Source organism: Semicossyphus pulcher, unplaced genomic scaffold (genome assembly GCF_022749685.1).
Source record: "Semicossyphus pulcher isolate SPU_LCO1_2020_fin unplaced genomic scaffold, fSemPul1.0.p SCAF_14, whole genome shotgun sequence".
NCBI lineage: Eukaryota > Metazoa > Chordata > Actinopteri > Labriformes > Labridae > Semicossyphus > Semicossyphus pulcher.
Window position 1 is genome coordinate 11791905 of NW_027211648.1, and position 144179 is coordinate 11936083.

Here is a 144179-nt window from a genome sequence, read left to right on the forward strand (position 1 = left end):
CCTCTCCTGTTATTTACAGTTCTTGTGAAATGTCTCACTTTGCTGCCCTCGGCTACCTGCAAGATATTTCTAACCTTCTTCTTCTTTTTTTTTTTAAAGCTCTTGAAATAACCGAAAGAAATTAGGAATAAAAAAAACAAGAGAAGAAAATCAAGTTAGGGACACAAACCCATAAATTAAGGCAATCGATGTTTTCGCCGCTCACTGTTCGGACTTCCGCCTCATAATGGAATAATGCCAGATTTATTTGCGAGTCTTATAGCTTCTCCAGCCATAAACCGCGATTATTTCAGCGGAAAAACCGGTCAAATGTTGACAACCTTGGGGCCATTGTAACACAGCGCTGGAGAAGCAACATAATGAGGGGAGAAAAGGAGACTTTCGGGCCTGAGGCTTTCCTAATTAAATCTTAACTGATTGAAATAAAGGTTTGAGTACCTCAAGGCTTGACTAAACTCCGGCTATTTCCCTTTTTATTGCGCTTTATTTATTCTGCACTCACATGCCCTCTTCTTCTTCACAACTGCCCACTGCACTTTCCACTTTCTGCTCATTCAAAGCCCCTATAGCGATATTATTTGGCTAATTATAATTCTCACATCATTAAGATTTATTTTTGCGGGCTGAGTGTGTGTTGGTGAAGGAGGAGGAGGAGGAGGAGGAGGAGGAGGAGGGTGTAAGGGTGACTGTCACTCATTTTTAAGAAGACAAGCACTGCTGAAGTGTGAAAAAAATCGCCTTTAATTCAAGTGATACGCAAATAAAGTCCTGAATATCACCCATCTAGTAATCTCTTCAATATTTTCTCCAAAAAACACACTTTATTCTCTTAAATCTGTCTAAAATTTAAGCTAATAATGCACGTTTTCTTATTTTTTATTTTAAATAAAGCTTTTATTTTTTAAAGCAAAAAATGTAAAACTAAAATATAAGCCTGATTATGCACATTTACATTATATTCCAATATATAGTTTTTAGATAAAATCCTAATTTCCCACTTTATCAAAATGCCATCGAATAAATGTGGAAGTGCGCGCGCGCGTGTGAAAGGGCAGCGAAGAGGCATGAGTGGGACCCTCCGTGGGCGCGTTTTCTTCCGCCATTGTCTGAGGAAAATACTATCAGAAATGATAAATAGATAATGGAGCTGTCTCCTGCAGACACGTTCATCAGCGCTAAATGGGAGCTGGCGCGGAGCACCACGGAGAATTAAGGCGAAAGAGTTTGCAACATTCCTGCAGGGGAGAAGTTGTTGACAATTAAAGAACACACACTCACACACGCGCGCGAGGAAGGAGAGAGAGAGAGAGAGAGAGAGAAAGAGAGAGGTCAGTGCTCTCTCTCTCTCTTTATATTTTTTCTTGCTTGACCAACAAGATAGTTTTTTGTAAGCTCTTATTTTGAAGGCTTGCCCACGCCAGTGTATTTATTTTTTTAACTGCGTTACATGTTGCTCAAATAAACGTCGTTTTAACATCAGGATGGAGCTCAAATAAATGAAATATAATTATAAGATGTAGCTCTTGTGTGACTTCCGGTTTGATTTAAAAATAAACAAAGACTTGATGTGGCTTCCTGCGTCTTATTTTGGTATAAAGCTCAACTTTCTTTCCCGAGAAGGCTGATCCATTTCCTCATGTGATGAGGTTTGTTTGGATTCTATCCCATGAAGAATAAATAAACTGTAATTCATTTGAAGCAATAAACAAAACAACAACATTCAGGTTAAAAAATGACATCATGAAACCTGCATCCGGTTGCAGTTTTGCCCTTATTCGACTATCTCTCCTGAGTTTGAATTGCGCAGATCCCCCCCTGCCTTTAATTTGAAAAAAAAAGAAAGAAAGAAAGAAAAAAGCAGCAGCCAGTCCTCTGTTAAAGAAAGGCTTTTCGGTGGTGCTATAATAAACCATTTTCCCTGGGCTTTATTGATCAGTCACTCTGAGCTAATGTAATTATCCTCATCAATAGGGGGACTGCAGGGAGAATCATTATGCGGTTGACATTGATAAATGATCAGCCAAATGCGGCCCTTTTCTCCCAGGGACCCCCGCCTCTGACCCGCGCGCACAGGCCTCCGTAACGTCGTCATAGAAACACCTTATGGCAAGAGGGGAGAAAACTGCTGAAATGTTTTTTTAAAAAAGGAGGGCAACACACACACACACAGAGAGAGAGAGAGAGAGAGAGAGAGAGAGAGAGAGACACACACAAAAACTAGAAACTGTCCCCCAGAGCGAACGAGCCATTTTTGGGGGAGAAACAGCTGCAAAGCGAAGGACACTCAGCTCCTGCGTGCACGTGCATTTTTATGACCACTATCCAAATCAGCAATTTGGAAGAAAAACAAAGCAGAAAGTAACTTTTTTTTCTTCTTCGCTGCCAGAAAACTCACTTGTGCATCTAAAAATACACGTTTAAGAGATGCTCTGCAGAGAAAACAGCCAATAACATGAGCATTATTAACATGTTGCCTCTTTCACGCACACGCGCATATAGTGTTTCTGGCTCGGGGAAAGCTGTGTGTGGACTTTTAATATTGTTGCACGCGCAGAGTGTCTTCCAGGGAAGCAGCCTGCATTGTGCAGCAGTGCAGAGGGAATATATTCCTTATTTTATTCGTGCAGCAGCAGCCCGGACTGGCTTTGACAGGGAGGAGATGAAGGGGAGGAGTTGTTTAGCTCGGCTGGATCATCCATCATCCCTGTCACACCGAATCGGCAAAAGGAAAGCAGCAGAGGCAATCTACCTTCTGTCTCATCGGGGGGAAGAGGGGGGGAGGAGGAGAGAGGGAGGGAGGAGGAGGGGGGGAGAGAAAAGAAAAAAAACTATTAATATTAAAATCCTCTTCATCCACAGTAATCCTCACGTTTTCTCTCTTTTTCATCTGATAATCTCCGCACAAAACGGAGGGCTTCTTCCTTCCGTTTTATCCACAGAATAATAGAGCGCTAGAAAAACAAAAAAAAAGAGGGACTTTTAGGTTTTGAATAGTTGAGAGAAAAGGATGCATCATTAACTAGACTCTGGTGTAAAAACCAATAAATATCTACATGTTTTCCCCCTGCCTGGTTAAGGCCTAACGTGCCTCTGCGTGTGGAGGGAAACTGTTAAACAAAGATCAACTGTGCAGCTATTATGTCCGGAATCTCTATAAAACACGCTGCGCAACGTTCAAACCAAATGTGAAAATAACCCAGAGGGAGACAATGCTGTAGGCTGTTAGATCCGAGCATGAACAGTTAAATAAATACCCATAAAATAAAACGTTTAGTTTTAAGGCTTTAAAAAGGCGATTCCCAGGCGGTTGAGTGTAGCATAAATATTTAGAGTGAAAACGGTTTTTAAATCACAAATACGTTTGATTTTTGTCACTTTTTTTGTTTGTTTGTTTTTGTTTGTTTTTACAGGAATAAGCAAATAAAATAAATAGACAAACAGACAAATAAACCTGCTGCATTAACAAATCTGTGTTTGCAGAAATTTCACGAATTAAGACAAATTTACGGTCGTTTAAATAAATCCAAAATTAATGATTAGAAATAAAGAATCAGATTCTATAAAGGACAAGATGTTTGTATTTTTACAAACTGCTAAAAAATATTAAAAATAAATAAAAACCTTTGAGAAGGCCACGTGAGAATAATAAAATGAAAAATGTAAAACAACAAAATAAAACAAAAACGAAAATGTAAACCAGGCTTTTTGTTTCGGTGTAAAAAATACACATAATTAGTTTTAAATACTGTTATTAATATTAGTATTATTATAGCTTGTGCCATGTTTTATTTTTGTATTTCATACATAAAAACTCTAATCTATCGCATTAAAAAAAAAGAAAAAAAAAAGAGCTAAATAAAAAAAATATCCAAGGCCTTAAATCGAAACTTAAAATGTTTAAACTTCTTCGTGAAGGACAGAAAATATTCCAGCCCCAGTGATGTTGTCGTTTCTGGTTTGAGGCTCTGACTCGGATGGCCGCGGGCGAACACACAGCACAGAGATGGAGCAGCAGAGAGGAGATAGCCCATCAAAGCCCGGCTGTGTGTGTTACTGGGCGGCAGTGCAGCGTTCGGCCGACAGGCGGCGCTGCAAAACGGCAGAAATGAGGAGAGCACGCACGAGACGGGGCCAGCCACGGTTCTCATACAGGAGCAGATACACTGGGGACAGATCCTGCTTCTATTGTCTGAACGTTACAGACAGAGGGAATCCATGTCAACTAAGTGAAGTTTTTCTTCTTCAAATTAAGGTTACATTTGTACAATTTATTGGATCTGCATTTTATTTATTTTTTGGGAAATTGCTAATTGAAAATCAGGTATTTAAAAATGTTCCTGTTTTTTCTACATTATGTTCAAGAACTGGAGGCCACCTTTGACCTTTGTATTTACCACTATTTTCCGCAGACAGTTTATCCATAGGTGTAAATTATAATTAAATAGGTCAGTGTGGAATTTGCTTTGTAATCTGAACCCTTCATTTGCACTATTTGACAGTTATTTATAATTCCCAGGACATATTTGTGTGTGTAAATAAATTGCCATGGCAGGCCATATTGTTGTTTTTAAGGGGACATTCATTAACCTGATGGGCAGCAAATAGAGTCCTGGAAAAGTGGCCACTTAAAATGTTGTATATTTTTGACCAGTCGCAAAATAAAAAAAAAAAATTAAGACCTTGTTGACAGGCAGCAACATACCCAAAACATGTTTTCTGGATAAAACCAGTAATTATAATTAACGGTATAATTATAATAAATTATAGTCCTATTCAACTGGGAACACGTAAGCAGTTTATAACACAGTTAATCACACAAAAATCTAACAAAAATCAAAAATGAAATATTTATTACAGCATTTGTGACTGAACACCTTTTAAACATTACGTCACAGTCCTCATACAAGTATTTAATGTATTTTTGACAAAGCTTAAGGGAGACGGCATCTTATCATCTAGTGAGGAACACGTGCTGAAAAAGGAAGGAATTCATGGACATACAATATCAATGCCACAGCAGATCTGAAACTAGCAAAAACATTCTTTTTCAATTGAGGTAAACACATAGAATATCTAACATGAAACAATTAATAGACTGAACTCTGTACGAAGTTTGTTACAATATTCTCTCAGCTTTTTTTCCCCCCAAAAGCATTGAGTTCATAATTTAAGTTTTTTTTTTTGTTGGTTTTTTTTTTTTTTAAAGTTATAGGTTTTTTGGTGCATCAACCATCAAATGCTTCTCCAGCGCCGCGGCGTCAACGTTTGTGTCAGTATTGTCCGTATGGCAAAGAGCGTTGATCCGCAGGGTGAAGAAGCGCCGTAGGATGTTGCTTTTCCACTTTTAAGCTTCCTTCAATTGGCTCTGAGCGATGAGAGTCCAGGGTACAAAAAAATAAAATAATATTAAAATAAAAATGTATAAAACCAACACAATCCAGTGCTTGGGCAATTCAAACAAAGAACTTTTTTTCCTTTAAAACCTACAGGGCAACATTCATTCATGAACCAAAAAAAGAAGAGGGGCATGACAAATGTTCAAACTGAATCTTCTGGAGAGATCCGGTGTCATTTAGCAGCCTTTTCCCATCATGCCCTGTTCTTATGAGGGACAGGACCCGATCGCCCTCTGTGGTTTGGAGCCTTTTTGAGATGTTCCATCTTCTTCTTGTTTTTTTTTTTTGTTTTTTTTTCTAGTGCTGTGCTGCGAGACAGTTTCTCCTCCAGGAAGGAGCACACACAGTGTGAGAGAGAAAAGGTTAACCTTTAATTCTAAAACTAGCTCAGGAAACATAAACCATGTGATCAACGAAAAATGCACAAGTTTTAACTTATTTATCTATACTTTTTATACTACAGTAGTTATAACTCTTGGAGTCTTTCTGTTGTTTCTTTTTTAAATCTTCCAGAGTGATTTTATTTTCGTTTGACATGAAAGTGTACGGAACATGTTTATGATGGTGTGTGTAAGTGTGCGGGAAAAAAGTGTGTGTGTTTTTCGGAGTGTGTGGGTGTGTGCGTCTGTCCGTTCTCTCCGCACACGTGTACGTCAAAACATCCTCTGTTGATCTTTACCAAAAGCCCAAGACTTTACAAAGTGTTCTTGTCAGCTTGGTCCTCCGTTTGGATGAAAGTAAGAAAATTGACAAGTCTTTAAAAAAAAAAAAAAAGAGTTATCACAGCTCATCTGGAATTCTGTTTCTTTAGTGTCAAATTCTGGTCAAAAGGGTTCGCGTTTTATTCTTAAAAATAGTCTCAAAATAGGATTTATTGTGGGCTGCTGCGTTCTTTTTTTTCTTGTAGTAGCTGCTGTTGTCGTGGTAAGAAAGTTCCCTTATACTATTGGGCATGGATGTCCAGGCCTTGTCCTCCAGTACTGGGGTCAATGGGAGTGAGCAAAGGGGGTCTCTGTGCAGACATGGTCATTCCTGGGTGCGACGAGGGTCCTCCATGCATCAGCATGGCGTGGTGAGGGTGGGGGTGAGGATGGTGGTGGTGAGGGTGATGGGCGTGGGGGTGGTCGGGCAGGTACGCGTGGAGAGGGTGTCCGTGTCGGAGCTGGGAGGGGTGAGAGGTCATCTGATGAGGGTTGGTGTAAGTGGGCGGGGCCATGCTCATGCCCATAGGACCGCTCTGAGGTACGTACTCCCCCGGCATGCCCGGCAGACCTGAGAGGAAGAAAAAAAAAAGGGAGAAATTAATTCACACAGTCGATAAAAGTATTCTGTCTGTCTCCATTAACTGGCCTTAATTCAATTTCAACACAACAAAGGGCTTTGCAGATTTTATGACACTGCTGTTTTAGCTCCGACGGGTAAAGAGAGACATTATTGCGCCGGGGCTATTTTAGGCTCATGGTGAGTGGTTTACAATGCCCAACAGTGTTGTGGTCAGGTCTCAGGTTGGAAAATGATCCTCAGTCATCCACAGACAGACACTGCAGTCCTGGAGGATGGGAGGAAAACCAAGCAGCCGTATTGATGTGAAGAAGTGCTAATACTTTTACAAGCGGAGCAGTCAATTCCCCCGGCCGACTCTAGTGGCACTCCCTCGCGGGCGACGCAGCTTTTTGTGAACATATTTGATTTAGAATCCCTTAAAGAAGTTATTAAATAATGTAGGACTAAGCTCGCTGTATCACCGAGAGCATTAAAGGTTTGGTTCCACCCCTGCATGAGAGTATTTACGCAAAACAAAGCTGCTGCTCTCAGATGCGTGGCGTGTGGGTTTTGAAGGCAGGGAAAAAAGGGGCAGGAAACAGCAGCAAGACACAGCAGCAAAGATAAAAGGAAGTGGGAAGGAGAAGAAAAAAGAAAGGAAGAGCAGGTGGGGTACTTTGATGTCCCTTAAGATGGACTCTACTTCATATGTGTAGAGACCCCAGCATGCTGGCATCTCCCATACTGTGACAGGACCCGGGTCGCACAGCCGGCTCAGCAGTGCCACTGTTTGCTGTTTGTTGTAATCAGAAAGAGAGAGAGAAGGAGGAAGTGGGGGGGTTTGTTCCTGGAGCCAGGGGCTGGAGTATGGGAACATGGCTGCTTTGGAGGCCTGGACCTTGGGGAGAAACAAGTGAGAGCAGGGGGTCCCCCGCTGGAGCCAAGGGGGGCCTGGGGTCTGGGATTGGGTCTGGGCCGGCCCTGCTTTGTAATGTGAACCCCTGGGGGATTAGAAGCTGTAATAGGAGGGGAGAGGTCGCTGCAAGGTCACTAGGCATGCTCACTCTCTGCATTCCTCCACCTTAGTACACTGCAATTAAGAAATTACACTGGAGGGCCCCGGTGAGGGGAGGAAGAAGAGGAGAGAGAGAGGGAGGGGGGGGTGGGAAGGGACAGCAAAGGCCAAGATTAATGACCGGCCTCATTGGATGAAAGCTGTGCCATTTTCTAATACTCCCCCCCCCCGTCCATGTCAGTTCATTTGAAATGCACATGTTTGTCAGAGCAGGTCTCTTAAAACCTCACTACCGGGGTCATAAAATAAATAAATCACTCAGGGCGCCGGAGTATGATGGGTGCCCTCACCTCCATATAACCTAGAGCAGCTCCTGTTAAAAGGCCCAACAGATGTTTTTGACACTGTAAGCTGGTAATCTCCAGTCTTGTAAGCTGCAGTCATTCCGTTAAGTAGATCTGAGACCCCCTCCTTTATTAACAAGAGTGGTAAAACCATCTGAAGACAATAACCGAGGACACACCGGGCCTCTCTCTCTCCGTCTCTCGCTGCACTTCTGTTATGGCACAGCGGTCCTGCTCAATGGCTGGCCATAATTAAGTACCAAATATACCATATTGTGTGGCTGCGTAATCAAATCAAGAGAGGGTAATATTCCTCTGTATTAAGCTATTAATGTAATTGGTCATGAAGCATAAAGTATGTTGCGTAATTAAATAGTCTCAAAATTATATAGCCCTGTATTAAGAATTAGCCAACCTGAGCAAATGTTGTCTCTGTGTGGCTGTTTTAGGGAACATTGCTCCCTGAGTTTTTTTTTCTCCTGCTGCCATTAGCAAAGACAGGAGGGGATGAGAGAGTGAGAGAGACAGAGAGGGAGAGAGAGAGAGAGAGGAGGTGAAATGATCTCTGTCGGCAGAATTGCCGCTGTGACCCTTCGGAAAATCCAGTCTCCATTTACATATAAAGGGTTCTTTTAATCAAGGTAAGTGTTATTATATTGTGCCTCATTGGGCAAAGGGAGTTTAGGTGTTAAAATAAAATCTCTTCTGCCCTGCCGCCTTCGGGATGTGATACGTCTTGATTTTTCAAATGTCAGCACTGTGGCAGTAGCGGGAGGCGGAATGGCCGGCTTAATCAGACTGCCGCCATTTAGCCGTGCGAGGAGAGAGAGAGAGAGGCTGTATCTGTATGTGAGAAAGAGATCCCCTCCTTTTTAGATGCACTCATGCTTGTGTCTACAACCTTATAAATTTATCTCAATGTCTCCCCGCTCTTGTCTGCGAGTCTCAGGTCAGACTGGCCCCCCGCCCCCCCTTAAATCGTCTCCCTCCAGTAAAAAATAATCAAAACACACAGCCCCCCCTCCCCATGCTCATTCCTCCCTTTACACAGCTCAAACCAAACCCCCAGTGAAGGATCGGCCGTGTCACCCACGGCCCGTATATCTCGCTCAGGGAGCGTAATGTACTGCGCTGTTCCCGTCTTTGCATATAAGATAATTTGGGCATCAATCCTTCCCCGGACAGATTTATGTCACTCGGAGGACAGTTTCACTTCTCCTTCTTTATCGCTTCACTGGAGCCTGCTTAATTTCTCCCCGTCAGCCCCTTCCCCAGGAGATGTTATTTTTTCCCTAAATGTCCAACATTTGCATTGGCTGTCCGGGATGGGGAGAGCGATGGCGCTGTTGTGATAAATAAATTTGTGCGTGCCATGCCAGCTTGTTTTTTCCCCCTCCTTCTTTTTGTTGTCTGGCGCCACAAGTCGGATCCTCTCTGTCCTGGGACGGTTCCCCCCTTCTTTTCCCAAGTCTTTAAATCCTCCCCCTCTCTTCCCATTAAAGCGTCTTTGCGAAAAACACCCACGCATGCTAGCTCGTGGGTGTCGCCGCTCGGTAAGAACACAGAAAGATGGCCCAGGTAAGAAGGGGCAATGCTGATGAAGTGAAACCCCACAGCCCGGAAGTGTGAAACAAAAATAAGGAAAAGAGCCCAGTACTTACTTCCCCCTTTTTCTTTGCGTTTTGCTTTACAAGTTGGAGGTTACATGTAGTGCCATTGCCCATCCATGCCCATATTCATCCCCATTCCACTCATAGGCCCTGGAAGGAAGAAAAGAAACGCCAGAAACAAAGGTCAGCAGGAGTTTGAATCACAGAGAGGTCAGAGGAGAGCCGCTGATCGAGATGGTTAGATGGAAAATGATTAGGGAAGATGTAAAGAAGTGCTGTAAGTGTTTATATGTTGCATTGCATCCCACAAATCCCTTTGTTATGATCATTTGTGAGGGATTAGTTAGAAAAACAAGCAGGACAGGCAGCAGACAGTGTGAGGAAAGGTGAGGGGACGTTTAAAGAGTCTTATTGTGGTTGTGTTGCTTGTTAGTGTTAGGTTAAACTCGGGGACCTGCTTCGTGCTGAGGTCACTTAATCTCATGCTTCAGACAAGAGGATCAGAGCTGATCTGCTCTGCGAGAACTTAGGGTGAAACTGGTGACTTAAAAAAGCAGGCATGACGGAGGGGAAGAGGGCTGGGGTGGACTTACCGGCTGGTCGGATCCCCATGTGCTGCTGGCCGTCCAGCACGAAGCTGCCCATCGGCTGGCCCTCCGGACTGTATGCTGCTCCTTGGCTCACTGAAGGATCAAGAAGAAAACCTGATTGTAGTCAAAACGTGGACATGAACAAGGGGAGGAGGGTGGGGAAGAAGAAGAGAAAACACACCAGACAATCAGCAATTGTCCCAGCTTCAGCCCAAACATACTGTAAGACATTGTGCTCATGTTTGTGGACCGCATCGGCTGACGCGTGGCATGCAAACACGCATACAGTAGGTCCCCGTGCATGCAAGCACACACACACAGTTACGCACACACAGCTTGTGTCATTCAAAACCACACACACAGGAGAAACATTGTTCTCTAGTTGAGAGGAGAAAGCATGCAGTTTGACAGGATGAGAAGAATTTCTGCCGGGGCAGGCGATTCTTTCAGTCAGTCGTCACACACCCAACACTAGTCTACCTGTAACTAGAGGAAACATCCTTTATATGACCTTAAAGGGGCCACATAATTCACTTTTAGCACACATAGTTCTGCTGACTTCTTTGTCTATTATTAGCCCTGATGAACTAATGCTGTTCACAGACTGTAGAACACAGTGTATTCTGGCACTTTAACAGTATTATCTTGGATAATCTGTAATTGGTAAAGATTAGGGAGGGCTCTTAGTCATGCTGCTTTTGCAGAGATTGTTGTTTGGCACAACATTTGTTACATGCTGAGCGCAGCGATTGTAGAAAGAGTCACCCACATACAGTATGTGAGTGCATCTTATTCTATTCATGGCTCCACTCCGATTGGTGGAGTCTGATATTCAACAAAAGCAGCTTCTTTTTTTTTTTTTAACTCGACGAAATACTCATGCAGTGGTCTTAAGACTTAAGGTCAACGGTGATTTCTGATGGAATTAAAAAAAAAAGCAGGAGATGGAGTAACGCTCGGACCCCACAGGATCCGTGTCCGGCGCGATCCGTCTGCTTCTGGTCTGTCAGACGGCACGCGGCCGAGTCCACAGAGTCTGGTCCGCAGCGCAGCAAAGCGCTGGCCCAAGCAGCCGGATTTGTGAGATCACAAGATCGCGGGAGAACTACGTTAGAGTGCGAGATTATCTGCTCATTTGGATATCATTCTGTGATTTTTGTGTTTCTACCATGGCTGAGTACACTACTTAATTGAAAGTGTCCTTTTTCCAAGATTTCTGTGTGTTGATCTTAAAAAAACGGGAGTCTGTACATGATGTTTTATTTTGAAATGACCGGACGCTCTATGCTGTTTTCGTGTCTGACTTCCTGTTTGGAACGATCTGCTCTGTTTCAGCTTGACACGTGCTTGAAGCGGCCTCTGTCAGAAATAGACTCTGCGCGTGTCTTTAGCGGAGCAGAGCGGAGAGACGCTTCTGGGACGCGCCGGAGACGGGCCGCTGTGCGCGTGCTGTGGAATCACGAGGTTTGACTTGAATGGACGCGATGGACTCCGGAGATCGCGGCGCACACGGAACGCACCCGGAGACGGATCCTGTTGAATTTAAACTTAAGGGTAGCCCCCTCTAACCCAGGACTAAAATAAAAATAAAACAAAGCAGCCTAAAAAAAGAGATAATTCATAAATTGCTGCTAGCCTTTCTGGCACTCCTCTTGTGCCCAATTAGTAATTCACAGAGAGAGCGCTAATATTCGTCTCTCTCCACTTAGAATGGGAAATCTCCAATTAGAGTCAATCAGCAAACGGCCTGCACCACTGCTTAACACATCTCACAGAGAAAATCGAAGGAAAGAAAGAGGAGGGATTTTTTTGAGGAGGGGGGGTAGATGTAGGACGCCCCCTTTAAAAAAAAAAAATCTGGGCTCCAGGCATGAAGTGCATGCCAGTGAAGGATCTGGGAAGGGTGTAAGTCCTCGTTTCTTTTTACCTGCTCGATTTGACTGGTCAATCATGGGCTGTACTATTCTTCTCCTGGCGTTAATGAACCTGGCAGAGAGAAAAACAGAGAGGGAGAAAAACAAACGTTAAATCACTCTTCATTCACACGCACGCAGAGATTCATCACACGGCGGCACAAAGACAAAACTGTGTAGCATGACTTAATGGCAACATTAGCCAGCGAGTCCTTGAGAGAGGCGCGCACAACAAAACTGCAACAAACAAAAGGGCAATTGTGTGCCGACTTGGGAACCCAGTGAGGGATACTTTTAATGTTCCTTATGATCTATTCCCCCCGCTTTTAATAAAGCTTTTGATTACGTTTGGTTGCTATAGGCACCGGGGAGACATTCCTCAAGTATTAAGTGCAGCCTGGGCACAGAGGAACCCTCATCGTGGCACATCCCTCTCTTTCTCTTTGGGTTTTCCTGCAGAAAGTTGCACACAATGTAGATCTATAGTTCCTTCTCCAACACAATATTATGTCTGGAGTGTTATCACCCGTTGGAATTTCAAAGTACGCTGTAAGTTAGCAAAGTGCACCATACAAATGGCTCCTTTCATGACTCCCCACCATTCCGCCCGCCACCTCCAACCCCTTCCCCTCTATGGGACCCCCACTCTGGCTGCATTGTAGGGGGTTCTGCTCCCCTTCCAGCTGTCTAGAAATGAGGACCAGGCATGGGCCACTCCGTGCTTTCACAAGGTATTGTTATGTCAGCAAGCCCATCAATTAGGCTGTCTGAAGTTTTATCACCACCACAGCAGCGAATAAGTGCAGCTCCACAAAGCCTCCCCAGCCGGCCTCGCTCCTGTGGCTTTTCCAGTGTAAAGCCGGAGGTCATCTGGAGGTGACTGCCAGCCAGGGGCGACCTTTTTTAACTTGGATTGGGACGCCTTGGGCAGTGTCGGACGCAAGCTGGCCACTCAGGCCGAACAAGCACTCCACCTTTCTCTCTTTTAGCCTCTCCGTGTTCCTCTTTCAGATACTTAAATAAAAGGAGCGTGGACCTCACGCTACAGGTACCGACATGTGGTTGATATTAAAGAGGGGTTTCAAATCACGTCGGAGCTGTCCAGCATGGAGTCCTTTGCTGGTTCCAAAAAAGCAGAGGACCGAGAAGAGAGGCCCCACCGCCCTCCGCTAACGTACGGGCCAGTGCGCCATCAGCGCGGCTAAAGAACTGGTCATTAGAAGGAAGGGAGAGCTGGAACCAATTTGGGCTCCTAATCCCCCATGAAGCCCTGATACCTGCCCTTACCTTCTCCAATGAACTTAAACGCCTGTAATCTGCCCAGCTCAAAGTGACATGGTTAAACGTACAAAATGCACGGTTGGGAAAAGAGAGACGCAGCGCTCATTTGCCAGGGGGCATCCAGAGTGCAGGTACGCAAGGGGTGACGCGGGCCCCCGAGAGAGGAAGATGAAACACGTCCATATGAGAAGGAGCGGGCTGCATTGGAAGTTATAATATTGTAAATCACGATTTAAGGGAGGATTGAGGATTAAGTTTTATTAACTGTGAAAGCACTTTTTTCCGAGAACAAAGCGGACAAAGCGTTTTTAGATAGCTCCGCTGTCAGAAATGCCCGCATTGCTTAAGAGAGAGAGACGTTTGGAGCATCAGAACCAGCTGAGCAAGTAAACAGTGAGACATTCCTGTTATCACACTCCCTCTTTAAGCGCAGAGTGCAAGGCCTTTCAAAATATATGTCCTGCTTTCTGCCTCTGCAGACGCACCGAGGGACTCAAAATCACAACCACATGCGTTCTTACCTATTCTGGGACATAACCATAAACACATAATATTAGGAATGTTCTTCCCAGGTGCTAAACTTGCCCGTACGGTTTCCAGCGACTGCAGAGGAAGTGCTCGACGGACTGGAGAGCATGCTGTACGATCAAAGAGGCGTATTCAGATTCCTTATCGTCTGATTTATCTTGAAATGTCGCTTTAAAAACACTGTTCCTCCTCCTTCTTACAGGAAACATGTGACATTAAGTATACAGGGACGTGTTTAGCTAGCAAGGTGCCTGCTCTCATTGAAATGCTAATGAAAACAGCTTGTTGCGATGTACACAAACATATGGCTATTCAATTTATTTCCTGCTTCTTGTCAACATTCCCCACTGGCCAACCACCACCATATCACACACTCACCCACCCACACACACACACACACACACAAAGGCTCTGTTTTTGTACGCTAAACAAGTTACCACAGTAACCAGGAGGTGATGCGGTGCACTGGAGGGAGCGGGGGCTGACCGAGGGCCCCTCTCGTGGCCTTAGAGCACCTTTTATCAGCCTGAGTAAAGCCAATTGAGATTATCAGAGCCAGGCCTGATAACAGTGTTTTCCCTCGACCCGTGAGCTGCTAATGGTGTGTGCTTAGAACAACACCACCAGGAATCCTCCAGAGATGAAGGCCGGCCGACTGGGATGGACGGATGGATCTCAGGACCCACGGCCCCCCCTGAGAGAGACACAGAGGTTCACCACAGGGATTCAGAATTCCCAACCGCTCGCTAAAACATACGTGCACGCCGTAAATCCACACATCCACACGTTGGACATGACCACAAGCACCGCCAGCGTGTCTGTAGGCTAACCAGAACACAGGAGGCTCACAGGGGACACTAGCTAAAAAACCTCCAACCCAAAAAAAGCCCATGTTTTATTATCTACATCTGGTGGTCGAGCTTATTACGGCCTGCCTCTGCTCAGTGTTAAGAGCGCAGAAACGCCAACGCACACACACATGCACACACAGTACACAGAGTACCTCTCAGCATGGGAACTCCATGCTGTCTTCAAACAAATAATTAAAGGCGAGGTTAGGGGGTCGTGTGGAGGTCATTCCTCAGGATACAGCTCAGAATGTGTACATTACCCAGGAGAAAGCGCACCGGTGGGGGCGGCGGCCCACTGCTGTTTAATGTGGCAGACTGGCTTCTCCTACAGCCTTCAACACATCGCCAAGGTGCGCATCCAAAACTGCTCTTACAGCGCTTTGGAGCGCGCGTGTGAATATGTACGCACATGTCAGTCGGCATGTGTGCGTGCGCATGTCAGCGCATTCTTCACACGCTGCCGCCAATTGGGCTACTGTAGCACTTCCCGCTGACATACCCTAAAAATGGCGTGAGCGGACACGTGCGTACAAACGCATGTAGAGGTACACTGAAACGCCTCTCTCCCTCATGATACAAGTTGACTAGCGTTGCTCTGAGCGTCGCGGGCCGCGCAGGTCGCAGAGGAACATAATAGACAGATATGAATGATGGAGCCAGGGCAGCAGGAGTCCACTTGACACAGGGTCTCCGCTAGGCTGGATCAACACGGCATCCCTGGTTACTAATATCTGCTCACACACGCAGGGGGGGTGAGCTTCAAGAGAGTGCCTGCTTAGGTGTTAAATGCCCTGGCTAGCATACAATGTTATGCTATACCCTGTGAGTGGGGGGGGGTTGAGGGTAAGGAGGGGTCGGAGACAGAAGAAGATGTTAATGTCTGATAGGGAGCTTGCATCATCCGTAAAAAAACAAGTTTAATGAAGAAGAATCCAGGTGTTCCTTAAATGCAACAAATAAAGTGCATTATCAAATACGCAGACACAATAAAAAGTTATTTAAAGTTTGACGATGAAATCACAGCGAACCAGTCTGTCTGACTCACAGTCATTCTGAGTTTTTTTTTCTTGCTTCCTCATCTCAATCTGTCAGAAAGGCCTTGTTTCTGGTTAACTGACTCGCAGCCACACCTGGTAACTCGCTCCTGTTGTCAGCATTCCTTCCCTGAGAAATCGTCATGCCAAACCACCCTACCCTGGAGCACGGCCAACGGAGAGAAAGAGAGAGGGAGGGAGAGAGAGAGAGAGACTCGCTGCATGGCTGGCCAATTGCCGTGGAGATTGGAGGCGAACCCAGCCAATCAGGAGTAGGGTCACTCGTTTGACGAGTTTGTGATGAAAGAAAGAAACCGAGCCAGAGCCAGAGAGAGAGAAACAGAGAAATACTGAACATGTCTTCTGCAGGAAGACTGTTCCAAATGTAGCCCTGCAGAGCGTGCAAAGAGAGGAGGCCGCTTTGAAAATGCGACGCAGAAATCGTTGACAGTTTATTGCCTTCACGGCTGACCTGCACATGCCCATATTGAGGGCTTGCAGGGAGGAGGGGTGTGTTCTGTTTGTCAGTCATATTCCTGGGCCCCTGTCTGTCTTTGCAGGGAGATTAGATGCAACACAATCTGAACAAGAACGTGCTGAACTCAATCCCCGATCACTGCCTGCAAACATGGCTGTCCTCTGGTTCCTATTAAAGATCATTGCTTCCATACTTGCGCTTCAGACCGAAATAAAGATTCCAAACCTCCAGCGATTGAGTCACAACTCACTGGAATCAAAGGAGGAAGGCTTCAGTTTGATCCCCCCTCCGACAGAAAAAGAAAGGAGGAGAGCATTCAGTGTCCTTTGACCAGGAAGTGCATGCAAATTAACCCCATGAGGAGGGTGTGTTTAGTGTAAGCAAACACTAATTATGGTCCGGTCAGATGGTGGGGAAGTCTGGGGCTACTGAACCTCCAACACTGATCTACTGTAGTGTCAACAACACTGATTGAATCAGCTCACATGGTCCTAACAGGCCCCCCTGTAACAGTTTATACATAGCTTGCCACCATACTGAGCCCGACAGTATCTGTGGATTTATCATAAACTATCACAAAGGAGCTTTTCACAGGCTCCACTCCTCGAAGGACGAAAAAAGATACGGTTGGAACGAGGAAGCTTCCTCGAGCTCGCCCTATCAGACACGAGAGCTTCCCCTTTTTCTATCCCTTCTTCCCTTCTTTAAGTTAAAACAGGAGTTAAGAGACATAAGCCGGGCGAACATTACCTCACCCCCCGTGTTTGATTTAGTGCAGATGTGCAGCAGAGCGAGGCGGGATCGTTTTTTAGGAACGTCAGAGAAGGGCCCACGTTTAGGGCAGCCACTGTGTTTACATAGTTTTACCTCTCTCTCTCTCTCATCCACATAACCCCCCCCCCCCCCCACCCTCTTTTGTCTGCCTCTCCAAGGGGCACTGTTTCACCTCTCCTCCATGGACTTTCACTGACCTGTTTTTCTTTCCCTTTTTATTACTCCACTCATTGGCCTTTTGTGGCATCGCCCCCCCTCCCTCCTCCTCCTCAGCCCTATATGAGTAACATTTGCACTGCTCTGTCAGTCTCGCTGCAGAAGTCATTCCTCTCTGAAACCCGGGGAGTACGAGTCATTAAGACTCGAGTGGAAAATCAGACAAAGAATTATATATTTGTGTTGCAAACTGACACGATTTAACGAGCAGCTAATTAAAATAAATCAATAGCACTGCGGCACGCTCGCTCTCTGTGTGTGTCTCTCTTTCCTCGCTCAGATTTTCTGTCAGCACCAAAGAAGAGAACACTGCAGCGTGAAAATGTTATTCTAGTGACGCTTTAACCCTTAAAAAAGCTTCTAATACTGCTTATACATAATGAGGAATATGTTGGAACTTATAAAAGAGTAAATATCATACACTAAAAAAGTGTTGTTTCTGTAAACACACAGTTGGGTTGCTGGCTCTTTCTCTTACATACAGGTTAGCACGACACACGCTAAGCAGCATTTTACGTTACATAAACATTAATTTTTCACTTATATTTTAATAAGTTGTGGTCACAACAAGATCTTAAGCTCATTCAACTGTGAAAATACAAAAGGACATCATTAGGAAGTTAGTTGTTTTGATTCTGGGGTGTTTATTTACTACCTAACTAGCTAGCAAGTCCTTACAAGATGCTAGTTAGCTAACTTTCACAATTGCATTAATTTGAGCTTTTAACCACTCTATATCTTCAGCTAACACATTCAGTTTTTCCAATGTAATGTGTAGCCATCCCCTGGCCTTATTGTCACACTGAATTTCCTGTCTAACGGCATTTTTATATCTCAACATGTTTTGCTAACATTAACTAGCTAGTAAGCTAGATTTAAGCCATTATTCTAAAGGTCTCCTCTGCTCCCTCTGCTTTTCCCTCCTTGCTCTGTCTACCACCTTTGTTGCTTCATTACCGCTTCAGAAATATAATTTGCTGTTTACTGCAAATACATACTAAACGTCGGGTAATCATTTAACCCAGCCGTTTTTTGTGTGTACAGACTGACATAATGTCAGTGATAGAAATATGCAGTCATAATCCCACAAGTAGCTCTCTAACCTACAACAGCAAGACAAACAACAAAGGAAACAAACATAGACATCTCTCTATTTACCCTCCCATCTAACACCTTCTCCCCCCTTTTTCCCCTGTCCAGTGAGGGCATGTCACCCCTGGGCCTTGCAGTCCAGCAGCCTGACCCCTGCATGGCGGGCTGTGCGGCCCCAGCTGCTGACTGTCCGTCAAACACCTCCAGAGCAGCGTTGGGCCAGGAAGACCACGCTTGTTGCCCCTTTGATCCGGCAAGCAGCAGCTGCTGCTCCACACAGCAGCACTTTGTTCCTCTGTCTCCTCACCACACTCTGTCCTACGGCACAAAAACACTGAATCCGGCGCAGAAGTGGAGGGAGAGAAAGCAGAGGAGGAAAAAAAATGTGGGGGTTATGAGTGGAGGTGGGGGGATTTAAAAAAAAAAAAAAAAAAAACTTGGCTGTTTTTTCCTCACTACAACATCAACAAGCTCTGACAACGGCAGCAGGGTTTTTCTTGGCCCCGACACAGCTCTCAGGCATCTCCGTCTTGACGCTTCACCCTCCCTGTTCCTTTAAGAGATATGATAGTTATTGTTCAAATCAGCCAGGGTGAATGGAATGGACCGAGGCCAAGCCTGCCCCAGGCGTCAACACACCTGTATGAAAGAGTCCTTATTGTAGCAACCCAGCGTGGCTAACCTGCCCTAGCTCTACCTGTTTTCTGATGCTAGGAAGGAGGGTGGGATCATCTCATCTTTCTCTTTCTTTCTCGCAGACAGTTCCTTAGTATTTCCCGTCATTAACCTCCCTTTCCTCAGAGGCTGACACCTCTGCCCTGGAATGTTTTGCTAATGCTTTTATTTTGGAATATCACCCTCGGATCGCAGGATTAAGGAAGGAGTTCATCCAAATCTCCCTTGTTAGCGAGGCCCCCCTTCTCTCCCTTAAGACAACACCTTATTAGCGTGCATAGGTGCACGAGAAGTATCGTCTGCCAGCCAAGGAGCTGAGGGACCAGCAGCTGCGTTTTGCGTTGTTTGAAGAGCATCTGAAAACATCTTACATATGTCAATATTCGCCCCTCGTCAAAGGTTCCAGCGCATAGCGCATGACAGAGGCCGTCAGCGCTGGAAGGTAGCGCTCGCTCCTCATAAGAGAGCGCCTCACCTTTTGGGTGGGTGAGGGCTTCCTGCTTTCATGCAGGGCCAGCAAGAAATAGAAAGTAGGCATGCTGGCAGGCTGGCACACACACACACAGAGAAGAGAAAGAAATGCAGCACTATCATTAACCCAGCCTACCCATCAGCCCTCCTGAGATGAGTGGGTGTGCTTACAAGATCGCCCCATTTTCTCAGTTGCGAACAGTGCCACCCCTACTGCCCAGATTTCCCTTCTTTTTCCCACAATGCTCGGCCTGTTGTGCTCCTTTGTAAGCCTCTGCGGGGAGGGCAGGTATAATCTCTGCCTCCATTCACTTCTCATTCCTATCATACAAATGTGTGACTTTTTTTTAGCCCCCTCCTGCACTATCTTTCCGTCTCTATTTCGTTCACCCTCTCTTTGTCTCCCGCTCGTCTGCTCTCCTTTCATTCTCGACCCTTTTTTCCCTCCTCTCCGCCTGGTAATCGAGTGAGAGATTCCGCGACTCTGTGACTCCCCCCTTATTGTCAGATATCAAACAGGGCGGCTTTGTGGATTACCAGGGGAAGCTGATAATGACATGATAGAGGCGTGATATTTCAAACAAAATTGAGTGTCAATTGGCTGCATCGTCTAGGCAACACAAGTGTCTGCGCTGCGGCAGCCAGGAAGGAAATAAGGCCAATCTATTTCCTTTACCTCATATCAAACGTCTCCCCTTCTCCCTCCCTTTATAAGACGTTAATGGGTTCCGCTCAAAGAGGGGAAGAAGAGGAGGCCTGCCAAGAGGGGCTCCAACAGTTATGTCCTTACGCAACACACATGCATGCTTGGGTACACTTCTGAGCATGCAGACGTGAACTTCTGCTTCAGATGCGTTAGAGGAAGTCGGAGCCAACGGGAGGTCGCAGAGGGAAGGTGCCCCCATTAAACCACCCGATCCAACAAAATATATATGCACGTGCACATATTGGAACTTTGCTCTTCTATTAGGCATGAATTCAGTGACACAAGTGACACCTAAACCAAGTGGATAGACTAATGCTCTAACGCCTGGGTTTAGGCGCAGTAGCAAAGAGCTACTGGGTACAGGACTGTGAGTGTGTGTGTGTGTGTGTTTGGAAAGGGGTTTTCCCTCCCACTGGGATGTCATCATCCTCTCATCGCTGTGTCTCTGGGCGTGTGAGTGAGTGTTTCCACCCAGCACATTTCCATGATGTGTCTGAGTCGAGTGTGTTTGCGTCTCGCGCATATTAGCGACCACGAGAGTCATCGCTGGTCGAATGCTGTCAGCCTGCGTCCGACTTCCCTCCTGAATTATTAATCGGAGTTTCAATTGCACATAATCGCTCTGACATACATAAGCGTGAACGCACGGGGCGCTCAGACACACATGTGCAGGCGCGGTCAGAAGCATGGAGCAGAGTTTAGGGCGAAAAAGGGCCCAGCGGCAGGCTGCTGATATAAATAGCTGTTGTTTGTGGAAGGGACTGCTGGCAGGAGCAGCAGTGACACTGTGGAGCGGACCACAGGGACTCTGATGTGCCTGGTGGCCTGAAGCGAGCCCTCTGCCTCTCAGATCAGCTCGAACACTGACTGTGTGCAGCTCTGACTGGCCTCCTTCATGTGTGACAGCCTGAAACAAGTACAACAATCTCTGTGACTCACAGAAGCCACATTCAACTCAAGCTGCAGAATATGGAGCTTGAATTTCAGTCTGGGTACTGTCACGAATCATTCTGTGACGGGTTTAATAATGAACCATAAATACAGATGACCTCATTCTCAGAAAATGTCTTATTTTGTCGGCTCGATAAAGCATCTATTACCAGACTTTTATTTTGAAATATGCTGCTTTTTCAGAGGTGTAACTGTTATCAAACCCTGCTCGAGCACATTTCTGTCTTAACAAGGATATGATAGAGCAGATATGTCTTGGGGGGGGGCTCGAGCCTTACTAGGAATACGACACCGTCTCCTCGCCGCACGTGCTCGCAGGGTCTCCCAATTGAAACATCATCACCGGTAACGGGAGGGATAAATATTCATCAGGCTCGGAAGAGGAAAAACCCCTAGATTAGGGTAATATACTCCTCATTGTTCTCTGCAGCTCTTCCTCGCTATCTCTGCATCTTGTTATGCATGTAATAGTGTCGGCTAATGGCGGCTAATTCCTGCAGCTAGCTCTGATAACTTCATCGAAGAACGTGTGTGTGTGTATAGAAGCTGCACCTCTCCCGATTTTGCATTTTACCGTTGTTTGATATGTGCAAGATTTTGGGCCACGTTCCAATTAAGATTGAGGCTCCCCCCCTCCTTTTTCTGCTTGGCACTGACTCCACTGATATCTCATCCATAACAGGCCTGAACTGGGGCAGAGCATGGCTTAAACAAACAAAGGGCTATATTGATTTATAGTGTCTTCCATGATGGGCTTATTGGCCTGCATCTCAAAGCCGCAGAGGGCACGGGGCCATGAATCAAAACACATACAACAGGTAAGACCAACACATGGGGAGCATTGGAAAGGATGTGATTACAACGTTCTCTCGCTGCTTCATATCCAAAAGCACTTCCATTGTGTCTTAAAGAAGGGAGGTCAACGTGGGCCACTTCGAACACGACACCGCGCAAACAAAGCCGAGGTAGAAGCGCAAGCTTATTTACATGCTGTTACAGTATACCCAAACACAGGGAGAGAGGGAATGTGAAGTGTGAAAGAGAGAGATAAAGACAAACAGAGAGAAGGAGTGAGAGAACGAGCATGCCTGGACAGAGAGAAAAATACCTTGTGGAGGTTCACGGAGTTTAAAGAGCTCAGCCGAAGAAGGAGCTCCTGTCCTCTCTGGCTCCAAAACACACACACACGCGCGCACACACATATACCCTCAAGGCCATTCTGTTACACCTGGTCACCTTTATCCTTATTTTAAGTCCCCACCCCACACACCCACACCCCTCCTTTTCGCAAAACATACACACAACATTCATCCACCCGAAACACTAAGGCGCGCACACGCACAGGCAGCACCCTGTGGCTAACACGCAGCTCCTCCGGCTATCTCCCCAAGCAGATAAAACTAATTATTCCAAATCTACTCTGTCAGGTCGTCTGATCCTCTGGGGTCTCGGTTTAAATCTCCCCCCTCTCTCTCTTCCTCTGTCTCCCTCTCTGTCTCGCCTCTTCTCTCTCAGTCAGACGCCACAAAAAGACTGAGAATCTGCGCCAGCTGACCTCCAGAGTGAAAACATAAACAGACCGGCCATAAAGACGCATATAGCATGATAGCAGCTGATGCACATGTTGCAAACAGGCTGTTTAACAGCAGGCTGAGCTGTTAGATTTGTCTACAACACAAATCTACTAAGAAACGCTCAAAAAAATGTATGACATCACCTAGCACACAGTCCAAAGGACTCATGCACCTATTCAGACGCCTAGTCCCTCTGTTGGCGCTTGCCGTTGGCACCCATGTTCGGCTTTAGAGCGAAATAACAGGCCGGCATCCCGGGCTTTTCCAGCTGCACGCCCTGAAAGCGTCCCCACGTCCCAATGAGCTCTAAAGGCAAATGGAAGCTCATAAACAGAGACTTGACTGTATAGACTTTGCATTTTATCTTTCAGCAGTTTCCCCCTTTTACGAGCCAGGGACCCCTATAACTGGGGGGAGGGAGGGATGAGCGAAGATGGAGGGATGGCAGCGAGAGAGCGGGGTGAGGACGTTAAGGGAGGAAGACGGCGGCAGAAAAGAGCAGAGGAAGAATAAGAATGAGGCACAGGTTGGCGGGATGAGACGGAGGGAGAAGCCGGGTCACAAATCTCGCTGCTATTCTAGTACGTGACATCTTCGCTCGTTTGCGGCTGCTCATTAACAAACAATACTGCTGTGAAATTGGTTTAATGACAAAGTAATAAAATTGCTATTCTGCTCACAGATGGCCTGAGGCACAGGGAGATCCTGGCAGGCTTACCGTGGCTGCCCGTGTGCATTAAGCTGCTTGTTCATGAAAACAGCATCCTACACTTTCCTTCTCACTATCACCTTTTTTTTCTTCCTTCTTCTCCTTTTTAACTTCTTTTTCTTCTAGCAAATGAAATAAATTAACCTACTTTTTCCTCCCTTGAATTCTCCCCATATCCCACACTCTCACCCTCTTGCTCTCTCGCCCTCTCTCCTTTCTCTCTCTTTCCCAGTTCTCACCCCTTGTGCAGAAATTACCATCTTAAAATAAAAATAAAAAAGAAGGGAGTCTCGCCCACGCAAACGCAGCTTGACTTTATTTCAAACGCAGAGCCCTTGTTATTAAACGACCCACCAATAAAACCAAGCCGTTGAGGAATAAAAGAGCCAAAAGGAGCAGAGAAGTACAAAGACCTCCCCTCCTCCCATCTCTCTCTCTCTCTCTCTCATGCTTTCTCTCTAATGCCTCTTTCAGCTCTATCTTGCCTCGTCTGGCTTCGCTCTCCTTGCATGCCGTCTTTGCTGGGAGAATTCCACCGCCGTGTACAGTCTTGAGCTTGTAATGGGAAAACAAGTTAAAAAAAAAAAAGCACTCATTTTAGTGCATGATTGCCAGACAGTGCCAATTTGGCTGAAGCAAGCACCTGTTTTTCATAACTCAAAACTCAGTCTGAGGCGCTGCTGCAAGGCCGAGGTGGGTGTCCGTGCCATGCCGTGACCCTAGGTGCCCCCCGTGCATGATAAAGTGCGAGTGGGACCATTAGCATCAGCTATTTAATACTCCCATGGCTTATCCTGTGAGTACAGCATGTGTCTAGATTGAATTTGGACGTGTAACAACTGCGGAGCAAAATGAAAAACAAAATGAAACCTGCTACAACAGGGAGCCGGCTCTGCTTCGCTCTGCCAGTAATGAAAATATGCTTTTCCAAACGCGCTTCTCCCTCCAAAACAGATAAAATGGGATTATTATTACAGCATCAAGAAAGCAGCCAGATCAAATGAACTTAGCTGGTAGGGGGTGTTGGTAGGGGGGCTGGCACTTGGGATCTGACAACAGAGTCAATTCTGCTAATTAACTGCCAATTAGCGGTCCCTAAATGAGAGGGATCATGATGCCTGTGTTGGCAGCGCCCCGACAGTCTCTCCCTCTCTCACATATACACTCATGACGAACACGCACGCGCGCACACAGCCGCAAACCTCTCCGCACTCCAGCTGTATATTTAGAAAGCCGGGGGGGGGCAGAAGATGGCCACTGCTGGGAGTCCCTGGTTGGAGCCAAAAAAAGCCTGACATTTCCATCTGGGTCAAAGTTAGACAGATAACCAGCAACTTCAGTCAACTAGCCCACCAGTGTGGCAGGAATACGGAGACAGAGGAGTAAGGAACAGGCAGGGGTGTGAAGGAGAGAGGGGGAACGGGACCTCAAGAGTCTGTGAGATTCAGAAGACTTAAATACTTATGAAGAATGTGGAAAAAAAGGCGGCTGGGCCGCTTTCAGAGCTTTGTGTTACATTTGGAAAATATTAGTTATTATTTTGTATTTCATAATGTGCTCGCCCGCCAAACCAGAGGATCATAAAAAAATCATAAAAAATCATAAAAGCCAGTGTTCCTAAGTGTCTCATTGGAGCGAGGAAGAGGGTGGAAAATGCTTCGCTAAGTGGAGGAACAAATTTGGCTTTTTCGCTCTCTTGTTCTCAGATACAAATAAACGCGCCCGACCGTTACTAATATTCTGCATGTGAACCTGCAGCCCCTGTTGGGCGAGTTAGAAGTCGGAGAGGGAGGGGTGGGGGGAACGAGGATCTGAGTGGGAACGGGGAACACGCTGTGAAGGGAGCTACAGAGCAGTCAGTTTAGAGCTAGCTGAACCCGTTTATCAGCATGCTGCGCTGCGGCGGGGCGCTATCTGGGAGGAGGATCTAGATTCTATGTAAATAGGCAAAACTTGAAAAGGCGTAATGTCCTTTTTTTAACTGCAGTATCCTTTTAACCTCTCTTTTTAGCATTCCCTTTATTTAATCCACCTGCGCAATTGTCTTACACGCACATTTACTCAACAGAGCTGTTCCAGTTTTTGGCGTGTACTTGATTTTGCAGCACAGTGAATATATATTGAGTGATATGATGCCTGAGAGTGGAGTTTGCCCCCCAGGTGAGGACAGATTCTCAAAAAACAATCAGTGCACCGTGCCCTGCCCTGAGTGGCCGCAGAGATTGAGCTCATTTCATCTCCTCAGTGGGCACAGGCCGCTTGGCGCCGTCGTCTGGCGGATATCCTTCCCTTATCATGTGACCTGTGCTCCGACTGGGGGCAAAGGTTGGCTGTGATCCGCCCCTGTGTCTTAATAACTCACTCATTGTATTCCTTTCTGCCGCTAATTAGAGCCTCTCCCCTGTGTGTGTGTGTGTGTGTGTGTGTGTGTGTGTGTGTGTGTGTGTGTGTGTGTGTGTGTGTGTGTGTGTGTATGCATGTATTCCCCCCTGGGCTGTAGAGAAGAGGCAGAGAGGTAAAAATAGAGTGTGGCTTATTGCCCTCTTTATTGTTATTAGTGCTCCAGTGGCACAGCAGTCAGTCATCATAGATGCCAAGAACTGACATACTCTCTCGCTCTCTCTCTCTCTCTCTCTCTGCCATGGAAATGACCAGCCGGCTGCCTGTGAGATGAGGGAATAATGAGGGGACGATTTCCTTCCTTTTTTTAGACGCTGTTTCTCTCAGTCATCTGTCATCGGCGTCATCTTGCAAGCCCGTGTAATAATCCCGCGTGTTATGTCCACCGTGCGTGCACGTGCGTGCGCTTCTGCAGTGGTAAATAACGGCAGGATGTAGCTGGTGTGTGCGTTTTATGACAGTGAGTGAGGCCACATCGTGCTGGGTCTGACGCTGAGACATGAAAGGATTCGGTCAGGCCCCATTTAGCCCAGACTGATAGCGGGACAACAGGAGGTGCTGAGGCAGGCACATACACCGCCAGATACTGTAAACTGTATCTTCTCCAGCGGATAGACACCTGCCGTTTCACCTACTTCATTATCCCACAATGCCTTGTGTGTGTGTGCGCGTGTGACACGGCCCTCACCTTTTCCAACACAATCTTAAACAAATGCAATCACATGTCGGACCACTCCCCGACTCTGCTAGCATGACGCCAGTCGTCTCAAATGTAAGCAGAGCAAACACGCTACTTAATGGTCAACTAATGGCGTCCGGACGCACTGTACACACACATTACATCTCACACACACACACTCGCAGAGCGTAGGGTGCCATTAGTAATAATGCACACACACTTATGAACACAGAGGATACTATTAACAGGATAATCAAGTCCTCCTCCTCATCTGCCCAACACAAGAGCGCTGAGATTGTGGACTTTAACCTTTCCCTTTGTTCCTTATTAACATCACACAGCTAATGGGGTGTGGGCTGCAAACAGGTGAAGCTAACAGCTAATGATACAGACATATAGGAGCAGGTGGAGTGTATGTCGTGGTATAGAAACAAATGGCGTGTGTTTGTTTTCTGTGCGCACACAGGTGAGCTGCAGGTACAGGTACAGGTACAGGGAGGTGGGAGTTATAGAGGGGATGGTCCGAGGGAGGTTTGATGGGGTAAGCTGGGAGAGAGAGAGAGAGCATGATGCACTGTCTATTGACTATCACACAGAGCACCCTTGTGCCCTCGCCGGGCTGCGATTGTGCCGGCGGACAAAGCCCTGATTCAGCACATCCTTTCCCCGAGGGAGAGCTCTGGAAACCGAAGACGGCGGCAATCCCCCCCCCCCCCCTTTCCTCCCTCCCTCCCTCCTCACTCATCCTCAGCTTCTGTCTTTTCCCCTACCTCTGTCTCTATCTCCCTCGCTCTCTCTCTCTCTCTCTTTGGCCAGAAACATGGCAGCGGTCATGCATCAAAGGGAGCTACAGAACAATGCAAGAGGCCAGCCAGGAATTTGAAGAGCTTTTTTTTTTTTTTTTTAGGAATTTCATGTGGTGGAGTTCTGTCATATCCTGGGTGGACTGCAGCCACTGGAAGCACAAACTCAAGAGCAAAAGAGAGGGCACACCCCAAACAAAGCATGTTTGTACTGTAACTCACTGTCCCGACTGGTTACGCAAGACAAACAGACGGAAAGCTCCAGCATCCTCGCTTTCCTTCAGTGCAAAATACCCCCAAATGACCCAGAATGCACCAGGGATGCACCAGCCAGCGCCTAAGCCTCTCTAATGACTTTATTTGTGAAAATTGATTCCTGGTGTGTTTTTGTTAACGCGGCTGGTGTAACGTTAATACACAGCTCCATAACCGCCTGTGTGTACGCGCATGCTTCACGAGGATGTTACCCAGGATTCTTTGAGACCTCTTTATAAATGGATCTGAGGCATTTCAGCGCCAGGCTTGGATTTCATGGCCTCTGAGAAGGCAGGGACTCTTCCTATATCTATCTCTGTCTCTGTCTATTTCCTTCTCCCGCTCCCCGCTCTCTCTCTCTCTCTCCTCGCAGGTTCGCAGACTATTTCTGCATTAATCACCATGACACAGGCAAGGCAACTCAATTTTCTGCTCCTGTAGGTAAGGTGCGTGGCGTCCCGAAACGGTGGCACGAGGCATGAAACAGGCAAGCGGGGGCTAATCTTTGGTTACTGGTGTAATTGAAATGCTATCCACACTGTAGGGTGCATTAAAGTCTGATAACAGCGGTTCCTGTGGCCAATTTAAGTAGCTTGACTTCCCTCGGCTAGGAGCGAATAAAGGAAAGGGTGAAAGAGAGGGAGAGATGGAAAGAGAGAGAGAGCGGAGGGGGGGGTGGGGGCTGATAGATAAGGCCGACAAACCAGGCTAATTCTCCAGGCATGTTTCTCATTGTGATCCAGGAAAAATGAGAAAAAATGTATCACAGAAACCAAAAAATCAATTGACCCTCGGGTGGCTTGTCAGGCTGCGAGTGTGATAAACCTAAAAGCTTCGTTAATGTCGGCCCGCCTGTACCCAACAGATAGAGCACTTTGTAAATGAACCGGCTTTGATAAATATATTAAGGAAAGCTGTGAATAAAAGGCACAGACTTGTCATTTGTAAATAGAACCCCCGCTACATGGAATTAGAATGATAAAATGGGGTTCCATATAATTAAGTTTGTGTAAGACCTGAAATCCGTGCAAATACCTTGCCGGAAATTTGAAAGGAAACTGTCAGTTCAATTAATCTGAACATCACCCTGAGAATGTACTGAACAAAATTAAGCTGCAGATAAAACCTGGGCTAGTATTTTGATAAGTAATTCCTGTATCATTTCTTTGCTTCTGTGATCATTTTATTTAATCCACCACCCCCAGTTATGTGCTAAGCCATCTACAAAGGCCCTGCTGGCCAGGCCACCGAAACCTTAATCCACCATATAGCTTCGTGTAAAACTGGGAGGGGGTGGAAGGCAGTGTTTTTTGCCGTGTGTGGGGGCACCAGTGCCGGTGCTAGGTATGGGCTTTTTGGATGAAGGGGTGCGGTGGGATGATCTACGTCTTTCTCCCTTAAATATCATGCGCGTCTCACCACAAAGGCCGCTGACTTAGCCGCAGAACACTGCGCCGATAACGGCGGAACATCCTGCTAGCTTACGTGTCCAACGCCACAAAGGTTGTCAGTGTGTGTGCGTGCGTCTACACGGGCTGCGCATAAACGGTTTTCACACTTGGCGGCAAAACGGGGAGGCGAAGGCTTTTGAAAATGAAAGGCAGAGCGATGCTGGTGGCTGAGATAGGGCGAGCGGAAATCTTGACTCACCAGTTGTTTACTTGTAAGATGGTGAGGCCCGTGTCTTGGGCTAGCTGCTTCTTCTGCTCTTCAGACGGGTATGGGTGCTGCAGAGGGAAAAGGGAGAGAGAAACACACATGAGCGTCTTTGACGTACAGATTAACATAAATATGCACTCATGAAGAGGAGGCCTGCGAGGGAACACATGCTCCGAGTCAGGTTCCTGGCTGTTGCCGGTTACTGTATGCATTCAATATGTTCTTGTGTTTGTTGCATTGTGTAACCCAAGACTGCACCTTCTCCTGACCTCCACCCAACCCTGCCCCTCCCTTGCACAGTATAGACATTCAGCGCATACACGTGTCCACCCACACATAAACACACACACACGCACACACACACACACAGTTCAGCGCTAAACCTGTCAGAGCTGGCCGAACAAGTTTGTCAAAACTGTCAAGCGTGATAACCCCCTTCGCTCACCCCACCCCGCCCACGCACAAACAACATATAACGCGCAAGCCGAACATATGCTCCCAACACGTAAACAAATGTAGATGCGGCGGCGTCTGAGAATCCTTTTATAATACCAGGCAACAGAATGAGTGGGTGCAGATTTGCGGGGAATGCATTTATCTTCCCTTGAATGTCTGACATGTATCCTGGTGGTGGCTCTTTCACAGAGCGCGGCTGAATGCAGGCTAATGCTAAGAGAGCAGAATGCTGTGAAATCTCCTCCGCAGCCTCGCCAGGGTTTTTTACCTGAAAATGTAATTCTGCGACCCGGGCTGCAATGATACTATTCGTGTCAGGTCCAATCTAGAGAACATGGGCTGATATAAATGGCAGACCTTGGGCTGCCTCGCTCCCCCTGGGCCTGCTATGAAGCATGACAAAACAACAGTGATCGCTGGTGACAGATGTCTTTAAGGGCCAGATTAGGAGTCAGGGCGCACGCAAACGAAACAAATGAGACACTATGTGTTCCATTCAGGCAGGGGAGACAGAGAGCATGCGTGCACACAAGCAAACAGAAGTGCACGCAAATATTCAGACTCATGACACCTGCAAATCACAACACACAAAAATGCCTTTTTGAAAGTGACACTTAAATCCTCCTCTGGTTTCAAGCTCCATTAACGCACATTCTTCCCCTGAAGGAAGAGCACCTTTAGCCTCCCGACTTAAACCCCCTTCCAGCTCCTCTCCTCTCCTTCCTCCTCCACACTCACTGAGAAAGCACATTTCATAAAGCCGCTAACGTCCGCCCGGCTTCGCCTTAATTGAATTCAGTTTTAACACGAAATGATAACAGTTGCTCAAGAACTATTTTCTCATTTGCTGCGGAAATAATTGATGTAAGTGAGGTTTCATATCAGCGCGAGGAGCAGGATTTCTCCGCGCAGGTAGCTCTGCCTCCGTCTAAATGTAGTCGGTTTTAATTAAAGGAGAGATGAAAAACTGGTTGGAGGAATGTGCTCAATTAATAACAAACAAGGCTGAGATTGGACAAATAATGAGTCCCGGCTGCGTGGAGGGATTAATCTGATTTGTACTTGTGTACGTAGTTCCTTTTAATATGCTAAAATCATTAACAAAGGAAAGATGATAAAGCTTGCATGGAAATACACTTTTTGATTGCCAGGTGATGACATGTCTTTGGCTCGGGAAGACTGCGTGTGTGTGGGTGTGTTAACATGTCCAAAGAACAAACACACACCTACATCCTAATGCTCGTGTGTTTGTGTGCCGCTCTCCTTCCCTCCCCCTTTACACTTTTCACATTAGCTGTGACCTCGGCCACAGTCGAAACACGCTCGCAAATAAAACACAACACCTCCCACTCGTTTCTGTATACACAAACATACACGAATTGTTGTAGCTACAGATGATGTGGTGCGGAGGTGTGTGTGAGGGGAGAGAAGGGAGCGGCCTAAATTGGAAATGGGAGTGGGTCATCTACATTGTATTAAGGCTTCCTCAGCCTCTCAGGCCCGGACCCGGTCATCAATCGCCCCACTGTCAGCCGGAGCGCGCTTTAGCTCGGTGATAAATACGCCGGCCCAGCGGCGTAGCTCGTCCGGCAGCCACCGCGTAATGAATGGTTTGAACAAACAAGAAAGATGTCTCATCAAGGAGAGTGGGGACGTTAAAGCCCCCCTCGCGCACAAAAGCCCTGAGTAAGGAGATTTACTCCGACCACATAGACACGATGCTAAAAAAAAATCCTATTTCGTTTAGCTCATACCTCTCCCAGCTCGTTCCCAGACTCCTTGCCTCCTTATGTCAGACTAGATCGCTCCCTTGCAACCTCTAAGACTTGCATACGCACTGACAAACACACACAGATTGCCCTCTTCCTCATCCTTCCATTTTTCTTGCTTAACCCCCTCCTCCCTGTCTCTCTCCCTCTCTCTCACACACACACTTTTTATGGCTGTGACTGCAGGCCACCCACACTTTACGCTGTGGCAGCTTTCCTCAAAGCATGGTGAATTCTCAGCTACAGAAAAGGGTGTGTGGTGGCAATGGCAACACACACACACAGAGACATGAGAAGCCAGTCGGCATGGTGGGCCTTGTGGTTACAAGGCTTCAGCAGCCGTGAAATTGGAGAACGGCTATTTAGACCTCTGAGTAACCTCTTGATGTTAATTGCCTCGGTTAAAAAAAAAAAAAATATGTAAGAAAATCTCCCAATGGGCTCAAAACGAACCAGATATGAAAAGCGTGGGATTAATCTGCGACTAAATATCAAACAAAACCCACAAAGTTAGACGCTTAAATCTGCTCTAATGCGTTTCTTCCCGGAGACGTCCTTCTCCACCCTCAGGAGACGGTATGACATGCTTATTTAATGGACGAAACACAAACACGGAGCAAGATCAAAGATGGTATTGATAATCTCCCCCACTAGCTTTGGATCCGCTCAATATGTTCAGTTACAAACACCAAGGCCAATATCCTTAAAAGAGGATTGACCGCAAAACGTAAAACAGCCGGTCTATAAATAATTAGAGGCAGAAATGAGCAGCTTCAATTTGCCGTCTGCGATCGAAACGGCTCTGTTAATTATGCCTGAGCCTGTTAATGGCACGAGTGTGCACTTTCCTGATGCGCGCGTGTCGTCCAATTCCAATCTGACCTGAGCCAAACATCAACACAAACACATAAACACAGGTGGATCACACTCTGCCAGTCATTGAGAATCGAGCCGTGTGTGTGTGTGTGTGTGTGTGTGAGCTACTGCTGGCTAAATTACAGGGTGTGATGCTCTCTGTGCTCTCTGATAGCGCTGGATGTAATGGCCCCTGTGGTTGCAGAACATTACAAGCTAAAGGTAGCTCCATCATCCGCTGTGCACGCTCCTTAAACCCCCCCCTCGAGCCCAGCTTGGCGTTTCACCGTACACAATAACCACATCTACTGCTGGACCCACTCTCGCTGCATGCCGCACCGCTCGCCTGCGCCGACTCCCATCTACTCCCTCAACATCCAGCTCGCCATACATCACATTCATACTCTCCCGACACCTATTTGCTGCCGTCGTCAAATCCCACAGCCCGATCATTATCCCAGCAACTCCGCTCTCAACCCCCACCCACCCGCTTCTTCTTCTTCTCCCCGGCCTGCAGCCCCTCGCCTCAGAGGCTGGTGGACCCCATTGATGGATGACATCATCAGCGTGTGACATGAGTTATAGAGCCAGGTCACGAGGTTGCAGTGGCTTGCAAAACCTATTCCATGCTAATGACTCCCAGGAAATCTCAGGCCATTGGCTGTTTACCCCCGCTGCAATGGCAAGACAACAGACCTGCAGGTCATGAATGGTGTGAATTAGCTACAGCTATTTTGTCATTTAGGTCAGGTTATTAGATACTCTGCAGATATATTTCTTATTCCATTAAAGTGTTTGTATATTGCTTAAATAGGCATAATTATATACAATGCTTTAATATGTTGGGCTCATAGACTGTATAAAAAGATGGAGGACATGACAGCTCCCTAAAAGTGACGCCAAACTCTCTCTATCGCCCCCTGCTGACTGGCTGCAGTATAGCTCATAAAGCCCGCCTCCTCCATGTTAACAGATTGGACATGAGTCAAACTATAACATCAAAATACACGCCAAATACATTTTGGTTTCTGTCATTATAGTTTGTTCTTATCATGCTGATTTACGTCCAAGTGTTTTTCACATTTGTAGTTTTAATTAGATATTTGATGCTGTAAAAAGGATGATTGACAGCTCTGCTGACCAATACGGCTCCTGCAGCCGATCTGTTCCCGGTTTAGCAGAGTGGAGGAGGAACAGCGAGAGGAGGCGTAACTAAAACAATCACGACATTCATTGAAGTTTCTGTGAACGTCTGCTTCAGGCCGACACAAGAAGCTGTTCTGCTGTTAGAACGTCGCTGTGCGGGATCCTTGCGGTTTTTTAAAGTAGGTTAAGTGTGTGTTTTGGTTAGCGGAAGTGGCGACGGCTGCTCCACCCGCCGATCTCTACTACGCAACTCTACTCGCAAGAGCGCCCGTCACAGGGGGTATTATGGCTTCAATTTGGTACAATGAGAGCAGAAGGAGGCACGTCGGCTACATATACGATCATTGGTTGGGCTTGGGTTTGTGCCTACTTTTGCAGCCTTTCATATTCCCCTTCCTCGCATTGATTGGAATCTTATTTGTTTTTAATCAAAGTGACTGCAGGATGATAATAATAATATTCACTGTCAGAAAATAAACGCAATCAAATATCTGGATGACATTTTAATATGGATGGCGCGCTGAGTTGGGGTAAGATTGGCACATTTTAAATATGAAGTTGCCGTTGTTAATAACGTCACAATTGGCTCCTTTGACAAATGACAATGAGATTGAATGCATATCGGCATTACTGGGAGATCAAACAGATATGACAAATAAATCCGCACAGTGTTTACTATGCACAGAGCCGTATGCGGCTCTTTAGCTGCGGCTTTATGACAGATGAATTTGTGGTTTGAATTGAAGGATGGAGTTAATTATTTCTGTCTGTGAACATCAGATGGATTGACAACTGACAATTAAAAAAGGAGTGCCGTTGTTTGTAATGTAACTCAGATTAATTCCATTTATCAAATTATTACAAATTATTAAATGTTTTCGTTCCACATGACATCTTTTTATTACTTTACTCAACTTCTCCACTGCCTTCCTTTTTCTCCATCCCTCTTTTACTCCCTCTCCTCGGCGCTCGGATGTGGTTGGGAGTCGTGTGTTTTTTGGGTGTGTGTTTTATTTTGGTGGGACCCGCACTGCTTCCTGACAACAGCTCCAAAACAGGCAAGAATGTCACATGTCTGAATGACTGAAACCTGCTGATCTACCTTTCTTTTCCTCTGATTTCACACACACACACACACACACACACACGGATACGGCCTACTTATAAACAGAGCTCACATGATGCCAGCCTACGTAGCTCGCGCACTGCATGCCAACCTCTGATAAGAGCAAATGAAAGTACATCCATATCTTCACCTCACACGATCTGCATTCAGAACATACCACTGCACTTCAGCCTCTCTCACTCCAGACACCACAGCTTCCACAATAAGTGTAAGGGCTCTCAGCGGACGGCCCCTCTGACAGTAAAACGGCGATGATTGCAAATACAAGGCGGCCTGGCGAGGCCCGCAGCATCTATTATAAAGCAAAAAAGGGCCCCCAGTCTGTCTGTCTGCCCCTCTGACTGGCTGGCTGGCTGGTTGGTTGGCAGTGCATCAGTACTACTGCTGCTGTTGCTGCCATGGCCCGCCACAACAATTGCTGGCTGAGCTCCTGAAGCCAGCTCCTGGAACTCAGCCAGCAGCCTGTTTGCTCTACACCATTAATTTATGTTCACTGGAGATGGTGCAAGGTTGTAGAGAAGCTCTACGGCATAACTGGCCCCGCTCGCCTGCCAAGCTACTGTAACAGTAAAGCGGGTGAGGGGAGTCGGAAGGAGGGAGAGGGTGAGGAAGGAGCCCTGGAGGATATGTGAGATATAGGCTTCTGATTGTACAAAGCTCCATGAGGCTAAATAGCAATCACTCCCACACAATCCCAATGCACCTCCAGACTTTAGCGATCGACCGACGGAAAACAGAGCGAGGATTTTCCGAATGCTATCATGCAAAATGATGATAAAGTATCACTTTTATCCAATAAAGGAATTCAAACTGTATTTTTTTATCCAGGAAAAAAAAAATCAGCAAAAGACTCCCAAATGAAGAGCAACTAGTTCTGGAGTTTGCCAACAGTTATATACACAAACTGTGTGTGTGCTACGTTGCAAGACCTGGTCTCATTTGTGGCCCGCAGCCATAGAGATGTGCCTATTTAATCGTCAGATCGAGTTCATGGCTTCTTTTTCCACCACACGGCTTTCAAGAGGAGGAATACGATCCCTCCATCCTTACAGAGGGGGCCTGGTCTCCTCCTTTCAGTCTCCCTCTCTCTCTCATTTACGTCGATCTCTCCTTCTCCTGCCGTTCTCCATATAGGCCCCAGCAGCTATCCCTTTCTCTCTCGCTACACGCTAACCCGTCTGGCCTCGTCTCGTACCCTCTCCTCACTCCACCTCTTCTCTTCCTCTCTTCTCCTCTCATCTCTTCTAGTCCCCCCCCACTCCTCCGCCCCCCCCTCGTTCAAAGTTTCCGTTGAAGCTTTAAGCCAGGTCCTAGAGGGCAGGAATTTGGCCTGGTTTTTCAGACCAGTCTGTTGGCTTTGTTGTGGTAACTGCCTGCTCAGGGGCACCCGGCTCTGTTCTGCCGCTCCGCTCTCCAGCTCGCCTGATGTCAACACACAGCCACGCTCACTCCTCGCTCGCAAAGAAATCCGAGAAACATCTTGTTGCAATGACTACGGCTGAGCCAAAGCGTCATCCTCGCACAAAGCGTTTTATTCCTGGTGAATAAAATAAATAAATACCTTTTTTATTAACGTAACTCTGCACAAATAAATCTTTTACACTCTGGAAGTAGTCGGTCATCTTCCTTTGCGAGGGGCCTATAAGCGGATCATTAGAGGCCTGGTGGGGCTGTCAAAAGCAGAAGTCCCGCCCACTTTGCCTGCATTGGACGACCTCGCATCCACACCGCTTGTCACTGCAGCCGGTCATAAAGCCATTGGGCGCACATGCTAAAGCTAAGCCGCTGGATAAACATCAGCGCTGGTTTAATGACGTATGTACACATTGTAAAAAAGCAATGATTTTCTAAGCCGAGCCTTGGCATGAGAAAACCTTTAGCGTGGATTATGAGCGTGCAAATAAAAGTTATTATCAAATGATTTTAAGCCGAAAAAGTTTTATATCATTTTTTCAGCTCCAATTATTTCCACAACTGTTTTTTTCTTTCTCTCTGATTCCAAAATTCATTGGCTGAAAATCAAACTACTTGTACTACCTCAGAGTTCATATACACTTTAATTATTAGATGTTTTCTCTGTTCTGTTTGTCTGCTTTATTTGGTGCTGTAAGGACAGGCTGACGCTTACGCATCATTGTAAAGAAATGCTGGGAAAGCACAGAGGGGACGGAGTGCTTAGAGCATGTTGGGAAAAGGACTTACTATTAACATACAGGGTCTCTGTAAGTTTATCCTCTTACCCCATTGTGTTCTTTAGACTTTGTTTAACTTCCCGAGTCAATGTAAAGTGGGCCTGATCTCCAATTGAAACAGAAACAGATTAATTTGCGCAGAGATGGACGGACGGAGGGAGAGAAAAGCGAGTGTGCTCGCTCTTCAAACAGACGCTTCTGAGAGTTTCCACTTGACGGTTCTCCCTTTCATTGTGCATTAACTTAATGAGCAGAAGTATTCAAATACACAACCTCTCCCTCCTCTCGCTTTCCAGTCCTCTGTCTCTTTAAGGCTGCACAGTCTCCAGAGAAAGGCCAGTACGTTCTAATAGCGAGCCTCGGGACACGACAACAAGAGCACGACCACTTACAGAGGACAAACAAGAAAGCCCCCCGGGGCCGGCTCTGGAATGTCAAGCCAATTTGGAAGATATCATAGGACATTTGTAATGTCAATTTTTGTTTTCCAGGTCAAAAATCAAAGGCAAACATGGTGGGTAACATTTGTCCATTACAGTGCGGGCAGGAACACCCCCTCCCCCTGCTGAAAAACAGCTGCAGGGGACACTTCCTGTTTGCTAATGATGCTAAATGTGTTCAAGTCAACCATGTCAAATTTTCTCTCCCTTTGAATGGACAGCTGGGCTGGACAGATTTTCTCCTCTCTTCTCCACTCTTTCCCTCCGTGTGAGAGACAGACAGACACGCAGGCCTACAGACAGACGCTTGTCAGCGTGTCATGTCAGTGAGACAGCAGAGCATAGCTGAAGGTAACCATAGGTGCATTCATCTGAGATCACACGTACTCTCATGGAACAAAGCCAAGTCGAGCCCTGATCAGTCACCACCCCGTCCCTACCTGTTGTGTCTGTTCTCCTTTACTGAATACTGTTTTTGCCTTTCAGAAACGCACGTCTTCTGAGCGCTCCTTTCATCTCGGGGTGTACGAGTCAAGGAGATATCTCCTGTCATTGCTCAACACCCAGGGGCGGCTGGCTGCACGGGTCTGTGTGGACTGACAAATGCCCTCAGGATCTTTCGCTTTCTTAATGTTCCTCAAAGCGGAGTCGACATGTGACGGGAGTTAAAATGCCTTTGTGAAGCGCCGCCAAAAAAGAAGAGAAGAAAAAAGAAGAGAAGAGAAGGAGTGGCGAGGCAGGGATATAGCTTTTAGGCCTGGTTAAAAGCAGCCAATCTTTAAGTGCATTCTTCCATCCTCTCCCTCTCTCTCTCTCTCTCCTTGTAGTGCTCTTAGGCTCAATCCTGCCCGGGGGTTCGAGGTGACCTTTGACCTGGCTGGCCTGCCTAGCTACAGCCCTCTCGTTTGTTAGGGGCTTTATCCACTGACAAAGCAGGCAGGAAGTTGGCAGCCACCCAGCAGCCCCATGGGAGGATGACCATCAGCTAGCTCAGCTTACCGCTTATTACAGGATGGTGGGGAGCATGTGTGTGTGTGTCTGGGCGTGTGTGCCTGCATGTGCGCTTGGATATACTGTATGGGCGCGTGCGTGCTTGTAGACGTACTTGTGCGCGTGCAACTGCAGGCACGCTGGAGTGTAGCTGCACGCTCGTGTTTTGCATGCACATGTGTAGAAGAGCGACAGAACCAGACATGTGGCTGTTTTTTTTTTCATCGCGCCGGCAAATTTTTTTACTCCGCTACCTAATGACACGCAAAGAATAAGCCTGGAAGCTACGAACGTCCCTGTCTTCAAGCTAACCCGATCAGCTACGCATGTTAGCAACAATCAGGCAACCTTCCAGCCACTGGACTCAGGGGACCCCAGCACACTTCTCTCCCTCTCTCTCTCTCCACTCGTTCTCTCCTCCTCCTCCTCCTCTCTGCAGCTTGCTCATCAGAGCGCTCAGAGCAGCTCACTAAAACATTATATCATAAGACACTCCAGTTTCACTCTCGCCACTCCATAAAAGTCAGGTAATTCATACTTCATTTATATATCTTCCCATTAATAAAGCTGATGAACTTTTACTCCTTAAATCTAATGGGCCATTTTGCCGCGACTGCCAGCAGCTCTCTCTCTGTCTCGCTCTTTCTTCTACTTTCCAGAGAGCTAATCCACGCTCTCCTCTCGTACAGTGTTTATGGGTGACGAGAGAAAGAGAGGGCTTTAAAACTGACCTCCGCCGCAACAAGCAGCGACACGCACCGTGTGCCTTTCTGTTTCCTTCTACCTCTCTCTATCTGGGTGCAACAGAAGGTCATTGACCTCCAGGCCTAAAGCAATGGCGGGATGGCTCCCCAGCTCGGAGGCTGTTGACAAGCGTCTGTGTTCTTTTCAACAACTCGTTGAGCCACCCCCCCCCTCCCGCCCCTTACCCCTTCCCTTCTCAGGAATGTAACACAACCGCTCGCTGAGGTAACCCAAGCCCCTCCCCTCTTCCATCCTTCATTTACAGAAAGAGAAAGAAGAGAGAGAAAGAGAGTGAAAGCAAGACCAACTGTAGGGTGTTGGACAGCTGTCCCCCCGCGTCTCCCCATCTAACTCTTGCTCCCTCTCTATTTTCTCGTCCTCTCTTTTAGATTTGTTCCTAGCTCCGCCGCTGCCTGTGGAATAATTAATGATGCAATTGAGCCGAGGAGGGCGCTCTGACCAGCAGGGGCCGTTCCTGAATGCCTTGCGAGCTGCTTTTATGGAAGGCCGGAAAATAAGAGGAGAGAAAGAAAGACATAAAACAGCCAAGACAGTGAGAAAAAGAGTTTGTTCCCCAACAAGCCTTAACTCAGGCTTCCTCTCTGTTTTCATCCCCTCTAGTCTAATCCTCCTTCCCCATCCCCCCTCTCTCCTCTCCTCTCCTCTCCTCCATCCTGATGGCGGGATCGGGGGGCCTGACCTGTCTGGTGATTGATGGTAATGTCTCAGGAAGTCATTTTCCCCGACAGCACCCCGCCGCCTTTCACCAGGCCTGGTGCAGAGGTGAGCCCATCACATGGACGCTTTTAACTCTTTGCTCACTCGCCGCCAAAAGGTCTCTCTGACACGCCCTCGTCCCAAACATTAAGTTCGAGACAGCGCGGCGGCAGAGAGAGAGAGAGAGAGAGCTGGTGATGCGGCGGAACATCTCAGTCAGAGAAACAGCAAGATTAAGGAAGTTGCCGAGCAGGGAAAACAAAAGCATCTTGGCTTAAAAACACAGGCCATCTTGAAGTGGATCTGCCAAGTGGCCCCTAATTCAGGTTGCCGGGGATGGATCCCCACAACTCCATTACTGTCAGCGCTTACCACCTCCATTATGGCAATTAGGACGTGGTTCCAACACTAGGAATGCTTTGCTATGCTCCGGAATTGCTAACATCTGCCGCGTCTCCGCTCCATGTGTCAGAGTGGAGTTGTCTTTTCTTAAACACACATCTTTTTACAGTCTCTCCTCTTTCTTTGCCTCCTTCTCCGACGCTGCTCTCCACATTTATTTTCTTAATTCGACTCAAACTGTGCCTTAAAGAGATCGCTCTCTGTTTGAGTCCAAATAACCGAAAATGATCCGTGAAGAGCCTCGCGGTTCCCGTTTTCAATAGGCTTCATTAGTTTTTAATATCTAGCCAGTGGAAGGAAGGGAAAATAGCATGGAGATAATCAATGGAAAGGGGCTGCTAGCCTATTAATCTCCCCCAAAGGATTGTGGGTTAATGCACGCTCTTGCATAGGCAAACATGGCTGTGTGGGGGGAACACATCTGTCTGCCTGGATGGGCTACTTAATGAAACAGCCTCGCGTTCGGCTGCGGAGATGGATGTCCCTGCAGTGAAAAATGAGTTCTCCCGCTGCACTGATAGGGCTCCATTCAATCCGCTGGAGACCTGACCGTGTCCCCCGTGTGAGAGCAGCTCGGACAGGCAACGCATGGCCACTGGAGCAAGTCTGCATGAGATCATATCGGGGAATCCTAATGCGAACAAGAGTCTGACTGATCTGGGAATAAGAGAAGACAGCGGGGGGAAAGAGTAGAAGAGGAGTACAGTCGACGCATAAAGAGAGGAAGGCTGAGCCACCTGGGATAGATAAGCAGCCTCAATGTGTCTGTGTGGGAAAACTTTGGCGTCCCTACATATCAGATGCATGTGCAAGCATGTGCGCGTGTTTCTGCGTGCGTGTGCGTGCGCGCGCTCTGACAGTGTCGGAGGTGACCCCCGGTCAGGGAGTCCTGTAACACGAGCTCACCTCCGGTTCTGCGAGCTCTCCTCTCAGTGCGCTAAACAGCCACCTGAAGACAGGATTAGCCATTGTGACCCGGCCCCAGAGGTAACAGAGATACACCTCCGGGGACAGACGTGAAACACACACTGTCACGTGTTGCAGGGACACAGCCAGGTGGGAGGAGACACACACAGAGAGAGGGAGGACAGGATGGGACGGGACAGGTGGTGGCGAGGATTGTAGGAGCAAACAGGACACCTATAAGAGGATGAATGCAAGTAGGGTACAGTATAATGTCGTGCCAGCTAACGGTGAAGGTGTCACGGTGTTTGCTGTTGTCTGGCGACAACAAAGCAGCCGAGCGTAAGAGGATTGGCCGACCTAACCTATCGCCTTGGGGGGGAAGCTGAGATTTGCTCCTGCGCAGAAATTGACGCCTGTCAGCCTGTCTATGACTCAACTCTGACAGCATTCACGCATGTGTGTGCCCGTGCGCACATACGAGCGTGCATGCTGTGCTGTGACAAATGAGCTGTGCTTAATTTGCGACTGATTATGCGGGCTGCTGGTGCCCTAAACCCCTTTGAACTTGTAATTGCCCCTGGTTTCAGTAATGAACATTAAGGAGGATTCAGAAATGTGTGGCTAATTACACATTTGCTCCCCCTCTTTTTAACTTCTTCATCTTTATAGCTGGGTGAGAAAGAGGGGAAAAGGAGGAGCGGGAGTGGTAGTAGTAGGAGGATGAGAGCCAAGGAGGAGGTGCTGGGTTTAGGAGGCATACACTGCTGTTGTCGCCCTCTTTATCTAAATAATTGTACAAGCTGGTTTATGGGCTTTAGAGAGGTGCTTTGTGTGTCAGTCGCTGCAAGCCTGGGGATACGGGGGGAGCGGCTTTCCCCATGATCAATATTCAGAGAGATTCACATCTGGAGCCAAGGCCTGCTCTGCTCAGATTTGGATTTATTATATTTATTTATTTCTATTTGATTTTTCCTTTGCTCCTCCATCCATCTGCTTCTTCTTATCAGCGTGTATGAAACAGCTATTTCTTGATATATAGGTTCCAATCTCCTTTGTGTAGCCTTTCATGATCTAAAGGGACGGGGGGGTGTTTGGCTGCAGAGAAATCCAGGTCTAAAGCGAACCAGGTTTGGTCTATGTAGGGAAAAAGATACTCAATATTTATGCTTGGCAGAGCTGCACGAGCACTGGAGCATTCTGGGTAAATGGCAGCGGTGCAGGGGAGGGTCCACCGAGGCTGGTAGAAGGGGGGAGAAAAGGAGCAACAAATTGACCCGCTCAGCGCCAGGCTTTGATGTGGACTGGGCTCCTCTCTGTAAAAAAGCAGTCCATATGTTCAGAGAGGAAAAGAGATGGTGGAAAAAAATGAGAAGGTGAGGAAGTGAGGGGGGGAGTGAGAACAAGAGACATGGCTCCCAGTTATAAGGACCCCACTGTGCTGGAATCCCACTGCCTGCCCCTGGACCGAGCGCCGGGCAAAACAAAAGCACGCATTTGAGAGGAGCAGGAAGGGAGGGGTGAAAAAAAAAATCACACAAAATGGCAGGAGTGGGATTTGGTGCAGCTAGGGTCCCATGACAAACCAAACAGTGCAACACACAAGGTCTGCTTTTGATTTCTAACTCCTTCTCTCCTCCCTCCTTCTTCTTCTTCTTCTTCAGCCCGGTTTGCCGTTTCCACGCTTGCTTCCTTTTTCCCCTTTTGCATTTTCTTCTCTTGGTGTGAGATGAATATCAAAGCACTGCTGGGGCAGCTTGGAGGCCTGCAGCAGAATCTCATTGGCCTCTGTGGTCCCCCCCAGCATGCAGCGGCCACCGTTTTCTAGCAGCTCTTGCCACAACCCCGCAATCAAGGGAGGGGGGGTGGGATGAGGCTAGCCTGCAGGGCGGTACCCCTGGAAGGGTAAGGGGTAATTTAAGGAAACCGGCTCTAAGATGTGAAACCAAAATCCTCTTATATATTTTGTTATGAGTAAGATAACCCTGAAAGTCTACAGAAGGGAAAGCTACACCGAATCAGCTGCAACCATCTTAATAACCAAGGTTTTCCACCAGGGGCATGTGTGTTTTTTTTCTACCAGGGGCATGTATGCTATCACTGACTACCTTACACATGATGTCATTCAGCCCTGCTAGCTCAGCCAAGCCAACCGGTCGGTGTTGTGACTGCAGCAGCAGCGATATTCCCCGCTGGATGTATGTTTTTGGAGGCGTCTCTTACAGTTGCGGAGCTGTGGCTTTATAAATCTGCACAGGCACGTGCATTCACCTCTGCAAGGGCCCGCTCCGACCCACGCTGCGCTCTGCAGCGAGAACACCCCCCTGTTGTAAAGCAGGGGTCGTTCTTCTTCTACGTCTTCCTGGACATTTTCTTGCAGGGCGCTCTTTCCTTCAGCAAACACTGTGAAGTGTCACGCAGCTTTAATCACCTCCATGCATCGGGAACGTGTCGTAAACAGTCCCTTAGCGAAAGCACTCATTTCTGGTACTTCATTAAACAACCTGCATTAAGATGCAAACAGCAGGAATGAAAATTAACAGGGAGGGAGGGGGGAGGAGAAGTGTTGGGATTATGTGCATTTACACATGCATGATAACAAACATGTCTGCACACAGTGTAAGCAAGGTAAATGTGCCACGCTTTATATGTTTCCACGTGGGTTTGCTTGGCTTTGAAGTGGAACTATGACAGATCTGGATTAGGGGGCAAAGTGTAAAGGTCTGATGTCGGAGCATGAAACGAATTAGGGCTTATTACTTTCTAATGCAGCACTAAACCTCCGGAGCAGACAGCAACTATGTCAGATCGCACTGTAAACAGAGCCGCGACACACCAACGCCGGGACATTACAGCAGAGCCGCTCTGCAACGAGACGGGCAAAGCTGATGCGGCACGTCATATAATTATACAGCCTGTGAAAATGGGAAGTCACTCGATCCCCCGTCTAAACTTTCATTGTGTTTTCTGCTCAATCCTCTGACAAGAAACACCTTGTTGACACGAGGGGACTAAGGATAGAGGGTGTCCCTTACTGAACTGGGTGCAAGGCACCTTAAATTTGGGCCACACAAATGGACTTCCTTGAGGTCTTTCTTTTCTCTCTTGTGTTGGAGTTGTTTTCCACGCTGTGGTCGCCGCTCTGTGGAGGAACAGATGGCAGACTGAGGTGGCTTGTGTCTCTGTTTTCCAGGGTCGCTGAGCAGCCAAAATAAGAACACAGCGACTCAACAATAGCTCGCCACCAACCTCCAACCCCCCTTTAAGATCTTCGCCACAGTCATTATCAGCGACTCTCAATGACTCCCGTGCTAAACACCTCCAAACTATCCTGTCATATTGTCACTTACGTCTGTTGTGTAAACACACAAAGCGGCGGGTATTGTCCCAAACGCACTGTGATGACTCTTTTTTTTCCCTGCACGTCGGAGCGGCGGCGGTGAACCACGCTGTCGCCTGGGTTTCTACGGGTGAGTGGAGAGCTGACTTTTGGGCTCCGAGGCAAACGAGCACATGACAGATTAGTGTGTGGGCCTCCTCCAGGCTTCCACCTCTGTGACCCTTAGGAGCCCCCTCTTTACCCCCTCCTCACCCTTTGCTCTTACTCTTAAAAACCCCCTCCCTCCTACTGCTTTGTCTCCGCCCTCTCTTCATCTAAACTCACACAACAAAACAAGGAGGTAAACGCAAACAGACTAACACCTTATTCATAATATTTCTGGCTTAAAAAGTCAATTTATAAGCGTAAAAGTTCCAATCAAATTAAAATAAGCAGCATTATAACTGCACCGGATGATAAGTAAATAAACTTAGCAGCTAAGCATGCATTTAATAAACTTCTAATGCAATGCAATGTGCAAAAAACAGAGGAAATAAAGTATGTAATAAACAGCTCTCAGCAGTTGAATGTAAAAGGAGAAAAAGGCTCGGGTATCTCAAAGTGTTTGCAGATGTGTGTCTCCACCAGTTAAACGCTGCTTGTACTGCAGCAACACACGCGGATTAGAAGGACTAGAGGAGCTTAAACAAAAACTGGGGACACTACATAGCTGGCTGTTTAGTCTCCTCAAACAACGCGCCCTCTCTTCTCGCAGGGACGGACTTGTACAACTTGTTTATCGGACGGGGACAAACATCCGTTGCCAAGGGTCCGGCCTCGCCTGCGCCCATGTCTCGTGAATGACCCTAGCTGGCTCTTTTATGTGCGTCTATAAAGGGCGGTCGAGAGAGCAGCTAGGAGGGCTCGACCTGACGATGACACCCTGTTGTCATGGAGACTAATGCTATGTTGGGCTTGGATTGGGAGTGGAAGGGGAAGGGGGGGGGGTAGCTACTGTCAGTGGTGTCTAATGATGTTTGCAGCACAAAGCACTCATCTACTGGCAAAGTGTGATGTGTCCTCACGCTGGTTAACGCCTGCATTAACACAGTGCTCTCATATGTGGACAAGAATAATATACAACAGTGAATGCAAACATGCAAAATATCTTCAAATACAGACCTGTTCAACAGGCGGCCCGTGGGCCAAAAGTGGCCCTTTAACGCTCTAAATCTGGCCCTTTGATTACTTAGCACAGAAATACTTTTTGTATTTAAAAGCTTAAGTTTAACAGGCTGTTTAAGCAGATAAAACTTGCGTAAAATGGTCTTTAAAGACTAAAAAGCGGCTTGTTAACACATTAATTTCCGAGCTTTACAGGTCAGACTCTGGGGATGTAAACGCTCGGCCCCTCGGCGCCTCTTTTTCTCCAACTTTGGCCCTTCTTAAAAAATCATTTCATAGTCCAAATCCATTAAATTTGGCTTCTGAACACTTCTCCTGCCCCACAGTCGCAGGATTTTCCAAATGGCCGAGGGATATATCACTTCCCTTTCAAGGAGCCCAGGGGACCAATACACCTGGCTTAGCAGCTTAACAGAATTTCCCCAAACACCCAGGCCAAAGGGTGGCCCCGGCACAAAACCTGAGACGCTTGATGCTTGAGAGGGCTACCTACTCTCCCATCTGACTGACCACTCTCCCCCTCCCACTCTCCTTCTTGCTACCGCATGCCCACGTGCTCAACCTCTCAACTGGTCAGGTTCTGCTCCTGAGGTCCCCTATTTATTTTCATAGGCGTTTGAGGGTTTACGCTAGTCAAAAGACAAGGCCGGAGCCCAGAGTGGTATCTTTGGATTTGAGTGCTTCCTGTTTTCATTGCGAGGCCGACCTCTTGTCTTTACAGGGGTGAGTAAAGGCTAGCGGGGGGCTAGCAGGGGGTGAGAGGGAAGGAAGGCCGAGGGGCGCCGAGGGGCTAATTGTAGATTTTAGAGTTTGCTTTCGCCAAACAAAGGGGCATCACCTCGTGCAACAATGAGAAAAACAACTCTTTCATTTCTAAGTTATCCACCTTTATTTATGCTTCTTCTGCAAATTTGAAGCCCGTGCTTTTAGAACATTTTACCCCTAACAGTGAAGTTTACCTTTCTGATAACATAATCTCCCTGTAGTATTGAAAAGCTTATACCAACAGTCTGGGATTTTCCTTCCCCTAATGTGGCTGGAAGACATCCAGAAACTCATGCAGAGGGAGGGAGGGAGGGAGAGAGAGGAAGGGGAGGAGGGTATTAGAGAGAGAGAGAGAGAAAGAGTGCGAGGAAGGCTAGAAGGAGGGAGGTGAGAGACTGTCTGACCCTCTTCTGCCAGCTTACACCAGCTGATCTGTCCAGCCATTTGCCAATTACATATAGGGCATTTAAGGTTGCCAGCTCACGTGCGCTGCCGCGCTGCATTTGTACATGAGGTGTACATAAACGAGGTCGGTGTTATCACAGCGACTCCGTGCGCTAACAGGGGAATCAGTGCGAGCACTTCCACGTTGGCATGGCTGGATTAAAGGTAAATACAAGTTTGTAAGGAAACTGCTCTCCCGAGAGAGGGTGAGGTCAGACTGCAGCGAGAGGGGGTCGGGGGGAGGTGGGGAGGGAGAGGGCAATTTTGTTATACTGAATCCAAAAGCCAACAGTTGTTACTATTGGCCTGTGTTGTTTTTCTGCGTGTGAAGGGGGGTCCTCTCCTTTTGAGCTTTTCAGAGGACGTGACAATGGCTGGATGTTGAGAACATATGTAGAGAGACCCCCGCGGCTCATGCAAGAGGAGCTCCATGCTGGCCCCACAGTTTGAGGAAAATACAAGGCCGCTCCTTTCACTCCTCACCCCTCAGTTAATGAATGCATGAATGGCAGAATGCCGCTATAGGCCATTCAGGGGCCAAAGTCCCCAAGAATTCACCCCCTTGCACAAACGCATCCCGCAATAGCAAATACATTTGCTTAACAAATTAAAAGAAAAGGAGAACGGCTAATGGGTGCGAGTGTGTGTGTGAGAGAGAGCGAGACAGAGAGGAGAGAGTTTATGGGTGGGAGAATCGGATGGTGAGAAGGGGGATAATTCAATTAGTCCTCTTCCTCAGTAGAGAAATTAAGGCAGGTTAAAAGGGAGGGATTATTATTTGTACAAGACCAGGGCCAGGGCGCCGCACAAAAGAAGCAAATAAAGATCGGAGAGAACATCTACGAGCAGGGGATGTGATAAAGGAGAGAAGGACGCGGGGAAAAAAGAGGGCCCTGAATTAACCAGCTCTCAGCGCCTGTGCCCGACGTCGGCGCTCGTTTACTTTCCACTCTTTTCAGCTCAATTTTAAAACAATTCTAAAGAAAATTGTCGGCGGGTCTTTTCAGAGCTCTGCGAGTGCCGGTCGGCCTTTCTCTTTGCGTGCGCTGCAGAAGTTTTGTGAGGCTTTCAGCGGGAAAGATGGAGGACGTCTAAACTCAGTAAGATGCTCGTGTATTTTTTTAATCCTCCCCTCAAAACAAACGAGGCTCTTTAATGAAAATAATTCCTCTAAAATAATAAGAAAAAGTTTACCCCCCTTCCCCCCCTGCCCGCTCGGCCTCTGAATGCACGCCCCGGTCCGTCCGCGTTGTTGGGAGCTCTGCAGTCAGGGAAACGGTGGAGCTGTGAACAGCTGTGAAGTCATTTTGATAATGATGAGAATAATAAGCATGCAGACTGGCGTGGTGGAGCCGCTAAGGCCTGCGAGGCTCAGGGCTTTGCTGTTGCAGCTTCACTGCTCCTGAATAGATAAAAGTGATTAAAGCACTCCTGATTATCCCTGACCAATATGTAATGGATTTACAGCCCTTTCAATTAGGCCGTATTTGCTGGCCACACAGTACTTGGGGTTTTGGTTAGGTAATCAGGGTGCGGGGCTTTGGGGCGGGCGGAGGGCACGGGGTGGGGGGAGATAAAGAGGGTGCACCTGACCATTTTGTATTTTGAACTACTTTCTCTCTATTCTTTTCCTCTCCCTGTATTGTCTCTGGGACAGGGGAGCCACGTGCTCAGGGAGCAGCTTATGTGTCCGGGGCGAGGCCACCTCCTCCTGAAATCCGACCTAGGTCGCAAAATCAATACGGCCTGATGTTCTGATAATGTCCTGACATCAGTGAGGGTGTGTGGGGGGACATGTGGTCCGCCCCCTCATGGTGACACAAACACGACAGAAACATTTAAGCAAAGCAGGTTTGAATTACAGAAACATTTGAACTTTCAATCCTTGCATGTCGCACCCCTGCTTAGAGAAGAGAACACGTGTCGGACTGAACTGTTTGGCTAATAAGCAACTTCCTCTCTGCTGTGGAGGAGAAATATATAAGCATGTAGCATCTATATACCTGGAATATAAGCTAGGAAGTTCACCAAACATTCACTGACTCTCCTCCTGCAGCGTCCTCTCTGCCCCCACATAAACACTCCTCTCCAGGCCAAACAAACAGCGCATCTCATATTGCAGTAAATGTCACCCTCGTACTCACAATGTGCTGAGCAGAGTAAACAGTCCCAACTGATTAGATTGACCAGGTCACTGTGTCCCTCTGACAGGTGGCTGACAGGTGAGCATCACAGCAGTAACAACTCTGTGACAGGTGTGTGTGTGTGTGTGCATGTTTTGGCAAAAAAGTAAGTGCTTACCGTGAGATGCTGGAACAGCCACGCCCTCATGATGTTAGTGGCCACCTTGGGGAAAATGCCACGCTTTTTCTGCCTCTTCTTATCCTTGTCTGGATCGTCGTCATCCCCTGTGCCAGGCGATGCAACGCTGTTGTCTAAGCCATCTCCTGGACGGAAACCAAACCCGGGGTTAAATAACATCCCAGACTGAAAAAAAAATCCTGATCTAAAAAAAACCTCACAGCTGAAACGGAGGAACAGGCCGACAAAGCTCGAGTTTTAAGGCGTATGAAAGATGGATAAATGGACAAATACCACAGATAAGGAATTCAAAAGCGGCGTACCGAGGCCGAGCAAAGCCAGTGTTGTGTAGTGGAAGATATGAATGTAGGGGGATTTAGACGGCCTTAGACGGAGGCGTGTACAGAGAGAGCTGGGTTTACACAGAGGCCTAGCAGAGTTGTTCTATACCCCAGAGCACGGCAGAGGGGTATAAGGGTTAATGACTCAAATGTTATGCTTGGACGCTGAGAGCTCGCTCTAAAGTAGGAGGAGAAAAATGGAGCAAGATGACCAAAAAAAAGAGAGAAAAGGACAAGGAGCCTTCACGTACACAAGAGGCTCGGACTCATGTCGTTAATTCAATTAAATTTGCATGCTTGACATAATGTAGAGCTTTTTTTTCCCCCTCCATCTTTTGAAGACAGCCAAAGGGGACAGGAAGGAGTTATACAGTAGTACACAGACACTCGTGCATTCATGTTGCGTGCACAGACGCACACTCGCATACAAACAAAACTCAGAGGCGTTGATAATTCACGGCAAAGTAGGGATGTGATCCGGGTTGCTTCATTGTTGCACTTGGATGCACATAATGGACTCGTCTACCCCCCCCCCCAACCCCGAACCCAGACTCTCTCAGTCCTCCTCACCCACTCCCATCCCTTGCAGCAACCCCTCCCCATTCCGCCACATGATTAGCATGACAGGCCAGCGGCGGCTTCGCCTGCATTAATGTCCGTCAGCGTTTGATTTCAAGAGGAAAAACATGCACATACCCCGGCACGATTTCTCCTTTCAAATCGAAGTTTCCATCTTTGTCCCTTGCCTTTTTCTTGTTCCTCTTCCCCCGGCATTAATTGTGCATTAGCAAAAATGATTTACTTTTAAGAGTCATAGTTATTTTTTCTTGCCCCCGGGCACAAATGCCTTGAAAGCCTTCCTTGAGGGCATCTAAATTATGTATCTGAAAAACTCCTCCACTAAGGCAGGGAAGGACCCTGACGTTCTCAAAATTCAGACGCGCATGTCCTCCTGTTTTTGGGGAGGCATCAATCACGAGCACCTATATAAGCCTTAATCTCGCATAAATATTTGAACTAATAACATTAAAAAGGGGGAAAGAAAAAGGATCCGACTGGTGGCGTAATCAAATGCAAAATAAATGAAGAATACAAGGACAGCAGGGGCCCTCTCTTCTGACTACTTTCCCCACTTTCTTTCCTTTTTTCTCCCCCCTCTGTCTTTCTTTCCTTTCTGTGCTCAGTGTTTTCCTTCCACATCATTAGTGCGGAGCCACACGAAAGAGGAAAACAGAGAAGTGCAGACTTTGCGCTCCCTGTGTGAAGTTAAAGAAGCAGCAGCCCTCGCGAAGGACGTATGGGAGCGGGGACACAGGCTGGGGGTGTTGTAATTGTAGAATGGGCTTTCATTAGTGGCAAATGCCGTAAATCCCGAGCTAAGTACGAATCCTTGTTCAGGAAAGCCTAAAACAATAAACTCTGGTCTGGCCGTAGCCCTACCCTGGCTGTGAGGGGTTTCCTGAGAAATGCGACCCAGGCGGAAGTCGAGCCGGACTCCCCCAGTTTGCTTCCAAACTTCAATAACAACACAACTAGTGAGCTGTGAATTTCAACCACCCTCCCCTTGTTTCTCCGCTTTTGAGCTCCACTGAATAACGTTGATACACACTTTGCTTGTTTGTTTGTGTGCCGCTAGGTTTTGTGTTGATTTTCGAGCTGGTCCACAAATCCCTCTCCTGCTGTGAGCAGTCAGGCTCATCCAATGGAACCACACAGTGGCCAAAAGGCTGGCAGATTAATTTTATTGACGTTTCCATTTTCACTGCAATGCGATAGCCGTCCCCCCCGCCCCCCGGCCAGGGCCGGAGCGACCCGTGCGTATTTACAGACTGACCTGTCACTTCATTACCCAGCATGCTCGCTGCCTCCTGCACAAGCCTGCAAGGGTGAAACCAGACTCCACAGCTCCTCTGTCCCTGTGTCTTTCTCTTACATGCACTTGGTCTTGTGTTGTGTGTCATCACACATGTAATAGCATTACTAATTGTTATTGACTTGCCGTGTGCATGCAGAAATGTGTGTATTCTGCAGGAAAATCAAGTGCAGATATAAAACAAAGAATGAAGGATCAAGAAGAAGGCGGAGGAAGAACAGAGGGAGTAAAAAAAGAATCAAGAGGACCCAACTTGCACAACCTCATTACATCTAAAGGAGAGCTGGTGCTTTGCATCCACCCCCACTCCTTTCTTACGAGCGAGAGAAGGAACGCTGCAGGGCAAATTGTCCCAAACGCTAATGGCTTCTGACTGTTCCCTGGCAACTCTGCCATTCTAACCTGTGTGGATGTGCACTCTGAAAAAAAAATGGGGAAAAAAAAAAAGTACAGGGCAGAGCAGGGGGAAGCGTCCCATCATCTGGCCATGTGACACAGATGGGGGTTGGCTATTAGGAGGCAGCCGAAAGGCCTGAGGGAGCCGAGGTGCAGGAGTGTAGCCCCAGGCACTTTTGGAAAAGCAGCGCCCTTGGAGACGGGAAAAAAAAAGACAGCCCCCCTCTCTCTCACTCTCTTTCTGTCTCCCTCCTTCTCCCTCTACTCTTTCAATATCTTGACTTAAAGTGCCTGCAATGAAACTTTGTGCATATTTTCATACGCACGCAGAATGAGACAGTGTAATCAGGCGAGATGGAAGACAATGACCAGATGCAAAAGCGGGGCGAGAGAGCGAGCGAAACGAACGCGGCGGCAAACAAACATCGCGCTCACATGCATCCTCTCTCTCATCACCACTGGGTGGTTATTAAAAATGCATTCAGATATATAGCCCTGTAAGTAAATTGGTCTCAGGGCTGAGCTCATTAACGGGTTGGGAAAGGACTGTAAACACGGCGCAACTCTGCTTATCTGGCGTTGGCACATTCAGGGTCGCTTCAGGATTTCTTGCACAAAGAACTGGTTGAGCACAAAGTGTCCTACAGTCTGAGGAAAAGAGGTGGATACAGGGGAGGCGTAATGACTTTGGAGATCATGCCTCATGTCGACGAGGCACCTCGGGGAGCCACTAAGGTCTGCTCTGCCTGGGAAGCATTATGGATATGACCAGGAGGAACATACATCGCAGCTCTATCATTACACCCGATGCACACTGACTTGTCAATAGTTGGAAAACACTCGCACCCAGTCATGGCTGGTTATAAAATTACACTCCACTCTTATTGGTCCCTATACTATGAAGACGCCTGCAGACAAGCTTCACATGTTGTGTTGTGTGTGTGTTTCATTCTGAAGGCCGTGCAGTGATTTTGCACAGTGAGGCCCCGGCGTTTGTTTCAGGGTAATGAAGCAAGAGTGTAGAGGCAGTGGCTTATGGAAGCTGTGGTTAAAGTGACTAATTACAACAGACCCCCCAAGCCCGCTGTCAGCCCAAACTAGTCAGGCATGTTCACCGAAGCTCACCCAAACGAGGCGAAGGGGAGAAAAAGTTAGACTGGGAAGAGCAGCGGATGGAGAACAGAAGCTAAGAGCTAGCAGCAGCTTCTTTGGCCTTCTCCACCTTAGCACGCTATAGTGACCGGGCCCTCCAACCCCTCCCCTCCTTTTACACCACCTCTAGCCCTGCAGGCTTGGCCGCGGAGAATGAAGAGAAAAGAAGAGGGGGATTTAGAGCCTCCCTTTCCCCTCTTTTTCTCCTCAACTTTTCAGCCAACATAAGCGGCGTTTAGCACATTCAGTCCCCCCCAAATGGCAGCGAATGAGAGAAGCAGTGGGGGCTCCTCTTTTGTCCGTCTGGTTACCCCCTTTTATTTACTCTGGATTTACGAAGGGGTCTTTGCCGGCTCTGGGACCACATGCTCTTGACACACACACACACACACACACACAAACACGTACGGGCTCTATTCACACTAGAGGAATGGCCGGCCCTCTGTTGCTCTGGGGATTACAGCTCCTCTGGCTATAACGGCATGCTAGCAATATGCTTCGCACTCCCGTAACGTACAGCGCAGGCGAGTGCTAACGAGTAGAACATAATCCCTTTAATGATAAAACACACACTTGAGCATCCAATTTCTAACAGCAAGTAACCCATCAGGGTGTTTGTGTGACCGCACCATATGGTTTACTGCTCTCATTCGGATGCATACAGTAGATGAGGGCTCTAAACAGAACTGTTTTAGTAGCAGCCGGTGTTTTACGCTGATTATTTCCTGATCTGTGCTTAAACAAGCAGCAGCCCCTTGCACTGGACCATAAAACAACAGCTTAGTAAACAGCAAGCACGCTGACAAATTGGTAGCGCTCAGGCCGGAGTCATTAACAGCCCTAAAACCTGTCAGAGCAATTACAACAAACTCTCTCCTTCAGCAAGTCTCCCTGCAAAACTCGCATGCCACTGCCCCCCACCTCCACCACCACCACTCTTACAGCCAGGACTCTGAGCAAAGGTGAAGGGAGGGAAAGCTCCCACTCCTGTCCTCGCTCCTCCACCAGCCACGACACCCCCGGAGGAAAACGAGGACGAGCCTCCATCTCGAACACAGCTGTATGTGCATCCTGAGTGCTACGACTGAGCGCTTCCTTTTGCATGAGAAGTAATGTGTAGTTGTCTTCCCCCCAAAAACACATCATTAAGTGTTCCCTTAAATGAAGTGGAATAAGAGCTTCTAATTAGATGGGGGTTTTTTTCTACGTGTGGGGAAGCGAGGCAGTCAGGCAGCAAGAAAGGAAGGAAAGAGGGAGGTGTGTGTGCAAGGGGGGGGTAGTTGCTCAACAACTCCTGTACCTCCTCTCCTCCCTCCCTTCTCCGCCCCTTCTCTAAGCCCCCTAACCCTGCCATCAGGCAGATATCTCTCTGTCATCCCTGGAATGCTGAAGATAACTATCGCCTCTCCACCGATACAAGGCCTCTCTCCTCTCACAGGCGCAGCGCTGACCCCACCGTGCACATCCCTACCAGAGAGGGCGAGGTTGAAGTGGAGGGAGCTGAGAGGGGAAGGGGAGGGGTGAGGGTTGGAGGTAAAACTTGTTTTTTAACAGCCAGTTAGGCTATTTTACCTTTTAACCCAAAATAAGGGCTGGAGCAAAGCCACCCTCCCCTTTCAGCTTCTCCCCTGGAGCCAGAGAGGAGTAGTGCGTCCAGGAGGGAGAGGGGAGGGGAGGAGGGGGCTGCCTGGTTACTGCCTTGTTCTCAAGAGTCACTGCCCAGAACTCTCTTGATCTTTTCATAAGATTATCATCTGCCAAAAAAGCTGAAATTTAGCAGAGGAAGTGTCCAAGTTTTAGACTCAACTAACTATCGGCGCAATTAACCTTTTACCTGCAACAACAATTTTCTTATTAGACCATAAAGTGGGACTTCTTTTCTAATACTTTCCTCCAACTCTAATAAATGAGTGCACAGAAAAGTGCTGCTTTTACAGATGTGTACGCGTACAAGAATATGCGCCTGCGCAGACGAGACTCTGCAGTCCAGAGCGAGAGAGAGAGAGAGGGCTTTTATTTGCAGAGGAAAAAGGGACCCAAAGAAAAGCGATGGAATAAAGATGTATAAAAGAAAGGAGGCAGGCTGTTGCAGATGTCAGGACCCAATTTGCATGAATGGCAAAGGGCTAAATTGCAGGGGATGGGGGAGCTACCCTAACCCTCCACCCTCCCTCCCCTCAACCCCCCACTCTTTTTTTGGAAGGGGAACTAAAAGGGAGCTGTGATGCCCATGACTGCTCCTCACTCAGCAGACAGGGATCAGTGGCTAATGAAGGGCTTTGGGTCTCTACCAGACATTTCACACTCTCTGCCTCCCTGACAACTCCACCCTGCTCCCCCTGCGCTCCGACGCTGCCGCCCGCTCTTCCCTTGGATTCCGATTGGAACGGGGCTAATTGGTCTCGCAGGTAATCTCGGTGCAACGCTTGTTTCTTAATAAACAAATTCACAACCCTGCCGACGCACCTGTCGGAACGTTGTCCATCCTGATTTTGTCCGTCCAGAGCTATTCTTCATATTTACACTACCTCTTCTATAATTTATAGTTGTTTCTATAGAACAACAAAAGCGCACCTAAATCCCAAGGTTTGATGCTGCATTAAATATTAAAGAATAGGTATTTCCCAAAAGCAAGTGGGGCTATGTCGAAGTGGAGCTCGATCATTAGTAAAGCAAGCTGCTTCCACACCTTTTTATCTTCATAAAAACGACTGTGCTGCTCTATTTTGGAACGATAAGGAGCCTAAGCAGGGAATTAAAAGATGAGACGGAGCAAAAGATAACAAAAAAGAATGAATGGATCCGTCTGCTAGTGAAGAAGCAGCTTTAAAAAACCCTGCTAGGAACTATTTTATATCAAAGTCTGCCATCAGAAGGAGCAGCTGTATGCGGGTCACTGTGTGCTTTCGTGATTCAGAACAGCTTTCACCGTTCGAGGCGATGTACGGTTACGGCATCGGCATTGCTTCTCTTACCCTCAATTACAATTTAAATCCAAACAAACAAACACGGCTCGGAGAGGAAGACGTCCTGGACTTAACTCAGACATCTTTGCCACACCTGATGGACAGTGGCATCAAAGTAAAGTTTAACAGAGACGTTGGCTTTCCATGCGGGGCTGGAGGGGCTTTGGTGGAGTAAATGGATTAAAAGGTTTATAAATCAACAAGTCAACCATCAGATTGTAGCCTCTGCTCAGCAGCCCTCTCATCAGCCAAATGCCATGAAGTTTTTTTTTTCTCCTCGCTCTCTTTTTTTTTTTTTTTTTTTTTTCACACAAATGTCCTGGAGGCAGGGAACAAAGCGAGCAGAACTGATTACTGCGCTGCTGCCCCGCTCCGCCAGTCTAAACTCTGTTTGGCTTCCTAATGAGCTCACTAAAAACCCAATTCATCACCCATAACCCCTTCTCAACCTGCCTTGAAATCCCCCATTATGGGGAGTCAAGGACAGTCCGTTTACAGGCTGTGGGCCGGGGTCAAGGGCTGTGGCAGCGTTCGCGGCAGCAGCACGGCCAAGGTTATTTCGACTCAGGGGAAGGGATGCTTTCAATGGCGTTATTCCTTCTTATTTCTTCTTCTTCCTTTGATTTTAAGCGTTGTTTTTCCCCTCCTCCCATCCCTTTTGCCCCCCCTTCTCTTTCGCAACACCAGCGGTGTCCCGGCCTGAGCAGAGGAATGTCCGGCTCGATGGCTGCAGCAGCGGGAATGTCCCGTTCCAGTCGGCGTTCGCACCAGAGATTTCAAGTTTAATACCCCTACGTCCCATCCCCGCAAAGACAGGAATTTGGTGGGAAGGGAATGTAGAGGGATGAGGGGGGAGGGGGGTACAGTAAGTCTATTAAGGATGGGGTGAGGGAAGAGGGACATTTTGGGTGAACGATAAACAGCAAAGAAGGTATGAAGGGGAAAAAAGAGGTATAGGATAGGAGGTTGGTGTTGCTTGGAAAGGGAGGAGGGGGTCAGAAATAGTAAAGAGGAGGAGGCGGAGGATGGCAGAGGGTTGGGGTAAACTCCCACTGTTCCTCATTACATGGAGTTGAAATGATCCTCCTGACACCTGAGCTGTAACCAAGAGATTACAGAATTGATGAATCCTCGGTTTAAAATGCAGCTGTTTTATTCTGCTTTAGTAATTAATTCTTTTTCCGATAGCGTATTGATTAAGCGTAGCCCCTGATAAAGTTCAAACTGAGAGAGATCCCTCCAGGGGCTTTGGCTTGGCCTGCTCGGAGGAGTCAATGAAAACTTCCTCCCTCCACCTGCATCGCTCTCTCTCTCTGTGTCAGCGCAGTTTACCCTCATAAATTAGTCAGATCTGAGAGGAGCGAGCCTCTTGCTCGGTTGATACTCGCTTTGTCTGATACAATTCTCACCTACACAAATGCAGATGCCCTTATTGACAGCTCCAAGGTGCAAAACTCACCTAAACATGAAGGTTCTTTTCAGGCATTCTAAGATACATGTACCTTTGCATACATCTCTAGCAGCTGATTCCTTCACCTCCTCCTCCCTCGCTCTCATTCTCACCCTAACAGGGAGCCGCGGCATACAGAGCGAGAGCGTCTCCTCGCACAAAACTACTCTTTCATTCTTTTTATCGCCGCGTTTTTCCATACCGCTGTGAGTGAGAGTCTGATCAACAGAGGGTAAAGCGGCTCTCTCCAGGGAGCCAACTAGAAGAGAAATCAGATACAGCTTTACAAGAGAGTCAGCCGCTCATGTCTTGTCAAGACCCCTCACCTACCGGCTCCTTTACAAGTCAATAACCAGGGCCCAGTGTCCTCCGCTGGGCCCTGGCACACATTCACCTCTTTCTATAGGAGAGCAGAGGTGGAGGGAGGAGGGGGCACAGATCTGGATTCTATGTTACAACCTTTAATGCAGCTTTATTCTGTATAAAATCATGGAAATATTGTTTTCTGCTACATTCCAGTGATCCCGGCTGGATTGGGAAACTACATTAATCCCTAATACACAACACTGACTCCTCTGACACTTCTGTAATACATCCTGACAAATAATTTCTGACCCCACGAGACCAGACGAGCAAATCAGACGCCTTTTTCAATATTAAGAACTAATGAAAGAGTGAATGAATTATGAAGGGAGAAGAGAAAAGCATCATTAGAAGGTGGAAGTAGTGCTTAATACATTTACTCCAGACTATTTCGTTTCGTTAATGGGACCGCAGCGTGCAGAGAGACGTCTGCTGGTATTGACTGTCCAGCCTGCTCCTTAAGGTAAATCCAGCAGGTCATTTCATTAAGGCCCAATTCCAGGGCGCTAATTTTGATTTTTGGGGGCCTGACAGCTGTTGGCAGTGGAAATTGCTATGGCAGGAACAGTGAGGAGAGGAGACTATTACTGCTGGGGAAAATACAAATTGCAAAAAGCTTTGGTTGGAATTACTGCCACTCGGCCTCGCTGGCGCCCCAAAAGTTGTACTCGGTCGCATTTCTGGAGCTTGCATCATCTATTTTGGAACAAGGGTAAAAGTAGACAAATGTATGTCATGGCAACTGACAATAAAGTGCAGGAATTTTACACTGAGTGACCAAAAAATAGCTAAATTGCAATATAATAAACCTTGGGATAAATAATTCCACCTACATCGATTCGCTGACGACTACCTTACTTATATGTGAGTTAAAGCTCCAATGAGGAGTTTTTCGCTGGTTATAAAACAGACTGAAATGAATTCTGATGCCTCTATATGACCTACAAAAGCAAACCAGACCATCAGCGGCAAGATTGATTATTTCTATATAGTTATTTTTAATGCCTGACAGCTGGCGGAGGTAGGTGTCAGACGAAGCTGCTTTTGTTGACATATTCCAGGACAGAAGTTTAAAGTGAGTGATACATATAACTGTTAAAGAAAGATAAGCTTATTTTGTTGAAAACCACCACTTAAGCATGTACAGGACAAAATCAGCAAAGAAGATAAGAGGTACGGCTTTGTCCACAGGGGGCGCCAAAATCAACACAAACCAAAAGTTCTGCTTTAAGCAGATGTATGGTGCATTCAGGCTCTACTTTGAGGTGTTGATGAATTGGACTGCATTCAGCCCCGGGATGTATTTAATTTTTTATCCACCACTTACAAAGTTCTGGCATTATGGTGAAATATTTTTTGCTTTCATTTTCTAAAAACAGACATTACCCATCCTCCCTTACAAAATCAGTCTTTTTTGTTGGCCTGACAGCGAGATGGACCTGGCTCACAATGTGAACTCTTAATCGCCTCGCCTTGCAAGTTATTATGCAGCATTAAAGTTCCACAAAGAAGAAGCAGAAGAAAAAAGCTCTTCCTCTGATGCTATTAATTAGCAGTGCTCTATAGCTCTCAGCTTTTTGAAGCTCTCCATCTCCTTTTGTTTCACCCTCGCCTTTTCTTTTCTTTTTTTTTTTTTTTTGTGCGGCCTTCGTTATTGACTTTTCAATTTTCCCCTCACATCCACCCCCTGCGCTAGCTGTAGCACCAGCACTTCTGCACCAGTTGCCCAGCCCCGACAATACCCCCAAGCCCCACTCTCCGAGACGCCGGCTGGGGAGCCCTGAGAGCTGGGCCAGCCCTACAGCTCCCACCAGCCCACCACTCGCTCCCCACGAGACCAAAATCAAAGAGAGAGGCCCTTAAAATATAACCATGGGTATAATGAGGGTGCTCCAAAGAACAATAAGCATATACACCAAAGGAGAAAAGGAGTGTAGGAGTACAAAAGACACAGAGAGAAAACTATAGGAATGTTGGCCTGAAAGTGTTCTCGAGGAGTGAACAGAGAGAAAAATGAGAGTGATACTGTGCTTTGGGAGAGAGGGGGCAAAGGGCCACAGCCAGTGGTGATGGTAGCCGGGGCCACGCATCTATCCAACCACGTATCTGAACCCAAAACAACAAGGGGGTCTGCCGCATGCCTCTGGAGCCGAAGGGAGCCAAAGGGAGCACGACTAATTTCTGCACAACAATAGGCCTGGATGGGCGCCCACACAATGGCAGGTGCTTTGAATAGCAGCAGGGCCCTTGCAGCAGGGATCTTCTCCTCTCTCACTCCGAGGGCTCGGGCTCTGGCTTGTGTAACCTTTCATTTTCAACCGGGCTTCCTTTTGACTCATAAAGGATGAAAATGATCTCATGGGGGGGGGCAAAGGAGTAAGAGACAGCCAGGCCTGTGAGGCACAGTCCGTCTGTGTTTTTTCCGTGTGTGTTATCTGCCTTTTTTCTCTCCTTTTTTTCCCCTCCTTTAAATTCTCTCTCTCTCTTTACATTTACAGTATTCTTGTTTTTTCTCTCTTCCCTTTTTTTTTCTCTCCGCCTCATTCTCATTTTTTTCATCGACTGTGGGTCTGTTGTGTTGTTGTTTTCTGTAGTGGTTTGTTGTGCGGCTGCTGGGCTATCCTGTAGGCCATGATGCAGTGGTAAAGGCAGTTTTCCCCCCACCTTAAGAGCATTCTTTCCGGGGTCACAAGGTCAGGCTTCACAGATGTCTCCTGCAGACACTCAGTTGTCTAAGGACTGCATCCCTGGGAGTAAGCATTCGTACTAAACAATGCAGCTTTCCCCCCTCACTTTGGAAAATGTTAAATGTTTTTTCTTTTTTGTGTCTCGCTTTTTTCTCCCTCTCTGTTTTCATTGTTTTATTTTTGAATGAGAGTGAGTGCAATTTTTCCAAGGTGGAGTTTTTTTTCTGTTTAGATAATGAAAGAAAGCACTGGTTATCACAAGATAGTGCTGTTTTCTGGCTGCTTTCATTCTTTCAAACACTCCCGGTCTCCCGAAGTTTCCTCCAATTGTTCTAATGGGGCCTTAGTCATCCTTGCCTGATGGCCGAGGGAAAAGATGCTTTTAAAAGGTTCTTTTTCTTCTCTCAGTGTTGCCAGGAGAGAAAAATGAAAACATGTAGTAACTGTGCTGAACTCCACACTGAGCAAGCAGGGCAGAAGCCAAACAAAGAGCAAATCCTAAATGAACAGAAAGACAATGTTTGAACAGGGAGATCTCTGTGTAGCCTCGATCTCGACAAAAAAAATTGCGTCGAGGAGGATTCCTGCGCCAAATGGCTTTCATTACAAGGAAATCAGCTTCTGCTTCTTTTAGGGGGCGGAGCGTGACACTGGTAAAAGAGACGAGATTGCAGCATTTAACATGCGAGTTCTGCCTGAAAACATGGAAAAGTGTGTAATTGGAACAACATTTTCAAAATCCAGGCACTGAGCTATCCTTGAATATCTTACTCCTTTTCATCTCGCATTCCCTTGTTCCTTTTTCTCTTCCTCCGTTTGATATGGTGCTCTCGCTTCCCCCTCCAAACATCTCCTCTGTATTCTGCAAATTGATAACCCTCTAAATGAATTATGGTAAATGCATAATGAAGGTTTTCTCAGCCTCAGCCCCGCAGCCAGCCAGGATGGAGCATCTCGTTTGGCATGTTTGATTCGTTTTGTTGCGCATTTAGCCCCAGTGTTCCTTCAGAGTGCTCACTGCTTGGGGCATGTAAATAAGAAATTATCCTTGCTGACTAACATGGCTAATACCTCCTCTGGGGTAATCAAAAATTATTAGACGCTCGCTTCCAATAAACATTAGGGCTCATGGCACTCACCACTGTCAAATCGCTCACCTCCGCCTGCTCCCCAATAGCCATAAAATGGGTGAACAAAAGTGATCAGGTGTGGAAAAAGCTACATGGAAACTGAGAGACTGCGGGACTCCTATTATGCCTAAAAAAGCAGCCCTTGGCTTTAAGAGTCATTAAAGCATGTACTAGAGTGGGAATCAGACTAGAAAATGAGCTTATCTTGCATAATGCCCTCAAAAGCTTTGCATAAACGTGAAAGATGTGCGCGTGAAAATCAGCGGCAGGGAGGAAGAACTCGGATTGTAACACACTTCCTTTATCATCCACCCACTCTCTTGGACGGTGGCAGCATGGTTAAAGCACTACCTGTAGGGTATAGCTGCTCCGCTCACATCCAAACAGGCTTCGGTGTGTAAACTCGGGTTTACACAAGAGGAAAAAAACCACACAGCAAGTGAACAAGCTAGAGCTGGCCTTGCTAAGCCACCCGACTCAACCGCTTGCTGTCTTTTGGGAGGGACCTTTTTTCGCTGTGATGTGGGGTTCGGATATTAGGGGGAGGAGAATTGGGAGGGTGGGGGTGGTGGAAGAGATTAAAGAGCCAAGGGAGGCAGAAGAAAGGAAAGAAAGTAAAAGAGCACAAGGCCCATTGGTCAAACACAAAGGGGGAGAGAGGGAAAGGACATTTGAAGTCAGGGTTAAACTCCAAATAAGCACACCTTAAACGTGCTTGTGTAAGCCGGCAGGCAGGGTTTTTTGGAGTTTCCCTGCAGGTGTGCCTTTGACAGGCTTGGCCTCCGTAACCTCTCTCTGATCTCCAATGGGGCCCGGGGTTTGGACACAGAAGAAAACCGGTGGCATCTTGCTGCCTCTGAATCCCATTCTATGTCTATTACATTCACACGCATGCTTACACTCTCTGTAAACACACACACACACAAACACACTGCCATACAAGGGGAAAACAAATCTGGTGAGGACTAGAGCAATTGGATTATCACCTCTAAAGGGTGACTTCTTGGCTGACCCCCTTCAGGCTAGCGTGCTGAAACAAGACGGAAAATTTCCTGGGAAAACACTCTCCCTTTAAAGAAGCGCAGCACTGTCATCATTGTGAAAATACAGCAGCGGCAGCATTAATGGACGGGGAAATGCCCTTTGGGGCACGCGCTCAAATCCCTTTTAGCCATATTACATCAGACCCCTGTGCACTCCTCATCATCACCACATGCTCTGGAGTAATCAGCGATGGAACATGGGTGTGTAAAGCCACTGTATAATGAACTGATACAACAGAGCTGCACTCTCTTTGTTTTTGGCCACAGCCTTTGGGTAAAAGCGAGAAAAAATCACTCCCCTCCTTTTACAATCAAGATGATTTCCCTCCAACACCTTTGACTTTTTCCTTTTAATCATGCTCAACACGCTCCGAGATAACGTGGTCTTCATCTTCTCCTCAGAAAAAGACAGAAAGAGAAGAAAGGAAAGAAATACGTCTCCCCCAAGCTTTCCCTTAATGGCGCAAAACAGACATTCTCCTCAGCTGCTGTCAGAATAATCTGGGTAATTTTTTCCCTATGTTCTCCAAACATTAGTTTGCACATTAGGCTGACCCAGTTAATGTGCCTTTCCTGCTGCGTAGGACCCAGTTCCTGGCCCAAGCTAGGCCAGGCTGGGTTGGGCCGGGTCAGGCCGGGGGCCTGTTCATGATTACGGACCAGAGGGACCAGGCCCCAGCCAGATCTGAGGCAGAGGGGGAAAGTGAGGAGTGGAAAGGAGGAGACGATAAGAGCAAGAGCGGGAAAGAGGAGAGAGGATGGAAGGGCATAGAGTGGTGGTGATATTGTGGGTAGAGGGCCCTGTTACTGGAAGCTGAGCTGATTCTATCCTTTTAAAGTCCCATTGCTTTTGCTGTTTTCATGTTTTTTTTCCCCCCCTTTCTCATGATCTATAGACTCAACAAATGCAACACGGGGTCAGAAGAAAGACAGCGAGACATAAGAAAGGAAGAGAGAGAGAGAGAGAGCGGAAGGGAGGAAGGAAGGAGGGAGCTGAGGGAGCTGATCATTCTCTTTAATCACATTTTGGATGAGGGCCAGGTAGTCTGCGGTACTGAGAGCGAGACACAGGGGTGAGCGAGGAAAGGAGTGTGAGGGAGAGGGAGGGGAGAAGGAGAGGTAGAGATGGATGGAGGAACAAATGGAAAAGAGAGAGAAAGGGACTTATGGATAGAGGGGATGAGCCTGAGAGCAGAGCCCCTTGAAACAGCTTGAAGTGCAGCAGCGCTTAAGCAAAAGTGCTCCTATGCCCACACATACGATGTCTATGTGAGTGTGCGCGAGGGAGAGTGACAGCCGTTCCCGTAAATGCCCGCGAATGCTGAATCCAGCAAGAATCTGGTGTTAGAGCAGGGGCAGGGAGAGATCCATTTTAAAACTATGTGCATTAACTATACTTTTCCCCATAGATTAAGCACTCCACATGAATAATTTAGCCTCTCTTATGCTAATGGGATCATGAAAGTATCCCCTCCGTACCGTGTTTTCTCCCCCTCCACAGCAACTCTTCTCAGCTTTCAACAATGGCCCTGCCCCTTCCCAACAAACCATCCCACTGACACACTGCACTGTTTTCACAACAGACACCTGACTAACAGGGGGCTTACATGTAGAAACAAGGCTGAAACTGCACACGTTAGCTTTTTGAGAAACACTGTAGCATTGTTATCCTCATTTAGCATCTTTGGCTTGAGTTTTGTTTGAGTAGAGTTTACTTCCACTCACACAAGATATTACAGGTTACAGGTTGAATGCAAATCATGGCTGCACTTAGTTTAATGATTATAAAAAGGCATTCACCAGATTCACATGGCGGCTATTTTCCTCTGACATTACACTCAAATGCTGTTAAAATGTATTTAAGCTAGTAAGTCGCATTAATGAAGAGTATATCTGACACCGCCTGTCTATTAATGAGCAACTAAAATGACAACTGATAGTAAAGATACAACGTGTCTGATACTGCTAGACAACAGCTAATGCTAACAGTAAACCACTTCCCTGCTAACATTACGTTAGCTAGAAAGTTTACTCCTAGCTAACATCACATTAGCTTGCCTTTGAAAATTATCTTTCACACACTATCTAAAGGCAATATTATCTAGCAAGTAGCTGAATGCTAACATTAGCTGTTGTCTGACTGTAGCTCATGGCTTATCAAATACTTAAGTTAATGTTCAAGTGGTGAGAAGTGGTGAAATAATAATGATTTGTCAGATACCCTATCAATGAGCAACTGTAATCACAACTGATAGTGAAAATACAACCCATCTGATACAGCTAGACAACAGCTAATGCCAACATTCAACCACTTCCCGGCTAACACTGCGTTATCTAGAAAGATAACTCATAGCTAAGATCACGTTAGCTTGCCTTTCCAATTTTGTAACTACCTAGCTAATGGCAATATTATTTAACAAGTAGCTAAGATGCTAACATTAGCTGTTATCTGACTGTAGTTAACGTCTTCTCAAATATTTTAGTTGCTGATAAACACTGTTACAGCATTTGAGCTTCCCACCCGGAGGATGGCGTAAAAGGAAAATGGCCGCCATGTTTAAATGGACAATGGAGACAGTTTTGTGAGAAGCTACCAAGTAAGGCTACTGTTCTTAAACTTTCTGATTCACAGTGTTTCTCTGTGGGGGAAGGGAAGTGGTCATATCCTGTGTGTTTATTTTTCTTTGCCCTGTTTTGTTCAGCATCTGCCATCACACACTAAAATGTACCCGAGCGCACATTTACAACACGTACACACACACCCTTGTTGCTTCAGCATTGTGTTGTGGTGAGGTGAGGTGGGGGCCACTGTGTAAAAATTATCAGTCCTCCAACAGCTGGGAGTGAGAGCCATGAAACAGCAGGGCTTTGGTCTGCTTTATTGTTTATCTGTTGTTTATGGGCCAGTGTTCAGCTTTAATTACTACACTAAATTAAACTCTAACAGGCACTTAGAGGGAACCGGCTAACACACGCGCGTGCATGCCCTCACACATTGTATATTTTATATACACAGACACACCTCGCTGATCACTCTACAGCTGAGGTATAGGCCACTAAAACGTAACAAGGCTTCCATCTTGCGTTTAATACAGACTTTGCTCTTCTTTCTGTTGTTGTTACACTTTGAGTTCTTCCTCCCCGCTCCCTTTTCGTCTTGTGTGTAGCGTACAAAAAAAAGCAAAGCCCAAAGGTCTGGAAAATGCCAAATTCAACAGGCCTTGCTCATGCTGGGGCTGTCTGGGGCGGACACAGGGAGTCATGTCCCCACCAGGAATGACCCCCCTCTGGTGAGCTCAACCACAAAGACCTTGCTGAGTGGGGCCCCTGGCCAGGGCCAAGGGAGCTCACCACACTCCCCACGCATACACACACATTCACACAAATGTACCACAATACCATCAAGCGCAGCGTGCTCCCTCTGAGCCGAACACTCAAGCTCTCCCTCTCTTCCTCCCTTTCTCTCCATCTCTGCCTCTCTCCGTCTCTCTGGGGAGTCTGTCTATCCGCCGAGCGTGGGGATTGTTCAATTGCTGAGAAAATGTACAAAATGCTTTTCTCCTCTCGTCTGTTGAGCCTTTTCCATCTAGCGTAGAATTGGGGAATTGTACAGAAAGCCCCTTTGCTCACCACTCAAGATGTCAACGTGGATTTGGTCTTCATGCATAGCTAATAATCACAAGTGTGGACTGTGGAGCTGAGGCGCGCACACACAGATTCAGAAAGAGGGTGGTAATATTACCCACCGTGCTGAACCAGTGTGTGTGCATTAGACTATACTGTGTTTGGTGTAGGCGTCACACCTTTTGTGTGTACTATATTATGGACATTGGCTTGGAAACCAGTGCTATCTTAAGACACACACATTCATCAAGTTTAACTCCCTGCAACTGATGTCTGTGATGTTTCTAGATAAGCTTGGAGGAGTTCCAAAGGACTGTTAATCAAAATGATGTGCGAGCGGAGCCAATGAAGTTATTGCGCGTTACCTTTTGAACCGTCTCCCGTTAACTGCTGAAATTTGTTTATCTAGCCAGAACATAGGGAGTCACTCTCCGAGAGGCAGTAAGTGAGAGTGCAGAATTTGCCCCGAGGGCGATACTTCTTATTTTTTTGGAGGGAAACTCTGAGGAAGAGAGAAAAAAATATCTGCTCAGAACATGAGGTGGGGAGAGGTTACTGATCTGAGTGTTTTAGAGAAGCCTTTTTCATATGTGTCAGAACCTTAACTGGCAATCTTTACTGACAGCTATGAGCATGCTTCACCTTGGTTTACTGCTTGACAATAAATTATTCCACAAGAGGGGTGATACATATTTGCGCACTTGTTAAATTGTTTTTTGGCACAGGTTCAGAGGGATGCTCGGTGCTGAGATACAAGGCGGAGATTGAGGAAGTGGATTCGGCACTGTACATACAGTACTGAAAAATAAGGAACTTTATTCTAATGTACGTCCCCGTCTGAGCCAAGGAAAGAGGAAAACTTTTTAGCCCTTTAAAACATTTTGGGGAGATATTTAAAGTCGGGGATGCTTCTGGATTAATTTTTGAGGTTTTCAAAGCACACACGCACGTAAAACGCACCTTTCAAGACGGAAGATGGCGGAAGAAAGTTGATGTTTTTCTTGGCAGCCGAAACCAAAAAGCACTGAGGGCCTTACTCACTCTTCCTCCCTCTCTCCGCCTCGCTCCGATCTATTCTGTCTTCCTCAACTGATCCACATCATCACCCCTTTTAACAGGGGCCAAGCTGTTAAAGACCCCATTACTGAAGTGAAGCACACATTTCACATTTTCTCTGTGGACTCTGAGAGTGTGGACTACAAATTTTATGTGGAAGTGTATTGAGATCGGAGGCGAGTTCATGCGTGGAGTGGAGTGGAGGAGAGGTGGAAAGGTGGAGAGGTTGGGGAGGGGAAGGCTCTGTCAGAATGGAAGGGCCAGAGTCGGGAGTCAGCGAGCGCTTCAAGCGTTAACGTAATTGCAAGAATGTGAAAAATGAGGCGGCGGGGCTCCCGAGCGAAGCGAAAGGTCAGAGCATGCCTCACACAAAACAACTGGCTGGAGGACGGCCTCATTAGACCATTAAATCAGCTGCCCTCCTTCTCTTTTTTTCTCCTTTTTCTCACTCTGCCTACTTTTTCACCTTCTCCACTCTTTCACCTCTCTACTTTAATAGCTCTTCTTTTAAATACCGCCTCCATTCTCTGCTACTTTCTTTGTTTTAACCCTGAAAGCCGGTGGATGTAGCGTTTAGCGCTCTTCGGTGCGGGTCAGACTCTGGGCCTTGATCTAGTCCTGGTCTGTGTTGGCCCAGAGCACGGTGCCGTACCGTAACTGTCTTTGGCCCGTATTGATCGGCTGTTACTGGATACGGTGGGGAGAGGAGTCGATAAGTGCTCTGTGGATTACAGGTCACTTGTACTTATGTGTGTAAGATAATCAATAGGCAGTGCATTTCTTTCTCTCATCCCCCCCCCCTCCTCCCCTCTCTCTGTTGTTCCTGCTGCCTTCATCTCCCATGCTGCTCGCAATTACAGAGATGAGTGCAAAATATCTCCTTGTGTTCTGTCTTCTCACAGTTATCTGACAGTTATCTTAACTCACATTTAAATACAGGGATTATATTTGTACTTAGGGCTGCAACTAACAATCATTTTTAGGGATGCACGATATCGGATTTTTTACCGATATCCGATATGCCGATATTTTCCAACCCTTTATGCAGATTGCCGATATGACATGTTTTTTCCACCTAATTGCAGAGAACATCAAGTCTCCCCTGTAGTGGAATTGATATCATGCCTGCTCTTATAGTGATGGCCCACTGGCAGATGCAGAAATAACATGATACAGTGCTTTTTAAAATGTACACATTCACTGGGCAATATAAGTACTTAAACTTGTGTAAAAAATGTATTTGTTTGTAACATTTTCTTTTCTATTTATAGGGGATCATCGAGCATTTAAGCAAAATTGAAGCGTTGTTTTATTGGAGGGAAAAAAATATCGGCCAATATCTGCAGATACCGATAAAGTGCTGATAACATTGTGCATCCCTAATCATTTTACTATCAATTCATCTGATTTTCACCATTACCACCAACCCTCAAAAATGCTCTTCACAAATTCCCAGAGACTAGAGGGGCGTCTTTAAATTCATAATTTACTGTAATAAATGATGAAGAAAAGCAGCAGATCCTCACATTAAAGCTGCTGAAACCAGCAAATGTTTGCTTGAAAAAGACAAAACAGTTTGTCAGTAATTTTCTTTGCATCGAATAATTCATCAAACACTGATGCTATCCATTTAATTCCGGAAAATCCAACAACTAAATCACTGAAATGTTTCTCTCTCTCTCTCCGTGTTTGTTAAAAAATAGCTTGAGTTATAATGAGAATATCTTGTGTACAGATTATTTAGGATTAATCCATGTGTCATTGAACATCTGCCCTGCGAGGATGTCCTGTTCTTGCTCTATGACTCTTCCTTTCCTTAACCATCATCCTGTTGCTTAGCCAAGGCCGAGCTAACAACAGCTAGCCCGCTCCAGCCTGTGATCCAACTACTCCTGACACAGCTAACCGCAGAGGTCTGCTGCGGCCCCTCGGTCTGTGGTCAGAAACGCTTCAGCGGCTGAAGCTGCTGCTTCTGTCTGAGGGGCAGAAGAAGAGTGAAGCAGCCCCACCACAGACACACACACACATCCCATCGATACGTTTGATCGCTTATCGGGAAAGCGATACAGACCCGACGAGCTGCTTGGCTCGGCGAGCGAGGCTGTTACAGTATGAGTGTGCGTCTGAGCGTTTGAGTGTGTTTGTGGGTGTAGACGGTGTGATGAAATTTCATGCAAAACCATGGACACTGCCCGAGGGCATGCACTGATACAGAAACAGACACACAAAAACACACACACACACACACACACCAATCAGCCGCCAGTGAAAGAGAGATACATTCAAAACAAGAGGAAGACAAGAAAGGAAAGGCCGAGAGCTCATCATCTGTTCTCTTAGATCAGGCAGCAGTGGTGTTTAATAAACAATTTTAACCTCGCGATGTGTTGACGTTTGGCCTCACCTCCAAATCCAGCTAATAGCATCTGCTTTTGATAATTTAAATGTCAAAATTGATGTGGACCGTGACAAAAACACCAGGCAGATAGCTGTGACTTGCACACGCCGCCTGTAATAAATTCAAATGCGTTTGTTTTGAAATGCATTATTACAGTTTGGCAGGTCACGTACCAGATAACACAAGGCTCACTGAGACATAATTAGGGGCTGTTGTGCATGCAAAGTTAATATGGTTTAAATGCAAACAAGAACTGGCAGAAATACACTATTAATCATCAGCTTTTGTTCAGCGCTCTAAATAGTAACATTTTGGAAAGGCTGCTGTGTCTCACAGGCTGTTGCTCGTAGTGGATAAGCGTGTTCATTTTTAGGTGTGACTATGTGTTTACATGGACGCCAGTCAAAAAGCAGGATAATCCAGTGTGCGGAAGGAAGGACTGGGTCGCATGTGTAAAGAGAGATGTGGCATCTATGCACTGTAGATAGCACATTAGACAGGGTTAAAGTGAGGTGTTGGCAACTCTACCCATGCATGATGATTAATACGTCCCGCATGGATCCGTGCCTGCATCTACGCGTGTTTACGTGTTGACGCTTAAGTGCGTTGCCCATTTCGGTGCCGGCTCACCTTGCTCGCTGCTGTTGTCGCCGCTCTGCGAAGCGTGTCCCCCGCTGGAGGGCCCCGGTGTGCCGGCTGAGTGCGTGGAGGTGGCGTCATCATGGTCTCTCCAGGAAGCTGGGTTCTGAGGTTTTTTTTTTTTCAAAAGGAGAGAGAGAGAGAGCGAAAGCGAGCGTGGGATCCATCCATCCATCCGTGCATCCATCCACATTCCCCAGTCCAAACCGCAAACCAGGAGCAGAGAGAGCAGGGAGAAGGGAGGGGAGGGGAGGGACACAGAGAGAGAGAGAGCATATGAGTGTGCAGAAAAAGAGTGACATCTGTAAGAGTCTGCAGGCTCTGTGAGGGTCGTGGCCTGCGTGCATGCTCCTATTTCCCCCGAGCGGACAATCAAGGATGCCACTAAAATCATAGATATGCACTTAAGCATCTGGCAATAAGTCAAAACAGTGTAATCAAAGTGTTTCATTAATGCATGAGAGCAAAACGCAGCGCTGTTAATGTGGCGTTTGATTTGGAACGCTGCGAGTGGAGCACTTGTGAGTAATTGTCTAAACACATATGGCAGCGGCCGGTGGAGTTTACACCGTAACCGATGGAGACTTCCGTGTCAAGTGAGAAATATAGAGGTAAAAAGTCCAAACGCACCACAGCCGCCATTAATCATTACCACTGTCAGAAATGAAAATAAGATATGACAGTGATTCTCCCGCTAATCTGCCAAAAAGTGCACACGCCCACTCTGAAACACACACACGCCCACGGAGCAGAGGCCTGCAGAAACACACTTACACACACATGCTAATGACATAATAGAGCAAGAAGTATAAACACACACGCACACACACTCACTTTTATATATACAAACACATGCTGCAAGAAAGTGTTAAATCTCTGCTGGCTCACTTCAAAGAAATGTCCATAAACAAATTCGTAGCTTTTAAGGCGTCTTTTCTTTCTCCTTCCTCTTCAGCTCATTTTCTCCTCCCTTCTCTCTCTTTCCTGGTCATTCCCGCTACCCTGTCGCTGCACACAGGGAAACAGGATTTTCTACTGTACAGGAAAGGCTTTATCAGTGCCACATGAAGGCAGGCTAGAGGTGGAATTTCCTCCGCCATTCAGGCAAAACGAGGGACAGACTGATCACGTCATTTACTACACTTGCCTCCTCGCACGGAGTCGATACAGCTCACAAAAAACCCCGAGCTAGTCTTTCCCAATTCAACATGTCACCTGAGCACGATGACAAAATGTTGGCCGACGTAAGCCCCGACGTTGTCCTGGGGGGGCCCCCGAGAGAAGCAGCCCCTTGAGCCGAGCCCAAGCCAAACAAACACAGGCCTGAACCAAGGCTTCCCACAAACCTCAACCCACTTCTCAGTTCCCGCTATGGGTTCTTTTTTCCTCCTCAGACACACATAAACACACATACATACATGCAAAAGCAGAGGGAAAATGTACACGCTCTAGAATATTCCAAGAAAGATCCTGTTTTTTTTACCATTTTGTTTAACTTCGGAGCAGTTCCTGTTGGACTTCTTTTCCCTCCGCTCTGCCTGAGAGGAGACTGCCTGCCTGCCTGCCTGCCTGCTTTGGTGCCCCAGTCAGAGTGAGCTGTACTGGTGGACGACAGACAGGATAGAGCCTGGAGACTAGTGGAGGTTTGCAGGGAAACTGAGGCTATAAGACAAGCGGCTGCCGAGCTCCCCTGGGTGCTCAGTCCTGATGTGCTGCTGCTCGTTGGGCTGTGGAGGCGAGGCTGCTGCTCTGCCTGTGAGCGAGGCCCTTTTATCTGCTAAGTTTTTTGGGGAAGGAGGGCTGTTTTCTCAAACAGCTCGGAGCTGAAAACAGCAGACAGAAACACACAAGGCCCTTCAGACCCTCCGCTCCACTCGAGGCCCCTCTCAGCGTCAGCTGTTCACCGGATGGCAATCAGATAAAGAGCTGGGAGAATTACTCAGAAGAGGGGTAAGAAGACAGGGGGAACAATGGGCCGTGCGTGGGTTTGAGCCCTTCAGAGCGAGCGGAGGGGAAAGTGTCCCCGCTCTGAGAGGGAGAGATGATTGTTATGTGTTCATTCTCTGCGCCAACACATGGTACACTTCATGGGAACGAGGTCTGTTGTTATAGTAATTTTCTGTTACTCTCAACACAGCGAAATCAGTAATGTGGGAAAAGCCTGTCGACGCTCTGAAAACAGCCTGATTCGGTCTCATATGGCACGAGGAGGGACGGAAGAAAGAGAGGGGTAACAATCCCAGACTCCCAGGGTGCATAATGTGTCTGAGCAGAGGCGAGCCCGCTGCTGTTGTCGTTCCAAGAGGAGAAAATGACCGGGCTCCACTTCCTCGCTGCAGACTGCCGGCGAGATGCGAGACAGACCTGAAAAACGACGCTGACTGCTCTCACGCGCTCTCGCTCTCGTGTTCCCCCTCTCTCTCTCCCTCTCTCTCTCTCTAACACTTGCCAGCCATGGCCACAGCATGGTTTTAATGCAACAGCTGAATCGATAGGACTTAATTTAGCTATCATTGCAGGGTAATGTGTCATTTTTAATGGCGCTGGCACTAAATTAAATTCAAAGACACCTCAGCTAATGGTGTTAAAGGGAATGATATTTTGCTGTGATTTGCTACCCTGTGGATTTAATGGGCCTGTATGCAGGGATGTAGATAAAGCTCCGCTAGTTTGTTACTTACAGGGCAAAAAGCAGACACAGCACTTTATATGACCTAATAATATTAATACAGAGGCATTTTTTATTAACCACACTCTCCTCTTTTTATACCTAGAAGTCACTTCTCATTCATAACCCCCTCCGTCTGCACAACAAGACAACAAACACCACAACAAAAGCGTTAACTTTCCACGGCGACAAAAGCAACAGCCTTTCCTCCTTATGAATTATTTAGTGCATCTCTCTGAGCATCAACAGACACCGCGCCGCGCAACACAAACACACAACCATTTTGTCACGAGCCTCGTGGGTCTGATAAAGTTCAAACAAGTTGAGAAGAAAAAAATCGTGTCACCCAAACAGCCTTCTTCAACCTACACAGGAGAAAGAGGAAATAATAGACGAAGAAGCTGAAAGAGGAAAAAAAAAAGGCCTCTAGCTTGTGTGGTTATTCCCTAAAGCTGGGCATAATTAGGAGTCAAACATGGTTCACTCCGTGCTCCTCACTAATTGTGTTAAAGAGCAGTGTTACCAGGAGAAAAAAACACACATACATGTGCAGGCGGCGGCACACACAAACACACACACACACACACACAATAGGACGAGATGGAGAAGAAGATACAAAAGAAGCTAGTCTCCAGGGACGGCCTTTTCTATTTGCTGGGGTTAGCAACTGGCAGCTGATAATACAAGTTGTAATTAATATAAAAGCAGGAGACAATATGGGGAGGAAGGCTCGGAGTGGAGCCGGGGCCACGGGAGAGCGGGGGAATGCTGCTCCTGTCCCTCGTTTCTCATTTACAAACACCTGCCTGGCACAATCTCACTCCCTCCGTCCCCACACCCTGCACTCTGCCTACATCCCTTGGAATTTCAAAATAAAATTGATTTAGCGGCTTCATTGAATTTCCCTCGAATTCCCCAGGAACCTGGAGGAGGAAATCTGTTGGTGTGGGCTGGGAACTACTAGCCTTGTGTGTGTGTGTGTGTGTGTGTGTGTCTGTATGTGTATGTACAGAATCGCTGACACACCAGAAACACACAGGGCCGTAAATCATAAAGCTGACATTTCACGACACATCTTGCCACATGGTATAAATAGAAAAAAAAACTCCTAACGCATTTTCTGTTGGCTTGAGCTCGTAATTACACACAGCCACTTTAGAGAGGTGTAGGTGCGCTCCTATTGAACACGAGAGTACTTACAACACCCTCAATTATCCCGAATATAAGGAGTGTTTAATGTAGCCGCCGATAACTCACACGAGCGTGTTTAACACACACGACAGGCTGACTCATTGTTTTTAAAACTTTCTCTGAGGCAGCAACTATCTTTTTTATTTACTGCAGTAAATGTCAGATAACATGTGAATATATGTCTCCAGAAGTTAAAACTAAATATGTCACGTGTTTGAATATTTAACTTCGGTTAGTCCTCGACTGAATCTTTATTTGCACACCTGTAAAGTTTCATGTCAACTAATACTCGCTTTTATGATGCCTGTAATGTTTGTTTTCTGTTAACACTGTCACAGAGGTGTTAATTTAATTATACGTCTTAGCAGTGAGGTCATAGTTAAAGTAGGTGTGACGGCTGCATCATAATGAGAGGAGCTTCTTAAAGAGACAATACATGAAACACCTTTCAGTACAATGTAGTTATGTAACTGCGTGTTTAACTTTGACCTCAGTCGTATAATAAAATGTACTGACACACTTATGCACAAGTTGCAACTGAGCCTACGTCTAATAACCATATAACCATAAGGGTTAACATGCATGCATCTGATGGTGCTACAGCACAGCAACGTGCAGTGAAAGGAAAGGGAGTGTGGGAGATGCAACAAGTGAGCCCAGCTCCTCTGCAGCCACGGCAGCGGTGATTAGATATGCCTGCCAACAGGGCCCTGCCTCTGAACACTAATCAAATAGGAAATGTTAGGCCAGACATCCCACCATCACAAAACAATTGTGTGGAACAGACAGAGTGGTCCAAGCCAGCGATGCACTGTTTTTTTATGAGGAAGGGGGGGAGGGAGAAGAGGAGAGAGATCCAAACGTGGTCGCTCCCCGAGGAGAACAAAGCTAGTTGAATTAGAACACCTCCAAAACGGAGAAATTCCACGCTTCAGCAGGCCGGCTCGGCCCGAGGGCTCGCTGTCCACAGGCGGAGACGGCTCTGTGTGTGTGTGTGTGTGTGTGTGTGTAAGCGCTGCACCATGCAAAGTGACGTGCAGAGACGGGACATTACTGAGCACCCATCTCTACAGTAAATCACAGCGTGGGCGCAATATGAACTATTGCATTACTTGGCTGAACATGTGACATCACCATGTCCGACCAATGGGTCTCCGGCGCTCAGAGGGCCAAATGTAAACAGAGCAAGCTTCTTTCACTTTGCAGCCATGCAGAGTGCAGATAAGCTGCAGCACAGCCTCTGTGGGAATCTGTGCTATCACTCCCCCGAGGAAGCCTCTCCAAAACAAACCCCGCGAATCCCGCACACTTTCTGTTCCACCGACCTGGAGCTGTGCACGAAACGCAAAGACAGTTTTCACAAGCGTATAATGCATATGCATGGAGGAAATGAAAAGCCTCCTGCTAATGTGCAAGCTCGAGCGAAGGAAGCGGCACAATAGCACGAGAAGGCACAAAGGCTAATTCATTAGAACAGATAATATTCAGACACTGTTAATTCTATTTGCCTCCCTAATTGGATGTAGCACAGAAGAGACAGAAATTTTATTCATTAATTAAAAGACAAGAGAGGAGAAGCATTGACAAGCACACACACTGTAGCAACCGCTTACAAATCTACACCGCTCTGTGTTTTTTTATTTTAACCCATCATGTGTAATACAACATCTTTTTTTTCCTGTCTTTTAATTGGGAGGGGGGGGGTTATCTGAGGAGTTAGGAAGCGTTGGGTGGGCTACATGGTTGAGATAGTCACCGCAAGCGAATGAAGGGAAATCAACAGTGTCAGCGAGGACTCATCCCGCTCCCACTGTAACATAATCCAATCATCCTTGAGACAATGCTGCATTCAAGTGTAAATAAAACTGCGCTTATTATGCCGCACTGTCAGGTACGAAGAGGAGGGAAAACAGGAGGTTTCAAAAAGAGGAGGAAACGCACACACACACGCCTCCTCCAGTGAAGAGCCTCATCATCTCCAGAAAAACCAACTTTCGCCAAATGAGATGTAGCCCAGGGCTATATATTAAAAATGCATATCAAAGCAAAGAAAAATGGACGTGAGAGAGTCTAACTAAATAAATTAGCATATCTAACTATCAAACCGCCTTCCTCTCCTCAATGGGAAGCGAGGACAGAGATGAATAATGAAGAGAAGAAGAAAAAAAAAGAGCCAAATACAAATGAATAAATAAAATAAATAAAACAAGACAAGTAGGACAGAAATTTGCTTTCAATCCAGCGGCACAGTTCTGCAGCCAAATGCATTTTTTTTGTGCATTGTTCTCGGTATTCAAAGCATATTCCAGGCATGAAGAGCTGGAGTCCTTTCAATTAGACATGGAAATTACTGCTGAGAAGTTAACTGTTTACTAGCATCACATCAGTGGCTGCATATAGGAAGTGCCAAATCACGACAAAATCTATGTTTTTTTAAATGTAACCATACACTGGAGTGTGTATATTTACATATCATGCAGCCATTATTAAAATCACCTCTCAGCTCGGCTATAAAAGCAAACACGAGAGGGAAAAATCAGAGCAGCAGAGAGCTATAATAAAAAGTTCATTGGTGCCACAAGAGTGAAATAAATCCCTCAAAAGTTAAAAAGCTAATGAGGTGGTCACTCCAAATGACTCCAAGATGAATGGCTTGTCATGCAACCTTCTTTGTTTATTGCTGCTCCTGATTTGCTTTATTGGCATTCCTAATTTACTAATTATCAAAATATTTCTCACGAGCTTGGACCGGTGACAGAGCCGGTGTCTGAGCTCTCTGCAGGCACCGCTGGAAACCGGCCTGAGCATCAACCATCTGCCACGAAACTAAACAGGCTAGTTTATCTAATCTCTGCAATATAAACAACAGCATGCCTCATTTCTACACTTGTGTTGGAGGGCCACAATGTTGCGCCGTTTCCCAAACCAACATCGTCATCTTCGCTGTGATTGTGTTTTAATTCGGGCCGGTGCAAAGCCCCCGCCGAGTCGACCTGTAGACGCGCCGGGCTCTCAGAGAGAGGGGGATCCAGCGCTATTAGGCGGATAGCCAGAGCCAACAGATGCAGCGCGGTGACTTTGCATAACACTTAAATCTGCTTTAATTCCTAATAGGCTTGGCCTTGTGCTGCACTGATATTAACTAGTCACTTTGTTGCAACAGCCCGCTCTTTTCTCCCTCTTTCACTCCACCAAAACATTAGCTTTATCACAGGCGCGTGAGACGCAATAATTCACAGATATCAACTCAATAACACACTGTCAGCGCGATCCATACAGCTAGGCAGAGACTGCGTTTATTACACCGAAAATGCACCGATTTAAAAACCAGGGAATCGATCTTCAAATTTAAAGCTACTGTACTTCAGGTGCATATAATTGAATTCAGCATTATGGAGCCTCCAGCCATAAAATGAGGGAGGGGAGGGAGCAGAGCAGGGGAGAGGAGAGGAGAGAGTCACTGCAGAGCGAGAAAAAAACCACAGGGCAAATCAATACGAAACAATTAAACACATTAACATCAACAGCAATGGAAGGCCCTCCAGACGAACCATCATATGCCTTGTGAACTTGACATTGATGGTAAGCCTTTAGCTCTGAGATCTATTTCAATAGGCTACCACTTTCTCCACCTCTGCAGCAAAAAAAGTCCACAGCTTTACGCGCGGGCCCCATCCAGCTCCCACAGCCCCCAAATATAAAGCCCCTTTCTTTTTAAATATTGGCCTACAGCTACAGCTTAGCGCTGATACCCTGCTTTAACGTTAAACCTGCGTAACAGATAATTGCCTCACGTTTTTTTTTTTTTAACAGCGTGCAACTCTCCATAACGCACGGCAGCGCATTTACGCACGCGCACCCTCCAATACACACACACACACACACACACACACAGAGCTCCGGAGCACGGACGCATTATGCACACATGACTGCCCCTAATCAAAAGACTAAAACAATAACTCAGTCTATTGTATCACATCTAGCTTCTGACCTTAGAACATCGATCGGCACATTTTCCTTGCAGAACAGAGCATGCTCTATTTACTGATGAGGCTCACACACACTGAGCAGCCCCCCCCCTCAAAAAAAGTTGGCATTGTGGGAAATATCACACTAATCTGACTGCTTAAAAACAGCCGATTATTCGTAATTAATGTCTTAAATTTTTTAAGTGCTCCAGCATTGTCTACCACGCAGCAGTGACGCACACACACACACACACACATACACACACACACACACACACACACACACACACACACACTGAATATAATAAAGCTTCTGTTACTTACGTGATCTGCAAGGTTAGTCGACGATCCCGAGAGTTCTTCGTGATCTGATTTTGAGCTGCCATCCCGTTCGTCAATAACTAGATCTATTGGCATTTTTCCTTTCAAACAACTGATGTACCGGTGGCAAAAATTGTCGCAGAGCTCGTGCACCTATAGAGGAGGAAAAAAAGGGGGGGGGAGAAAGCAGGGAAACGCTTCAGCCAAGTCCAAGAATAACTCCAATTAAGGGGGCATTATCGGCGGCGAGGAAACAATAGTGAAATTGTTGCAGTGCTTATTATTCTCCAGAGACTGGAGCAACAAGTTGAAGGACAAAAAAACAAACAGCATGCCGTAAGCTGGGGGGGGAATAATGAGCAGCTGAAACCAAATCTGCGGATCGATAACAATGTGCAGCGCGCGCACAGACGCTCCAACACGTTTTAGCAACAGACACAGAAACAGTTGGCTAAATAAAACAGGCACATTTAGCGGAAATGGAACGCTTCTTCCAAATGCATGCTGGTTTATTTTTCTGCTTAGAACTTTAGAGCACTAAAGTAAATGTTGGAGCGCGTTGAATAATATCACTTTGCGCAGGTGGCGCCTCATAAAAATAAAAGTTTATACTGTTTACCTTTTCTAATTCCAAGAGGTGAAACCGTAATACTTGTATGGCTTGTATCATCTGGAAAAAAAGAGCAAAATAAAAACAGTCAACATCCAAAAATGATTTAAATATTTTGTTTACACTTTTAATGTGGAAATCTGCGCGTCACATCAGTGTCTCGCGCGTAAAACACGCGTGTGTTTAACTCCAAAAGAAAGCTCCAGACACTGGTCAGCTGGGTCAGTGTGATGGGAAGACATGCACAATGACAGCGGCTAATGTGGTCACACACTTCACTTCAGAGCTGATGTGACATCTGCGCGGAAGTTTAAATCATATGTTCGCATATTTTCTGTGTGATGCTGCAGACAGAGGTTCCTCAAAAAGCAGAGTGTGACCGCACAAAGCGGCGGTTATTACTGAGAGGCAGAGAGGTCAGAGTGTGTGTGTGTGTGTGAGCTTACCAAATTGTCCAACTCTGGATTTGATGAAAATAAAGGTTTTTCTGCTCGGACCTAAAACAACAGAGCACATGTCAGAGTTAGTTTGGGGTGAAATGTGCGCAGTGTGTGTCTGCTTCTATCGCGATAATAAAACTCTAAACATGGCACACAAGTTGTGGGAATTCTGCACAGAACACACACTTTTCTTAAATCATGTCAAGACAAAGTTTTATTGCAAAAGAAAAAAAATAAATGCGCCAGAAACAACATCACCAAAATCTGAATTTTTTTTGGATATGTGGAAATTGACCTGTTTGGCAAAGACTGCAATGTCCTCATTGAAGGAGTCTGAGGAGCAGACATCGCCGCCTGCTACGCCGGGCTCCCTCGGAGTACACGTCGCCAACTCGCACTTCTCAAAAACCAGCGCGAGCAGAGGGAATAAAGGGTGACTGCAAGAGGGGAAACACAGCCTGAGTACAAGCAGCACAACCGGCTCCACATGCACACTGCAAAAAGTGTCCGACCAACCTGCATCTCTCCCAGCTCCCTGCTCCTAAAAGCTTCCCTCACAGAAACTGACAAACATAACTGAGAGGATCATTTCCCCTTTTTCCTGCTGCATAGTTTTTACACACTTCTTTTTAAAAACATCACAGCGTCTTAAATTTAAAAGACAGCCACTTCAACTCCCAGACGGGAATGTGAGGCTGATTTGATTTGCAAGCAAGCGTAAATACGCATCCGGAATATCCTTGTTTTTGGGGAAATGTTGGGATATCTTTTAAGGCTAAACGTGAGATTAACCGATCTGGCGAGGCTGACATTTCTTGCAGCGCAAACTCAAAACGGCTAAGAAGTCAACAAAACTCAAGCAAAACAACACTGACACACACTGCAGCTGTGTGTGGGATTTTAGGGGAATTATAGAGTCTGAAAAAAGGTGGAATAATAATTTAGCAGAGCGACGTTGAGGACGTTCTGAGGCGTGAGGAGTTTTATTTCCTCCTGAGGTAAAGCTTTCAAAGTGAATAAAAAGTCCAACTCAATCAGCATCATGAGACGTTTAATTAAATTATTGTTTAATAACTAAATTATATTTTTTCAGGGAAGTGCTATTTCTACATCAAACGTCACTTTCTTTATTTATGTCGGTAAGATTTCTGTGAGCATAAAAATTACACATGAGAGCAACGTGAGCAAAAGAGATGAAGGGGATTTACTCCGCGCTACATCCCAGATTATAATGATACACTGTGGATTATAACACTTTCTGCGAACGTGCGTAACCGAGCGATGCGAGGAAATGTTTTTTAAACTTTTGCAATCTCGAGTAAAAAGCGTTTTTAAAAAACGTTTTCTGTATTTGTTTGAGAATAACCTCACCGTGGTGTAATTACAAAGACTCACGGTGCGTTTAAACGCGCTCTGTTGGTGCACAAACTATATCTGAAAGTGCTTTGAGAAGTTTTTGCAGGCAGGAAGGAGAACGTTTAAAGGAGAGAAGAATGTTTTAAATATGGAAAGGTAATAGTTGGCAGTAATATTAAAGCTAACTTCCTAACATGGAACAATTGTTGTGATGGTGAAAATAGTTTTTATTATATTTCTACGCAGTCTGGGACTTCCGAGCTTCCATATTATTTTATAGCTTGTGTTTCAAGCTCGAGGCTTCCTCTTACTTACTGCAGGCTTCACTATCCCTCCTACAATGCGTCTAAAATTACACATCAACAAAACTCCCCCCTGACCAACAATAGAGCCCCAAAATTGCGGTCAATCCTGCTCAAAACACGGTTTAAATTTAGCAGCGGGAGAGAAAACTCCAAGAACACAAAGTTAGAGAAAAGCTGAAAAGTTAGAAAAAATAAAATAATTGCACGCTGTTTTGTCTCGTGCAAACCTTACCCATAAATTTGATCTTTATCCCTCTTTAAAACGTCGTTGACAGCGGAGCCCATGCTGGTGGGCATAACGTTTGGGTGCGGAGCATGGGCTCCGTAGTGCTGGCTGGCGTGCAGCGGCGGTCCGTGGTTCAGGTGGTGGACCTGGGGAAGCGGCCGGGGAGCGTGCGGGTCCCCGTACATCGACGCCGTGACTCCGTCCATCCCACCGTAATGGGCCAGCTCATCGTACTGGGAATAAAAATGAGAGGAAAAGTCAGCGGACTGTCCGGTTACTGTTTAAACAAATGTGAAAAGCACAAAAAGCATGCCGTCTCTTTTTGAATATACGCAAAGGAGAAACTAATGAGCTGCTGCTGCGAAAACGCGCTGCAGCCCCGGCTGAAAAAAGTGTCTAATGTTTAATCTGAGAAAGTGTTTGCCGTTACCAAAAACATTATAAGTATTGGTGCTCCTCGTTTCAGAGTTTGGTGGGTGAAAAGAGCGAATTAGTTTGGAGTCTCCTGTGAAACTGCTCCACGAGTGTCGTGGAGGCAGTGGGTAAAAAAGCAGAGGCTGTCACTCTGCTTGAGGAGCGAGGCGCTGCAAAAATGTCAAATACAGCCGCTTTGATATGAATACTTTGTAAATTTGCCACCAGCCGACAAGAGGTTATCGATACGAGGGCCTCCCTACTGTGGATTTGAAACAGGTAAAGTGGAGGAGATTTAAAACCTACCCTTTGCGCCATCAGGCTGCGCTCCAATAAACTCCTGAATCTGTCGTATATTTAATATCCCAGTCCCGGTTAGAAAGTGATTTAGGAGCAAGATCCCGTTTTCAACCAACTTTGCGACTTCTCCTATTCGCCAGTGTGGTTCAGTTGAAATCGTAGCATCGGGGAGTTTTGCAATTTTTCTTGTTTTCCCTCTTTTCCTCGGAAAAAAAGAAAAAAATGCGCCAAAGTGAAGGTTACAATCGGCCCATCAACAACCTGCATGTAACTAAACTGTCGTGTCTCATGGCTTTTTGCCACTCCAGCTGTCAATCAAAGCCAGAGGTTGTCAAGGTAATGAATGAATGACGGTTGGTGATGATGTTCAAGAGAAGGACGAATCTTTTTAGTCCGTTTTCATCCCGCAAGTCCGCGTCTCCTTTAATGCCTCCAGATCGCTATCTTGTTTTATTATCACTGTAAAAGAAGGAAAAAAAGCAGAAGAAATTAAGAGATTGCGATTCGGATCTCTCCTTTCTTTTCCCCCGTAGGTATTTCGTCTATCTGGCGAAACTGAGATGAGTGAGTGTCAGCGAGTGTTGGCAGGTTGGCTGCTAGCTTGCTTATAGAAACAGAGTCAGTTCGCAGCGCTGAGCGGTGGGCGAATGAAATGACGGATCCCGGAAGTAGTGGTGGCCATAGCCAGTCCTACAGCAGCTCCAGAAAAGAGAGAGGAGAGACCAAATCTTGTGATATGCAGAGTATATGCGAGGCGCAGGGACGGCTTCAACTCCACACTGGGGGTAAAAAGGCAAAGCAACACAACTCCCACCCAATTCCTTCTTTTTTTTTTTTTTTTTTGTGGTGTGTTGCGCCGAGAAGAATCCTAAAGAAAGAGCTGAATGAGGAAGGTTTAGCAGCGCGGACACTTCGGCTGCAACTCCTCTGAGTTCAATTAAACACAACACTGAATGAATGAAACGACAGAAAACGTGATTTTAAGTGTAAACGCTCGTTTTAACGCAGATTTACGCGCGACGCGTCTGCGTTTTACGCACAAAAATACACCATATTCCACTCATATGATGGATTTATACAAGTTAAAGAAAAGATTATAAAGTGTTTTTTGTTAAAAAATGACCAGAGCGTGTTATGAATGCTGAGTTTAATACATGAGCATGACGCTTACTTGTTATCTGTTTTGTGGTTATAAGCCAGTGTGCAGAATATCGCAGTATTACCTCCTAATCTTACAGCTAATTATCACTTTTTTTTAGCAAATTAAACGACACGCAGCACCCCTCCAAACCCAGAATGAACTTTTCCAAAGAGGGGAGAAAAAAAAAGATTTTTTTGTATGTTTCTTTCGTCCAATCCCCTCTCTTGATAGCAATCCGTGCCTTACCTCAGAGTAGTCAATTATCAAAGCTCCCCGAGATCATCAATCATGTGAGGAGATTGAAGTTTAGAGGAGGAGCAACAACGCTCCGGCCATCGATTGCACTGAAGCCCCCTTCTGCAGCCTGCATGGGCACTTTTACGCACAAAACAGAAGCAGGCCATCTACCCCCTTTAATATTTACCTCCATCAGTGCTAATATGGCATCATGGCTGTATTGATAGGTTCTCACATAAAGGCTCCATTTTTTTTTTTTTTTTTTTGGATGGTGGGAATTAATTATTCACAGGTTAGGATTAAGGTAGACACACGCTCAGGGAGAGAGGGGCTGTGGCTACTGTCGGAGGGTCAATAAACTCTCCCAACAAACAAAACGCCGAGCAGATTAGCTCAGAAATAGGAGTTGGTGTTTTTTTTAAAGGAGAAAGATTTAATAAATGAAACCGTGACAACAGTTATGTTTGTTGGCATAAAGGGGGAGGTGGGAAGTGTGGGACTGCAGGGTTTGACAAACGGCTGTGTGGACATTTCAACGTGCAATACCCCGGGAAGGAGCTGCAGAGCTGTGCGCAGAGAGCCAAGGCATCCACCGCCTCTCCAAGTCTCTCTTACACTCTGTAAACACTGCAGACTCCGCTACTGAAGACTGATATTTCCATAAGCTAAATACTATCGTTCACATTGATTCGTGCACTAACGCTTGACTCTTTTTTTGTTTTTTTTTCTCCCTCCAACCTCCTCCTGTTGGACCAGCACGGTAAGTAAGCTTCTGCTCAATATATCTGTAACGCTGTGTTGAGAACGCGCGTGCTGTCGCGGCGCAGGAAAAGCAAAGTTTTAAGCCGGACTGTAAAACATCAGCAGGATATTTTTCCTTGAACGTGTTTGATCCGCTGCTGAAGCGCGCGCGCGCTGCGTCCAAAAAATAAAATAAAAAACAATCAAAACGCTGGAGCGATTTAAAAAAACAAAACATACTTCTAGTTTTTCTGCACATTTAGTGTGGAAATATGTGATTTGCCCCCGAGGAGAGTGATGTAAACACCCGAAGAGCGTGTGAAAATAGCAGAGGCTAATTACGCGTGTCCAATGCACGGCTCCACAGACACACATCCTTCCCTATAAAACTTCCTCTAACGACGTGGAAATTTAGACTCCTTCTTTTGTGAACTATTTACGCGCGCAGTTAATGAGAGATTTAAACACTAGCTATCATAATTAACAATATTTAGGTTAATTCGGCTTAATAATAGTCGGTGTTTAATTCTACTTTAATCATCATTCACTCAATAGGTAATTAAAATTAATTTTGCTCATAAACAAGACCTGTGCCAAGTGAAACTCCCCTGCGTTTACACGGCGGATCACTCACACCTATCATACACAATTACGCCTTTTTTTTTTTAACTTCTCACAAGTGGCGTTCAAGTTTCGACCCATTTTCAGGTGCACACAACACTCTTATGAAGAAGAAAAAAAATCAGTGGATGGCATTAACAGGCGGTAAAATTTCATCTGGTGGTGTCAGATGGAGGTCAGTGTAGGGTTAAAGCTCTCGGTGTCCGTGTGGGACATGGCCAGCTGCGTTTTGGGTTCATTAGGGGAGGGAGAGGATCCATTTCAAGGAAAACACTACAGGGACAATCAGCAGGCTAAAGATCCGCTGCATGTCACATCCTAAAGGTGCACCAGAACTTCCACTCACTACCTCTGTTTGCTCTTTGCAGGACTCTCTCCCCCTCTCTCTCTCTCTTTACCCTGCAGGGATCTCTTGCACACACACAACACAAGCCTGTTGCTAAATATGGAGGAGGAAAAAAAACCGCATTGTTGGTTTAATTCCCTCAAAAAGATCACTGATATGAAACGAGCTTCAAATCCTCTTAGTGACCTTAAACACTCCTGGAGAAACAATTGGCGCTCAACCGCAGGAACAAATAAAATCGCCCCTAATCTTGTTTGTAACTTTGTTCCTTCTTTTGGCCCTCTTCAGCGGGATTGAGATTATGTAAATGAGCCGGGCTAATGTATAGAGGCTCAGAGATAAGACTGGATCATAGACTGACTGCTGGAGAGAGGCTGGAGAAATTGGGGAACCTCGCAGCGTGTCTTTTATTTTTTATACTTTCAAAATAAAAGTATAGGGCTGCTGCGTGGGCGTCATTTTAAAGAAAAGTTGCGCCAAATAAAAGTGAAGAAGTTCTGCGCTGATTTTAAAATAAAAGATTTAATGTTGTTTTACTCATCTCCTCATTTGTGCACATAGAATCTGTATAATAATTTGGCTCATCAGTGTTTTCCTCGCGCAGGAAGCACCACCTAAGTCATCTCCACGTGAACTCCTTCTGACCTCGGAGTGAAATGTGACTATAGGGTTTCAGAAAGTGGAGCGAGCAACTCAAATACTTGTAAAAGTTTCGCGACTAACTGTAAATTCTTCAGCTCCAAAGCCTCATTTTCCCCTCCACCGATTCTCAGAGTCTGGTGTCAGAGTGGGGGGGGGGGGGGGGAGGGGGAGAGAGAGAGAGAGAGAGAGAGAGGAGGCCAACACCAAATGTAACTGTGGCTTTCCCCCCCCTCTTCGTGGACTCGTTAGAGAATAAGCGGCCGTGTAGCGACACCTGGCGGCCGCAGCGGACGCGGAGCTGTGGAGAGCTTTGGGACACATGAGAGGAGGCCTGCAACATAAAAGTCAAAATATGTTCTCGGTTTACACCAAATATTTTCATTAATATCAATAAAACGCTGCTTTAAAATTAAAACCAAAGCAGGTGCGATCAAATTATTAATTTCTAACGACACAGGGATTTAAATCTAAAACATGAATATTATACATTTTATTTAAGACTGACCAGAATCAAACGTCCCGAGCATTTGCTCCTAATGTTTGTATTTATTTATTTTTGCTGCAGCTTTAACAATAAATTCGGTGTAAGTGTGTTTACAGCTTTTACAGGGTGTGTGTCTTACAGACGAGTAAAGTGTGGCCTTTATTATCTTTAAATACGTCCGCAAAAATACTCTTCACTTTAGTTTTAATGTCATTTATCAGATTATTTTTTATCGGTGTTTATATAAATCTGTTGGATAGAAATGTTAATTACACAGACGTACTGTATGTCTAACCTAAAACACATACTGACATAATTATTAGAGCATTTTATAATAAGTGGACGTCGTTTATTTTCTGCTTTGAGTGCACGTTAAAACAAACAAATAAAAGCCTTAAGAGTTCAACGCAATTCACTCAAGCGAAGATTTCATATTTAAAAGAGACAAATATATATTTATAATATTTTATTATCATATTTTAGTTTGGGAATCAGCGCGTGAGCTTATTAACATCATTTTTTATCAAATCTAAATTTTTAAAAATAACTTCCTATTTTTGTCGATTAACTTTCTTTAAATTTAAAACAACTTCCCCAACGAATTTTAAGTCTAACTGCGCCTTTTATACTGCTAAATAAAAGAAATAGTCCCTCCGCGTGCCCCGTGTCCTCAGCCTGTGTGCAGCCCGCAGCCCCGCTCGGCTGTGACACACTTCGAGCGGGTCACCGCCGAGATTAGAGCCCGTCGTTAACGCCTGTGCGGAAACACCAAATGCTGATTTAATGAGCTTGCTTTGGGTGTTTGTCCCAGAATACCTGGTGTGCATGTGTTAGGAGCGCCACACTCTGTAATCCCCGTGTTTCCCCCCTTTAACACGTGGCTTTAAGGGAGAGCCTATATACCTCTGCGCACAAAGGCTCTTATGGAAGATTTGAGTATGATTCCCTTTTTTATTTCGCTTAGATTGAACGGGTCGAAGCCTATAAGGCCCGTATCCAGCCACATTAGCACGTGTAATTGAGAGAAGTTTAAGTGCAGGCCGGGAAAGCGAGGAGTTAATAGCGGTGACCCTCTTGCTGTGCCTCTGTCGCTCATCATTTATCAGGCTTAAGGGGCTTAAACAGGCAGCGCAGACCCACCTTTTATTACATATCAAACCCTCTCTCCCTTATCTACATTATAGGAAATACATGCATCGTTGCCTGTTATGCGGATTTGGAAATAGAAACATGTCCAATAAAGTCGCCCTCCTCCGCTGATCACAGGAAATATGGCTTTAGGCGCTGCGCAGACAACCCCAGCGATTTAAGCCTTTATTAAATTGTCTTAATTCCCCTGCTCTCCACTTTGAAAGGAATACAAACTCCGCTCTTGTGTTGTTTGTCCGGTGCGGAAGCGCGGGGGAACGTGGAGTGCGGGTGTTTTCACGCTTCCAATATGATTAGAAAGTGAACAAAATTGTAAAAAGAGTTCAAGCATGAAGCCTGCGTGTCCACATCTGAAATAACGCACGCAGCGATGAGTCTTAGGACATATGTTTTAGCCCATCTCACAAAAGGAAGCTGCTTTATTCTTGCAATTAATTAAAGGTGAGAAAAAAGGACCAAACTCCTGTGTGAAAAGTTGGGATATTTTTAGTCTTCCTTGTGTGACTTCCGCCTTTCTCCTTTATTTATAGCCCTTAATGACTTACACGTCCTTCACAGGGAGACCATTAAAACGGCTGAACCTGAAAGTGTGTTTTGTGCTTAAATAGAAGGAGTTTAAAGCTGCTCGAATTCAGTTTTATTTTATATTTAGGTACAAGAAAGATTGTTTTGTGTGTGTGGCGGTGGTGGTGTGTTTGAGTTAAACTTCAGGGCCAAGCCGAAGTTGTCTGCCTCTTCTCTCCAAGGAGAGCTCAGTCAGTCAGCCTGAACTGCAGCTGCATTCACAGGGAGGGGACGGCTTTTGATATTCTGGTCACACAACAGAGTAAACACCGCTCTCCTGTTCAATAAACATCATCGACAAGCTTCCATATCCAGCTATTTTTAAACGCTGACCCTTTTTGAGTGAGTGCATTTATTATATTTGATAATGAAAGTTGAATTTATTGTGTGTTTTTCTTTTGTCGTGCTGGAAATGATATTTCTGAAAGCATTAAAGCAGTTTTAAAACAAGTCTTTCGGTTTGCTCGTCTTTTTTTTATGTTTTATAAAATGTGTGTTTTTGTTTCTCTCTCTCTCACACACACACACACACACACACGCAGCAGGCACTACAAGCTAATCAAATGACTGAACCCCAGAGACAAAAACTATTCATTACACTCGTAATAAAGTTGCACTTAGTTCATCTTCCCTCAGTGTCTGACCTCTCGCTTCCTCCCTTCGCAGCATGGGTCAGTCCCAGCTGACAAAAACAGCTCTTACATGCTTAACACAACACGCTGCGAGTCTTACTCATGCCTCCGCTTGCAGAAAACAAATGTAGATGGTTTGTTTGTCCTTCTCCCTGTTCCATCTCTTCCATCCCTCCTCTCTCTTTTTCTTTCCCCCCCTCTCCCTCCCTCGACTCTGGTTCTGCAGGAGTTCACATGATCAAGCAAGGTACCCAGGTAATTACCCGGCATTGTCAAATAAAGCGACCACTGATTCAAATGAGGAGTGAAATATCAAAGAGCAGCGATGCCTTTGCAGCCACTACTTATCCACACAGGAGACGAGAGAGAGGAGATCTGAGAGCTCGGGGACCTGCAGCGAGGCAACAACAACACTCAGCCTTCCCATTCCCGGATAGATAAATATCACCAATGGAGGCAACAGAGCCAAACATGCCCGGGTTAGCTTGGAACAGCGGATTTATTTGTACAACATCTCCTACTTGGCCATTATTAGCTTGTTTGTCCTTTTAAAGTAGCCGCAGCGCAACTTTAACAAGCTTTTCTTTTCTGTGCTCCCTGATCGTCCTCACGTGCGCCCTGCTGTGTCTCTCTCAAAAGGTCAAAGGTCGGAGATTCATGAAGCCAAAGCTGTCAGAGGCAGAGTGCAATGTTGTGACGTTTATGCTATATTTTTTTTGGATCAGATACAAAGGGAGGAGCGAAGACAAGCTCAGATAAGAAGAAGTGAATAGCGCATTAATGCCTGGCATTGCAAAAGTCCAAAGTCCTCAAGCTAATTAGCTCCGATAAGCGCAGCAATCATTTTAATTTGCAATGTTTTTTCCTCCTGCTGAACTGGCTCAAGTGAAACTTTTTAAATCAGCATGCAACCCTTTCCTTTCTTGTTTCTTTCACAACATAATCTAACAACTGCATTTTATTTCTGCTGCGTAACGAGGCCCAGATTCCGCCGACAGCACCGACCTTTGACACGGTAATCGGAAAGGTGATCTCAAATGAACGATGTCATCGCTCTGGAAAAAAACAACAGCCGAGGAAAAAACCCCGGTTTTCTGCCGCCTTCACGTTCGCAGCAGACAAGCGGCGTCCTGGGATTTCAGCCCGAGCACACAGAGAGTACCTGTAATTTGACTTGCCACGTCTAAATGGAAGTTGAATGGGTTACATTGTGCGACAACAAATAAAATGCTCACAATGCTTTAGTGAGTGTTTCTCGTGGTTGGAGGCGAAATAGGGTCGGCGGCGATGTTTGAGTGTTTAATGCAATAAACACACAGACTTCCCTCCCTCTGGCGTGCTGAAGGCTCCCAGGGACACTTTTGCATGTAAATATTCATAGGGAGATGGGATGGGCTATTAATTATTAAGCACTGTAAAGAAGTGTAATACTTCGGCATTTAATGCGCCGATCTTGTGTTTTATTTGCTGCACCTGAGGAGGAACATTTCCGAGGCGAGAGGAGACATCTCTCACAGAACGGGCCTCGTTCTGAGGCTGAAAATATACGGATGTGCTTAATAATGACGACTTTTAATAAATAAAGTGGAAAAACTCACATGTGTGATATGCATAATTAAGATGTGAGCCAAAAGGCATGTTTAAGATGATTTTTTTTCTGCTAACATTATATCAAAAGTAGCATGCACTGTTTTTTTATGCTAGTGCTTTTTGTGCAGCTCTTTGCTTCTGCACAGCATCCCGCCAGATGAATGTAGTGTGATGAAGCTGGAGCAGGTCCACCAGTGAGGTCCAAACTTTTACACTCCAAAAATCTGACACCTGAGTTATCTTGGAAAGTTAAACAAAGGGTACGAAAGGTGTACACTTGGATACTGAGTGTTTAAAGACCTATTTCCAGTGCATCTCTTCTCCCGAGGCCGCGTCAGTTTCCGATACACGAAACAGAACCGCCTTCTCAACCCCGATCCGCACAAGCAAAGTGACCTAGATACGATCGGGTCTTTGGGAGTTCACTTCCTATTGTGCCCGTGACAGAAGCGGACCAGTGATCCACATCATCCGTGTTGACACGAGTCAAAATCAAAAAGGACACTGCCATTCCGCAAGATCCCCGCAGTTCAATTTCGATTCATTTGTGCCCCGGAAAAAACTCGGTATCATGTGAGTGGAATTGAATTAACAATTTCCCCAGCTGATTCGGTCTTTTAAAGCCCTCATTACACAGAAGCATTGTATATATTATAAAACCCCTTAGAGGAATACGGAGCGAGGAGTCTCTGTTCATCCCATCATCACCAAGTTGTAATATTATAATCAATTAGCACGGATGAGCTAATTGTCCAATCTCTCACTTGCTAATTAACCCAGGAAATATAAATGGGACAAACTAATGCAGCATTTTTTTTTTTTAAAGAGGGGGACGCACAAATTGAGCGCACGCTTTGGTTAACGTGGTCGGTTTCTTCGGCAGGTCGTCAATATGCATGAGAGCCACATCAAAGCCCGGAGACAGAAAATGAGGGCCCGCACAAAAGCAGAACACATTTCAAGATCCTCGATATGCAAATGTGTTGGTTTTTTGTTGAGCTCGGGTGTTTGCATAACTTGGGTTGACACGGTGTACGAGAGCGTTTCTGTGCCACTTGTGCACAGACGACAAAACACGCCGTCCTCTGGGATGCTTCATTCTAAAAAGGCGCACTCAGAGCGCCGCATAAATACGATTTTCAATGCATGTTTCTTATTTCCAAACTGCTGCAGCCTAAATGTGGCAATTACATAATTTTAAGTAGAAGGGTGAGTATAATGCGAGTCACGTGACATGTCATGCTGCTGTGTGATGTGTGTCAGAGCGCAGACAAAAAAGGGGTGTCGACGCTACATGGGTGGCTGTTTTGCTGATGTCTGGAGCAGAGCAAAAAGTTCACAATGACTCCAGACAACAATCTGATTTCGAACGAGACGCTCGAGGAAAATCACAAAGATGTTTGCTTGCGTAACGGCACAGTTTGATCCCGGGAGTCGCCTTCCCTCCCTCGACTGACTCGAGTGTGATTCAGAAAAACAAGAAACAACCGGCCTGCTGTGAAAGAAGGATGTAATGTCTTTTAGTTTGAATCACTACCAGCTTTAAAAATCCAGAGACATTAAGATATCAGTCACGCAAAGACACTAAGATGGATGTAGCAGTAATAAAAATGCCGCTTTGTGCGTATTCTATGAGCCCTAAATAAGAAACGGGCCCAAAATGGCAGCCAACTTTTTGTTTTCCCTCTTCGCTCCTTTGTTCCGTGTTGTTGTCAAATTTGAAATTTAATCCTATTTTTCACCTGACTCCATCTGCAGGAAAGATCTCCTGCATTCTCCTTTAATATTCACTGGTTGTTAATTATTAAAGGTATGTATTTGAATTATAAATATACTAGTTATACAGAAGTAGGCAAAGCAGGCATATAGCCCCAGGCTAAATTCCTCCATTACCCATTATTTTCCAGTCTGCCGTCTCCATATGCCTGCCTCCTATTCCTATGTCATCTCAAAAAACACCAAGGCATTCCTTTGTACTTACCTACCCCCTCCCCACTTTGGCCACCCGAAAAAAAAAAAAAAAAGAAATCTCCCCCTCCGTACATATGTGTGCTGCTTCCTTGAAGTAGGATGTCACACTTGTCTTAAATATAATGAATCACTATCTTCAAGGCATCCCTGGATCCCAAACACTCCCCACAGAAACCTGCCTCGTCCTCCCCCAGTTTCCCAGCCGTCCTACATGTCACAAATCATCCGACGTGGAGGGCTCTCCGCTAAATCATTAACATTGTCAGAAATGACTGGGCCAAGAACGGGATGAGCCCAGAGATGCGGCAGAGGCGTGTGTATGTATGATGGGAATATGGAATGGTAAACAAAGAGACGCAGCCTTTATACGCGGCGTTCCGCTTTTTGTTTTTGTGTTCCTCTCCTCGTGCTCTTTGGGATTTCGGAACAAGAGAGACGTACAGCGCGAGGGAAAGTAAAGAAACTGTCAAAGAAGTTTTAGAACTCTCCAGAAATTTGTCCTAAAAGCTCTTTAAGAAATAGACTGTACAAAGTGTGCGGCGCAGTATAAGAGATTAAGTCTCTGGGCCGTTTTGATAACAGGTAACTCAAATATACGACTTCTCTTCCTCATATCGTCTTAAACTGAAGTGGCTTTGTTGTTCCAGATTATAATTCCCCTGTCATACAGCATTACAGTTTGTTCCATATATGTGGCACGTCTTATAACGCCAGCTCGCCGTGTGATGCTTCTTATCAGGCGATTTCCATTTAATGCTATAGCCCCACTTACGCATACACTCCTACCTATGCTATCATCCATCAAAAGGATTACTAATTTTCCTTCAATTTCCGTTGCTCTCCCAAGAATCTAAAGGATGATTGATAATAGACGGAGGAAAAGCACAGTGGTACTGTTTTTAACCTTGCTAGAGTCATTAATCCGCTTTATATCCATGAAGGTAGTAAAGGAGACAATGAATTAGTCATTAAAGCACAGGTCAGTTTATTAGAATTCCTGATTGAACTGTAAAACGACTTCTCCCGGTGCTGCGCAGGCGGGCGGACGGACGGAAGGAGGAATCTGCAAAAACCAGGGGGAGAAAAAAAAGAAGGAGCTGAGGGAGGCAGACGGAGGGATTCCTGCAGGAGCGCGTTTTCTCTTGAAGAAAATGACAGAGGGGTGTAACGGTAGCCATCGCTCACCTGACAAAATAAGGCCTAATTAGCGCACGCTGTGTTTCTGTAACGTCGCCGGAGAAGAATCACACGCCGAAAGTGATCAAAGTGCGGCAACGATGCCACGAGCACGTACGCATACATGTAAAGACAACAGAAGCGGCAGTGACCACGTGTTTGGTTGAACTTGCTCTAACATGCAACGCTGCTGATGTGAGCGCCGGCTCGTGTTTGTCACCGTTTACTAAGTCACGTGGTTGCTGGCTGCGCTCCACGGGAAAAGTTCAGCATGCCTCGGATGTTTGCTGGAAGGAATGATCTAATGACTGGTGGTGGTGGGGGGGTTGCTGGGTGGGGGAGGGGTGGGGCTGGCAGGGTCACGCAGGGACCCGACTGGGAGGATGTAATGGATAGGATCAAACCAAAACAGGCCGCAGAGTTTGGCACTGCTTAACAATGGGTTCAGTCTGCGGTGGAGTTCACAAAGTCAGAAAGTGTAAAAAATACATTAAATCTAATGCAAACTTATGATCAAAAAACGTGCGCACACTAGTGTTGCATTTAGCTGCAGCAGCTTGTAAACACCATCTCCCAGCAGCCTTTATAAACACATATGAGAGAGCCGAGTCTGACAGCTGAGATACGCCATTATTAGCCAGCATCCTCACTCATGTAAACATCTTACTCCATTAAAGGGTGATTTTGCGGCCTGCGCAAACCCCGTTTCCACGGCAGCAAACAGAATATTGTTTATTTATGTAAACAAGGGTGTTTGTGAATGGGATATGAAGATCAATATAAACAGGCGATTCCAAACGAGGAGGGGGGGTGTTGCATGAGTGGCTTTTAAATTCTGATTTTGATGCGCAGCTCGAATTGCGCTCTGTGAGATTGTTTCGAAAAGCAATCACAGCCTGAGAGCTTTCAAGTGCTGATTGCGAGGTGTCATTCAAACCAGGAAGGCCACTTTATCACAGGGCTGGACTTCAGACGCCTTAATGTTTTGTCTATGCCACAAAGAATTGAAGTGAGTCACTTAAAGGAATGTCTGAAGCGGCCTTAGCGGCGTGCACGTGCGCACGCGGCCTTGACTTACGCTGCGGTGATTTCTTGTTTACAGTCGTGTCTGCAGACTGTCATTCCAGCCCGTCTCACTCCCTAACTAAATGGAACTTTCATTTCCTGGTTTGTAAATGAGCCTCTCCCTCTGCTTTTGTTTGATATTTATTTATTCAGTTTATGTGACAGGAACGATGCACATTAATCAACATCTCAGCTTTCACATCACTGTAAATGTGTCACACCCTCTCTCTCCTCCCTCCCTCCTCCTCCTCTTCCTTCTCTCTCCCTCACGGTGTAGTAGCCTCAGCGTAACTCCAATCAGCAAATCAGCACCGTAACTCTAATGAGCGAAATTGCTTATGAGGGGAATCTGTTTCCGATGGTGGGCCCGATGATTAATGCGCACTGACAACATGTCTTTCCTCGAGGAGCTTTGCAGGGCTATGGCAGCTGTGTGACGCCACCTCCTCAAAGATGCCCCCTCTCCCTCTGAGAGGCTGACATCCCACAGGGAGAGGGAGAAACTGGAGGAAACCGGGGAAGGGCTCACCACAACTCAGCACTTTGAGTATGATGGTAGAAATGTATCCTTACCTTACTTTTCTTAAAGTTGTAGAGAAAAAACTAGTGAACCTGCAGCCTGATGGTGAACTGTTTGTACTGTTTGTGCAAGTTAACTGTTACACGTTTATATTTTAGGATCATTTTACATGCCTAAAGTTTTCTAAACATGATTTTTTTAATATAATTCATTTAAGAATACTTATCTATACACAGGTTACAGTTGGAGTACTTACATAATTAGGATGTCTGAGGACGTCTCTTGGTCGTAACACTGGTACAAAAAGTAACACTGGCAGTTGAAAATATCCGTGTCCTTCAAAAACTGGTCAAAGGGTGAAAACCTGTGTACATAAAAACACAAGGAGAGAACTACAAATCACAAGCTGCACATAGAAAAGAAAACATCCAATCACAGAGGTTAACATTCCAAAGTGCAGTCGCTGAAGGATTACAGTGTAGACTACTTTTAAAATCTTTCACTTGGGAATTCTGGGTAAATTTGAACAAACTCAGAAACTATGGTGCCATGTTTTGTTACCAAAGTTTACAGCAAGACTGTTGAACTTGTTGTCACTCTGATTGTAATCTCTATTTACAGGTTCTACATGAAAGGGGTGTGGATATTTAGTATGTGAAGTGTTCTTGTTTCCATTTGTAGTACGCTTGTAGTCAGAGAAGTGTTGACCAATCACGTATCAGCAGGCTGTGGTGTATGCAGGTCTGTGTGGAGAGCAAAAGCAGCCAGAATGTAATCCCTATAAACAGACATCAGCAGCAAGTTCAGCTAGCAATCCGCTCTAGATCTAAAATTCAACGTGAGATGCATTCCCTTGATGCAGTGTCAGGAAAGCCATTCACCGTTTAGATTTCCCGACTTCCTCGAATGCATCAGAAATGATCGATCCGACCTCCGTTCAACAAACAAGCATTTTAAAAGTAGTTTTTTCACCAGACAAAGCTTGTATTTTAACCTTTTACTAATCTGCATCATGATGAAAAGGCTTAAACTTAAGACCCGTTTATTAAAGTAAATCACAGGAAAATCGGTTTCTTTTTCGGGTTCATACCGCAGCAGTTAGCCAGAGTGCAGCCTCTGTGTAACTTACTATTTAAAGTGAAATTGAGACTCAACAGAAACAGATGCTCCTCCAGGGGATTTAATGAACCAAGTAATGATGCCGATTCTTTTGCTGACACACCTAGAGGGGCGAATTTCACTTTTGATCTGAACACACGGTCGCTTCTCAAGTTGCTAACTGGACGGTAAACAATGCAGCACACGGAAAAGGAAGTTTTGGCTGAAAGTCCTTATCACTAAACTCTGGCTAAACCGGACACATGTTCACCGTCATCCCCAGAGGCTGCATCATCATCAGACTATAGCCGATGGGTTCTCAGATTGCTCTAATTGAAGTCTCTGAGAAAACATGACTTCCAAATTAAAATCATAAAAAAACTGGTGGACCTTAAAGAAACCTATGTGATCATTCCAATACACAGGACAGTCCTGTTTTTATGTTACACTGAGGTAGAAGGGGACACATAACAGGCAGTACGGTCTCTGGAATAAGCGGCTTCTCCCACTCTTTATCAGTACTGGAGGAGATCATGTGATGTAGTGTTTTGAGAGTGTATTGCAAGAATTGGGTTGCAGACCTAATCTTAGAGTTGTCATGGTTACGTCATGAGATTATCAAGGCCAAGTCGGATATATGGTTGAAACAATCACTTAAAAGAATCTGTTCCATTGTTAGAAATGCTGTCAATCAAAGATCAGGCCTGTTTTGGAATAGCAACGTATATTAATGTTTACAGCATCAAAGTGACACTTTGATTTTTAATGTATTTGTTTGGGTTACAAAAACAGATATTCCTCCTTACATTTTGAAACTGAAATAACCTCAACAAAAGCTTTCAAGCTCAACCAACGGACCACAAAATCAGACCCCTCTCCACGACTGCATTACATCACACGCGGCACGTCTTTGGTTGCACCAAGCTGCAAGAAACGGTTTCATGTGCGATGCTGGTCCTAATGGGGACAAATGAGAAACAGTCCCAACACACACAGGAGGGAAGTCTGGTAGCAGTGGGTCACCTCCGGCCTCAGCTGTTACCCTTATTTCATCAGGGGTGTACATTTCATCGGGCTCCTGTTGATGCTGAGAGATTGCTCACAGCTAATGAACGTGTTATTAATGCTATGTGAAATTAGCTGTTGTATGGACAATTGTTTTAAACAAGTAAGATGATAGCGCCCCTCCACTTGAACATTTCGCCATATTTCATGTGCAATAAAAGTGTCTGGGCTATGTATGAATCTATTCACATTGTAACTAGTGTGTCTTGGCCGTATAGCATGTGATGAGTCTGGTTTAATAAGGACCTATTCATCTCCATACTTCACACCCCAAGAGAATTCCTTATCCACCATAACCATTCTGTAAATTACATTACACAGACTCTGAAACACTTCTCCTTGGTTTGTAAGGCTCTAATGTAACATGCACCATTATCAAAGAATTTCTACCTAACGACCCAACTAACCCGAACACTCCTTTCCTCATTCCAGGCAGATGAGATGAGACCCCGCTGAGCCAATGAGCTTCAACAAAACTGACTTGATTGCCAGGGCTTCAGCGTCAATGATCCTAGAATAACAAGGAGCATATTGTACCATCAGCACAAGGCTGCACAGCCAGGCCTGTTTCCAGGTTAACAGGCTCTCAGATGCCCGGGCTCAATGATGGAGGTAATGACATTGTCATCAACCAGCCGTACAGGTGGATAGGTAGGCAGATGGACGAAGGGAGACTGCAGAGAGGCAGGAGAGGAACTGGACATCTTTTACATTTAAATAACATGTAAAATTACTTTGTGATTAGAAATAATGCACATACATTTATTATTTTCTACATGAAATAAAATGAGAAAGTTAAATGACGGCCTTATTTTGAAAGATTAACAACCATAAATAGGCTTTAGTATCTTCTCTATGAGGCATACGTACAGTATGAGCTTGCAAGGGAGCCATTATCACAGTGAGACCACCGACGCCGCAACACATCCCTGTCAATATTGTGAGTGAAGCTGCAGTACTTTGCACAACTCTACATGAAGTGGATTGACACTCCTATCAAGCAAGGAGAAAGCATTTCTTGTAATTTCCGCAGTAAAAACACCTCGTCAGCCCGTCCCTGCCGTCGTTTTTATTATCAAAATTATAAAGATGGACACCAAAACAAAGATAAGTCAGAGTGAACTGTGCATTTCTTTAAATAATTAAAGTTTTTAATGACTGAATGTCACAGGGAGGCCTCTGATGTGAGCAACATGGAAGAAGCACATGTGGATCTATTTTAAGACAAGTCTTTATGTTATGCTTTATGCATGTGTGAATACATGACTGCATGCAGTTGTATATGTGCATTAAAGAGGCCATATCTTTTAAATGGATATTCTCATATTATCATGGGTGTTCACATTTTTGGGTGTTTATTGTTCAAAGTGAAAAAGTGAAAACTGCATAATTTCGTGTTTTTCCAGAATAACATATTTAAAAAGAACAGCTGCAGGTTTCTACGTAGAACCTTGCTTTCGCTGAAATCGACCATTCATCGTCATTCACCTCTTGCACTAACTTGTAGTCAAGTCGTCAAGATTTATTTTGTGCTTCCTAATAAACTGCCGACTAATACCAATTTCCCACCGAAATTAGCGCGTTGACGCAGGTTTTTCGGACCCCGGGAAGACCCGCGTATAGATGCCAATTGTCTCTTTTCCCATTGCCAGTGGAGTATACTCCTGTCGGTCTCTTTTCTGCTGCGTCACCGTCTGACGTCAAAAACGCGCCAGAGACAGGGTTAGTGAACAGTGAAGATGCTACAGGGGTTAGGTCTTTATTGTATCTATTACTCATTCAGTCTGTTTTAGAACAATGTTCGAGCGCTGCTTGGATGGAGATGGCCGAAATTCGTGGCTGAGATGACAAAGAGTCGCAGAAGTTACCGACGGAGTTGCCATCAATGCCGATTGGAGCTGTGGCGGGTCTACTGCAGAGTCATTTGACCCGATTGTAGCCTTTCCCATTCACCAAAAAAGCCGTGTGTAAGCGGGTTTTTTGGACCAGTGGGAAAGCGGCTTAAGTGTCCATGCTCCTTGGCTGACACTGATGGTGAAACTACAAAAGAACGGCAGCATTATTATCGCTTTACATACCTGCCTGTCTGCTACCACCACTCATAAGCCTGGTCCGTGCCGCTGAGCGCCCTGGGAGTTCAGATAATGTTCCTCCGCTGGCAGAAGACAGGTTGATAGCTGTCAGGGACAGAAGCAGAATAAATGACAGGGTTTCATTGGGGCGCCTCTAAGGAGCATTAGGGACCTCAGGATCCCAATCCCCAAACACGGGATGAAGAATCATTTTGTCACAAAGGCGCAGGGTCGCCCATCACTGTCTAATGCATGCCTTGATTAATCGTAGGGATGGATCAACATTATGTCCTATTCAGGGTGATGCTTAATTGCCTCCGCCATCCGACTCATCCATTGCCCTAATGATTGTGCGTCTGCTTCCTTGGACACATGGTTAGTCTGGTGGACTGCAGCTTAGCAGGACAGGACTCCCTGAGACATCATCACCAGCTCCAGACACCTTCAACCCCCCCCCTCCCTCCCTTTACTGGGAATATGTGGATAAATGGAGCTGGCTTCATCGCCCGTAGCCCTGTGTTTATATTCTCAGCAGAATGTCGGCGAGTGTTAATGTATGTAGATTTCATTTCTGATGAGTGATTATTTGACTGCTCATTTTGCCGGAGATTTATGGCACTCTCTCTATCTCCTGACTGCAGTGCCACTCTTATCTTTAATAAAAGAGATGAGGACATTAATCAGGTTTTGTTGGCGGCCCTTACTAAGACATTAAATGTATTGTATGGGGTAAGTAAACACGCTTCACATCCCTCTCTCTCACCGCTGAGAGAGAGAACGAAGGAGGGCGAGGGACGGAGTGAGGAGGAGAAGAAAAAAAAAACCCTCATTATATTTATCATAATTTCACATCTGCTGTTTTTGAAGCAATGTACCATGAGCCCATAAAGTGTATTACAACTGTGCATAAATTCTACTGATTTGTGGCTGGAGTAGCTAATTCCTTGAGTACATTTTAGAAAAACAAGCACTGAGCCCTGAAATTGCAATTCCATAAAGGCTTTAAATTACTGAGTACAGAATCAAGAACTTGCCTGATGTGCCGCGCACGGCCGACGCGTTATGGCGGGACGCGGCGCTCCCCGAGATAGAGACAATAAAACCTGAGAGGAGTGAGCCATATACTCAAACAAAATAAAGCAATAGAAGAAAATGTGAGATGAGGGGGAGTGACTATCGCTCCCTTGCATCTCATTTTACCCTTTTAACCATGAGGATGCATTTGAGAGGACACGTTTTTTTTTTTCCCCGCCCGTAATATCCGCCTCTCTCTCTCTCTCTCTTTCTCTCTCTGCTTCATATCTGTAGAAGAGTTAGTGGATGGATGCCAGCGCTGCATGCAAAGCCTCCTCATTCAGAAGCTGTTAAAAAGAAATGAAGCTCATCATTAGCACAAAGGGGAGGATGTGTACTCCTTGACAATACACACGCACACACTAAAAAAAACAACAACCTACGATATAAGCTCGTGCACACACGCAACCGCTCATGCACAGCCTCCCTTTATTCATTAATTAATCACTTCTGGACAAACATATTCCAACCTATTGGAGATTTATAGTCGTGCAAGTCCTGGAAATGGTTTCTCCAAAAATCAATAAAAAATCCTGGATCCTTATTTTGTTATCATGCAAACTTTTAGCGTCACACCGGCTCAAATCACATCAATATTTCATGTCATTCTCTCCACCTCTTCCGTCCCATCACCTCCTCTGCGCCGTTTCCCACCTCCCCTTGCGTTCTTTCCTCTTCTATCTGGAGTCATTTGGGATCAGCGTGAACAAGATTTTCATATCAGGTAAATGAATATCTTTATCACAGAGGCAGGAGCCGGGATGCTCGGGGAGCTGGAGAGAATAATCACACAGAGCAAACAGTCTCGGGGAAACAGAGAGGCACTCTAGTAATAACAGCCTCTCTCAGTCTCCCACACTGCTCTCTGTGAACATCTAAATAGCCTGCTTACGAGCTTGCGCTTCATGCGGCGGGATCAATGGCCTCGCTGTGGCTTAGCGCTTTGACCTTTGACATTTGGTGAGCCCAGAGGAAAAAAAATGGAAGGAGATGGTTTAGTAACAGCATGAATAGAAAATATGTGTCAATGTTTTTGTTAGAATTGAGACATGTTAGACTTTAAGCATTACTTTTACTAAGTTCTCTACTGGTAAATCTATTGGCTTTCCTTTGGTGCAAATATGAGGTTGAAATGTTGAAATATCTCAACATCTAATGTTTTGCTACATTTTTACAGGCTTTCTTGAGAGGTTGAAGTCGAGTGACTTTGAGGATCATCTGACTGTCTTGTAGCAGCACCATGACTTGGTCATTTTTGGTTCAGAGTGACATTTCTCGGGAAATTTGGCACACACTTTCATGTCCCCTTAAGGTTCTTAGTGCTTCTCTGAATTTAGTGTGAAATCAACATGATGTCAAATTTCTAGCAATGTTAATTTCGTCAACGATAATGATGACGAAAAATGTTCGTCAACAATCTTTTTTCCGCTACGAAGACGAGACTTTGACAAGCTAAAATAGATCTTTGATAGTTAAAAAGTCATTAGCGGGACGAGACGGGACTAAAATGTTTGTTGTGCGCTGTCGGACAAAATCCATGATATTTTACAGCCTCAAGCAACAGTTGGAGATATCAGGTATCACAATGGTGGTTATGAACTTCTCTGTTAGCCCAGGCTTTCTGCTTCAGGCGTCACTTTTTGTTGACTAAAACTAGTTAACTAAAAAAAGTTGTGAGTTGTCGTCTACTAAACTACATAATAACTACAAAGGGTAAAAATGACTAAAGTTGACTTTTGACTAGTTGACTAAAACTAATAAGCGTTTTCTAAGACTAGAACTAAATCTAAAAGCTGCCAAAATGAACACTGATTTCTAGTTTGTCAAACTATGAGCGAAACCAATGACTACCCATCTGTGTATTAAGCCAACTAGCAAATATTAGCATGCTACTAGCTACACTATAATTGTGGACATGGTAACATAAAACTCGCTTCACAGCTGCATATTGTCATTGCATGCTCTTGTTAGCATGCTAATATTAAAGCTTTAGCTGTGCCTAAGTTGAGCCTCACTGAGCCGCTAGCATGGCTGCTGTTTTAGGCCATGTTTCGTGCATTTGTCCTGGCTATGCATCGATCTACACAGAACATTATTTGTTATAATAATGCAAACATTTCAACAACAGAAGTTTTAGGTTGCATAGGTTGTATTTTGCCATTGTGTGTAGGTTAGCAAAATGGAAATTTTAATAAAAATGCAACACGTTTTATGCAAAGTGGTTGCTCCTTTTACTTTTTTGAAAAAATGAGGCACAACTATTTTTTTTCTAACGTGGACAGCAGAAAAAAAGCCACCTCTCTTTATAACAGTGCCCAATACAAGTTGATTTAATGGCTATAAAACGTGTTCATTAGAGGGTTACAGTTAAGAAATATTGAAAGTATACCTAAAAGTGTCACTTTTATAGTGAATGAACTGGATAATATAATCTAAAAAGGGTGTGATTATATTCAAGTCTTGTCCTCCAGCATTATCTCGAAGCTCATAAAGAGATGAAATTTAATATGATGCTTTCAGTCAGTTTAATTGAATTTTAATTGCCACTTTGGACAGAGGGTTAAGATATAATCAATAAAATATTAAACTTTTGGGGCTTTGACGAGGAATGGTCTCCCTGTCGCCCCCCCCCCCCCTCCATGCAATGCATCCTGGGAGCGACATGTATAAAATGCATGTTTATGAGGCAGCAAAGCCAACACCTTGCTGTTTTCCATATAGTGTTCCAGCAGGCTGCAGTGGATAAAAAACACAAGGCGAACAAGCTGAGATTCCATTAATTACACTGGTGTGGAAGAGCGGTCGGTCACCTTCAAAGGAAGGCCTTTAATGTGCCAGAGCTATAAATATTTTGAAATGTCACACCTTGGGAAGACAGCATCAGGCCAGAGCCGGGGCGATAAATCAGAGCCGGAGAAGAAGCAGGAAAGAAAAGATGGCTCTTTGGTATTTTAGAAATAATTACTGATACAAAAGGGGTAATGAATGAAGCTATAAATTACGTTCAAACAGACCATTAGGAGAGGATTAGTTTATAAAACTCGTTGCTGCTCCTTAAAATTACCCTCTCAGAATATCGCCTATTTTACTCCATCCATAACTCACGGAAATAAAAAACATGTATGCATAATATCACACTCTGTTGATTAATGCCGAATTAATTGATTTTATTCTGCTGCTTTTTCTAAAGATGGCAAATATGACAACATCATAACAGCCCTTTCTTACTAATAAAATGCCAGAGTAATAATGTCCATGGTCAACTTTTATGGGAGCTACTAAAATCTGCAGTGAATCAATGCATCTTTAACTTTTATCCAAGTTTGAGCAGGTATAGAGCCAGTTTGACCCGGACAGAGACTCTATGACCTGCATGTGTGCCAGTCATCGCCCACCAGCATCACCACTATCACACACAGTTATAAATCTGAGGGAGCCTTGGTTAGGCTGCTGCACGGATGGAAGGAATTTATCCTCAATCCCTATAGAGAGAGAGCCTGGGAGAGAAAAATGACACGGCCCATCCTCTAAGGCTCATAAAAGTCTAAATTAAATATCAAATGGAACCACTGATGGATAGCGTCCCTTCCATGGATCCCCAGCGCCGCCTCTGCCTCCACTCTGTGACACGACAGGTGCTGCTCACATGACTGGAGAGCCAGACAACTTTGTTAGCAGGATTGTTCTCGGTTCAGCGTAAAAAGCTGCTGTGCACAAAATGAGGGAGTCGAGTAAGTGAATGCAACACGGCGCCATTATTCCTCGCTGGTTCCTGCCACAGCTGGATCCTCCCCTCCTTTCAAAGGGTTCTTAAATATTGTGCATGTATGACTAAATGAGGATGTTTCTTCAGAAGATTTTAAAGTTCACTTTGTCACAGATCTGAATTACAGAATGTATGATTTTCTGTATCCATATTTATAAACTCATGATTCTCCCATCCTCAGCAGAAGAACCCACCGAAAAGATTGCTGTCAGGCGGGAACACCTCACTGGGAAATACTGTAACACTAATGCCAACAGCGGCACAATAGCTGGCGCTATCGCCAGGCTAAAACTGTACATTATGAATCATCAATTGTCGCCCTGCTTTGTATTATCCCCAGAGAAAATCCCAATCTGGGCTTGAGCCCACGGCTGATGGACACCCCATTATTCACTCGCGCTTCTTCAGCTCGGAGACAGGAGTGGGGATAGGCAGTAAAACGACGGCCTTAAGATTAATCCTCCCCTCTTTCTCCTGCTTCCCGAATCAGAATGAAATAGAACATTCCCTTCCCTTAATCAAAAAGTTTTTATCATCCCCCCCCTCCCCCCCTCTCCAACTCAGGAAGTGGGGATAATGCTCGTTCCATTGCTCGTCCTGTGAATTGACATAGGGGAAGGCGATGAAAGGGATCTGCTCTTGCTGCCTTTTGTGCTGTAACAAGGGAGCACAATTTAGATGAGCTGGTGGTCGTCGATCAATACGTGTATTATCTCCCATACGTTACTGCATAAAAGACTTAATAATGGGGTTAGCATTCGCTACAAACCTCCAAAGCATCCACATCCCTAAATGGCCTTCCCAGTTAAGATAATAACATGGGGAACGTGAAAGAGAGCAGAAGATGCAATGATGGAGTTTACAGAAAAATAAAGACGTTTACTTGTAATATTACATAAGAATTACAAATGTTCTGATATTATTTAGGGATGCACGATATTGGATTTTTTGCCGATATCTGATGCGCCGATATTTTACAACTCATTTAGCCGATTACCGATACCGATATTTTTTTCCCGCACACCTAATTGCAGAGATCATCAACTCTCTCTGTATTGGAATTAGCGTACAGTATAATGGTGATACTCTTATCACATTTGTTACAAGGGTCGGGGTGACGGGTCTTAATCAAGTTTGTAGTCCTGAAAGACTTTGCCTTGGCTCCTCCTTGCATCACTGAAGTTGAGCAGTCATTGCAAATTGCAGTTTTGCTATCTAATTTCGACACTTTGAAAAACTTCCACACCACGGACATTTTGGCTTCTAACTCTCTCATACTGCAGGTAGACACACGTGACGTCATGACGCTGCGCCGCGCAGGTCTTCTTCGCACCGGGGACATTGCGCCAAGGTCAGGCATTTAATCAAGTATGCAGCAGCCCATTATTTTATCTGTTAATTATCGTGTTGGCCAATATCCGATCATCTTTAAGCCAATATTGTCCGATACCGATAACGTGCCGATAATATCGTGCATCCCTAATATTGTTTATTCCTTCCCAATACCCAGTCCCATACCTGCACTTGAGTATTGGTCACTAGGGGTATAACAGATACTAGTAGGGGAAAACCCCACCTACTATTGATATCATTAAACAGCTGTAGGCTATACCACTAACTCTATATGAATGTGATATGAGTGCTATCATTGTTGGATGGACTGCCTCGGTGTAATGCCGAAAGCCTTACCTGAATACGAGCAAATCTTGAGGCGTAAGCTAACGTTAGCGGCAGCTCGGCTAGCAGTGCCTTCATGACGTCCTGTGACCACCAAAGAAACCCTGATATTTCATTATATTATATATTATTTAAGCTTCCTTTTTTGAGTTGTTACCGCTTTAATTGACCTTAAATCTAAAATATGTTTAGATAATTTTTTAATGTGTCATGGGAAAACACTGATTGCTGACATTTGGCTAGCTTGTAACTAACGACCCCCTGCTAGCAGCGCGCTGTTCTTCTTTGCCGCTCTGAAACAGCAGTTTGTAGTGGCAGCAATGATATATATTGTAGCTGTGTGTAGGCTACTGTTCAGGAGGAAAAGAAGAAAGCTGATTATTGGATGGGCTAATAAATTATGATATTGGATCAGGGATTCACCCGCGTTCTTGTTAATAGCGCACAAAACTTAATACGAATCTAAACTAAATACTTCTTCTTCCTCTTGCTCTTAAGCCGGAGAATTGTAGCGCAAAGTGAGATGTGATTTTGTTCACAGAGAGGTCACAAGCATCAGGTGAGCTGTAAAGTTACGATCGCAATCACCTGAGCCTCGCCTCACACAGCCAGCCCCGTCGAAACCTCAATGCCATCACGCCTCGGCCCGCATCACTTAGCAGAGGGGTGTGAATTTGTTTTCACCAGGGCGTTAATGAACTGTGGGCTTTGTGGGGCTTAATGAGAGCTTGCTTCTATTGAGCGACGGTACCTGGGAGGACAATGAGAGTTCACAATTCAAAAAAACTTCTTTTTACACAGTTTATGAGGTGAGGAAGCTGGTGCACTTCATCTCTGACCTGCCACATCAGCTGTATGAGGAAACAAGACTCTGGGAGTATTCGTCATCCATCAAGAACATGCAGTTTTGTGCCACCGCTCCTGGCTCCGAGCCAAATCTAAAGCAACTCATTGTGCAGCAGCCAAAAGACAAAGGCAGCTCCCCCTCTGCTCCGCCAGAGCGGTGCGTGGAGGTGTGGGTGGGTATGCAGATCACTAATTGTACAGGCCACCGGGGGAAGAGGGAACGGAATGGCAGCCTCTCTGCAAGACATGCCGAGGGAGGGAGGAGAGGGGAGGGACGGACTGGTGCGAGCCTCCCTCCCTTCTCCCGTCTCTCTCTCTCTTTCTCCTGCTTTTTCACTCTCTCTACCCCAAATTGGCAGCTGGCAGGCAAATGAATGCGGTGTGAAGTGAGCCCACTGAACTGCAGGGTCCTGCTGTTCAGGCAACAAAGGAGCTCCATGCGAGACATCTGCTGTTCAGTTATCAGAATACATTTAGTCACGTGCCTCCCTTCCCCTTCGCTCTTTCTCCTCTTCCACCGCGGCCCCGCACTGGAACATCCATTCTGTCAACTCAGAGCTCAGCCTTTTCTTTCTTTCTCTCCCCACTTCTCTTCAACGGCATTCTTCGTCAGATCACTCCTCCACCGCTGACACTCCCCCCCCCTTCTTTCTCATTCTCTCATTTGCCACCATAATTCCTCTCTCCACCTCTTCTTTTGCTGCCTTTATTTAAACAGTTTAGGTCGGGCAGATAACCCCGGAGTGCTTCCTATCAGGTCCCAAAATGCGTTAACCCTGTGTGAATGATCACAAGACGGCCCTGAGGAAACGGCAGACTGAATCTTAATGAGCCACGCTCGCACAAGCAAAAGTAAATTGAGCTTACCACCATGATAAATTAACCTAATGAATGCAATTGTTTTGTGGCACGCTAGCTTGGGCTGGAGCCAGATGGTCAATACTTAGCGCTGAGTTTTGTGGCTCCTGTCTCTTATTTTCCTCCGTTCTTTCTCTCTTTCCAGGAGGCATAAAAAAGTCAAACAGCTAAGAACAAAACATATTCTGATTGTAATGTTTCCTCCCTTAAATATCTTTATTTCCTCATGTTAATGCCTTGGAATTTGTTTGCAATGGAAACAACCCGTGCCAGTAAGCATCCATCCGGCACCTCGGTCCAGGGCCTCGCAGCTGAGTAAAACAAGCAACTGTGGTGACATGATAGGGGTCTGCATGGGATACGGTGGTGTGTATTTCTCCCGTTTCCTGTCCTTACTCACGATATCCGTGTTTACTTTAACACTTAATCCCTGAAAAGTGTGTCATTCGGTTTGCACGCTCTTCACTCTCCACTCCGTCCTCCATCCTCTCCCAGTGGTGCAGGCTAGCATGAAGGTTGCACATCCAGGAAGGGACAAACCCCCCTCCTGTACTGCGTGTAAACTAGATGACTTCCTCTAGGCAGGTGGCACATATCCAGATGTTCTCTCAATTTCCTCTACGTGTGTGTGTATGCGTGCATGTATTGCTTGACACACCCCGAGCCGGTGACCTCTCCGCTCTCCCCGCAACATCACCACTGGAGCAGTTTACACCATAATGACTTGTATCGCCCGAGGCCCCGTCGCATCTGTGGCTCCCTTCCTCCATCTCTCAGTCTTTCCTTGTTTCTATCTCTGTTTATCTGTCTCTTTCGGCACACAACCTGTCCTTATTTCTCCTGCTTATCCTTTATTCCATCCTGTTTTTTTCCACTTTGTTTAGTCTGTCATAGACTTTCTCCATTGCTGTGTCCACAAGCAAGTGCTTCCCAGCTTTGGTACCAACTGGAGAAAGAAAAAAAAAGTGCATAGCTCACTTTGCAAGGACTTAATGCATGTCTAACATGACACCTATCAGCCGTAATAAACAAACACATCATTCACTGTCAGCAAGCTTGAGAAAAGGAGTTGCAGCCGCTCATTGGAAAGGCCAAGTGTCCGAGATGAAGCGCGGGGAGAGCTCTGGCAGCACCGTGTGAGTCGAATGTCACATGGAGTGAAGTGTGCTCCACCAACAACAACTCAGCTCATTACCCGCTCAGGAGGGGAGGAGGGGGGAGGGAGGGAAAAATGATGCGTCCAAAATGTGACCATGTGCTGACCAGGCGTTCTGTCCCGCTCTTCCCCCCGCCGGCTGTATATGGAGAGCGATGACCTCTCAGTCAGACAGTGCAGCGTTCGATCGATCACACGTGACACTTGTGACATTGCATGCATCCCAGATATGCATCTCCGTGGTGTCAACGCATCACTCAGAGCATCTCGCAGGCAGGAGATACATATCGCATATCATGTTCAGCATCTCGCTCCAAAAAAAAATCCTTATGACCTAGATGGAGCTCTGTAGTGAAATCAGAGTTTTCTTCGAAGGCTACAGCAAGTTTTTTACTTGAACGGTCGCTGGACTTGTTAACGAGATTTGGTCCGCAACATCCGAAGACCTTCATGGCGCTGCTTTACAAAGATTTTAAGGCTACATGGAACTTTGTTGCCGTGGTGATGCATTGTTTGCCAGGAAACCGGAAGTTGGTTTTTGAGGACCGAAGGACACTCCAAGGGTCATGAAAGTTAGAAGGCTAAACATTTTCAAAAAATTAGCCCCTGCAGTACATTTAACCTACATGTATGAAATTTGGTAGACTCGTATATCATTGCTAGACCTACAAAAAAGCCTCTCTGAGCCATACCATAAACCTAACAGGAAGTCCGCCATTTTGGATTGAATGTTTAATATCAGGGTAGTTTTGGCCATTAAGAATAAAAAGTTCTTCAATCCCTGGAGGGCACATCTTTGTTACTTTGTTACAAGGCAAACTGTGCCTGTGTGAATGTGGCGAGGTGAAGACTCCTGTTTGACCGAACACCTCCAAAGAATCTTAAACACACAGTAAAATAATTGACTTCATCATCATAACACACATTGTCTTTTTCTCACCAGAGAGAGACTGTATTTTTTTTTTTAAATATACCACAGCCAGCTCTAAGGTACAGCACAGTACCCATCTGGATTTACGCACACACTCTTGCACACACACACACTCCCTTCACCACACACAGTGTCTTGTTTTCAGGTTCATTAAGCCCCAGTGTTACCCAGAGTGGCTGACAGGATGAGGAACAGTGCAGAAATCTCCCCCTGCAGGTATCCATTCACATTATCATTGGGAAAAAGCCTCTCTCGTCAGTGCCCTTGTTACGGCTCGAGGGGGGACCACTAATTAGAGAGACAAGAACTGCTTGAGAATAAGTCCATTACACCCATGTGGGCCCAAAAGCTTAAAATACCTGGAATATCAGCAAACTCCCGGCATCCCTTCCGATCGCTCGCCTTCTCCTGCCGTGGGCATCTTTTTAAAACATGGAGGAATATGGTGAAAGAGTTGTCGAGACCGACAGAAATGGAGGACAGAAGCTGTCAGCTTCTTGAAAGGCTTCATGAAAATTATCCTCCAATTAGAAGTGATGATCAAATCAGGCATGAACCCCACTCTTCAGTTCCTGAAGCTCTCTCTTTTCCGCTCACATTTTGTGTGTGATTGATTGTGGTATTTGGATCGTGTGTGCTGTAACCGGCTCGGATGATCTCATGGAAGGAAATTTGGTTCATCTTCTCATTACTGGTAAGCGTACTAATCCATCGGAAATGCTCCTTCAAAGTGCGTGAGCTGTGGTGCACATGACGGCAGTGAAATAGTTGTATTACTTGTATTTTAGCATTTTAAAATGTGGTAGTACTGCTACTGCTGATTCAGTTTCCTCTTTTTTTCATTGAAATAAATGTCTGTTAAGTCACTATCTATCGCCGAATGAGGTAACACAATGGTGATTGAGCCTACAGCCCACTGATGAAAGCCTTTGCATTTGCAGTATATAGTAGTATTACAGACTGGGTGTCTCGTGCGACTTTCGCAGGACAAAATCGCAAGTGCCGCCCAGTTAGTGACGAGTTTTCCATCACCCAGCAGTGGTTGGTCTGCCAGAGAGTGGAGGCGGAGCTAAGCGGCTGCTTTTCCAGTCTCTGCGAGTGTTGCGAGTAAACAGTAATCTACTATGGCCGAACAAACAAAGAAAAGATCGATGACTACAGATACAACTTCAAAAATAAGTGAAACTCCAAAGAAAAAGAAACAACTTCGACGCTCAGATGAAGGCAAACAGTCTAAAAAGGAAAGCGACCGTCAGCGAGGAAAATCAAGAGTTACAACCGGAGCCAACCTTGGACGTCACACATGCAGCACTGTCTGGATATCTGGGAAGCGTGCTCACGCAATTACTGTTTATCGCCATAGGTGCCGCCAAAGAGAACGAAACTGAGATCTTCAAGATTAGCACTTTAGGGTTAACACAAAATTAATGGAAAACATTGATAATGTATTGAATGTTCAAGGCAGAAATGTTAAACCCTTTAATGTAAGGGTATGCTGCTTTTCTCTGTCATTTAAAACAGTACATGAATGAGTGTACATGATTGGTTGTAGACGTTGATTGATGCAAATTGTAGACGTCACTTTGGCCTCTTGGAAATTGTAATGAGATTTTTTCCCATTTTGTAGACGAAAAGATTAAGCAACTCTTGCCGCAGGTTTGGAAAGCCGCCCACGAAGTTGTCAATTTCTACTTAACTACATAACTGCTAACCAACAAATGATCCTCCTGGTTGGATGCCAGCTTTCTAAGTACACAGGTGAATGAGGCCAGCAGTTGACAGTATTTCTGCGAGTGCATTTAACTGCTGGATAGGGTCCTCTTGTGAAACACGAGTCAGTTCCAGCATTTAACCTCCCCATACTAATTTATGCACCATGGCATCGGGTACTTTATCATGTGCTCTTTGGGGAGAGACAGTCATCTCATTAGGCAGGATTTAATGAAATGCAAGGATAGACTTCTTAATTCCATAGATGGCTGAAAGAAAAATCCAGCGTAAATCCTGCACTCCTCTGTGGGAGTATAAATTGTAGCAGAGGAGGGAAGTCGAGGGAGGGAGGATGCCAGCAGAGACTCTTGGTGAAGGAGAAAAAATAGGTGTACATGAGTCAAGAAATGTGTTTGTTGCAGCATTCCTGGCCCTTAACATTGCTTTGGAAACAAGAAATTAAGACACATTACATGTAATATTCATTGTCTAATGTCATCTCTAATATTCCTTCCTGCTGCGAGTCTCTACGCATATCTACTGGCCAAACAATTCCCAAATGTACATGTGTATCTGTACTGACAGCAACGGGCCTGTGCATCTTAACCACCCTCATCCCTATAAGTCCCACTTCTGTCGTAGCCTAAAGCCAACTAAGATATCCTAAATCCCTTTAAATGTACAGACAGTAGAGAGGAAGAATTAGGGCAGACTTCTTGGCAAATGTCTGCGTTTATTTCCAGCCAGGGCTCCGCACACGAGAGCCACCAGAGGAGGAGCACACCAGGCCATTATCAACAGCACGACGCAGAACATTAACACCATCATTTACATAAAATTACTTACATACTGGTGTAGTAATTTAATTTGTTTGACCAGTGCAGTGCAACTACGAGGAATAGATTCGTACAGGCACCACCAGGGAGCTCTGCTTATTCTTCCACGTGGGTAATTCTTTCACACGATATGATGGAAGAAAATAGACACGAAAAGGAACCTTTGATTTCACTTACAAGTCCCTTTCTCCCTCACCGAGACACATTAAGACAAGCATGCACACGTGAACATGTACTTGCACATACACATGCAAATGTATTCATGCACAAGCATGTGCTAATACAAAGATAGCATTATGTGTGTTTGTCATATGCTAATAGGACAATGTACACATTAAGCTACTTGAATGTGTTTCAGGTTCTCCTTTAAGCTTTGTGTGGCTTTCCTTATGAAGCATTCATTGATTGAATGGTGGCTACAATAGAAACAAGTTATTCTGAAACAAGGAAGTTGACAAAATCATACAACTTAAGGCCACAGATATAAAATCTATATTGGTTTTCATGCAGGCAGCATGTTGGCGAAACATTCACAACGCTTGAAAATCCTCGATCAGTGTTCAACGTAAAGACACATATTGAGAAATTAAAAACAGAGAGGAGGCGACGACCAATAAGTTCAGGTTAAGACCTCGAGTCTCACAAGCAAAAAGCAGCTTCATGGGTGGTCCATATTACGCTGATTGTCAGTTATTGATGTGTTGGTGTCATCGCTTTGATATGCAACTTTTCAAAGACTGAAAACACTCGATGCCCAAATTGCTGAAGCGTCAGTCACTGAAACTGAAAAATGACTCGAAAATCTACTTGTTTCTTCCTATCCAAATCAGTAGCCTACACTGCAATAACAGATATCATACTTGCCACTAGCATCTTCTGTTTAAGAGAAGCAAAGAAGAGCTGGTTTCAGGTATTATTATCATACGACAATTGGGAACTAGCAGAGAGTGCAACGTTAGTCAAAGCTAGCTTGACTTTAGCTAGCTAAATCTAAGAAATCTGTTTTTTTTAAGGCTGTATTTTTTTTAATTCAAAGTTAAGATGAAAAAAATAGTTACAATTCAGACTAAGGATGAGTAATGTTACAAAGCAGTGTTTCTCTGACGCTCTTCTGCCAACACTGGACTTAAGGAAGGGTCGTGAGTAGAGCTGCTGCAAATGTTAGCCTAGCTTGTTTCTCAGTGGTTAGCTTGTTTTTAGGTTAGGGTGCTTTCAGTGTGCTGATTCAGGCCATCTTATCACATGCATAGAGTGTAAGTAATATACAGTTGATTTTTATTCTGCATGTTAAACTAACATTCTCCAACTTTTTCATGTAAATAAATGTCTGTTAAGTCACTATCTATCACCGAATGAGGTAACACAACGGTGATTGAGCCTTCAGCCCACTGAGCTTTTGCATTTGCAGTATATAGTATTATTACAGACTGGGTGTCTGTGGTGACATTTGCGGAAAAAATCACAAGCGGCGCCCATTTAGTGATGCGTTTTTCATCACCCAGCAGTGGTTGGTCGGCCAGAGAGGGTAGGCGGAGCTAAGCGGCTGCTTTTCCAGTTTCTGTAAGCATTGCGAGGAAACGGTAAACTACTATGGCTGAACAAACAAGGAAAAGATCCATGACTACAGATACAACTTCAAAAATAAGTGAACATCCAAAGAAGCGCTCAGATTAAGTCGAACAGTTACCGATTATCACCAGTGGGAGGCGATCAAGAGCACAAAAATTGAAATATTCGAGATTGTATCTTTCACGCACTGGTATTGGAGCTGTACTCTGTGGCTAAGTCGAGGGCATCTGAATTGGTATCTGGATGGAAAAAAATAATTCTAACATCTCAAGATACATCCTTTCACTTCACCATGGAAGATCATCCACTGACTGTCAGACTTTCCTCATATAACAAGGAAGGAGTATGAGAGAACATAATAAAATGGATTCCCAGCCTGTTTTCTGAATAGATTCTTTGAACTCGCCGTAGAATCACAGCAGCTCTTTTTCAGCCTCGGCCACGGCCGACCTGACAGGAGCGCTGTCACCTTCACATCTGCTGTTAGCTTTAACATAAGGCCCTGTCAACTTGACGAGAAAAAAATACAAAAAAATACCCACCACCTCTAGCGGAGAAAAGAACTTAATGTCCTATTCACCCCTCTGCCCAGCACCATTTCGGAAAATTGCTCAATCTTTTCTTTTTCGCCCTGTCCCTGCGACATATTATTATACATTGTTTCTGAGGAAAAGCATTTTCTATTATTGCCATTTAAAATATGAAAGTTTAGGAGGGGGAAAAAAAGAACGGAGCATGTAGGATGTAGACGAACATTTGGGGAGAGAGGTGAGGGTAAAAGCGATTGAAAGGCTGTAATTATTTGAAATAGTCTGCTAATGTGTATTATCATGTCATTAAATGTAAATGAGATGGAGCTAAAAGAGCCAACGCGGAGGACTTGTGGCTTTGCTGCAGGAAAAAAGTGGAGGGGGGGGGGAAGAAAAGAAGAAAAGGCTATGTTCATTTGTGGGAACATAAGCGTTAAAAAAGGTGTCCAACCTGTGGCAATGGACTAGAAGCTTCTGCAACTTACTTAGAGCCTGCGGATAAAGAGAGGGCGGACAGTGGGAGCGATTTAGTGGGAAGATCCTGATGCTGTCTGAAGTCCCAACACACAATTGTCTTGACCGTGAGTGGGTGTGTGCGTGCATATGTGTGTTTACTCTTGCATTTGATCCCCGACGTGAGCGAGCATCATTCCACTTCAGCTGCTTAATAAGGCTGTCTGGGCCAGCGGCTCCTCATGGCCCCCCAGCCCTGTTATCAGAAACATTAAGCTGAATATTAATGGCCTGGCCCGAGACGCATGCCATTAAGCCTGGTTGGCCATTTCTCTCTGTCCTTTCCCTCGACCACTGTACAGGAATTAATGAATCGTGGGTAAAACAGGGAGCACAAAAGAACGGGAGAGAGATAGCGAAAGTGAGGGAGAGGGATGGGTGGCTCGGTCGGTGGCTATTTCTCAAAAGATAAATACGGGCAGAAATGTAGCATGTCATGTGTGGACGACGGAGAAAAAGAGTTAGGTGGCAACAAATCTAAAAATAAACTCTCGGTTGTATTTCTCCTTCTAACACGGCATTAATAACACGCACCCGGCAGACCTGTGTGTCTTGCTCAAAAGAGGAAACAACGAGAAATTATTTTGTAATGATTTGTTCCTCTGCATTTCTTGTGGCTGAGCGGGCGCACAGGTTTACATTCGAAATGGAACCGAGAGCGAGGAGAAAGCACTTATTACTCCCTAAGTGCTGCGCCGGTGCAGCCTAAGCAAAGTGAGCTGTTAACGGATATAATTTGTGTAGAATAGCCAGAGGAGAGCTTTTGATATGCAGAAGAGCTGACCTCTGGACTGCCACTTTAATTGGGTTTTTAATTTTCCAGGCCATCTGACAGTATCAAACATGATCCCTGAGCTTTGCCCGGCTGATTGGACGCACCGTGACAAGAGGAGGCTGACGTTCTCTCTCTTCGCTTTTCACGGGAGGGAGGACAGCAGAAAGGAAATGCGGAAAAAAAGGAGCGAGAAAAGGGGAAATAAAAGCGGAGATTGGAGGGTTTGGGATGGAAATTTGCCTTAATAGCGAGGAGCTGAGCGTAGTATTGTGTGAGGCTGAGGCTGAGGCAGTGTCGTTGATGGGATACCACCCTGAGAGACGGGGTAGGAGAAGTGCAGGGCTGCTGAAATAAAGGCTGTCACTTCTGAGCAGGGACAGAAGGCCGAAGCAGAATTCACCACTTGGATAGTTAACAGCGACAGAATGTGGCCCCTGTGAAGAGAAATTTAACTACACTCATTTCTTCTGGTCTTCAAGCCTCATCTTCAGGTGTAATGTGTTTGTATTCATGAGCAGAGTTGTCCGCTCTGCAGGGGAAACTTCAGCTCTCATATCTGCGAACATGATAGCAGCGAGCGGAATGACTTTCAAATGAGGCAACGTCGTCGAATCCTAACGTGGCCCATCAACGCGCCAACCAGCACAATTATCACCTGCGCCTGCAGTCCATCTGGCTCGCTATCGTCACACAGACAAGAGTCTGTCTTGTGGTTTTTGGACAGGGAGGTTCCTACTGGTGCCTGTTTGTTCAATCTGCAAGACCACACAAAGAGTTTCAGCCCTCTAATCTCCTAACCAAACAAGACAGCAATTACACAGGCAGATAACTAGGGGACATTTTCATCCGCACTGACAGCACTGGCACAGAAGTGTGTCTGTTGTAGACAGAAGAAGAGAGAGAGAGAGAGACGGACACAGAGGGAGGGAGAAAGAGAGAGAGGGAGAGTGTTGTCCTGTTTGAAGAAAAGAGAGGTTCACCTGCCAGTCAGGGTACACAGAGACGACGGTGACACACACTGCAGTCGTTTCAAATGGACGGGGTTATCTCAGAGAGCACTGGAGGAGGCTGAGCGGGTCCACAGCCTGCCGACAGCACGTGACAGTTACTGACTACCTGACATATTTAACCATGTTATTAATGTAATGGAATTTATTTGTTGCAAACATGGAAATTGGATCTGAATTGGATTCCCCAAACCGAGCCCAAGTGTTAAACTCTCTGTAGCCATAAAATTCCAACTATCGGAGTGGAAAGAAAATGACTCATGTCCTTGGAAAGCGTGAGAATGTGAATGAAATCGGTGAACAGGATCATCCCTCAGAATTAAGTCAGATCCATGACATGCATTAGACAAATGTAGCTATTTTTCACGAGTAGTGGAATACATTACAGTTGAGATTGAGAGTAATGTACCTTTCTTGGCACCACAGAGATTCTTCAACCTTTTAGTCGTTAAGAAGTGGGAACTTTTCCACCTTTTCCTTAAAGTTCACGTTCTCATTGAAGCTAAATTACTCCGTCCAAAGACACTCGTAAAAAACCCGGCGAAGACAAAACCCTTTTAACGTGTCGCGGAATGCAGAGCTGTTATATATTTGGAAGTGTGAGGCGCGTGCGTGCTAACCCACACGATAGTATGAGTGAAATCTGCATGCATAAGCACACACACACTCAAACAAGGCCCCCATAAAGTCACGCCCGCATACACACACATACATGCGCCGAAATCTCATTAGAGCCTTTGTTAATTGCGGCAGACAAATGCTAATGGTTCAGGCAACAAAGCAGCTGTGTGTATGAAAAATGAGAATCCACAAAGTAATTATTACATCCAATATTAATTTAATTATACCGTTTTGTGCGATACAGTAATTTAGGAGGGTTTTTCTAATCACACACACTCTTGAAATAAATTAGGAGTTACGGAGGCACAGGGGAGCCGAGGATTCCTCCGAAGACTCACTGGGGGGGAAATAGCATCGTTCGCTCTCGGAGAACTGGGATTTTCACGTTTAAATTAAAACACCAGAGTTGCTCTCTCGTCAAATGTGAGGCTAGAAGAAAAGAAGTGTGGTTTTTTTTAGATTCTGCGTCAGAAAAACATTTCCTTTCTTTTTTTTCCCAGAATAGTGGCCATTCTTTGCAGCAGTAAGACGGTACCGCTGCATGTGAATAAGAATTATATTATTAATCATGTCTCCTGAGCCTGATCTTCCTCCTCTTCGTCTTTCTCTTGTGAGCTCAGAATTGTAATTGCGGCTGTTTCCTATATAATCAGTAGCCGGAGAGTCGGTGCTATTACAGTCCCGACAGAGAGCTTTTGTTTTAATCTTTTGATTCCTAAGTCAGGTTCTTTTTTATCTGCTGTGCTGTACACAAAAGCATCTTTGATTGGCAGGGAGTTTGCATCTTTTTTTCTCCCCCTCTCTCTCTCTGTGTCATGTAAATTATTATTGTCTTTTACCTCAAATCGCCTGAGAAGTTTGTCAGATGAATGGATCCACAACAGCACCTCTATTTCCTATGGTTTTGTACGCTACACAACAAGCACGAAGGCCGGTTAGAATCCAAGCAAACACACCTCAGCCCCAGCTAGTGCCACGCTGTATCTCTGCATGAACAAATTGGACAGATGTATGTTAACAGGCCCCTGCCATCGTACCTCTTTTCCTGCGTGCGTGTCTCACTCCCTTTTTCCCTCTCTCCTTTTTTTTTCAAATTCACACTTTTTAATAAAGCAGAACATCTCGCCTCTGGACGTCACAGGGATGGACAGCTGTGCCGGTGGTCGAGGTGAAAATCAACCCCAGGACATGTCAAAGAGTGAGATTTCCAGTCCTAAAATTAGACGAGAAAACCTGGGTGTCTGTGAAGGGTGGGAAGGAGAAGGAGAGAGAGGAGGGAAGGAGCACAGAGGGGTGAAATAAAGTGTTAGAGAAGCACGTCCACCCCTGGCTAGTTACTGTAAATCAGGTCTCTGGATGACTTAGGGTTACACCTCAGGAAGTAGCTTCCTGGAGTCAAAAGTGCAACTGTATTTATATAATAACACTGTTTCATTCCAACATCCCGCAGTAACAGAGTAATGGGGCCTCTGCCAGCAGCGCCTTCAATGCTCTAATGGCAGAATTAAAACCAGGGGATACCAATGAACGGATGTAAATTAACAATCACCTCGCTATTACAAACTTCTATTCTCACACACCTACGCGCAGGAAGTTAACACGCCAACTTGTCCCTGTCAAGCCAGAAGGGAAGTAACGGAGCATCTGACAAAAGTGAGTCATTGTTTTGTTAGCTGCCTGGTATACCTTTTTAATTACCGCTACTTCAAGTGCTAACTGTTAAATCTGAAAAGCAGCCACAGGTGGAAGACATTTTCGTAGCTTATAGCTTACATGTTTCCATCCACATCTGCTAGCTTATATGTTCCTGTCCACGTCTGCTAGCTTATGTTTCTATTCACGTCTGCGAGCTTATATGTTTCTATCCATGTCTGCTAACTTATTAGTTTACATCCATGTCTGCTAGCATATATGTTTCTATCCATATCTGCTAGCTTATACGTTTACATCCATGTCTGCTAGCATATATGTTTCTATCCATATCTGCTAGCTTATACGTTTACATCCATGTCTGCTAGCTTATATTACATCCACGTCTGCTAGCTTATATGTTTACATCCATGTCTGCTAGCCTATATGTATACATCCATGTCTACTAGCTTATGTTTACATCCACATCTGATAGCTTACATGTTTACATCCACATCTGCTAGCTAATATGTTTACATCCACGTCTGCAATCTTATACTTTTAAATCCATGTTTTCTAGCTTGAAGTATTTTTCTGCCTTGCCATGGCTTTGCGTCTTTTTATTTTAACTATCAAATAGTGTAAGAGTTCGAAAACCGCATGTGCATAATGTGTAAAGTGTTACTCACGCACATGCAACATACAAACAAAACAGGGGTCCACTCAAAAAAATATTGTTCTACAGTGCTACTAGTGGTCAAAAACTCCACACAGTAGCTTGTGTTGTGTGTTATAGAGGAAAATACCCCCTGTTAGTGTTTTGTTATGATATACTTTATGTAGTATCATCATTGTGATTTTAATTTCTAAGAAGCATTTCAGTTTTGCAGCCATTGGAATTGAAACTATAGTGAGGTTATAATATGAAAAACCTACTGGCTTAGTTTTTAGCTTACGCTTAACGTTGGCATTCTTTTAATATCAGGGGTCGTTATATGCTTTTAGTGTTCATGTGTTTATTTTATATCTGGTAGGCCAATGTATTTTTAATTGCTTTATAATGTATTTCCCTTATATGTTTTTTGCACTTGGTATATGTGTACTGTTGTTTGGCATAAAGCAGCTTGTAGCCTGTGTTGGAAAAGGTGCAGTATTATTGAATTAGTACTTTTACTTTGCTTTAAAATGGTATATTGTTGGGTAGTTTAATTTGCATGTTTAACTAAGTAAATACCTTATTAGGTGTACAGTAAGGTAAAATACAACCTCAAAATGTGCAGTAGAACCAAAAGTGCGATTCTTTATTTTTGAACAATTTGGTGTATTAACCAAAAAAAGTATTAGTATTAGTATTAATTAATCAATTCGATTTATTTTGTAATATTATTAATTTAGCTAGTTTATTTTCCATATTAAACTGTTCTAATCTAGTTTCTTGTCCTTAAATAGTATAAGCCCCATAAGGTCAGGGAACCTGTGCTGTTAAAATGCTTTGTACATAATTAACTGCAAATGGTATTGTAATTAAAGGAAACCACACACAGGGATTTTACCCTCCTTTCACCACAGGGCTTTATGTTCTCTTCTGGGACAGGAAATGTTGGAGGGATCAAACTTAGTTCACATGTTACAGGTGGTTAAGATATAGCTGCAATTCAAATGATATTCCTCTGGGGAAACACTAACCCTGGAGTATTTACAGTAACAATGGGGCTGGCAACCTGCCCATGTTGCTGCCACACAGCCATGTGTGAGTGTTTAGTAGGAGGGTGAAATGGGGTGTCGGGGACATAATGGACAAGGGGAGTGCAGAAGTAGTTGGCAGACTATTTTAAGGATTTTTTTTTTTTGCAGAGGTTTAAAAAGAAAATTCAGATCCCTACTGAAACAAATGATGTCAATTTTTCACCAACTTATCTGTACTCCCCAATGCTCCGTCCAGGACCGATATTGCGCCATTATTCACCAACCTAAGTAGAAATAAATTGATGGATTATCATTTGAGTTTATTCAATGGCTCAAACCTTATGGAGGGAGAAAAGAACAGTCCTTGCCATTTAGGTTAATGGTTAAAAATGTGTATGAGTGTTTAATGTCCCTGCAGTGTTTGCTCTGTAGGGGTCTCGCGGGGAGAGGAAGATGGCTGTTCTGGGTCACTGGGGTGGGGACGGCGAGAGCTTAGTCGATTAGCCAAACTCTTTTTAACCACATCAAGCCCGACAGAAAGGCAGGCACGCACGCATGCAGGCTGGTAGGTTCGGGCACACTCAGGCTTTTTGTTGTCCTATTATTCCGCTCGATGATTGAGATAATAAGCAAGGCTTTCTCTCTCACCCTTTGCACCCCCCCTCCTCCCGACTCTTTCTGTCTCGTTTCTCCTTTAAATGTCCTGTTGCTCCACTCTGTCATTTCCCGCTGCTATTTGCATTTTTCTTCTTTTCTTTCACAGACAAGGTCATTTATGACTCAGAGCTGCTGATTTTAGTATTTTGTATCAATCCTTTTTTATACTTTTTGTTATGAATCAAATTATATCTACAAGTTTTAATCCTAAATTCTACTTCATTGTCTTTAAATGACAAAAAATCCTATCGGCTTTGGTCTAGCCACTGGTAATACCTGTGACACGCAGGGGAAGGAAAGGGTAAACCAGTTCACACAAGTATGCTGGACGACCTCAGATGGTCTTCCTGTTAAGAAACCGACATGCCACCACATGTCCACTCACGCACACTCCATTACCTCGTCAGAGGGGATTTTCCATACGTTGTTGTGACAGATTCCCAGTGAAACCAATATTGTAATTAAAATGTGTTCCTCTTGAGGTGTTCGTCCCGTTTGCCTCTAAGCCCATCCACCTTCTAATGCTTCGCTAAAGTCCTTTGACCTGAGATGGGTGTGAATCCGTATAGCACGTACTGCAGAGCACCCAAGGCCCAAACCTCTTACAACATGGCGGAGCTAAGCTAATAGCATTACCAAACAGCTACTCGGTTAAATGCACTTAAACAAACTCTGACACAGATCTGAGGACCAGACTACATATGTTGAGGGATTTGGATACAAGGTACTTTAAGATTAAGTGGTGCAGGGTCGCCCCTCCCCCCTCTGGTACCCCCTGCAAAGTCTGATTCTGCATTTGCTTTTGTATAAACCCAAATAAGGAGATTTAAAGAGATAAAAGTAAAGGGCATTTAAATCTGCTAACACACTTAGGGTATTGAGCAGTCTGGTACAGAACGGTGCATCAAAGGCTTTATCTTGGCTGACAAAATATTGCACATTTAAAAGACTAAGTTTTCCTCCTCAAAAACTCTCAATGTACAGTCCTAAGGTACATTTAGCATTGGCTAGGCAATCTTGGTTCATGGGTGGGTGGAGGTTGATTACTTTGCATTTCCATATTTGTGCTAATCCATAAATAAAATAAAAAGTGGATGAGTGGATTCATATAATTTCATTTCATTCATGTAGTTTTAGAAGGTTAGAAATGTATCTGTGGAGCGGTTTGTCTTTCCTTTTTGGACGAAAGCTGCGGCTTAAAGAGACATCACCTCATCTGAACCAGGATTATCTCACCATTTAAAGGGGGCACGCCAACAAATTTAACCCCGCCAAAGTAAACAGAACTTCAGGTGTTAAATCGGTTAAGTGTTCCTATAAAACCTTATAATTTCCAAGGATAAGAATGACCAATGGAACAAGACTCAAAGAGGATTGGACACGTAACATGCAGGTAAACTCGCAAGGCTAAAGGTGAAGAAAGCAGTGTGAAGAAAGGCGGAAAAAAAACATTAAAAAACATGCAAATGAAATTATTCAAAACATTTCTCATTCTAATCACTCTAAAATTTCATGTTTACTTTATCCACATACTAAACGTATCAATAAGAGATTAAACAGATTGATCCGGGAAAGTGATAGGGGTCGTGTAGGGTTGAAAGGTCGGCCGAGGACAGGTGTTACAGTCGGAGTAAAGCCAGTCCTGCTAGATACCCATCTCATCATGGTTGGAGGGGACCTTCACGTGACCCCGAGCCTGCCATTAGGGACTATACACAGATAGATGTCCTTATCTTTCCCTGCAGCTCCCCCGCAGCTCACTGACAGAACTGGGAACTGTCAATCACCGCTGACATGTGATGTCTTGCTCAGCCAGGAGATGGGACAGCACCAGACGAATCACTTCTAAATGACAAATCAGTGTCGTGCTGCTGGTTTATCACCGTTTTGTCTTGCGCAGATACGTCTATCACTGATTGAGGATAAATATGTGTTTGGTTCGGAGTGATATTCGTGTGATAGTTGGGTTTAAAATCTCGCAACAAAGAGGAACTTCAAAGCAAGCTGACAGGAAACATGCAAGGCTACTTTATGACGTGCTAATGGTTCAATAAGCTGATTTCCCAAACAGGTGGCATGAATAAGAAGGAAGACTCACTTCAGTTAAGTGGTGATAATTGAGTGCTGATCTTTGGTCCTCCCTTCCCTCTGAAAGTGACAGCCTCAGGTGACCTCCTCTTTCCCTTTCTCATCCCCGCCGCCTCCTTATATGGCGAGCTATAATGATACACGTTGTAAAGTCTGTGTAAGCACTACCTTCAGACACTAAAAGTGACCCTCAGGAGTGTAATGGGGCTATATTCCTGCTGGCATTGTGGAAAGGTGGAGGAAAAAAAAACAATTTATAAGTCTTTGTACTGCCACTTAAGGACTCCCATCACCAGTTTATTTGCGGTGAATGAGGAGGCTTGTAATTTCACTGTTTCAGAAGGAAATAGGTATGTTTAAGGAGGTGAATAGCAGGTTAAGCTGCAGGTTCAGGCGTGGGGTTCTTAAGGCTCTTGAGTGCATGTTTTTGTTTGTTTGGAGTCATGCAGCACAATGAAAACATGGGATGACAACATGGAGACGTGACCTACAAAGGTCAACATGTCTGCATTTTCAACTGCAAATGTTGGGTGACGTTCTACATTTTTCTTATTGTTAACGAAAATAAAACCAGAGTTTTTCTTCGTGTTGCAGACTTTAATTCATGTCAAAAAACTATAAAAACAAACCGATAACATATTCTATACGATCATGAACATGTAAGTTTACTTTGAGTCAATCCAACAAACACTGTCCGGCTACCACAAATACCAACAAATGGACTAAATGTGTATTCATCCGCAGGTTAAAATAGTCCCAAACTAAATCCCTCTTTATTCCTATTTGATTAACATTTGCTTAAAACTACAGTACCCAGCAGTCTTGAAAAATTGGTGAGGCTTCTTTCAAAATAAAAGTACATATATTTTTTTTAGATTTACATCTTTGGTAGGAACTGGTGGCTATAATGGGGAAAGGAAAGTTGGTAACACACTGGTTTGGTCGTTTTTCATGGCAATTGTTAACAGTAGTTAGAATATTACTGGCCTTACAATCAAAGAGCAGCTCCAGTCACGTTTTAAAACATATAAAATGCTCTGCTTGAAATAACAAATTGTTTCTGCAAAACACGTTTAATTACCTTGTAAAAACCCTCCCAAGGCATCTCCTCCTTCTCCCTCCTTAAAACTTCTGCATAGTCCCCGCCCATTATTCACTACATTTCTCCTTTCATAAAATTACAGCCGAAAACAAAACACATCTCTGCCATCGTTTAGCGGCAACTTGTTGAAACTTAGCTAGCTTGAAATGTAGAAATTAGTAGTAACGTTAACATTATTAGTCAGTAGTGAGTTTGCAAAAATGACAATAATGGTTACAGCTGGCTCGTGCATCGCCGAAGTGGTTGCCAGAGGTTGCACATGATGATATGCATAGCGTCACCCCGTCCATTAACGGGATTGGCTACTTAGGTTTGTGACGTCACAAACCTGCCAATCTGAAAACGTGTTGTTCAGCCTGTCCTTGGTACACTGCAGTTTAAAAGCAGACAGGCCCAGCCATGGAGATGACCGCTTATGTTGTCCCTGATATGTCTTGTAGCACATGAAGAACACCACATGGAGATGTATACAAGGTTAAACACTTGATTTTCACTGGAGGGGGTCTTTATGGAAATGTTTTTGTGTAAAAAATAATGAGTATATCAAAGTATATTTCTGTAGTCTTGACCAATATGGAGGTTTGGTGGGTAGGAAAAAGGGAAGGAAATCGTTGGCTTCAGCTTAATAAGGCTGTTTCTTCTGCTCAACACCGGCATGAGTCAACCCCAAGAAGCTTTTAGCTTCCCTATTAACTTTTAAAACTGCGAGTTATAGCAGTGTTTTACACATTCATATACTCAAAGGCTTCCTCATCTCCAAAGCAGGTTTAATTCCCGAAAAAGCCATCATATTTCTCTCCTGTGCTCATAAAGATTACACTGGATGTAAGAAACCCAGGAGCTGTTGGTATTAGCGGGCCTGGGAAATTACATCTTCTTTGTTCAATAAGTGCTTGGACTGTTAATCGGCCTGAGTGTTAGACTATGGACCACAAGTGAAGTGAAAGCCTCCGAAAGCCTGGTCCACATGTTCGAGAGAAGAAGAGGGAAGAGAGGCGAGAGTATGAGCGAGTTGGAAAGCTCCTCTCTATCAGCCGAGGACGTATTTATATGAAAGATATTTATTCAATTTCTGAACTCGGGGGACGGCGGATGATAATCCGTTAAATGTCTGCACACACCTTCCCTGCTACTGGCACCTTATTAAAATATGTAGATTAATTTGCGACCGGTTCTGCATGTGATTAGAGCAGCTGGATTGGGTGCTCGAGTTTCAGCTCATATTTGTAATCTTCTAAATTTAACAGCGAGTGAGAACTTGTCAATTAAATGGGACGAAATGATGGGGAAGAGTAAGATTCATCTTCATCTCCTTGTTTTACGCTCGAGTGGCCACAGAGTTATCATTTACAGGGCTTCAGATAATTGGCAGCAGTTTTGTTGAGCACCTCAGACTCGGGATGAATTTGTATTCTTCAGCCAGATAGCAGCTCAATACGCTTTGGGAAAGTGCAGCCAGGCTTTGTCAATTATAGCGCGTGTCACCGGGAAAAATATCATGTCACTCCAGATGAGAGAAAGGCATTAAGAGAGGGGTGAGGTAAAATAAGATCTTATAGAATTTAATGGTATTTATGTCATTTAGTTTGAAGGTGATTGATTTGCACTTTTCATTCTTTAAATGTCAGGATTTCTTAATTTGACTTGTAACAGAAACTTGATTTCATAAGCAGGACGCTTCTGAGATAAGACAGCAGGACCAGTTAAAACCGCCTTACTGTTATATATATTAGGGATGGGGATATAATAAATCCATACGGCATTAGAATGGCAATATTTTGCGTTGTATGGCTACATGCTGCTAAGTATCCATCTTTAACAACAGAATGAAAACATTGAATTTCCCTTCAGGGATTAATAAAGTATATCTACTTCTTCTTCTTAATGATAGTTATTATGGTTATATTACAAATACAAATTAGTACTAGAAAGATAAAAACAGTTAGTATTTTAAGTCCATTTCAGTTTGATTGAACATTTTATCTTATTGGATAAAACCTACATAAAAGGTGTTTCCTTTGGGGACATAATGTGTAGTAAATCATTTCAGGAAGGTTATAAATCAAAATAGTCAGCATATTTCAATAATCAAAAATTGCAATATCGTATTGTACTGCATCGTATCGCATTGTCCCGTACTGTCCCGCATTGTACCATACTGTCCCGCATCGTACCATACCGTACCGCAAAGTACCATACCGTACCGTACCGTATCGTATCGTAACATAACGTACCGTACCGTACCGCAAAGTACCATACCGTACCGTACCGTACTGCAAAGTACCATACCGTACCATACCGTACCGCAAAGTACCATACCGTACTGTACCGTACCGCATCGTACCGTACCATACCGTACCGCCAAGTACCATACCGTACCGTATCTTACCGTACCATACAATACCGTAAAGTACCATACCGTACTGTACCGTACCGCATCGTTCCTTACCGTACCATACCGTACCGCAAAGTACCATACCGTACCTTACCGTATCGTACCGTAATGTATCGTATCTAAAAGTATCACAGTGATATTGTATCGTCTGGTCTCACGATTTTTTTTACTTTTACTTTATTACAGCATCTTTAGTGAAAGTAAAGTAGAGATACTTAAAAGATGAAGGGGAAAATGAAATGATGGAAGGAATCATGCTCAGATTAATTACATTGAAAATACAACCCCACTCTTCATTTACCGCCTATAGTTCCTCCATCCAGGTCTCAAGCACCCGCCCTCCATTAACAACAATATAGGCCCTTTTTGTCCCTCTGTGGTCCCTGTTGGCAGCTGGTCGTTCTCTGTCAACCTTTGACTGAGCTGAATGAGACAACAGAACAATGATCTGACAATGAGGTTCCCGCACAGAAACCTCTTTGTCATCAAACACAATAACACGATTTGGGTTAATTAAATCTCAGCTAATAGGCAGTGATTGAGCCCCACATTTGACTCAAATCAAATTAGCTGTGCCTTCAGACGATGTCGCGGCTGCATGGCTGTGGTACGGAGGGGTCGCGTGGGTCTCTGGAACTGGTTTGGATTGATCTGTCCGGAGGAAATGATCTCCTGCTCAGGCCGCGATCAATACGGCAAAGGGAACGTCACAACGGCAACGTACATGTTCAGTGATATTCCTTGTGGGTCGAAACCATTCCTCATTTAGTTTGTAACTTTTTCTATCAAACTCAGACGTTCTGTGCAAAGTTTCCAGGGAAGTTGAAGTCGACCTGTTGTGCTCTGTGACAGATATAGCCAAGGGGCTCTCTCCTTCTCTTTGACCAGACCTCAGTAAAGACCCCAGGGCTCAGGAAAGACAGAGGTGAAACACACACACACACACACTTATGCACAGACAGAGCTGTCTTGACAGTGTCTAGTTTCACCTCCCCTCAGCACTTTTCCATCCCTCCGGCAGGATTTTGCAATTCCACTTTTGCCTGACTTTGACTCCAAAAAGTTTCTGCTCCAAACTAAAACTCTCCTGCTGCATCATTTTGTTGTTGAAAATCTCAGTTGAAGGAGCGAGTACTGAGGTGGAGTAGGTAGGTGGTCCCCCCTGCAGCAGGGTTGAGCTAAGGTTAGCATGTAGGTAGATTGGTCTGGACAGGAAAGGTAGTCTGGTGCTGAGTGGCCAACGAGACAGCGAGACAGGATTAGAGGCCGCTCCTGACATTTGGCACAACACCCAACTGGGGGCAGAGTTAATTTAACAGCGAGGGGTCAGGGGTCGCGGGCCTGAACTCCACCGCTGCTGGCAGGCTGAGAGGAATATGAGACGTGCTTGAGCGCCACCACTCTTTTAGAAAAGGAAGATAAAGGAGGAAACCTTCAGATGTGTACAGAAAAGAAGAAAAGTGTTTGCGTGGCTGTAAAAATGGGTGCGTCTGCTAAAAAGGCAACTTGATTGTATGCTGGTGCAGCGTGCATGCATGTGTGTGTCTGTAGGAGTGTGTCTCACAGTTGGGTGTGTGATGGGTTCAGAGCAGGAGCGGCAGGGCCTCCGTGGTCCTTCAGTCCTTCACTCAGTCACTTCCTCCTGCTTGACTGCGCTGCTCAGCCAGGCTGAAAGCTGCTCCGTTGTCAGGTTGGAGTGTGCTAATTAGGCTCCAGTTTAATTTTCCAGGATGCTCTACTGCCCTTTAAATGGCCATTTCAAATTCAAAGTGATGGTAATTGTAGCGTGGCATGCTGATCTTGTAATCACCCTGGGATTTCTTTTTTTTTTTAGCTTGGTATTTTTTCCATTTTCTCCGTCATGTTCTATCCGTATTTGTGTGATTTTTATCTGGACCTTTGCCGCTTTCTGCAGAGATCTTAAGTGTGATGCACAAACTATAACAGGCTCTGCAAACCTCCAGTAATTTTCACCATCTTCTATTGAGAAGTAGGGAATTTGGTTAAAACCAGGCTGATCGCATGCAGCTAGCAAAAAAAGAAGCATTAAAATCAGTGTGAGTTCCTCCCTGCTTACGTTTTTGTCACAGTAAATGTAACTCCCAGAAGTCACTGGGTCACAAATTCCACTAATCTGCTTCAAAGGAAGCATTCGGCAACATTTAATGACACACTCAGCGGAGGCCCGAGTGTGCGTAAACTAAGAGAAAAGGCAGAAAATTGACAAATTACACTTCTTGGGGAACGTATTCAGGGTGATTAACCTCATGTTACATTTTTTCATTTGGCTTACATCCCGGTCTAACTTGCACAGATTAAGGCGGTTGATGAGGAGAGCAGCTGGAGTTATGAGAGCACTGCAGAAAAGAGTAATTTTGATAGCCTCCTGGAAGAGTAATTGGGGTTAATGAGTGGTGCTGTATTAGAGGAAATTATTACATTTGGTCAGAGGATGAAAAATTTCAGCGGCAGACATTACAGGAAACTCTGCCTAATGTTACAAGACTTGAAAAATGTCCTTACATGCATTAGGCTTTATAGAAAATGCTTTATTTCGATGGTGTTTGCCATTGAAATCACCTCGACTCCTCTGCCGCCAAGCAGAATTTCTTTTGTCTGGTTTTGTTTGTTGAATAAACCAAACGCACAAAAGGCAACATGCAACTTGATCAAAATTCATTTATCAAAACTTTTAGGAAAATAATCAATTTCCCCTCCTGAAGCTTAATTGATTGCAGCGTGTGCGTTTCCTTTTGTTCAAAGTGGAAACACCCTCGCTGTATGATGCTATTTACTCTTGTCCTGGGCTAGCTTTGCTTTGTCAGGTGAGGTTTTTATTTCTTCTTGAAAGGGATTCCTTGAAGTGACTCGGGTGTCAGCTTTGTGACGCTTCCTCTTTTCAATTGTCTTTGCACTGCGAGGAGATGTGAGGACGCGCGGCTCCTCAGCCGTCACAATATTGATACTGTACGATGGCTGTCGAGGCACAAGCCCCTCGCTTCTAATCTGCCCTGACAGACCACGCGGCACATGAATGATAGCAGGTGTGACATCACAAATAAGAGAGGAATCAAATGATGGGAAGAAAGAGAAAACTGAATAAAAATGAGGAAAAACTTTTTGGGGAGTTTTTTTCTAAATTCACTCTTTCATAGAAATGATGGGAAAAGGATGGAGGTGTATTGTCAGGTTTTTTTTTTTTATTCCTCCTTTTCTCTGATCCAACGTCCATTATCCTTTTCTGCCTCTGTTCTGAGCTGGAAGAGATGGCTGATGGGACGGTGGCCCGGGCCATTCATTGTGGCGGTGTCAGCAGTGGATTTATTTTCTCTTTAGTGTGCGGAGGGAGACGCAGGACAGGATGCTTAAGACGGTAGAACAAAGGCAGACAATAGACTTCTTCAAAGACACCTTGAAGACACTGATTCATCAGTCAGACAAGCAGCCTGTGGGCAGGTGTCTGGTCACAATGGGTCACTCAGATATACACACACACACACACACACACACACACACACACACACACACAAACAAAAGACACAGAAAACACACATGCCAGCTAAATCAACTCCCAGCTTTCATTGGGATCCTTTAAGATAGATGGGTCCTGCATGGCACCTTTGTCCCAGAATGCAATAGGCCCGGCAGCATGAGGCTCTTTGTTAAGTTGTGGATCTGAGATACAACACAGCCGATACCTTCACTGTAAACAACATGCCGGATCAATGATGAAGGATTTACTTTTATTAACTACATATTAAGTCATTAATGTTTTTTTTATGTAGTATAGTTAAAGTATTTAAAATAGTAAGTTCATTGTTTAGCTATGGCATAATAGAAAAAAGGTACCTGATAAAGATACTCAGTTTACAATAGAGTCAATACTAACGGAAATCAGGAGATTAATCCAAGATTATTTAAAACATGTATAAAAAAATAGACTTTATTAAAGCAAAAAATGCCAAATAATCTGATTCTAGTTTCTCAAATGTCAGGATTTGCACCATTTCTCCACCGTGTGTCTTTCACAACCTAATTTCTTTGGTTTTTAGGTCATTGGTTGGACAATAAAGACATAATGTAAGAGATAAACCAAGAAGAAAAAACCTTTGATCAATTGATTACAAGATATTCTTAGCTGGATTGTAATTTTTACTTAAATTAAAGTGAGAAAATAATCCCATTAAATAATCTGAAAGCAGAGAATGTTTCGCATGTTTTGCACTGAATGTTTGAGCTATTGTAAAAACTAGTTTCCTAAACATTTGTCGAAAAGAAAAATAGATTTTTTTTATTATGAAAAGTGTCTTCAGAAGGCCATACAGGCCTGTAATGGAACAACCATATCAGCTGTATATTATAGATTTGTTTGAAACAGCAAAGGCTATAAATGATATGTTTGTACATCGCAGCAGGTGGGCGAAAAGAGAGCAGACCCGTATCCCCGCGCTGTCAGAGTTTGATATGACAATAAGAGGTTTGCTTGGTCATATTGTGCGAGTCTGAGGCTGTTGCGGGGCGGGTGTGAGTGACAAGGTGAGAATGGGGAGCAAATGTCTGATTGGGCACCATTTCAATTTCAATCCAGTATGAACAGGATGCCGTTTGTATTTTAAAAGGGGTTTTCACCGGACAGCTATAGGTCGCCTGTATTTTTTCCTGGTTATAATTTTCTATGATTCTATCAGATTCGAGGAAACCTTTCAGTGCGTCTGCAGGCAGAAACAGGAAATGCTTCTTTATGGTTCAAGCATGTCTACGGTGTATTTTTTCATCTTCTTTTCCTTTGTGTTAAATTAGATTGCAGTCGCACAGTGATTTTCTGCATTAAAGCTTCAGGAATAGTAGCCAAACCTTCTCCTGAGAAAATGATGTTGTTTTTCTCTTCCTTTTTTGTCTCATTGCCAATGTACGTCCCCCCCCCTCCCTCCTTGTCCCACAGGAAAGACTCTTGAAATTGTTCATTTACCGAGAGGAAGAAGTTGAAGGCCAGGACATTCTTTTTTTCTGTCAGATTTGTAAAGATTATTCCCATCATGATCCTATTAGCCACAGGGAGAATGTGACTACTTAAGATGGATTTATGGAAAAATAGTTATCCCCAAAAAAACATTGGTCGGTGGATGAATCCAAACCCCCCCCCCCCCCCGCAGAACTTATTCCGATTCAAGAGGCTACGTTTGTGTTCTCAAGGCCAACAAGTCTGAAAGTCATAATCCCAGACCACAAGTACCACTTCACGTTCCCAGCAGGCTCTTTCCTGGAACTTTGAGATTGCTGAGGCGGAGCTGATTTGCAGAGGGATTAATCTGCCCGAGCACCTGCAGTCTCTGAAACCAGCCATTGCCTGGCTCGTAGAGACCAAACAACAGCGGGTTACAAGAGGTAACACAAAAAAGTTAACCAATACATTTAAAAAAGTTTCATCAAATTTAACACGGTAATATATTTTTGTTTCGGAATCAGATACGGAGGGGTGTGTGTGCAAAAGTTTTACTGTATGAAAACGACAAATTATGCACGAGTTCATCGTCGGTTTGTAAATGAATGGATTCATTTTCATGCACTCATCCTAATGACTAAGGCTTACCTTCCCCTGCCCTTCCACCGGTTATTTTCCTCAGGTCAGAGCCCCAGCTCAAGGCCCCTGTGGCCGGCGCCATATGCGAGCCAAGCAGGGGGTGGTGCAGTGGAAGCCTGCTAGTCATGCCACCGAGCTCAGGTAGGTTTCCCGAGCCGGATCCCCCCCACGCGGGGCACCCAGGGGAGAGGAGGTGTTAAAACCTGAAGGGCCTTTGCCTGGTCCCCCCTGAGCATGCAACCATCTGCTCCCCGCCCACACCCAGCTGGCCACCTTTGATCCCACCAAATTTGAGCTAAAACGAGGATGATGACTGAGGTCTTCCAGTTTGCTCTGAGGAGAAGGAGGGGGGAGGGGGAGGAAGAGCAGAGGTTCATGGACTCGAGATGGAGAGAAACTTGGCGATGACACGGCAATGAATCCCAATTTAGAGAGCATGCATTCTCTTACACAGATGCGTTTCCGCCTAAAAATAACACATTGTTGTCCTTTGACTGTGCGTGCAAAAGTGTAGGGAAGGACACTGTCCTCGGCTTCTCTGTGAAGGAGGATAAAGATTTTACTTTTGGGTCCACATGATGCTGTCATTAAGATAACATTGCAAGGCTGTACAATGAGAAAATTACAGGTAGATTATCCATTACCATGAAAATATATGGAATCCCACCATTGATCTTCCCTAATGGCTTGAAACACACTGCGACCACAGCGATGTAATTGCAACATCTCATATCTCTAATTAAAACACGTCTCTCAAACAGATGTAAAATGTGACCTGGGGCCAATTAAAATTGATATCAAAATGATCAGAATTACTCTCTTACACAAAAATGTATGGATCTGAGCCAAATGGCTCATATTCCCGGTGATTAAAAGAGGATTTTGAACCAAACGACCAATTCAGTGATGAATCAGTGAGCGAGGGGCACACACAATCAGCATTTTGCTCCTGCGAGCCCGCACCAAATTGATTCCACAGAAAATATCATGTGAATAATTAAAGGCATTGATTAAACAGTGAGATAATATTTAATTAAGGTGGCTCATTAGAATTTCTGGTGCACTACCATTAATGGGTCATTAACACAATTAATTAATTAAGCACCCTCTAACTACAAAAAGGAATTCAATTTATAATGAGTACATGTTTTTGAAGAAGTTAATTAGGTAATCCCCGCTCCCATAAAGTCTTGTGTACAGAATCTAATGTGAACTACAATTACTGCTAAAACTTGCTGAAGTTCTCGTCAAGGGTGTAGCGTGAATGGTTTGACTCCTTAATGTGGGAAAAGAATGTGTGTTAACGTGAACACAGGGAGTTTAAATGAGGTTAGTTTCTTTAGGAATGTCTTCCCAGAAAGTTGGAGACATTTTATGACAAAAAGAGACTTTATCTGAGATTTATCATGACATGATATTATTAAGTTTGACTTGGGGTTGTTTCAATATAAATACTGATACTGATACCGATACCAGTATGGGATACCAATACCGATATTCATACTGTTACCAGTAACAGTGTTGGCTTCCAATACTGATACTGATACCGATACCAGTAACAGTATCTGCCTCCAACACTGATACTGATACAGATACCAATACCAGTAACAGATACCGATACTGATACCGATATCAGTAACAGTATCTGCCTCCAACACTGATACTGATACCAATACCAGTGTCAGATACCGATACTGATACCGATATCAGTAACAGTATCGGCCTCCAATACTGATACTAATACCAATACAGATACCAACACCAGTACTGATACAGATAGCAGTAACAGTACTAGCCTCCAATATTGATACCGATAAAAGTATCAGTATTGACCTCTGATACTGATACCAGTATCGGTATCAGCCTCCGATACTATGTTAAATGTGGTATTAGGTATCGGCGATTATGCCATTCAATTCACCGATCCAGTACCATAATCATTTGGCCAAATCAACTGGTTTCAGGTAAATTATTGTTTGACAATAACAAACTACAGCTTGGTGCTAGCAGATAGTGTAAAGTATGGCAAAGCTAGCAAGATGTTGGCAATCACTGTTTTCCCACCAATATTTATGTCTATGTTTCAGTCACACCGGTGTCCGAGGGGTACTTCGTATAGGCCAATACTCCAGTCTGAGCATCAGGATTGGAATTGGTATCAGGAAAGAAAAATACAAGTTCTAATGTTAATTCTACAATTAAACAACAATTATAAATCAAATTTGCAGCAAAAATTTAAGCTCCGTGGCTTTACACATTTCCCCTTCCTTATCATGAAATATTTTGGGAATGCTTGATCTGTATTCTACAGAGGGAAGAAAGCGAGGTGGAAAAGTGACAGCTAAAGCAGCCCTGTGTGTGATCGGGGGTGAGCTCCCCCGGTGCGATCCCTCACCCCTGTAGCGTGAACAATCCTCAGACGTGATCTGCCAGGCTAACCGGCTTGCATAAATAAAACCGGTTATCTCCCCATCCCTTTTGCTTCCCTGTCCGCACTCGGGGCTGTATCTAATCACGCGGGGGGCCGATGGGATAGGGGCCGTTTTTCTGCTGGAATAATCAGAGGGTCTCCATGTGTCCTGGTCATACGTATTAATCCTGCCTTTCCTATGGCTGGCCTTATCAGCTCCCAAAGCCCAGCTCTCATGGGATCTGGGCTGCTGTCTCAGCGCCCTCTAATCTGCCCTGAGAAATTGTTAACAGGATGTAAATGCGTCCAGGGATGATATATGGCTTCTTGTATAACATACATGTTATTGTTAAGCGTTTTGCATGCAGGCTCTGAGATTATGCACACAGAGAAAGGGAGAGATGGTATTGATTGATGGAATAACAAATGTCGAATATCGTTTTAGATGCAAATGATCACACAGGGTTATGGGACAAATCTTTTTTGCCGCTTATGGATATGGACAAGGATGAAATAGTGGTGGGATTGGAGGACTTATCTTCTGCGGCTATTTTGGTTTAATGGAATGTACATGGTGGTGAGGAAGAAAGCAGGATTCAACCATTGTGTTGTGCGAATGTGTGTCTGGCCGGATGAAAATTTGGATTTCAGTTTAAAAGACCTCACAGGAACGATACGAGTCATGTTTCATTTTTTTCAAACATCTTAAGGTGTCGTTTGCAATTAGCGTTTGAGACACTGAGTGAGTACAGGACGTGTGCTTTGTTTTTGTGTCACCCATCCAGAAATTTATGCACTGCCTCTTCACTGCGTTTGAGCGGTTTTGACAAGAATCCTCTCCTGCCACTTTCAGTCAGAACCTGGTTTGAGTCAAAGTCAACTTCAGCTCGCACTCTGACGCATTTCCATTTTGATGTGCACTGTTTCATCTTTGGTCTGTCAGCAGAAAGGGGCGTATCGCTGATATGCATTGGAAACGTCCGCACAAGCTGTCAAAAATTGCATTTTAAAAACATCAATAAAGTATATGGTATATGCTGTCAGCTATAAGCAGTGCACTGTATCTTATCTGCATAGAGATGTATCTGTATTTCAAAAGGAAAGCTCAAATTAGGATCACTGGGCCTCCACTCGGAAACAGAAAAGGATTCATTAATCTACATCCTCCAATCATGAATGACTTCAGTTTTGTTGCTTTTTACTTTTCTTTGTTTTGCCGTGTTCTGAACACAGACGCTCTTTGTTGTCACTTCCTGTCAGGGTTGGTTAGGACTCAGCATCAGTTCCGACGGACAGGAAGCTGCGTGATTTTTTCTGCACTACAGTAATTAGACCCCCCACACCCCACCCCACCCTTTTTTCTTCCTGCAAATGCGATGCAAAGCATCTCAAAGTACTGTCTCCCATGATTAAAGGCAGCTCATTATCTGTGGCTATTCTCCGTCTGATTCAAGCCCCCACAGAGCAACGTGTGCAACCCGAAGAGAAGCAAGATTGTCACCCAAAAGAGGATCTGCCTTCAGGATTTCAGTGCTCATTTAAGCCATAATATAGTCTTTTATAATATCTTAATTATTTATAATAAATGAGGTTCTTTCTTATGGTAGACGCAAACAAATACATTCGTCAAATAATAAGAGCAGTAAGTCGTTTTTTGAGTGAGTATTTTTTTGTTGCTATTTTATGACGTTTCAAAGACAAATCAAACTTACCAGGAGTTAAAAAAAAACACAAAAAATTGACAAATTAGACATTTCCAGCATACTTGTCCTACTGTGAGACTTTGACAGCACCTTAGGACAGCGTACCTGAGGGACCTGACAGAAACTGGCAGGACATAGGACTCCTAAAAAGACGCCACCCCTGAAGGGCCTCCGCAGGGAGACGCACAGAAAGGCAATTGACTTGAAAAGACTGAATGATACATTTGTCCAGCAACTATAATTACCAAAAATCAAATGTTGAGCCTGTCTGCGTGGTGGCAACTTTTAATGGAAATGTTACAAATGAGGCCCTTGAATAATGAATAATTTCTGACCACTCTCAGCGGTGTCTCTCAGCGAGAGGGTGCCAAAACGTGGACGTTTCTCAAGCTGGGGACTGATTAGGCCGAGGATGGGACTCGGCTGGAGGACGGACATCGCTGCGCTTCCCCAGAGAATAAATTTGCACCTGGCCCATCCGGAACAATGGCCCTCTGCGTTCGCACTGTGCACCGGGCTTAATTAAAAAACATGGCTAATTTGCACACTCTACTTTGCTTCAAAATTGGACTCTACTTCACCACTGAGTCTGTTAATTTGCACAGGAAACTACCGGCTGAGAGGGGGGACGGGGCTGTGATGGGTTTGACAGGAGACTGGACAAAGAGCGGACGCAGTGAAAACATCCACGCTGCAGGGGGAACGACGCCTCTCCCGCTCTGCCTATCTCTGCGTTCAGAGAGGGAAAACTTTGATTCAACATACCAGAGGAATAATCCCAACTGCTTCATAGTGCGGGATAAGCTCCATAAAGTGAAATCACACAAGGGCGGGCGGCGGAATGGGAATCCTGACACGTCCTTTCTGACAGGTGACCGGATTGATGATTCCACAAGAAAATGTATATTGCTGAAAAGGCGGATGAATTATGACAGTTTTCATATTAAGCAGACTTATCTGCTGCAAAGAGCATTAAGAGCGCCAAGTACATCGACCGATACTATCACAAATTGACCTGCCAATCACCTCGCCCTGGCTTCAAAGGTGCAGATAAGGTATTTAAGGTCATTGAAAGCAGATCCCGCCGTCTGTTGGTCTTTCCTATTATCAGAGCCATGTTTCTCTGCAGACGAGAAAGCGACTTGGTCTCTCTTGCAACATGAAAAAGATGTTCGCCCTGGCTCAAAAAATGGAAGCTAAGATTTTACACGCTAACTGAAATAGCCCTTTAATACTTCCTCCACGTCTGAAAAGACTCGGCAGCGGAGGGGTCGCAGGGGGAACTTCCGAGGGCTTATGAGGTAATCTCATTGATATTTATTCGTCTAATGACGACTAAGAATGTAAACTGATGGCTGCATTCATTCCAAGATGACCCCAATGAGTCGTCCATATTAAAGTAATGAATAGTACATAAAAGGAGCTTCAAATCTTCAAGTCAGACGGAGAATAAGCTCTGCTGCAGAGAAATCCCAGCAAGGTATTAAAGTTAGCAAATGGTAGATAATACCACCAGATTCAAAGATGTATGTCCAACAATGATCCTGTGAGGGTGAATTAAAGCTCCCAGCAAATTGGATGTAACTAAGACTTAAATAAAGACTCTGATATTGTAGACTGAAATTTATACTTCTGCTCCTTATTTGAAAACTCTCACATGGAATTTGGATACGGACTAAAAACAAATTCCATCTTCAAATAGCTCAGTGTACATGTGGTAATTACATATTTTCACAGCTCAACTATGATTTAGAGGAAGGGAAAAGACGCCAAAAAGTGAGGCTTGAGTTGCGCCTGAGAGAAAGAGGAGGCAGAGGAAGGAGAGACAGGCCGGCGCTGGAGACAGAAAGTCGAGGACAGCGGAGAGTGTTACTTTTTGGGGGGGGGAGATCACTCCTCACGTCGAGCCGGAGCTGTCGTACCTGTCGCTGCGGCGCTGACAGGCGGTTTGTTTGGACGGGGGGGGTCAAGCAAGGAGCAGGGGAAGTGAAAGAATGCTAAGGACACTCAAAGTTAGTGATAGCAAGAGGGGATTGGGCAGCAGAGGTGACATCGTGATTTATTGACTCCTCGGGGGGTCATCTTGACCCGAGTTGGAGGTCACTGTAACAGCCACGGGTAATGGGAATTTTCCTGCCCTTATCTTCACTTTTACAAACTGCAGCATGCAAATACATACAAGGACTCATGACATCATTCAAAACTCATTTTACACTTGCTTTCCTAAATAAACAATGGAATAAACTGATAATCTTGGATAGCCAACAGGAAATACCATGTCATGATATTAATGTCACTGAACGACAACTTATAAAATGTTTTGCTATCCGTATCATATTCAGCAGATAGCATACACATGCAACGTTAGCTTCCTCAAAGCTATGGATGCAATGCTTAATGATGTCTCTGTAGCGTTAGCTAGTGCTAGCTAATTTACTTGGCCTGTGGACGACGCTAGTCTATTGGTGGAAGGATTGGCGGTGTCATTTTTGTGACAAATACCCGAGCTTAACCACCCCCAATTCAAACCCAATATCTCAACATTTCTAATATAGATTTAACTTACTTTTTACGCTTACTTTATGTACATAAACTCTTAATTACATAGTTCAGAAGCTTTGTGGAGTTGGGTATCCAGTGGCTTAAAGGTTCCAGAGCAGCAGTGCCTCTCACTTCAGCAGAGGTCTGCTCCCCTTCAGCTGTTGTTTTTGCCTTGTTTACTCAACATTGACTGGCCTCCATGTTGTCATCACCTGTGAAATGACTAAGCTCAGAGTATAAAGCACTAATGAGAAAACACACAAAGGCCCTCATTTGGCATTGCAGCATTACACAGAGATACAGTATGGACCAAATCCCCGCAGCTATACAAACACGTAGCTTTTTTGTTGCCGACCGTTTGGCCCGCGTGGCCATGAGGGCAGCTGTTGACACTGTTACCACTGCATTTCCTGTTAAGCCTACCAGCTGCCTCTCCTCTATTCTCCACGGCCCCCTGGAAGGGTGGGTGAAACAAGTGTTACCAGCCGCCGCGACGACAGACAGCTCCTTTCTGCCTCTGGCTGTTACTGTATCACCGGGCTTTCATGGCACAAAGGAAACCAGCGAGCGTGGAGACCACAATGGCCCGACAACGCACCTCACCAAAGCCCTCTCTTATTAACACACACCCTTCGTGCTACAGGTTCAACCAACAACTGGAGAGGGGGCGTATGGGAGGGTGGACTGTTTGCCACGTGCACAATGATAACACGGCTGCAGATGAGTGTGTGTTAGCATTAAAGCTGACCACAATTGAGATGCAGCTGAATACACAGAGTTTCTTTGAAAGAAATGCTGACCAAAAAGCAGGGGCCTGGCTGTTCATGAAGCTACGGTCATGTTTTACAGGGAACATCAGTCGCCATAAACACTTAAAAAACAACTAGAGCTGCATCGATTAATCGATTGAAATAAAATTAATCGCCAACTATTTTGATATTTGATTCATCCTTCGGTCATTTTTTAACATTTGTTGGTTCCAGCTTCCTGAATGTGACGATTTAGAGCAGTAAATGTGTTGGGGTTTTGGACTGTTGGTTGGATAAAGAAATATTTTGAAGACGTCACTTTGGGCTTTGTTTACATTCAATGGAAAAGTAGTGGACAGATTAATCAATTCAAGAATTGTAGCTGCGGCCCTAAAAACTACATCCAAACCACATTCCCAAAAAAGGGACCTATAAATACAAGAGTATCAAACCTTGTTCACTAAATAGCTACTGACTTCCTTATCTTTTAGTTATTATAGCACTGCAGATTATCGTCAAATTTAAAGTCTATCTCTGAGAATATGTGTATGTTTGTGGATGTGTACAAGCGCCACTCCATCCCCCCTCCAACTTCAAATATTGACTGTCAGAAACAGTGCAGAGTATTCAAGTCATTACTTTATATGCATAAGGAAAACAGTGGCAGACTTGTGATGTAAATGTATCACCGGCATGTTAGGGATGTATGTATAGCTTCTCAAAGTGAAGCCTAAACAATGATTGCCTAATGTGCGAGAGAGTCTCTTTTTCATGGCGCACCATCGATAATGAAATCTGACCGTTTTGATGGGACGGGGGCTTTTAAGAGCAGACTTTGAAAAAGTTCTCGCCGTTATTGATGGCGGCAGTTCTCTCTTGTGGATGCTGGTGGAGGAGGAGAGGAAGTGGTGGTGGTGGTGGGGGGTTGGTTGCTGAGAAGGTGTCACATGATTAAAGCTGCGATTGGAGATAGCAGGATCGGTAGGGTATGGGAAGAGATAAGAGGAGAGTAACCATGTTTAAAGTGTGCTGTGATCAGCCATTGCATGAGGGAAAGCAATGACAGGTGTGCTGCAGATAGGCTCGCTGCGAGGAAAACAAGGAATGGGTGACTCCTCCAAAGCTCTGCTGCTAAATTTAGAATATTTTAGAAGATGAGAACAATGGACTGTTAGATCAGGGGATTAAGGATTCAAAAGAGTATTTTTATTCCAACTGATAATGACCCTCCCTTGCTTGCGCAAATTGTGAATTCAACAGTGGTGGAAAATATAGCTTTACCAAGATGAAGGAGCTGTTCTGTCTTGCTTAGGAACGACAAAAGTAAGGCCAGGCATTACTGGAGGACAAGGCCGGCCCTGAGGTAGAGGAGGTGCTGGAGACGGTGTTTATTTCCCACTTTACAGACCTGCCTTGTCAGCAAATCATGCTCGGAGCCAATGTCTCGAACACGAAGCGAGAGAGACACCCTCACCCGCTACTACATTCGATAAATATAATAAACATCCCTGTGAAACAAATTGTTCATAAGCTACCTGTTTAATTTTTCAGATCTCCTTGAACCATATATTTCCTTATTAGTTTGGAGACGTTCGCTTGGCTTGAGTGGATGGATGATGCTGTCAGGGGGCCTGGGCATTATGGCGGCTCTGTGTGAGTGATTTCTACCAAGGAAAGCCTATTAGGCCTGACAGGGGGATGATGATATTAGGCCATCATCATTCAGGAGACACCGCCCCCACCAACCCCGCTACACCCTCATCCATCAGACAGCCCAAAACACCCAGCCACGCTCCCTCCTTTCCTTGCTCCCCCTGACTCCCTTTCCCATTTAACTCTACCTCTTTACTCCTTTTTTTTGTCCTCCTTCCCAGACTTTCTCTTGCAGTTTCCCCCTTGCATTCTGTTTCCTCCAATCGCTCTTTATTTTCAGCGCTTTATATCTTTCTGTCTATCATATTCCCGCTCTCCGCTTTCCCCTCCTCGCTCCCTCTCTCTTGCTCTCTCCCTGATGGCAAACACAAAGACAAATTCTGCCCTTTTCTTAGCCCATGAAACATTTAACATTTCATTCCAGATCTTGGCAGACGCAAGTAAAAAATGACCTAATGAATCTTACTTATTGTCTACCCTGAGTGCAATCACGAGCTAAATATGAGATCCCTGTCCCCTGGCCTGTATCCATTGTCTTCTTGGCCTTCCCTGTCCTTACTCATCCACTGCGGATTGAGATCTCTACCTTTGAGCTACAGAAATTGTGCAAGACAGACAGAAAAATCTGCTCTTTGGTAAGCATTTAGTACTGTTACTATGAAGAGAAAATGTTGTATTTTCTTACAATGAAAATATGTCGCCTTTGCATCCTGAAACATGGCCTATATAATCAGAGGGTTTAAAGTTAGTTAAAGGGTTAGCTCAAAAGCTAAGCCAGAGGGACGTAACTACACATCAAGGCTACAGCAGCCATTCGCATATCACATGGAGACCACTAAAACTTTGATCGGATGGCTTTGGGTGCATCGTTTCCCCCCAACAAGTTCCTGATGCTGATGGAAACTGTAGACGTTGAAGACCACGTTAAGCGAGTTAAGCTAACATAGCAAAGCCATCTCTTTTTGCTTTGCCACGAATAATGGAACATAAACACGGTGATGGCATGGCAGGAGCCTCGCATTTGGTTTTCAATCAATTGCAGTTAACGCCTTGCGCTAAGTATCTCAACTCCCACAGACCGGTCGACAGTAGTCCTGCAAGGAACTATTGGCACGTCATTGGTTTTGATAATTTGTTAGATAATGCTACCTTTTTTTGTTAGCATTACCTAGGAAATTGATCAAAATGAGTTTGAAAGCATCTGCATACCGGGAATCTGCAAAACTCTAATATCGTGCTTCTCTTGTTGACCAGTTTGATTCCTCTGTAACTCAGTTCTGACTCTGTTGCTAGCTCGGCTTTCTTTATGAAGGGCAACGCTGACCATTTTCTCTTCCCAGAGGATCAGACACGAACAACAAATGAACTGAGCTCTCTTTGGTAATCCATCTGACCCATGAGTCTCTCTCTCTGCGTCTGCACCCTATTGTTGGAGTATAAACCCGAGTCAGCTGCGGTGACCTTCCCTTTGGACCAGGGCGCCCGAAGTTGCGACCCCTGAGACCCCAAGTCCTGCAGGGACCCGAGTAGTTCCATTGATGGTAAAGCTTGGCTGGACTTTGGATCTAAGCTTGTTTCACATGGTGATCAGTGCAGCCAATGGCTGCATGTTGGCCTTGACAATGGCCGGTTTATGTGCCAACAGTCAAATGGTGTCAACAAGCCATTGTCGGTGTCCTTTTTTAAAGCCTTGATCAAACATGCCATTGTCTTGTGTTTGATTGCTCTCTTCTAAATCCAGCAAACACAGGCATAGCGTCCTGGTAAATTTTGTGTTCTCTATGAGTACACTTTCATAAATACACTCTAAATATAGTACGCCAGTTCCACACTTAATTCATCCTCCCACGATGCGAGACAAACTGGGCTCTATGTTAAGTGAAGAAAGAATTTAATTGGAGCTCATTATGCACCACGCACGCATACATTTGAAAAGCTGATGATTCCAAAACATCCAGGCCCACCAGTGCGTCTGAATGATGTTAGCAAAGAAAGGTCCACCGCTAAGACAGCCTTCTCCCAGGAGAGCATTACACATCTTCAAACGGCATCCATGGTTTACTGCTTTCCATCATGTCCGCTTTGAATATTGTCAAAACTTTCATTACGACATGACAGGGTGTGCGATGCAGATGCAGGTCAGATGCTTTTTAAAGGCGTTCCGCCCATAGATTCTTTGTTTTTGTCAGTCATCCTCGGAGAAAGGCTGCTGGGTAGAGATGCTACGGCAGGCATTAGTGGGTAGGGTTCCTGATGTCTTCATGTATTCAGAACGTCCCTCAGGCCATCACAAGGGGCCTGCAAATGAATCTCTGACAGATTTTCAAAACAAAATATTGACGATATATAATTTTACCAATCATCACATGTTAGAATATTCCAAATTCTGTCACCAAATCCTCGCTGATTTATCATATTTGATGATGTCATTATGTAGTGATTGTATTAATTCACACATGCAAAGCTGAACAAGACAGACATGCAGTTTCCAATGCTCAGTGGTCGCTTGAATGGTGGTGGTTTTTAAAAAGGAGTTATGTATCCTTTATTTTCATCAACAAAAGTGGTATTTCGTATAAAAATGATGTGATGTATCAGGGTTTTTGTGTATTAACATGTTCAAGCCTTCCCAGAGACTCTGATCATCTTCTGTCCTCGCCCCAAAATAGATTGGGGGATTACCTCGGATGTGAATATGTCAATGTGATCAAAATGAGCGAGGCAGACCGCGTTGGGGAGCAGTGGCTTTAAAGGTTTTATGCAAAACATGATGTCTCTCCCTGCCTTTCCATTAACTGGCTGTATTGAATTACTTAATATGGTATAGACATTTTGCCATGAAGCAATTAAAGGATTACTCGAATATAAATCGCACTGGCTGTTTTCTGTTGTGCACACCCATTCTGGTTCAGAGCTCCTACTGAGAATGTCGACCGGGGCTTGAGACACGCAAGAGGATGACGGTGGTTGGTTACTGTAACAAAGAAATGCGCAACCGTCTCTCAGTTGTAGCGTTTCCAGACAAAGTGACAACAGAATTTGTCCACTGCAAACAACTTAATTT

General features: G+C 45.1%; 1 protein-coding gene across 5 annotated transcripts; it reads right to left on the reverse strand.

Moving 5' to 3' along the window:
- Positions 1 to 4824: 4824 nt before the first annotated feature.
- Positions 4825 to 82731, reverse strand: meis2a (Meis homeobox 2a). Of its 5 annotated transcripts, none has more exons than XM_069662062.1 (13): positions 81945 to 82731; positions 81231 to 81457; positions 79633 to 79774; positions 79344 to 79394; positions 78907 to 78957; positions 78291 to 78440; positions 70131 to 70245; positions 49022 to 49167; positions 29259 to 29335; positions 12146 to 12204; positions 10222 to 10311; positions 9680 to 9778; positions 6581 to 6668 (listed from the first exon to the last, which is right to left on the reverse strand). In XM_069662062.1, exons 1-12 carry the CDS (start codon positions 81954 to 81956, stop codon positions 9720 to 9722), a joined length of 1179 nt encoding a protein of 392 aa, XP_069518163.1. In that variant the 5' UTR covers positions 81957 to 82731; the 3' UTR covers positions 6581 to 6668; positions 9680 to 9719. The 5 variants fall into 5 exon arrangements, with proteins under 5 accessions (XP_069518160.1, XP_069518161.1, XP_069518159.1 ...); XM_069662061.1 differs by having other exon boundaries at positions 10222 to 10332; XM_069662059.1 differs by lacking the exon at positions 9680 to 9778 and having other exon boundaries at positions 4825 to 6668; positions 10222 to 10332; positions 49022 to 49164; positions 81945 to 82729.
- Between the last annotated feature and the right edge of the window lie 61448 nt (positions 82732 to 144179).

What these genes read in the sequence shown, in the direction of transcription:
- meis2a (XM_069662058.1), bottom strand. An exon ending in TTGCAGTCTTTGCCAAACAG is followed by an intron (nt 79,395 to 79,632) that starts GTCAATTTCCAC and finishes CTGTTGTTTTAG; the next exon opens with GTCCGAGCAGAAAAACCTTT. An exon ending in CGACAACAGCAGCGAGCAAG is followed by an intron (nt 49,168 to 70,130) that starts GTGAGCCGGCAC and finishes GTTTCCGTCCAG; the next exon opens with GAGATGGCTTAGACAACAGC.